At 49.7% G+C, this 111,388-nt stretch overlaps 1 protein-coding gene across 1 annotated transcript; it reads right to left on the bottom strand.

Moving 5' to 3' along the window:
• Positions 1-40,924: 40,924 nt before the first annotated feature.
• On the bottom strand, positions 40,925-94,134 carry ELFN2 (extracellular leucine rich repeat and fibronectin type III domain containing 2). The gene is made up of 3 exons (XM_056482216.1): positions 93,628-94,134; positions 77,724-77,903; positions 40,925-45,939 (listed from the first exon to the last, which is right to left on the bottom strand). Exon 3 carries the CDS (start codon positions 45,309-45,311, stop codon positions 42,885-42,887), a length of 2,427 nt encoding a protein of 808 aa, XP_056338191.1. The 5' UTR covers positions 45,312-45,939; positions 77,724-77,903; positions 93,628-94,134; the 3' UTR covers positions 40,925-42,884.
• Positions 94,135-111,388: the final 17,254 nt, after the last annotated feature.

A 111,388-nucleotide genomic window follows, 5' to 3' on the forward strand; every position in this document is an offset into this window, starting at 1 on the left:
GAGAAAATAAAAGGGGAAGAAATAGAAACCCCTGCAATTTTGTGAAAACTCACATAATAGTCAGGAATTTCTTGGAGCTTGTAATTGACCCTTCCTCCAAAATGGCATAAAGTGTGCAGACAGCTAGTATTTTGCTTCCTCAAAATATACTACTTTAAGGTCTTTCTGTCATCATCAGAAATTCTGGCCATTCTCAAATTTATCCAAATTGGTGCTGCTTTCCAGAATCCTCCGTGCTCTTCCTTTATCACCTCTCTGCTCTAATCCTTTCACTTCACCTCTGCATCTGGTTTCTCTTTCCCATGGTACCTTCCACCTCCTGGGCTTTGCTCATCCCTCTCCGTAATTTTGCCTTAACAAATCCCCTTTTTCCTGATGCTGCCTCTCCTTCACTCCTGCTCCCTGGACAGACTCAGGCTGCCTTGGCAGGGCTCTGGGAAAACCCCCTATTATCCATGGAATGTGAGCTGTTAAACCTCAGCCAAACTCTTCTGCTCCTGCTGCTCACCTGCAGCTTGGGTTTGTGCTGGAGGTGCTGCCAAAAGCCTGTTATTACCCAAATGAAAATGACACACAGCCCTCCCTGAAAAGGAAGACACACAGATAACAGTGATTTGCCTCTTGCCTGCTGCCTTCTGACTGAGAAAAACACCCCAAATTCCAGCAGGGCTTCCAGTGCAAGGAGAGGGACTGAGACAGTTCTGCACATTTTCATTTTCTGCATGGAAAGGATCCTGTGATTTTTTTTTTTTTTTTTTTTTTTTTTTTTTTTTTTTTTTTTTTTTTTTTTTTTTTTTTTTTTTTTTTTGTGCCTGGGTGGGAGAATATCCTCAGAATTTTCCTCACAGTTAATATAGTGAATATAGGTAGTATGGGAAAAAAAGCCCCAAAAGTGGGAGCTAATAATAGACCCAGAATAAACTGCATGGTAACAGGGGAGGAAAGAGAAGGGAGGGAAAAGAAGGGAAGGTTGGCAAGTCTGGAGTCATAATCACAGAGCACAGGGGCTCTGTTGTGTAAAACTGTTTCCCTTGCTGCAGCCCTCCACTTTCCTCACCAGTTTGGAGCTTGGATTTCGATATCCAGGAGCTACTGGCCTGCTTGGTCCCCTCTCCAGAGGGCATTCAGCAAAAGAAAGAGTGCTTTGCACAGAGAAGAGCTAGAGAGACTTCAAGAACAGCAGAAGGGGACAGAGGGGAGCAGGCAGCTCAGAGCCACGTGCTGTGGGGCAGAAGTGCACATCTTCAGGTTCCTGGGAAAGCCAGCTGACCCCAAACCCCAGCCATGCACAGCTTCACATCTCACAGCTTGGTGTCCCTGCAGTGATGCCTTGACTCTGATGCAGCCAGAATTCAGGCAATGGTAAGCACCAGGAGTCAGCCAGTATTGAGTGGTTTCCCTGTGCTGGGACACTCATTATCTGATATCTTCATTAGTGTCAGAGAGAGTGGCTTTAAATACAGGCTCAGCAAGTTTTGGGTGACACTGAGCTGAGTGGTGCATTTGACACACCCATGGGAAGGAATGGCATCCAGAGGGATCTTCACAGGTGGCAGATTTAAACTGAAAGAGGGCAGATTTAGACTGGATGCAAGGAAGAAACTTCTTGGGATGTGGGTGGTGAGAGTCTGGAACAGGCTGCCCAGAGAAGCCAGGGATGCTCCATGACCAGGGTTGTTCAAGGCCAGGCTGGATGGGGATTTCAGCAGCATGGTCTAATGGAAGATGTCTCTGCCCAGAGCAGTGGGGGATGGATTAGATGATCTTTAAAGGTCTCTTTCAAACCAAAACATTCTATGAACACATGAACATATGCACACATTCATTTTTCACTACAGTGCTTTGTTATATCCATTTACCATTTGACCATCATCTTACCCAAGTTAGATCAAAATATCATCAATTTCCACAAACATAAGACTGGACTTTTAAAAAATATCCCGAGATTTTATTTCACTGTTGCCTAGTTATGTTTTGGGAGTATTTGTTTGTCTGGAGAAGAGAAACAATCTGGCTTCCCTCATTCCTTTTCATTGAAATTATCTTTTCATTTCCTTGACTCCAGGTGCTGGGGCTTTAAGGAAATTATTAATTTTTAGGATGCTTAGGACAAAATGGTGATAATGGTATAATAATGGTATAATTAGCACACACTCCTTTCATCAGGCAGCTCTGCTCCTGCTGTTAGGTGTGCCCTCATGCTCACACCTCCCCAGGTGTTTTCCCTCCTGTGTTCCCCTGCACCTGACCCAAATATCTCTGCACCACACGCAGCTCTGCTCAGTCCTTTGCAATCACATGCAGAAATACCTTTTTGTTTTGGTCTGGTGTGTGCTCTTTTCAAGGAAAAGCCAATGTTTATCTTGCCCCATGGTGACATTTATCTTTGCAACCTTCAGAGCCAAGACTTTTGGCCTGAGCAGCCAGAACAGCAGGTGGATCCACGAGGAGCTGGGAACCCTCTGCAAATCCAGGGGGTCGTTGCTATGAGGGAAAAAGGAGAAGAGGAAACCTCTGTCCTCTAGGCAGACTTGGGAGCTGTTGCATATTTCCCCTCCTCAGGGCAGACAGGCTGCTCCCAAGAGATGGGAATTGCTAAGAGATTGAGAACTTGTTGCTGTGAGTCTCAGAGCTGCCTGGCAGGGACAGCTGGCACAATGCAGGGCTCAGTGTATTAAACTCACCATAGTAAAGCCATAATGTGATTTTGTATGCTGCTGTGACCAGAATACCCAAACCAGCTCAGCCCCTCACCTCTCCAGGGATGCTCTCAACACCTGCTTGTTGCTGCAGCCCCTCTCCCTGCAGCTGTGCTGTGTGTCCCAGCCATGAGGCTTTAAAGGAATGTCTGTCTGTACAGGGGAAGGGGGAATCTACCCCTTGACACCACCCAGGTCTCACAGGCGTGTTGGCTTCTTCATCTGCTCCTTTTAGGAGAGTGCCAAGCATCATTTATAGGTGGGAATACATCAGCAGCAAAGCAGAGAGGGCAGGATTGCTTCCTGGGAAGAGGAACAAGAAAGTGAGTTTCTGGGAAGGGGGGTCAGCTGTATGTGGAAAGGACACTTGGGAACAGAGAGGTCAAATGGGACAAGAATGAGGGCATGGAGGAAAACTAGGAAGAGAGAAAGAATGGGAATGGTTTGGGTGCCTTCAGAATAAGCAGGATGAGGACAGAGATCTGGGAGGAAAGGTAGCCAGGAGATGAGACTGTGGGAGGGCAGGCACTGGGATTGTACAAGGATTTCCAGTCAGGAGCACAAGGAGGGTGGTGGGCATTTGGAGGGGATATATGCACCACTTCCCACCAGGTATATTCCCCTTAAAAAAAATCCACTTTGTAATCTGGAATCTGGGATTTGCTCTGTTGGATCTGCCTCTCCTCTACAAAGGATGTAAGAGAGTTCATCTTGTTAAATCCTCTGCCCTGGAGGAGGTGAGGAGGTCAAACGCCTTCTGAGGGACAAACACTCACCAAAGCTGTTTCCCTACTGCTGCAGAGACCTTAATCCCTGGCCTCCTTCCCCTGTTCAGGCTCTAATACCTGGAGGGAAGAAAATATGAGAAGTACAGGTGGATGCAAGAGTGAGCCCTCCCTCCATCTTGCATGGGGCTCCAAGTCTGTGTGCACAGTCCCAGGTGGATTGTGCTGTCTGCCCAGCTCTGCAGCTGCCCTGAAGGGGTGAGGGCAGGGAAAGCCAGGCCTGTGTCCTAACTCACAGCCACCCAAATCTCCTGGTGAGACCCAGACTTTGCAGCCTGAGACCCCTGTGCCTCAGGGACAAAAGCCAGTGTTGGGCTCTGCATGACTGAGGAGAAGCCCACACAGTACATCTGTTCCTGCTTTATTCTCTGTGGGTTTGTCAGAAGAGCTCAGGCATTGCAGTGGTCTCTGTCACACAGAGCTGACTTTGGGGTGCAGCTCAGGTGCAGAGAAGCCTGACTGAAAGTGAGAGAAATGTGAGCTAAATAAGGGAAGATTTGCCAGTGGCAATAATTTAGTAATTTGGAGGTTTTAGGGTGACACTGGCACAGGGGGTATTGGCACAAGGAAGTTGTGAGACACTTCCATGCACACTGCTCTTTTCTAGTCCAGAGGAAGGCAGGGAGGGACCTGAGGGTTTGCTCTTCAGCTGTGAGTAAGCCTGCAAAAAACCTGCATTGCTTGGGTCACTGACAGCTGCCCCAGGGGCACTGCTCCCTGCTGCCTGGGTAACAAGGCCTTCCATCTCCAGGGCTGGCAGAGTGGCACTCAGCCACTGGAGGAAAAGATGGAGCAACTCAGAATGCAGCCAAGGAAAACCTGAGAGGGACAGGGAGTCCAGCTCTGTGAGGCCAGGCTAAGCAGTAGAAGGAGAAAACTCAGTTTTGAGGCAGGAGTATGGATAAATGGGAATGAAACCCAGTGTTCCTATGAGCAGGAAAGGATGGGAGCATCATACTTACCCCTCCAGCACCCCAATCACACACCAGTTTTGCTGTGCCAAAAAAAAGCCACCACAGATACAAGGGAACAGCAGAGCAGATTAAGGGGAGTGCATGGAAATAGCAAAGGCTACATTGCTCTGCCTCTTCCTGAATGCTCCTTTCTTTCCCTTTTTCCTTTTGGTGCCCCATGTGCAGTGGTTTCCCATCTGCTCAGTGAGGAAAGGCAGGAGAATCCCTTTCTCTCCACAGAGGGTCTCCAAGGGTGTTTCCTCCTTCCCTTTGAGGGATGGACATGTGTGAGTGTTGGAGAATGGCTCCCCACCTGGAAACAGGCATGCTGCTGGCAAGCAGCACTGCACAAGATTGTCATCATGAGGTGTGGAGCCACAGGAGCAAGGTCCCTGAGCAGAGGAAGGGGCAGCCCTGTACTCAGCACATGCAGCCTGTTGGCCCTGATTTTTCCTCTGCTCTGGGCTCTGTGTGCCAGGATGAGATGCATCAGGAGAGGTACCATTTTGCTAAATCTTGAAGCTGACACTTTTAATATCCATTAGTGCTGCTACTCTGCCAGAGAGCATTAGTTAAGATACATGGACTGTGCCATCCCTGATCCCTAGCCTCAGTCCCTACTATCCCTTCTTTTGTCTGCCCAGCCCAGCCTGACTGCTCTTCCCTGTACTGACAACATTAGTCATCTCAGGTCCAACCCCCTTGTTCAACAAATCTGTCAGTTCCATCTTTTACTCTGCTCATTTTCAAGGATTTCTGTGTCTTGAGGAAAGCACCCATCCATCCAATGCACATGGACCAACTGCCAGACACATACCTAAAAAAGGACAGAAGGCAAAGCTTCCTTTTTTCTGCCTCCAAGAAACAGATATGAAGCACTAAATAGAGCAAAGGAAGGAGAAAGTTTGAAATACAAATGCTGGCATTCCCTCTTGGCTGCATTGCAGGAGTCAGCAGAATCCTCTGCCAAGATTTGGTTTTGAGGCACTGTGCAAATGAGTTGTCAAAGCCACCCCTGCCATGCCTCCACTAGCTTGGGCTACTAAGCGTCCAAAAACAGGATCACAGAATTATAAAAATATAGAATGGATTGGGTTGGGACAGATCATCTAATTCCAACCTCTCTGCCATGGGCAGGGACATTTTTCACTAGGCCTGAGTGGATTGCCATCCTGGTCTTGATTTCCATCCTGGTCTTGAACACTGCCAGGGATGACCCATCCACAGCTTTCTCTGGGCAACCTGTTCCAGTGCCTCACCATGCTCAAAGCAGAGGAATTCTTCCTAATATCTGAGGAAGATCTGCCCGCTTGCAGTTACCCACCACTCCCCCTTGTCCTATCACTACACACCCTTGCAAAAAGCCCCTCTACAGCTCTCTCGTAGTCCCTGCTTTGTGCTGAAAGGCTGCAACAAGGCATCCCTGGAGCCTCTTTTTCCAGGTTGTCCATGAAAAAGGATGGATCAGGAGCCAAGGGTAACATAAGCATACGCAGAACAGTCACCTCACACTACCCAAGCAGGGGTGGTGACAGCAACAAGAACTGTTAACAAACTCTGACAAACCATGAGGATGAAGAGGACCTCAGATCCATTCAGGAGCCACACAGCTGCAGTGCACCAGAGGTGGGTGCCTTGGTGTGTTGGGTTGATGTGGCCAGAAATGTGTATTCTATCACCATCTGTTGAAGCCAGGTGGGGTATTGATTCCTTATCTCCGTGGCACATACTATCTGCTAATGGGCCATCTTTAAGAGTAGATGGAGCAATCATCTTTATCTTTTCCACAACCCATCCTCCCTCCTGGAAGATATCATCTGCTGCTGGCCCATTCAGTCCCACTGTATGACTGATAAAATTACATCATCCCACTGGGAGATGCTCCAGCCAGGGGGAGGAGCCAAGCCTTTCCTACATAGATAAAAACTGAGATTTTGGACAGCAAGATACTGTGTTTCCACTGGATTCCAGAGGAAAACCAGACCTTTTCCACATCATCACTGGACTTTCAGAAGAAAACTGCACCTTCTACAGGAGCACTGCTTCAGATGAACCACATCTGCCACTGCAGGAGGACTGCAGCCACCATTTAATGGGACTGCTACCAACACCCTGACTGACAGGGTGTCAGGTTGTATTCTGGCTCTGTCAGGGTTGGGATTGTTCTTTGTAATACTGCATTTCTATTTTAATTTTCCTAGTAAAGAACTGTTATTCCTAATTCCCCTATCCTTGCCTGAGAGCCCCAGAATTTCAAAATAATAATAAAATAATAATAATAAAATAATAATAATAATAATAATAATAATAATAATAATAATAATAATAATAATAATAATAATAATAATAATAATAATTTGGAGGAAGAGAAGCTTCTGCCTTTATTAGCAGACACCTGTCCTTCAAACCAGGGCACTTGGCATGAGCTTAAATAGCCCTCTAGAGCCTGGGCTGAGGATATGTGAGTGGAAACCACAGGTGAGGCTGACCAGAGCAGTTAAGGCTCATTAGTGCACTTAGGGCCCTGACCCTATTTAATGCCACAGAATGCCATGCCCTGAGTGTGTTGGTTACCCCAAGTGTCACTGGGGGTAGGTGGGCAGCTGTTGCACCATTATATTCAAGCCTGTGTTTGTGATGAAGAGATTTACACAAGCCCAATGTGTCTGTGCATACTTATATGAAGACCTGTGACTACTGAATCCAAAGCAAAAAAAAAAAAAACACCAAAAAATTGCAGCTGACAGAGCTGCTTGATCTACTCCCCCAGTAATCTGGTCTGTTCTCAAAAGTATGAGTGAGTTATTTTTACCATTTCTATCATCCCAGTTTAAATCAATTAATGGTGGGAAAGTCTTTTTCAGAAAGATAAGCCTTAGCCTTTTAATTTCTTGGTCTCAACTGTTGTATTTGGCTGAGTTTGAATCAAAGCAGCTGTCCATCACTGCATCTAGACAAGTAGTAGAGTGTACAAATATGCTTGAGTGACCCCTGTTTGGAAAGATTCTGGGAAGATGGTTAAAGAGTTTGGAGCCATGCTAGGAAGCTGGAAAAGAAGGCTGTGTGTTCTTGAATATGGGGAGATGTTTCTGTCTGAGATCTACTTTATTAGGATGTACTTGGGAATTCTCACAGTGAGAAATAGAGGAAATAAAAGTTTCCTCCCTACAGGCAGAGGGGATTGTCACCTTGTCCCTGTGCAGATCAGAGGTAAAAGAAGGAGGTAAAAATGAAGAGAATAAAAGAATGTATGTTAAGGTACCAAGCATGCACAGATGTCTGAAAGGACAATAATCACAGAAGAAGAACTGTTTGGAAGTTGCACAAATGAAATAAGCAGCTAGACAAAGTCTTTCAAAGGTGTTATTATTTAGAAATAATTCCACAGCAAAGCACAGGTGTGAAAAACCAGTATCTCATACAGAAATTTCTTGGCAGAACAGGCAGTGCCTTGGCAGCTCCAGCCCAGCCCCAGCAGCTCTAGGCTCTTGTCATGAACCCCAGCCTTATTTTCTGGCTCAGATCCCACCTCTGACCTCCACCACAAATTTCCACCCAGCAAGACTCTCTTAGCAGTGCACATTTAGTTTTGTCTCCCCTGCTTCAAACCTACTCCAACCACATCTCTAGTTTTTATCTTTATACCTTCAGTAATGGATGTAATGGATTTTTATAGACAAGACTCTTAGCTATGGTCTTTGCTGTGGTAAGTTCATCTTGAATCCTCAGATAGCTATCTTAAAATATTTGAAATTGCAATTCAATGTCTTCATTTTACCCTGTCTACTGCTTTTAAAGGCAGAAGCCAGCTATTTATTTTAGGAGAATGGGATAGTATTTGCAATGTCTCCTATCAACATGGTGTTCAGGCACCAAGCAGAAAAATCCCTGGGACTGCAAAAATTCTGGAACTGCTTCTTCTGCTTGTGGGCATGCTCAAGTCCCCTGGGACAGACCAAAAATTTTCCTCTCCCAAAGTTCTTCACCCAGAGGGTGATGGGGCACTGGAACAGCTCCCCAGGGAAGTGGTCACAGCACCAAGCCTGACAGAGTTCAAGAAGCTTTTGGACAATGCTCTTGGTACATGGTGTGACTCTTGGGGCATCCTGTGCAGGACCAGGATTGGACTTGTTGCTCAGGATCAGCATGTTCTGTGATTCTGTGGGTGCCTAATTCCTCTTTAGGCACTTGAATTCCCATTGATTGGAAGGGACAGTAACTGTGAAAACTAAAGTAATTTGTCATTCTTTCACTCTGGTTTGTAAGGGGCAGAGAAGCCCAGAGACAGACAGACAGAATGAATTAAGCAGCTCTGAATTAATCTCTAGTTTAGCAACATGCTCCTTCAGTCCTTGGGAAGGATTAGACAGGCAACACCTCAGAGCTGACCTCTAAGCTCTGCCTGCTGCTACTCCACACAGCCCAAGGTTGATTTGCCTTGGATTTGAAGCTACTGCTGTCAATAATATAAAACTCAAGAGGTGAATAACAGGCCCCCTCATGAGATTTTATTTTTTTTCCCCAGCCACCCTCTCTGCTCCTGCAGCTTTAAACCCAATGTAGGAATGAGTAATTTTTTCCTGATGATTGAAAGAAGGCAGATAAGAGGTAGGTCTTCAAATTAAGAATCCAAGACTTGATTGCAGCTCTTATCATATTTTTCCATTTTTTCCCCTTCTTCCCAACAGAAAATAAATTGCTTCAATAAATTATGTATTTAATCTGCATAGAGGCCCAGCAGACAGGGCTCTCCTTTTAATATTTTCTATTGCGAGATAATCAACCCGTTCCTCTCACTGCATGGAACAAACTAATAGATTTTGAACAATTCCATTATTTGATGATTTCTACCTTTATTAATACAAATTGTCTCTACTCACTTCCAATTAGGGCGTTTTTATTTTCTAATAAATCCCAATCAGGTTCCCTCAAACACCACCTAAATATGGAGAGATTATTGCACTTTCCATTTGAGCAAAGAGCCCATCATATTGCACGCCTCACCTCCCTCTGCCCCTCATGACTTTCCTTCTTCCAAACTCTCTTTCCATTTTGCCCTTCTGTCACCATCAGCAGACCTCACTTTATTCTCCTACTGCTTTCTTCCAAATCTAATTCTGTGTCTGTGGGGTGTCGTTTGCCCCACAGGCAGAGCTAAGACCTTGGTGGATTTTTTGTTGGGGATAGGAGGCTTTGGTGCTTGTGGTTTTGGAGGGGGAAAGTATCCTTTATAAAGGCCACTGAAGTGTTTGTGAAAAGGTGCACCAGGACATAATCACACAGTAAAAATGCAAGAATGATCCACCCTGAAAAAGCCAAAGATCCAGAATTTTGTCCTACGGAACAATTGCTTAAAATGACATAAATATAAAATATGATCCTCAAAATGGAATGTCATCTTTTCAGATACCAACTGTTGTACAAATAGCTCTCTTACTGCTATCAGCTGAGTGCATCCTCTGAATGGTGCAGCTTAGAGCAGACATCCAGGTCACATTGTTAATGCAGCAGCTCCTGGGGTGGGACCTGCTGCCCCTGTGTGCTCCTGCAGTGCAGCAGCGTGTCTGAGTGACAGGAGATGCCTGGAGAGGCACGATTTGGTGTGGAGGATGTCTGCCCTGCCAGCCTGGAGCAGCCTGGAGACCCATTCTGTATGCACCATGAAATCCAGCCCAGCAGCTGGACCAGACTGCTTTAACACCAGTTCAGTAGCAGCTCAGCAACAGGATGCTCTGGGGCAACCACCAGCCTCAGAATCTTACCAAAGGCATCCCAGCTGAGAAGAAAGGAACACAAACAGGCCATAGGTTTCTTCATACAACTCGTCTTTTTTACTGCTGCCCTCCTGAGAGGTAGGAGAGTGCAAGTTGTCAGCTGCTATGGCAACCCTGTCTCGTCTGGCAAAGAGCAGGGAAGGATGAGGATGAGGGCAGGGGTGGGAAAGAGTGGGGTGATAGATCCCCACAGCTTGGTTTGAGATAATCAATATGCATTCATCATCCCTCATCACTGCAACACAAGTGAGGCTGCAGGGCAGAAGGGGAGGAGAATGCTGGCATGGACAGCCATAAGGACAGGAGGGATGGATGGCAGCACAGCGATGGGCTGGCCATAAACACACACACATGGGCTCCATCAGTGTGTGCTGCACATCCTCTCCCAGTGGAACACACCTCCACTTCCACCTCACCTCCCTGGGTTCCGTGTTGCTGCTGCCCACCTGGATATGTTCTCTGAGAGTGCCACTGCACAGCCCCTCCTGGGCATGCACCTCTGCCCCCACCTGTGGGCAGCTCTGCAATGCACAGCTGTGGCTCCTTACCCTGATGCAAGGCAAGGAGCCTCCCCCCACCCTGCTGCTGTGATCCTGGAGCCCTGGCCACCTGCACACACCCCTGGCAGCACACAGAAGGCACAGCCACACACAGGCACTCCCAGGCTTGGCCTCTGCCACGACTGCACACACTGCCACAGCCAGCTTCCCTCCTGCCTTCCCAAGCTATTCTGCTGGGAGCACTGGAGCTCCCCAGCGTGCACACATCCTCCCCTGTGCCCGAGATCCTGCTGCCCCCGCAGAAAGCAGAGACACAGAGACACACACACGCTGAGAGCAGAGCCCTCCCGAGCTGCTGGAGCACAACAGATGGCTTAGCAACCAAAAAAACAGTCACTGGCTCCACAAGTTTCTTCCTCAACGTTCTGTTTGTTTTCAGAACACGTTCATCACCAGAATAAAATCCAGGCAAGATGGGCTGATATAAACACCCCAGCCTTGATCCCTTGAGGTGTGAAGTCCCACCTGCTTTTTGCACTCTTTTTGGTTTTTTTTCACAGATTTCAATTTACTCTTCCTGAGGCATCCCCTCCCCCTTTCCCATTTCTAAATACCCCCCCTCATCAGCATACAGATTAACTTCATCTTCCTTGGGAGACAATACCCCTACAGCTCATCCTTGTCCTAAGCTGGAAGGCACACTTCATATTTTCCAATGCTCATTTCTCCATTTCAGGTGTGCAACTGACTCAAAAGAGCACTTTGCCTTTTGTCTCATGCTGGAAACACTTCCCTGAAAAACATTTACTTTAGGTTTGAGAAAGCTGCACAGTGGATCTGCCCCAGTGGGCAGAGTATCCATCAGGCAGCACATGCTGCTAAAAAGAAGGTTTGGGGGTATGTTGGATCTTCTTCACCCCTACATGGAATTCCTGTCTAGGAGCAGATAAAGGGGCACTTGTATGATTGAGGGGAAACTGTCTCTCACAAGCAGGAAGGAATCTGTCATAATCTTTTTTTTTTTGGTGCTGTATCACAGCCAAGTGGGAGTTTTATCTCACACAAGTCACACAGGTCAGTTATCAGGGATGACCTTATCCAGGACCTATGGCAAGGGGCAGGGGAGCCTTAAACCCTGCCCTGTTACAGCTTCCCACTATCTGTGGGGGTTGGGGGTTTCCATCCCTGCTGTACATCAGCACCTGAGCACTTCTGTCCATCACTAGCAGCTCGAGGTCAAGCTGAGCTGCAGCAGGAGGCAAGTCTGACTCCATCCAGTGGGCCTCACCCCCACTCCCCCCAGCTTTACCAAATTCAGGGCTGGGCACTCAAGATGCAGGGTCCAACCTCCCCTGCCAGCTGAAGCCAAAGCTATTTTTGCAAGCAAGCCAATTAACAGCTCTCTGCTCATTCTTGCATTGACACTTAATGATGATGCCTCCTGGGGGAATTCACCAGATGCATGGGGTGGGCAGGGAAAAGTCCCAAGAAGGCAAACAGCTGGTTCCAGTGAAGTAGGAGGACAGGAGGGCTGGGTTTGTTCTGGGGTCACTCTATGGCTGCTGGACAAATTCTGTCAAATCCTGTCTCCCCCCATTTACACAGGAATCTCTGCTTTTGCAATGCTCTCCACTGTAAGGGAACTGCACATCTCTGTTTCATCACTGAGGACAGGCCCCAAAGGCCCAGAGTACAGCAAATTAAGAGCCAGGCTGTGCACAAGCAGCCTTTGTATTTCTAGCAGTGGTTGGTGTAGTGCCCCCCTCGCACGCCTCTTTCCTTACTCCCTTCCCCATGAAGAAAAGAAAACATAAAAAGCTTCTGCAAGATGAAAAAGAATTTTTGAAAAGCAAGGCTAGATGAAGAGGTAATTGCCAAACAAGTCAGCATGAGGAGAGGCAATGAGAGGTGTCCACAGGTGTGTGAAGGCAAGGGCTTGTGTCAATAATTCAGGAGGAGGAATCACTCCCGTGCTGTGAGGCTGCTGTCCTCAGCCAGTGGTGAATGGCTGACCAGGGGAGGGCTCAAAACAGGGTCCAGGCAGGCAGAGTTTGATGAGATGGGGGTGTGGGCAGGAGGGATGCAGAGGTTGGAAAGAGAAACTGATCCTTTATGGGAGGTAAATGGGGCCTAAGGAGTGCAAAACGCACAAGTGGTAACCTTTAGCCCCAAAGAAAAGTTGTGTCCCACAGGATTATGCTAGGTCATGCTTACCTTTGACTCAGCCAGCTGTGTTACACTTAGGGGATCACACTTAGAGCCCAACTTAAACTGAGCACAGTCATCCACGCTATGTCCAGCTCATGGGACAGAAAGTTTCAGTACAAGGGCTGAGACAAGGTCTGCAAACCTGCTGGCTTTTTTTGTGCATCATCAGGCTCCTCTGAAGGCTTGAGCCTGTGACCTCTGTTAGTTCTGCTCCCCTTCTACACCTAGAATGAGCTGCAAAGACAGGCTGCACCATGCACCATCCCATCCCACGAGGATGGAGCCAGGGGCTGCAGCCCTGGTTGCCTGCCCACCTGTGCCTGCCCTGCCACATCAGGCAGGCACAGATGATGGGGTCTCACTGCACATGGGCTCAGCACAGGACAGCTGCACACTGCAGAGCAGAGCTGAGACCTGTTCTGGCATGTTGAAGCTCAAATGCAGCCCAAAGAGCTTTTCCTTTGTTCCCAAGGGCCCTTCCAGGGGAGGAGGGCATGAGCATCAGCCTTGCCACCACCATGAAATTGTGAGCAGCACAGCAACAACTGTGAAACCCCGAGGGGAGTCACGGATTCGTTCCACTGTAATGTATCTGGGTCACAACAGGGCAGGCGAGGGGAGCTGACAGCTCAGGCAGAGCTGAAATCCATCCTCCAAGGCTGCCTCCACTGCAAGCAAGAACAAGCACCCACAATGTTGAGCAGGCTGTTGTGATGGCTGCTGGAGCCATTTGGGGCTTCTCCCAGAATTATTGTGTCTGTGGTCTCCAGAAATAAATCAGGTTGTCATCCTTGTGCTGAGTATCCTCACCAATTGCCAGGCTGAAGGACCAGGGAGGAGTTCCCTTGCAAAATCAGTGGGTGATCAACTCACCAGGAAGGCTCCTGAGCCTTTCACATCTGGTTCCATGTGCAACCCTCTCATCTAGTGACAACCACAATTTCTCCTGCTTCCTGCTAACCCTGGAATTTCTCCCCCAACCTTCCAGCCCTGCTCCCTCCCTCCTCCATCACTGTGCAAGAGAGTGGCAGGCTGTGAGAGTGGGTCTGGGGGATGAAGGCTGAATTTCCTGACACAATCAGTCAAGGTTTGGCTTGATCAGCAGACAAACCCTTGGGCCTTTCATGTGTTTCACTCACCCTTACTCTGATGCTCCTTCTCCCAGAAAGCTCCCCCACAGACACCACCCAATGCAGTAATTTCTACCACCATGGGACCATCTGCATTTTTGTTGCCTTTACTTCCTGGGTGCACCCATTAAAAGAAATTTATTATCACATATGGATAAATGGTGTTGTGACAGGTCTGGGAGGAGGCAGGAGCCTGGGTGTGCAGGGAGGGGGGAGGCTGGAGCTGCTCTCCAGCTGACATTGGCATTCATCTGTGCAGGACCTAATTAACGCTCAGCGATGCTGCCAGTGGCAGGTAGTGCCACAGCAGGGCACCAGCAGGGAGTGAACAGACAGGGAAAAACGAGAGAAGAGGCTAGAGAGATGGGTGTAGGAATAGGGAGGGCAGGAGAGCTAGGGAAAGGGGAAGGCAGGCAGGGCAATGAGGGCAGTCCACTGCTTCTCCGTCTCCTATAGAGGCATCCTCCCTCTGGCTCCCCTAACAAATTCATAATTGCAGCATCCTTCTGGCTTTTTGCCTCACTGCTGTGAAGTGACAGCCCTTTTTTTAATGTTAATAGCATCTTCAAGCCCAGAGCATCAGCCAGACACCATGAGGGTGTGAGAAATGCAGGGGTGTGGGGCAAGGAGAGAAGTGGAGCACTTTAGGATTGTTTTGCTCTTTCAGATGAATTGGGAATTGGGCTTTTGGCTGACAAAGAATAAACAACCCCATCCAGGTCTAGAGAGCCAGGTATTCTCATCCATGGGCACACATTTGGCTGAAGAGGGTGGGGATGAGGAGTGTGTAAGGGGAACAGAGCCATGGGCATGGGCATACAGAGGTGGTAGGAGGTTTTGGTGTGAGAGGGCAAATCAACACATTTCATACAGCTGAAAGAGTAGATGACAAAACCCATCAAGGCAAGGGGAGACACAATGTCAGACCACACAAAACAGTGTGGTTACTCACAGTGGCTGGGTGGAGGGGTGGGGAAGGCACTTGGTGCTGTGCCCATGCATGTGTGCACAGGGCTCTGTGCTCGTGTCCCCTGTGCACTCAGAGCTCTCACTGCCCGTGTGCCCAGGCTCTCTGCATGTGCCTGCCCATGCCCACCTTCCCCACGTGCCCACTTGGGGAGTCTGAGTGGCAGCTTGGCTTTGTGCCCTTGAGCTGCTGGCCAGGCTGGGCTTGCACAGTTGTGCAGCTGAGGTGTGTGTGCACACAAATCCCACTGCTGCCCTTCTGCAGTGCCCAGGAGCTGCAGGGCACTGGGCACAGCCCCCTGCTCCTGGATGCTGTGAGTGATACAGGCTGGCTGTGGCAGCTCTCAGCAGCTCAGGAGAAGGCTCTTAACTTGCACAGACAGCCGGTGCTGGGGGCAGCTGGCACGGGGCTGGAAGCCAATCTACTTTGACAGCTGCTCTGCCAGGGGTGGTTGGGGGCTTCTCTCTTCGTGTTTTTGCCACAAACTGGTTACCTAGCATGAGGCTAACAAGGCCACTGCTAAATCCATCAGAAATGGGATCTAAGGGGACAAGCCCAGAGTGCATTTAGCAGAAGAGCATCAGGAAAGCAAAGCACTCCAGAGCTGCACGCTACTGATACATGCTCATTTCATGCTTGCTGCTTTTCTCAGGGCCCCTCTTCCTGCCTGCCTTCCATTGCTCCTCCTCTTTCTCCCCACCTCCACCACATCCTTTTCCAAAGTACCTTCCCTCTGTGGCCCTACTGAGCACTCAGCCAGGATACTGGGACAGCTGGAGCCTCCAGTGTCATTGGGACTGGCTCCCTGGACATCTTTTGGCAAAGAAAGCTGAGAGGCAGCTACAGTCATCCACACTTTGATCAGCGTGCATGGCCTTGGCCATGCTGGGAGACCCAGAGCCAGGCAGGTTGCCAGCTATCACAGCAAACTGCTGGAGCCAACAGGCTCCTGACAGCACTGGTGAGCCTCCTGCTATGAACAAGGGAGAAAACCCTAACAGCTTTGAGCCTACTGAGGGATCCAAAAGGGCTGTGATGTCTCAGCATAAAGTTCATCCTTGTAGATAGGTACTGGATACAGAGGGCTTGAAGCAAGCAAACAAAAGGGGAGGGGGGGGAAAGTGTTCTGGATTATGCTTGAAAACTGTCCTGAGTCTATTCTGAGTCTTTCTGGCCCTGTCATGCCCCACACTGATCCATTCTCCATAGCCTCTCTTCCTTCCTTCAATCCACTGAAGAAAAGCTGGTTCTTTCTCCCCCCTCACAAACGAGTTTGAGAGGCCAGTGAAGACCTAATTTTCTACCTCCACAAGTATTGGGAAGGAAAGAAAAAGAGTAAAACGTGTGACTTGGCAGAGGCAGCAGCTTTGTCGCACATCACCCCATAAATCTCACGCCTGACAGAGTTTCTAATGCTGGAGTCACTTAAAACCATGGCAAAGTATTGGGTTAAACTGATGGATGGCACTGAGAGAGGGACAGCCTGGAGCTCTGAGCAGGGACCCTGCCTGATGGCAGGCCTGTCACTCTCCTGCACATTTTGCTCCCTCTCTCCACTAATGGAGCCTCATCTCTTTAATCAGAAAGCAAGTGCTCTCCAGGTTGCTGCCTGAAACGCTCAGAGGCACTCTTCAGGGGGACCTGCAGGCAGCAACACTCACTTGTGAACTCTTCAATCAGGAGAGGACAAAAGAAGGGAAAGCACAAGGCTGTTCAGAGTGCTCATACGTGAAGGGTTGTGCTTCCCCAGCTGTCAGAGGTGTCAACAACAGCCCAGCAAGCTGTTGGAGAAGCCCAGTGCCAAGCCAGCCCTGGCCAGAGGATGAATGAGGACAGAGGTTCTCAGAAAAGGCCACCTCTAAAATGGATGAAGAGAATAATGTTCACTCCTTCCAGAAACAGGAGTGGGCTCCTGGGCAGCACAGTGGAGATTGTGGGAGATTATTCCAAGGCAGGGCTCTGACCTCACTGCAGCCAGGGCTGGGATCAGGTTAAGCCTTTCTCAGAGCCTTTCTTTGACTCCCTGTTTCCATCCCTTCTCAGCCTAATTTACTGAGTATGGGTTTCTGTGGGTATCTGCCTGGTTTGGTGTTGTTTCCTATCCTGTGGTGACCTAAGTGCAAAACAATGTCAGAACATCCCACAATCCTGTGAACATCAATTTTTCACTTCCACCCTGGGGATCAGATCCTTTGGCATCCAGACTACACTGCACAGCACCAAACATGAGCACTGTGAATTCTTTGAACCTCTGTCTTCCACTCCTCCCACCTGCCCCATCCACCTTTTCTCATTCCCAGAACCCTTTCCCCTGCTCTGCCTCTGCATCTCAAGGGCTGCCTTCCCCCTCTACCTTACATTCCCTACCTTCTCAGATTCCTCTCCCAGGCACTGTATTTTTCCAAGTTTGTGCCCACTACATTTTTTTTTTCCTCTCAGTGTTCCCCAGGGAAATCCTTTTCTGCTCTTCACATCATTTTTCCTGCAGGTGCAGGACACATTAGGTACCAAGTTCACTCATAACTGTCAAAATCTGTGAATCAAATGCCCCTTCAGAAGTGTTTTGACTGAGGCTTTCAAAAGAAGCCAGATTTTGGTATCCAGCTCCCAGCATGGCTAGCATTCCTCTCTCCTTTCACCTTCAGCACCTGACTCAGCATCAGCCCTGTCTGGTGCCACAGGAGCTCTGGGTGGCCATTCTCACTCCCTCTTTTGCTCCCTGGGGAAACTCAAAGTCAGAGTTCAGCATCTTTACCATGTAGCTCCCACAGTCACTGCCCTCTGCTGTCACTGGGATGCAAACTTGAGGGTGGAAGGGAGACTCCTGTGTGCTAGGGAAGCACTGGAATATAACTTGCACTTCAGGTGCTTCAAGGGAGGTCTGCTGAAATAAAAGGAACCTGTAAGGCTCCTAGAGACCTCACAGAAGGTAGGCTAGAAAGAGCAGTGACATGTGCTAGGTACCAAAAGGCCGAGGTCTGGAGGTGGGAAGGAGGTGGAAGTGGTCCTGGGGAGGGCAGGTTTCCTGCTTGGCTGCTGGCAGACACAGTGACATCAGTCCTCCTATGCAGGGACCTGAGCACGAGGTAATTTCAGCTGTGGCATTTTCTAAATGCTGCCCATGTGGATGAGCAGGGCTGCCCCCATGAGCTTACCCTCTGAACAGACTGTGCACGGGGCTGGAAAGGGGAAAGTGAAGGAGAACCACAGTTTGGGACAGAAGAAAGAGGAGCTGATTTTAAAACACTGCAGGCTTTGATCCTCTCTGATCTGCTTTGAGATCTGGGTGGCTGCTTTGAGAGGTGGGGGAGAGGGAGGGACACACATGGTCCCACAGTGAGGGAGCCACTGATGCCCTTTGGCATCAGTGCGATCAATGCCAGGCTCAGAGGGCACAGCCTGCTTCATCCCTCTGCCTCTCAGTGCTCTGCCTGCCCAGACTGCTCTCCACTCTAATCCCAATAAAATGATGAGCAGGGCAGGAAGACACCACCTCTTCCCAAAACCAGGATCATTTTTCCTGCTGACAGTGAGCATATTTGTCTTGCACCTCCCTTCCCCCTCTCCTTTTCTCTGTGTTATATTTTCTCTTCTAATGAGGGCAACATCTGCTTCTCAGCCTCATTGGAATCCCTGAGCATCCTCCCCCTGGGAGAGCAACAGGAGCTCGGCACAGAAGGGCAGGTAGCCAGCCCTGGAATATTGCTCTCCTGTCGAGGTGTTGGGTGCAGGGGGTGAGACCCTGCAGGGGCTCTCTTGGCTATGGTGGGAGCAGGGCTGCCTGTAGGAGACCAGAAAACTCTGGGTTTTGAGATCTAATTTTTGATCTCTCTGGTTTTTGACATCTAAATCTCTGGGTGTTTGAGATCTAATCCTCCAGAGGTTATTTCAAAGCCTGTGGAAGTATGGGCCTGCCCTGCCTATTCAATCTGGGGGACACAGATGTAGAACTCTTGCCACATCTACACTTCTGAAATCTCTGGGGGGAAACCTCTGCTCTTCCAATTGCCCAGCCAGCCTGAGCAAGGGACACCAAATGTGCCACCTTGTGGCTGTGTAGGACAGACTTTTTGGGGTGAGTCTGCCACCCCCTAGGAGCCTGGGCTGTGACATTCCCTGCAAGGCACAGCCAAGGGCTGGATATTTGTACGAGCAGCCTCAGGTTTGGAGAGCCTGCATGTGGCTTGGCTCTGAGGCAGAAATCCCCATCTTTTCCCCATGCAGCCTTGGATGTGCCAGCTGCCTGGCTGAACCTGGTGACTGTGCTAATTGGGAGCTCAGGGAGAGGGGCTGAGACGTGTCAGGGAAAGATGGAGCGGCTGGAAGAGCAGGCGGCAGCGGCGGCGCCGGGGACAGTCGGGGGGACAGGGGGAGATTGCCTGGTGGGAGTGGGAATGGGAATGGGAATGGGAATGGGAATGGGAAAGAGGAGAAAGAGGGGCTGAGCCAAACAGAGATTTGGGAGAGCGAGAAATGATGCGTCAGAGCTGCAGGGACTCGGGGACAGTGTCACAGGCAAGGCTGAAATATAAATGGGAATTCTCACTGAGCCGCATCAAAGCCGTGTTGGTGAATGAGGAAAAGGGAGGCTGAGGGAGGGAAGGAAAACCACACAGCCAGGGCAGCCCATCCAGCACCTTCCAAGGCACCCTCAGTAGCACTGTTCCACCACTGAGCAGAGGGCCAAGCAGTCAGTGGGGTGGGAGAGAGGCATTAAGTCATTAGCATGCCAACAATAAAGCAATGAGGAGAGTGAGCAAAGACACACAGCCTTTTTTGTTTGTTTGTTTCTTTATTGCCTTTTTCCCCTATCACACATATACCCACACAGTCTTCCTCCCTGGTCCCTGCCTGGACAGCTCTGGTACCCTCAGCAATCAGCTCCTTTTCCCACCACCTCTACTCCCAGCCTCTGTCTCCTACAGGAAGTGTTTTGTGTGCTGGTATTCCTCACTGGGATCCCAGGAACACATCAAATACATCAAACATGACTTTCACTGCCCCAGGTGCTAACACACCTTATAACTTAATAACACAGTTGCTCCTTTCTCTGTCTGGTCCTAGAAGACCTAGAGGGGCTTGGGCTGATGAAATGTGCCACTCTTGGAAGAGCAGAGCAGCACCTGTCCAACAGCTATAGGCAGTCCAGTTAGGGTGAGAGGGAGGGAGGGGAGCAAGGAGGATGATCTCTTAAGTCAGTGGAACTCATGGCCATGTTTGATTTAATTCTGTTTTCTGCTTGGCTCAGCTCCACACAGGTACTAGCCCAAGTTCCACAGTCACCTTTGTCCCCAGAGATCTGCCTTCTATCTACCTCCTGTAGTTATGCTGCCTTCTACTCTCAGATTCCTCTTTCTCTTTATCTAACACTTTTGTTTTCCACCTCTCTGTATAGTGAATTTCATGGCACTGGAGAGGAGCACTAGGAAAATCCAGGTGGAACAGTGCAGGTTAGCCCAAAGGCCTGCCTGTTCCTACCATCTGTCTTTACCCACTGCTCATTCCCCTGTGTCCCAGGAAGAAAGCCTCCTCCAGAGCAAAGGGGAATGCCTTCTCAGACAGAAATAGAAGTGCTGAGACTGGAAGTGCCACCAAACCATTGGGACCTGCAGGTTGATGACTCCAAGGACTGAGCTGCCAAAAACAAAAAGACAGCTGGGTGGGCCAGTGGGATCTTTCAATCTGGATCTGCTGTGGTTTCCTAATGCCTCAGACCCAGCTCTTCCCGTTCACCAACAGCAAGATGGTGAATCTTTGCCTTTGAAAGCACAAAGGCCTGAAAGCAAAAGGGATACCCTGTGGGAGAAACAAGCACACTTCACCTCAGTGGAAAAGTTCACACTGAGAACTTTGCAGCTTCCTGATGACTCCACATGGATAGAGAAGCAAGCAGAAGTGTTTCCATTTGAGGAAACTGAGGCTGTCTGTGGTGTACCAGCAAACCTAGATCTCCTGTCATCACAACTACTCATACAAGTGCTAAAAAGGGATGTCACCTGCATGGTGACATCTTAGCAGGCCCGTGGTCACACAGTTTGGATGAGAAAGGCCTCTTAAAATGCCTTTGTACCAGCAGCACCAGGGTGGGGCTGTGCCTAAACACTCTCTGGGCACAGAAATTGAAGCTGGAGCCAGCAATAGGGACATACACAGTCTGCCCCACACCTCCCAATGCAGTCAAACCCCCTTTCCTCCTCAACTTGAAGGTCAAAACCCAGTTCATCCTGTGAGGTCACAGCTCAGGAAATGCATTCTGGTTTTCCTCACTTGGATCAAAATTGCCGGAGGAAGAAATTTCTGTGTGCCCTAGATGTTCAGGAACCATGCCAACCCCCCCAGTGCACCCTCCCATGCTGAGAAGGGAAAGAAGAACGTCTCCCATCCCTCACCCTGCCTGCCATCAGTCCTCATGAGCATCACAGCCAGCTCCTGTGCCACTGGAGCAGCTGGCTTCTCTCTTGATTTTTCACAAGTGATTATCCAAGTCAGAATTTGTCACCCGCAGAATGAAAGGAAAATGAACCTTCAATCACAGATGCAGATCAACCTGCTGGAAAGGAAGCGTGTGGAGGGGTGGGGGGAGAGGGAAATGGGCAAAGGAAGAAAAACAAGGAGAAGAAGGGCATGTGAAACAGAAGAAGCTATGAACAGGGTGAGCAAGAATGAATATAGGAAGGAAACAGAAAGAAAAGAGGGGAGTGAGGAGCATGGAGGGTCTAGAGTGAGGAGACTGAGGCAGAGCAACTAAAGGGCAGTTTTCCATGCTAACATGAAAAATGGAGGGGGAGGGCAGGAGAGGTCAGTATATCTGGAGATGGAGCAGCAAGATTTCCTTATTTTCCTTCCCATCCCATCTCCCACCTGATTCAAACCTATTACCCTCACCTCTCCTGACTACCAGCATGACTGGTCCCTCTGATTCTGTGAGGGGGATTCTGGCTGCCCTTGAGCCTGTGTAGGGCAAGGTAACCACTGGGCTCTGGCTCTTTGAAATCCCTGTCACCACCATAGATCATGGCCACAGTTGCACACAGTTATTCATGTCTCTCAGATGGCAAGATGGTTATCACACATCCTTTTAGTCATCACTTAGCAAAGATAAACACACTTAGTGCTTAATTTTCCCTCATCAGTCAGGCCTTCCTTGGCCCCTCTATCTGCTGCACTGCCCTGAATCTTCTCCATTTTCTTTCCATTTCAGTTAATAAGCTGCCCAGCCAAGCAGAGCCCTCCAGAGAGGGGCCAGCAGCTCCCTGATCTGTGCTTCTTTAAGGACAACCACTTTTCTCTCTCCACTCTCCCCTGCTCCCTCCATCTCCTCCAAATAGCAGCTGTGGATTTTGTTCCATAATCTTCTCTACCCTTCCCCTCTCTACCACCCTTGCTAAGCCCAGCAATTTGCCTCCAGGTCTCTCAACCACTATTCCCCTTAAAAAACCACTTACTGGTGTCAGATGAAGAGGGGCCAATTTGAGGTTTGAGAATTATGTATGTATGTGTGCTTCTGTAAAATAAGAGAAAGGTTGTGGCTGAATTAAGGAGTCTGTATACAAACAAAGCTCAAAACCACCAAGTATTCAAAATATAATTTAAAATTCATTATGAGAACCATATCTCAGTTGTATTAACCCAAAGACTTTTCATTTCACCACAGAGTTTGGGGTGTCACATGCTTCCCAAGATACTTATCTATGCCTTCCAGTAGCTTCCAGAAATCTGGTATTTTACAGCAGTGCTACAAAACCCTTCCAGCTATCCAGGTTGCAGCCCTGAAGTACCAAAGCTGAGCAGTGTTTTCCCTATTAATTGAGTGGCCTCATACCCACAACACAGCCAGATTTGCTGCAGCCTGAATGTGCCCACAGTGACCTCTAAGACAGAGGCAGAAGGGTGAGGCAGCTCACTGCACACCTTGCCTCCAAAGCTGCAACAGGACCAGGTTTTGTCAGCTATCCCAGAGAAATGATAGGGAGAGCCATGGAAAGAAACTAGTCCTGCACTGAGCAATATAATGATCACTTCAAAAGCTCCAGTACTCGAGCACAAATAGATGCTGGGCTGTGCAGCCACACACAGGGAAGGCAGGGAGGAATTCAGGGCAGGGCTGTGGGTGTCTGACAGTGCTGAATAAAAGAGATGCTGCAGGTGTAATGATTGCTTGGGAGATTGCATTTGCTTGTGGATGAGGATGGACGATCTGACTGGATTTTGAATAAGTTCTGCAACGAACCGATCGAAGGCCCTTTAATCAGATGAATTTAGCTTCTGTCTTTCTGCAGGATGGTTCCAGGACACAATCAACCTCCTGTTTGCAGCAGAAATGGGCACCATCTAAACACAGGCATGCACCATTTCCCAAAACTAGGAGGTATGGGATGAAAGGGCTGTGTTTGAGAGAGGAAAGAAAGCAGCGTATTGAGGAAACGATGAAACTGCTGGAAGTAAGAGACCACTAAGAAAAGCCTGAAGAAAGGGTTTGGGCAGCAAAGAAATTGCCTCCTAGTTTTTCACATCCCAAAGCAGCACTTTTCAAACACAGAAGGTGCTCCCAGAGAACTTCCTAGATCTATTGTTAATGTCTCCTTAAGAGAAAACAGAATACAGGAGCCTGAACATCAGCCAGCCACTTGAATCAAAAAGAGGCAACACATTATCAGTGGAAAAATAGGAGCAGGGATCCTGTAATCGATATTTTCTCACTCTAGAGTGCATCTCCCATTAGGTTCACCTCTTCTCAGCACTTAGCTAGCCCCAAGTGGCGGCCTGGGGGAACCTCTGTCCTTTCTCTCTCACCCAAGGCAGCATGTGTGTGCCCTGCAGGTCAGTGGTAGCCAGGGAGCAGACACAGAGCTGCCCACACATCCCTCCCTGTCTTTGGATGAGCAGAGGAAAAAGAGAAAAAGGGATGACAGTAATAAGTGAAGAGGATGGGAAGGGGCTCACACAGACCCTTGCCATTTCTCTGTACATCGACTTTCCCACCCCCTACCTCCTGCTCCACTGCAGCCAGAGGGATGTTTTCCCTGTTGACTTCAGAAGCAGCAGGAGCCAGCCACTAATTAGGATCCAGTATGACAAAGCACAGAGTATCCTGACACTGCTAGACCACAGTTGCCTAGAGGCAGAGGAGACAGTGCCTGCCCGAGGATCACTTTCATTAAGACAGGAACATCAAACAGCTCTCCCTGAACTGACATCCGTCTGTCAAAGAGCCTGCAAAGAAAGGCAGAGCTGACAGGGGCCCCAAGGAGAATCTCATTAGGATGGTTTTAGAGGGGCTTCTTGATGGGAGAGCTGTGGGGACTATCTTCCTCCTTCCATCAGGAATGGCTTGTGGCTGTCAGATAGTTGTCCCAGTTCTCAGAAGCTGATGGGGATGGACAGGTAATCCTGATGGAGGTCACGGGCATGGGAATGTGACCACGGAGGAGGCAGCGGCCTGGAGGAGAAGGACTGGAGCAGGACACCACAGAGCAAGAGCACAGAGGGAACATTTGAAGCACACCTTGCTTTTTGGCTCTGAGAACAGGAAGCTGCTGTGAAAGGCAGACTACTCCAGTAAGCACCATGGGCAGTGCTGGGCTGCCCAAGGGGAGCCTGGTGGGAGTGGGAATAGCATCTCACCTCCCTGTGCACACTGTGCAGAACTGAGTGCATACAGCCTGCTTTTTGTGCACAGGATTTGGGCATAGCTTTCACTCAGACACATCTGCACACCCTTAGAACCTCTTCAGGTTCTCAACCCAGCTGAATCCACCCACAGCCCAGCTTGAGAGGTTAAGGATATTTGTCCTTTCTCATGGAAGCAGTGATGAAGAAAGGCTCCTTCACTCCACAGACAGCAGCAGCATGAATGTTTGCATGAAGAGCTATAACCCCAGAGAGATGGTTCTCTGTGTCTGAGCTAGGGCCACATGGCTCTGACACAGACCAGTGATTTCTAGAAGGCTTTAAACAGGCATTTATCTGGGACTGTAACTCCCTCCTGAAGCACTCCTGCTGCTAAGTGCATTCAGACACTTGCCCTGCAGTACAATGAGAAGGCTGTGCTCAAATTCCCCAGCCAGCTCTGATTCAGTAATCACAACAAGTGTGATTCACAACAATCAGTGCCTGCAGGGACATCCTGCATTACTAGGAGTGGTCAGCTGGGCATTACTCTGTGCTCAGGGGGTTCATCAGTCTTTAGACTCTGGAACTGACCTCCCAATTGACTGCTACACAAGTGGGTGACATCATTCAGTCTCTTTAAAGGCTCGTGTGGACAATATCATTTTGTTAAAAGTTGCTGCTCACAGTCTCTCAATGTAGAAGGAAACACGATTTTACTATATCCTTAGAATGCTGCTGCCAATGGCTGTCTGGGCTGTAAATAGCCTGCAAGAGCTCATGAACCTGGGACAGACACTTGGCATGTTCAAAAGCCTGTACCTGGAGAGCACAAGAGATGCCTCTGCTGCAGGCCAGAGTTCTCTGAATATGCTATCACAGTCTCCATCAGAGCTCACAAAACATATTCCCAACCAGCACTGAAAGACACATTGTGCTATTGCTGTGCAGTGCTGAGGCATGTGGGAATTTGCAGCCAGCTGAAGGGTGCTGGGATAACCTGCTCCCCCACCAGCAAAGAACAGGCTCAACAGCCCTGCATCAGGATTTTGCAGTGATGACATCACCAGGGCTTTGAAGAGCTCTGCCAGATGGTTTCTCATGGCACCTCTGAAAATCTGCAGGGCTGATGCTGTCCTGGGTTTTAAGGGTTAGCACAAATTATGTCAGTCAAGGAGTGAATCAGAGTCTGGACACTGGTGTACAGTGCAAGGTCACCCACCTGTCTTCACCTACTCCTCCAGAATATCTCCCATGAGTCCTGTGTAGTATTCACCAGCACTCAGCTAATGTCTTGGATAACCCAGGTCGCTACAAATGGCTCTGGGAACCAGAATCTCACCCTCTTGATTCCTGAGGACTGCAGCAATGGTGCCATTGCCCATCTCCAGCCACTCAAACGTTCAAGGCTGCTCCCAGCACCTGGCTCACACTGCTGTCCTCTGTCCAGCTGACAGAGAGCTGAGCTGCACTTCACACTGCATGAGCACTGCAGAAACCCTTGTCCTGCCAACAGGCTTGTGTTTCCCTCAGTGCTGCAGAGCTTGAAAAGGCCTGAGCCCTGACCAAAGGGGTCTTTGGGATGGCAAGCAGAAGCAGCAGCAGCAAGACAGCTCATGTGCTCAAGCCAAACAGGTGCTGGGAAGGAGTTTTGTTCCCAACTTTCCAAGGCTGGGAGTTTGTGGTGAGACAGGACTGGGTCTGGCCAGCTGTGCATGTGGAGGAGCCCCCTGCAAGCAAGAGCAAAGCTGTCCTGCCTGCTCTGCCTTCAAGCAGCACAGACACCAGGGCAGCAGGACAGGCTGTGGGAGCAGGACAGCAGCCACCACCTGCCAGGGCACTTTCACTGCTCCTTCCTGGCTTCCCAGTGCACATGGAAGGGAAGAGGTTTATTCAAGCACTCTCCTTCACTTCCATCCTCACCCCTGCAGCCCAGGCAGGTTTGGTATTTCAGGTTTGGTGGCAATGGAGGGTAAGCACCAAACCAGGGAAGGCATTGCCCAGCCAGGAGGCTGTGGTGACTCACAGAGATGTGGTGGCACCATGGACTGGAGCCAGAGGGGTCAGTGCACAGCTCTGACATGTCCCCACTCCTTCTGTGTCACCCCACCACAGCTCCAAGCCCCTTGAGTGGCTTCCCAGGCAGGGGGGGGTTGGAGAGGCTCCATTTGGGCTCACCCCTCTTTGTGCCAGGCTCACTCCCCCACTCACACCCAGGAGCTGTCTGGGCTCTCACACAGGCTGTCTCACACACTCACAAGCTCTACATGAGCACAGGGCCCCAGGACCCATCCCATCTCTCTCAAGCATTGTACAGGATCCCTTTCAGTGCCTGTCTGACACACTCTCCCTCACACTTGTGCTTTCAGACATCTCTTTTCTTCTCTCTCTGTCTTTTTGGCATTGGTGGGAGTTTGAAGGAACAAGGCTCTGCCTTATTCACTCTGTTTGCAGTATCTCATTCCCTGCCAGTCTGTACCATTTGATTTGCTGTACTACCATTTAGTTAGCTTTATTACTATTTGCTTTTCTCAGGACTCAGTTCCCTCCTCTCAAGGAGGAGCTCAAACCCTCACAGCTTATCTGAAATATAAGAACATGCCCTGTTTCCAAGGATTCACCAAGACATTGGCAAATCCATGAGGGTTTTGCTTTAGACCCTGCTCTCTTTGGCTCCATTACCTGTCAGAAATTGATGTTTCCAGCATGTGACAGGTCCATGAGTCAACCTGAACACCATGTGAGCTTAGAGTGAGAACAAGCTACAACACAGCAAAGATCAGCTCTGAAAGATTAACTGTTGAACTGCAGTTCAACTACCTGGAGGAAGAGCTGATCCTCTTCTTACTTATTGCAGGTGTGGATTATCACAGTGGGTACTCATATGCAAGGACATCATCAAACAAATCCTTAATCTTTGGCTCCCCAGCTCACCAGTGAGGGTAGGGAATGTTGCTTTTATAGCTTGGTTTTTGTGGAAATAGGAATTTATATTTTAAGCTCAAGGCTGCTCTAAGGCTGGAGATGGTAGGAGTGGCAAGGTTTGTGTGAAGGATCAGCTAGGATACAAGCAGAAATAAATGGACAGGGTGGCAGGCCCACAGGAGGAGGTAAATGCAGCAAGTCCAAAAATGAGCTTGTCCCTTTTTACATTTAATTTGGCTTGTCCAAGAAAAATAATTTATCTCCCTCACCAGCATTGTTCCAACTTGGCAGGAATCAGAAATGCATGGATTCCTCCATGCAGCATCACCCCTCTGTGCTAACATGCCATTAAAAACAGAGAGGAGTTTCAGTTCCATCCTTTCCAGCTGGCACAGTCCTTTCCATGACTTCCTACAAACTGAGACTTCCATAGTGACATTTACATTCCTCCAGTCCTCAGGCACTTCTCCTACTCACCATGAGTGTTTAGATTATTTGGATTGACCTTGAAATGACACCAGCCAGCTCCCTTAGCACTGCTGGATGCATCCCATCAGGGCCCAGGGACTTACATGTGTCCAGCTTGCTTGAGTATTTTCTGATCCTCTTCCACACAAACTAAGTTGCTCCCTATTTTCCCCCTGGCATTTCTGAGGGCCAGTATTGTTACTAAAGACTGAGCTGGAGAAGCCACTCAACACCTCAGTGTTTTCAATGCCCTGCCTCACCAGGGCACCTGCCCCACTTAGCGGTCAGCCAGCATTTCCCAGCATTTCCCTTTTGCTTCCATCCTCAAAAATTGTTGTATCTTGGTGATTTTTAAGGCTCTGGACAGTGATGGGGAACTCACCTGGAGGCTAACTCAGAGACACTCTGTCCCATGGGCGAGTGGTGCAGATTGTACCTACCCTGCCATCTGCTCCAGACAGGACCTGGAGCCAGCTGCAAGCAAGGTCATTAGCAGATCCAGTACAGCCTGACACCTCCCAGCATCAGCCCCACGGGGACCTGCCTGTCTCAGCACCTATTCTGGTTCAGAAGGGGCTTTAGGACATGAAGCCATGTGTTTCAACCTTTTCCTTGTCTATTTTCACCAATAAAACCTTGGGGATTTTCTATCCCACCACTTCCCATACATACTCCTGTGTCAGCAATTACTGACATCAGCATTCTTGTCATGAGGCAAGTTTTGCTGCTGGGAGGATTCCACTGCCCTGGTGCCATGGCTCTGCCTCTCTCATGCCATCTGATGTGCTGGTTGTGGTCACAGCACCTGCTCTGTGGGCACTCTGCTCCCCAAGGTCTCCATGGATGTCCCTTACATGTTTTTATGTAGTTCCTTCTCCTGTTCATTTGTCTGATTGCTGCTGTGGACATTTTTCTACCTGCACATCCCACTTGCCCTTTCAGTCCATGCCAAATAGTTATAAGATCTGAACTTTATGCAAGTGCTCACTGTGTGCTGGAAGAACTGGAAACAGCAGCAGCAGAAACTCTGTTCTGAGTCTCAGTGCTGCAATGCTGGGAAGTTTCAGATGCAGCTCTCTCCCCATCAGGTCTGTCAGATGATCTTAGTATCAGGCTAGAGTTATCTGGCATTGCAGACCATTGCAGCAGCCTTGCTGGGCAGACCTTGGCACAGGGCTGACAGAGGTTGGGTAAGATGTGCAATAATGCAGAAGAAGAGATGTACTGGATTGTCATGAAGGTCCATCTGTCCCAGTGTTCTCTCTCTCTCTCCCCTTAACACTGGCCAATAGCACTTTAAAGACTTTCAGAAATTTGGTTTAAACATTTTGGCAAGGAAGTTCATCAGTTATTTCTTTACTATGATATTTTTTCTTGAATTTTCTCTTAAACCAGGTGCTTAATCATTCAAGGATACTCAATGTTCTCACTTGGGAAGGAATAGCCAGTACTTTTGCCCTGCTTGCCTTCTTCAGACTATTTGTAATTTTAGAATCCTCAGTGGAGGAGAAGATGCAGACAGCTTTGATTCATGCTGATATGGCAGATTTTCTGCTGCTTTCCCACAAAATATTTCCTTCATTTGGAAGAAAGGTCCTGATCCCCAGGCAGATAAATTTGCTGCTTCTGCCTGGTGGCATCACCTGGAGATGATCATTACAGAGTCCAGAAACACTCTGCCTTCTTCCAGTGGGCCTTTTTCCTGCCTGAGATCCCAGCAATGCAGGAGTAAGCTGTGAGGGCATGGCTGTCTGCAGGGAATGTTTCTGGCAAGAGCCTTCTTGGATGTGTGCTGTCCAAGGAACCCTGGTGCAGATCCAAGGAATCTCTTCTGCCCAGATGGCTCCAGGTGGTGACAGTAGAAGGAGCTGCCCCATCAGGGGAATCCTTCCCTGCCCACCAAGCCCCCTCATTGATAACAGCAGGTTGGAAGCACAGGGGAGCCCAGCTGCACACACAGAGCTGCTCATGGCACACACCATCACACTCTGGCAGCACAGCCACAGCCCTGCATGGCTCACAGACTCTACCCAAAGCCTGGGCTGTGACAAACTGGGAAAGGGGAGAGGTCTGCTGCAGAGAAACACCACACACTGCCAAGGTGTCTGTCAGGAGGCACATCCCATGGCTACCACAGTCATTTTCCCAGTCTCCTGCCCATATCCAGCCTCCAGGTCCAAGACTGCCCCACCACCCCTGCACTGATGAAACAGATGCCTTCCTCACCAGCCTCTCCCCATCTTCATGGATCCCAGCAGGGTCACACAGTGAATTGGCCTAAGATCCAGCTGTGGAACAGCTGGTTCAGCTAGATCCCAAGACATTTTTCTCGTAATCAAACATCTTGCATCTCTCACTGCAGCACTTGCAGACCTGGATTTTCATCTCAGATCTACCTATTAACTAGGAACCTTTGGAATCTGGCTTCAGGGCTCCTGTTAGTGAAGCAAAAAGTCCCAGTTACCCAATCCATGAGCAAGAAGCTAAAAATATCAGGATCACATGGGATGAAGCCTGTACTTGCTGTACACAGAGGTACAGTTTGTTTAATAGATCACTGAAACAGAAAGGTCTGCAGGATTCATTGAGATTTTCTTTCTCTGCCCACCAAAGCTGCTCTCTGAGTCATTATGTGTGGTGCTGAGTCTGTCCCCTGCCTGCAAGAACAGTGGTTACTTTCTCTCCTTCAGTCATTTTTAAAGTGATGCCCTGCCCAAATCTGGCTTTCCCTGTGCTGTGGTCTTTGTGAAGAAATTCCAGCCTGTGGGTGATGCTCAGACACTGCAGTAGGTCATCTCTGGGGTCAAGGTGTGGAAGAAGCTGGCTACTAAGCTGAAAAGATTCAAGAAGGAACAGGAAATCTGGGGATCTGGCAGGGAAATGTGTCTTGATCCCTCCTGGCAGTACTTTCCAGGGATGCTTTGAGTGTTCACCAGGTTCCTATGTCTGATGGTGTGGAAGAGGCCCCTGCCCTTCCTACCCCTCATCACAGCTGTTTCTGGAAAAGTCATAGCTGGAGTAATTTGGGCAGAGGCATCATCTCAGAAATGACTGCAGCAGAGAATATCCAACTGACTCACACACTAATTTGTTTCACACAGTGATTATATCTCAGCTTCCCCAGAGATTCCACCCTCTGTCTGCCCCAGTGCAGTGTAGGTTGGCCCCACTGCAGTGCCTGCCTGCCTGAGAACTTCAGCAGCACTTTCAGTGCACACTGATGCAGAAATGCTCTAAACCCAGTCGTGAATATTGCTGAGCTAGCCTTTTTTCTTTTTTTTTTTTTTTACCTTTTTTTAAATTTTTTTTTCCACCCCATATGGTCAATATTTAATTTTTGGTGAACAAAGATATTTCTCACACACTGTTTCCCTGTGGGAAACCACTTCCTTGCAGGTTTGGATGACTCAAGATGTGAGGAATTATATTAGGCATTATATGAGAAGAGAAAATATGTGGACATGGGAGGAGACAGAAGGCATTCAATGGAAGGAAAGAAATGGAGAAATGGGGAAAGGATAACAGATGGAAGATGGTGAGAGAAAATATCAAGAAAGTGAAAGTGAGGAGAGATAGAATAAATCATTATTCCTTAGGGAACCTCAGAGAGGTGAGGGTCAGTGAAGCAAGGTGAACAGAGAAAACAGGAAAAAAGGAGAGTGGTTAAAAACTGTGAAGAAAGCACAATCTGCAGGAAAGGAGGAGGGAGCTGATGGTAAAGCAGGGGTGAGAGGAGAACCTGTGTCCTGTCCTGGCAGAGTTTTGGGTGACTGGGTGATTCTAACAGGGAGCCAGGCAGAAGAAGCCCAGAGGTCTGGCTGCCATCATGTGCTGCTTCCCTCCATCCACCACGCTGACCAGACTTGGTGATGTGAAGAGAAACCAAAGGAGACAAATCCCTTCCATTTCCCAAAGGTGCTTCATGAGCTCTCTCTGGGTGTCACTTCCCAGGAGACCCAGGCAAGTCCATTCCTCCCCCAGAGCCAGAAGGAGTTCTTCAGTTTCTTCAGGCTCAGGATGGTGTGTTATGCTGTGACTGTGAGAATTCACAGATGTAATATCCTTTTCAGAGGAAAGACTCCGTAATATGTCGAAATGATTGCTCCAAGGCCTTCAAGCAATGAGTTTCTTATTCCTCTGAGAGGCCATGGGGGTGTAGAGAGGCTGTGCTGGCAAATCCAACCACTTCAAAGCATCCCTGCATAGCAACAATTGAAAGCAGGAAGGAGATCTGTCATCTAAATCTTCTTTCTGGGCTGGCTAAGGTGCCTCAGGCAGTTTCACCTTCAGGCACACACACAGCATAACAGGGCTGGAGAAATCAGTGCCCCTCCTCTCTACAGGATCCAGGTGGGGATAAGGGAGAATGTCTCCTCATCAACCCCAAAATCAAACAACCAGAACATGCAGAGTGAAGGCAGGTCTAGACAGGGCAGCTCTGAGATGATAGGAACAGCAAAACCTGGATGATTCTCTCTCTGTTTCCTACAATGGCCCAAAAAGGAGGGCACCATCCTCATGGAGTATGGTAATATGGCCCTGAAAAGCCTCTAATTAACCCTTATTATATAATTCACAGCTTCATCTGGCAGCTCCTGCCACAAAGGGCTCAAACAGACACTGTCAAAAATACCAATTATCTCCCTGGCTGCCACTTGAGAAGCAGAGAGAGAAAGAGAAACAGGTGTCACAGGTAGGAAATCTTGTGGCTGACAGTGACACAAGACAGAAAATGAAGAGCAGAGAAACAGAGTCAATAGCTTTCTCCCCACCTTATCTTAAAGGGATGAGAAGCTGGGATCTCATGTGTCTTCTGGCCCAATGCCCAGTTTGAGCAAAGCCCAAAATGAAACCCCTTTTCCTCCAGACAAGCAGGTCTCACATTAAGCAGCTAGTTTCTTTATCTGAAGGCACTCATACACAACAGGTACAGCCAGTCCAGCCTTTATAGATTTTGTCCTGATGAATCCACCCTAGGATGCAGTTTGGCCTGGCTCAGCCACTTTTGTCAGCAGCATCACTGTTCTGCAGCTCAGGACCTCAGTCCAACAAAGCCATTTTCAGATGTTGGGAATCCCCACTCATCAAATCCAGATGTTCAGGAAGGGAAAGAGCAGAGAAGAAAGAAATCCCCAGGCCTGTGTTGTGATCTGGCAACAGCAGGCAGCTGAGGCAGGTCTGACTCTTCCTCATGCTCCACACCTGGCTGTGCTTTTCCCTCCTTCAGCCACTTCCCCAGAGATCCCCAGGTCCCCCCACCCATTCTTCAGGTTTCACCTTATTGTTCAGGTCCTGTTTATCCCTTGACACTCATGGCAGAGCCTCCACTGTCTTTGGAGCTGGAGCAAGACAAGTGGGACAAGGCAGTGGGCTGGAAAATTGGGTGCAGAAGTTGCAATGAATTCTTAATGATGCCCTTTCTGGCAATGTATACAGAGGGATGGAGCAGAATACTTTTCTTTTTTGAAGTGTTTCTTATTTAAAAAGTTATGAGGCTTTTGATTCATTTTCCACAGTAGCATTTGCTGGGCACCTACTTACTTCTGCCTTGCTTAGCAGGAGTCACCAATACAGCTCCTCAGACTCATTTTAGATGCCATTCCTTTCTCCTTTGGGAATGCATGTTAACTGCCAGTCCCTGAGGAGCCTGGCAATCCTACTGTAGGAGGTATCACATAACCATGTTGTGAGAGACAGACCCTGTTCCAAGGAGCCCTACAAGGGAAGAGAAGACACAGATGCCTGCTGAATATTTGGGAAGCCAAGGAATGGAGCAGCTCTGCACACTGACACAGTCCCATCAAACCTGGGGCAGAACCTGAGTTTGTCCCTGTAGGGGACCACCAGTAATAGTGACCTACCCATCATCTTAGCATAAAAGTATTCAAGTCTGTGTTTCATCTCTCTTACCCTTTCACTCCTAAATATTTCACTTTCAGGCTGCTTGGGTTTCCTTCAAGGGTCAGAAGGAAAATGTAGAGCCTGTTCAGTGCCATCCTCTGCTTCCCTGCTATGGGTGAGCATGGCCTGTGCACTTAAAATCCCAAACCCCCTTGGGCTCTGTGGAGCTCTCAGTCTGTCCAGCTCTGCACAATGCACACCTTAATTTAAAGACAGCCCTTGGGACAAAGGTCAGCAGCACGACCCTCACACCTTCAACCAGATGTTCATTGCCCTTCAGAGCTGTTGGTTGCTGGTTCCATTGGAGTCACCATTATCTGGAGAGGAGAGACTCCCTACTCTGCTCTCTTAGGCTTGGCTTGATCCTGAGGAGTCGTGATGGCTCAGGATGCCCAGGCACTTCGTGCTGCAGAGAAGTATCCTCAATCCAAGCTGGATATTGTAAAAGCCACCGAGATTTGGATGGGAAATCAAGAGCCAGAAAGGTTGTTACCTTTGCAGTGGAAAGAGGATTCACCTGCCATTCCATTAGGGATGCTCTTCCAGTGCCTACTGTCAGTCCAGAAGAGGGCAATGTTGCCTGGTACTGCAGCACAGAGGCACATGCACATCACACATGGGCAAAGAGGGGACAACTGTCCCATATGACTTCCAGCAAAAGGCTCCGTGGCTACGTCAGGTCTTTCTGCACTGCAGCAAATTACTGTTTGGACAAGTCACTGAACTTCATAAGGTTGGAAAAGAACCACGTCAGCACAAAGCAACCACAAGAAAACACAAAATACTCTTCCCTGCAGCCAGCCAAACATGAGGCTGTGCAAAGAACCCCTGTTCTTCTCCAGGGTGGGTTTGCTCAGCAGGCCAACTCCCTCTGGCCACCCTCACCCTGCCCACTGCAGCCCCTTCACTGTCCACAGCACAGCCCTGGTCCCCTCTCTCTCTCCATGATGCAGACATGGTCCACCAAGCAGGTTCTGGACACAAAGGTCAGCGTGGTTTGCTGCAGTACTGCAGTCTGTTGGACACAGTTACATCCAGAGGCACCTGAGAGAATAATGCAGACACACAGCTCACACCTCATGCCTTCTCTGGACACACACCATCTCACACAGCACTGTGCAGAGCAGAGGACTCCTAAGGTCTCTGACTGGAACCAGCCAAAGGCTGTTTAAATACAAGCGCTGCTTAACTCCTTCATGACAGATCATTTTGGCCCAGAGGGATGACTACAGTGCCTCCATGTCCCCTCAGCCCAACAGTCCTCACCTGGCTTCAGGACATTTATGATGTCTTCAGCCCTGACAGTCTTCCCTTCCCAAAGCTTCCTGCTCCCCCTGGACAGCATTTGCAAATACATCTTGTCCTTTCTCATCCCCATGGCAGAGGAACCAAATGAAATGCAAGGACTGTGGAGACAAAATCTAATTTAGCAACAAAATAAACAGCATGGGGGCTCTCTACTGATTAGATTACGCCTCTTCATAATTTATGCATTAATTCTTCCCAAGGTCTGATGTACCCTGTCTCAGAAGGCCTGTATCCCTGCACTGCAGAGATGCAGATGCCAAGAACACCACTTTGACTGAAACATCCACCTTTCCACCAAGCAGGTGAAGCTCTGATTAACCCCAGAAGAGCTCTCTTTGTTATGCCCCACTGTCCATCCTCCAGAGATACACAGCCCAGCACCATTCCTTCCCACACTCAATCATTCTTCCCAGGTCCAGTGGAGAACATGTCAGACTGTGAAGCATCTGCCTGTAGTAGCATCTCCTCTAGGTCTGTTCTCAATTCAATTCAAGCATTCATAAGAGTCATCAGCTACTGCAGCATATATATGTCCAGGAGCTGTTGTGTCTAGAATCACAGCTCCCTAGAACCATTAATTCCCCTCCTTTGCTGCACAAGGAGCAGAGACTGTGAACTGAGCACACTCAATAAGGAAGCCTAGAAGCCATGGCTAGATCTGTCTGATCAGAGCTGGATGTGCAAGAGCAAATAAAAGAAACCCTCAGAGCCAAGGAGCCATACCACTCTCAGGAGAAACTAGAAACATTAAGAAACAGGAGGCAGAGAAGAGACAAGACATGCAAGGGAATGGCTGCTATGTCACCATACACAAATTGGCCTAATTATGTGTATAAATGCACCAATAGGCATGGATTTGCTGGCTGTATTCTTGACTTTAAATATTGATGCTTAGGAAGAGCTGAGATCAGGATATCTGTTGGTGGATTAGGCTACAGATTGCTCAGTCATTTCCCACGGCTGCATTGCCTGCCTTGGACTGCCTTCCTCCAGAGAGCTCTGGAGCTCAGACAGAGGATTTGTGGTGCAGGCAATGGGCAAGGAATCCCTGCCTTACACCCAGGCAGAGCTGTCTGCCTGCCCTGGCTGGGGCAGAATCTGGGTGCTGAATGGTGCAGAAAAGGGCTGGTATCATGACAGAACTAACAACTGAGTAAAAATGAGGATGTGTCCAAAACGGGCAATAGTGTGTTTGGGGAAGCAGGTGACCACAGGGTGCCTGGGAGAATCTTCCCATGCCCTGACCCAACTCTCTCAGTTTCACCCATACCCTGTTTCCTCCCATCCCATCCCATCCCATCCCATCCCATCCCATCCCATCCCATCCCATCCCATCCCATCCCATCCCATCCCATCCCAGACCCATCCCAGTCCCATCCCATCCCATCCCATCCCATCCCATCCCATCCCATCCCATCCCATCCCATCCCATCCCATCCCATCCCATCCCATCCCATCCCATCCTCTCCCATCCTCTCCTGCCACACCCCATCACTTCCTATCCCATCCCACCCCACTCCATCCCACCATATCCCATCCCACTCCACCCCACTCTACCCCACTCCATCCCACTCCATCCCATCCCATCCCACTCCATCCCATCCCATCCCATCCCATCCCATCCCATCCCATCCCTTCATATCCCATCCAACTCATCCCATCCCATCCCATCCCATCCCATCCCACCTTCTCTACCAGACAAGTCTAGAACAAAAGGACTCAGAAGCAGCTTTTCATAGTTTTTGCTTGTTGATTTTTTTTTTTAGGTTTTTTGTTGGTTTGGTTTTTTTTTAAATAAGAAATTTATTGCAAATATAGAAATTGATTTTCTCCATACAGGAATCTCCGAGTTGAGGAAAAACGATTTCGTGCCATTCAGTTTTAAAACAGGAAAAGAAGGAAAGAGAGAGAAAAAAAAAAAATAAAATAAAAAAAAAAAAAACAGAAAGAAAAGAACAAGAAAGAAATACAATTCTGAAAGAAGAAAAGAAATTTTTTTTAAAAAAAGAAGAAAGCAAAGAACTTAACTCCAACTGAAATTTGTCCATACACAACCGGGGGGTCACAGGGTTGTTACGGAAGGAGGAACACCACCGAGGCCACAAGGAGCCAGTCCCAGCAGCTGCCTCCAGGCCCTTCCTTACATTCAGGGGCTGGCACCCCCTTCTGTGTGCCTGGCACTGCCCTTCCCACCCCTCGGCCCAGGCTGTGCTTGCGGATGGAGCAGCCGTGCCCGCCCTGCAGGGTCGGCCTGGCCGGGCACACCGATCCTCTTCCCCCAGGGAAGCCGGAGAGCGGCGGGACAGGCCGGCCTGAGCAAGGCCTCACAGTGGCCGTGGTGAGGGACGGGATGGGGCACAGGGAGCGGGACTGGAAAGGGGGAACGGGGAACTGAGCCCTGGTGAGGCAGGGAGGAGGGGGAGCGGGAGAAGGAGAAGAAGCCAGGCCGAGGATGCCCGCTCTCCCACTCAGGGCCGGGCTGGTTGGGGCAGGCCTGCAGAAGCTGCCCCAGAGCAGGATGGCCGGGGAGAGGTGTGGGGACACGGGACACCTCCCCGGGGCGTGGGGGACAGTCAGGGCAGGAGACCGAGAGCGCCCCGCACAGTGCAAGGCCAAAGGAACACGGCCACAGGGCAGGGGCATCCGCAGGCGCTCCCCTCTGCCCCTGCCTCAGGGAGGGACCCAAAACACCCAGACAGCGTGGGCAGGGCACGGCTGAGGGGGCAGGCTCCACCAGCCCGACAAGAAACCCCTGCAGTGTGCTGTCCCACACCAAGCCTCCCTCCTGCTCAGACAGTGGGACAGCAGCAGGCTGGCTCCAGCAAGAGGACACGGCTCCGGGAGGCTCTTCTCGACTGCAGCTTGTGCAGAAGCAGGTGGTGATGGTGGAAGGGATGTTCTCCAGGCTCCTGGAGGCTGTGTGTCTTTCCTGACACAGCTGAGCTTTCCAGTCAGCAACAAGCATGGCAAATGTGCTTTTGGGGCCCTGGGTCCAGCTCCTGCCCGTATGGCAGCTGCCCACCCTGTAGCACTGAGCTCTGCCCTACAGAGAGGGGTCACAGCTCATTATGAAGTCTGCCCAGATATTTTTCTCCAGGCACTGCTGACTTACTCCCCACGTCCTCTCAGAGAGCCTTCACCCCTGCACTCAATCCTTTTCCTTGCTGTTCCCTTTGTTCCTTTATCATCCCATTCTTTCCACTGTAGCCATCTCTTCCCCAGGTCCTTCCAGCCTGTCCCTCTTCTACACCTTCTTCATCTCCCTCTACCTGTTACCTCCTTTCCTCACCACTCCTTGGTCCCACCATACCTTGTTCACCCCTGCTGTGTCTGCCCCTCCTCTTTCTCAGCTCCTTTTGCACCTTCCTTCTGCATCTTCCCCTCCTTCCTTCAAGCCTGCCAGGCAGAGCCTCCTCCAGCAAGGCAGGCTGATTAGCATTGCAAACACACAGAGGCCTCCTCAGCCCGACATAATTCTTCATTTGTCAGTCATGAATATTTCACACCTGCCTCAAGAGGGATTTATTCAGCATGGCAGAGTGGGGAGGGGGAGAAGGGAACATGGTACTGCAGCATAAACTGGGGCAGCACCAGCAGATATGGGAAAGAGCTCTCCCTCACAGAACTGCATGACTGGAGTCTCACCTTCCCTCTCCTGGGTGCAGAACCCCAGCCCAGGCTTCTCCCCAAGGCTGTTCTTGGGGCTAGAGGGCAGGTCTGTGCCCAAACCCATCCCTCACCCTCCACAGTTTCCAGTGAGGTGAACTGAACCCCTGTTTTCTCTGCCAATTGTAACCAAGCCAGAAATAAACTGTGAAAGGGTTTGGTCTTGGTTTGGCCCCAGAGGTCCACTTTGCCCTGGGAGAAGGCAGCATTCAGGGACTTGATAAGCCAAGCCATAGAAACTTAGAAACTTCAGGCAGTCTCTCCAGACTTTTTCCCAACAAAGAGGTTTTGAGGTTTCATCATGCCCTGCCCTCTGCCAGGACCAGTCAGGGGAGAGAATGCATAGCACAGACCTAGACCAAGGTCTATGCAACCAATAAGAGGAAGGTGGTGGGAGGTCTTCTAAGTGATTATAACCAGTTTCACATCAAGTTTTCACTGTATCAGAGGTTTCCCTTCAGCTAAAGCACTCCACATTCCCTCAAGAATAACCTTGTTTTTTTGGGAAAGAGCAACCAGTGCAAAGGGAGGGTGGTGACCACTTCTCTCACAAGATCTGTTTTGACAGGCCTCACTCCTGTTCCTGAATAACTGGGGGAAATGATGGCCACTAGAAAGAGTAGGCCTTTGGTATATAACACCTACCCCTTTACACACATGACTGTGAAAAGCAGCTGAGAAAGACCACATTTGGAGCAAGGGAAAGGGGGACACTGGAAAGAAGGAGGAATGTGGTTTATGGGGTGATTGGTTTGGGTTCTCTTTGGGGTATGTTCCCTCTCGAACTGGTAGGAGTCTCTCATAAAATCACATCAGGGATCAATGAAAGGAGAAGAGAAAACAGGGACAAGGACAGGAGAGACTTGGAGGGAGGAGGTTAAATTCCAACAAACTGGCACATACACAACAGGTGTTTGCTCAGAAAAATACAGTAAAATTGTCATGCAAATAGAACGGTAAATCTGCTTTCCTCCGACAGGGCTGGCATCACTTTGTGAGCCCTCATCCTGAGGGAGGGAGCAGGACAAAGAAGAAAGGAGGAGGAAGGAAGGTGAGACACTTTGTTCCCCTTCCTCGCCCTCTTCTTCCCACAGAACAGTCCATCTTGTGCAAACTTCATCCAATGGTTTGAAATGGGGGGCTACAGCTGGGAGAGAAATGGCTTTTCCCTCCTATCCAGCCTTATCCCCACCAGAGAAAAAGAAGGGCCTGATGATAGCTGTATCCCTGACCTCTCTTTTCTGCCTCATTGAGGTGCTGAGGGGAAAAAGCAGAAACCTCTACAGGTTCATGCTCCCCCTTAAAGTATTGACTGAGCAGATCTGTTTACAAGACCACACAGCAGAGAAGCACAGGGAGGGAAGAGCTGGGGAGAGGAACAAGATTCCATCCCCCCTTGCCTGTCATCCCCCTTTTCCTGTCCTAATCTGTGCCCCAGTCATTAGTCCTTTCTGCTTGGATGGCTGCCGTGCTGGAAGACCACTGAGCTGCTCCATGTGGTAGCTGGGGAGGTCTCTGTTGTGCCTAAGCATCTCTCACAGCATTTACCTGTCTTGGGACTGCTGCACACTCCCAACATGGAGGGACTCCTGACAGCAGTGATGTGACTCCCTTTGTGACTTCCCTTCATCCTCCTGCACACAGGTGCACACACACACATGTGCACACACACCCCTTCTCTGGGTTGAATTGGCTCTTACCTTGTGGAGTCAGTCCCACAAACACCTCTGGACTCAAGGCAAAATAATGCTTTGACTGTGGGAAAGCAGGCTGACAGTGAAAAGTCTGAGGCAATGGGGTCAGGACCTGTTACCATCAGCATCCCTACAAGGAAGAAACTCCACAGATCTCCATAGGTTTACACTCTGGGGATACCTGCTCTGGTTTTCATGCACCAGACTCTGCCTACTGCTCCCCTTCACTTACAGAAGGGGAAATTGTCATCTGTGGCATAGAAGCCAGCTCTCACAGCTGGCATTGCTACTACCTGGCACACAACAGGCAACTTCTCTCATGCAGCATGTAGATCCCTCCTAGAGAAGCTCCTACACCCTCATCCTTCTCCCAGGGCCCCCAAAAACACTGGGTCTTCTGAGGAGCACTCCAAAGAGGAAATAACTACTTAGGGAGGGCCAACATAACATAGGCCCTCATCCTGATAGAGGTGAACTACAGGTCAGGTGTTGGCCAGATCATGGAGAGGAGGCTCACTGTGTTGCATAAAGATGTGCCTGACAGAAAAACCTTGAGGGAGATAGTGCCAAGATTGTGCTTTGTTGGGTTGTTCAAAAATGGGACTAGATGGAGAGGGCAGTAGGCTCATTCCCAACTCTGTGACAGACCTTCTACCCAAGAGGCAGAGATTGAGACCCAGCAAGTCCAACTGGGATTTTGTCAAAATGTGAAAGGATCCCTAAGAAAAGTCTGTCACATATGTGAACAGGTGGAGGATTTAGGAGATGATATGTTGCCCTCATGGCAACACGAGAGCCTCTAAGCAGTGAAAGGAACACTGCCATCCATGTCCTCTTCTACACCACACACATGGAGGGGCTGCACACACAAAGGGAACTTCTTCCAGGCCATGCTTCTTGGGCTACTCCCAAGCCCCATTCTCACATCCTGTTTGTTCCCTGTGCTCCTGTCTTCACCCTAGGCTGTCCCCTATGCCAGAATGTCCACAGTCTATACAAGAGAAAGATTCTTTGTGAGGCCAACCCAATGAGATGAGCAACTGAAATCCTGCTCTTCACATACACCTGCAAGTGAGGAGGTTGGATGATGCTCTTCTCATGGACACCCACCCCACAGCCCATGTTGTAAATCATTTGGGAAGAGCCGCAGAAGCTCCATGGAGAACTGGTTCTGCTGAGGTCCTCCCCACGTCCCTTCCTCAGAGTAAGAGGGACATGAACAGGGAATATTATACTGACTACACAAGGGCAGCCTGAGCACAGGTGTGTGTGGTGAGGAGGACCTCTGACCTGTAACACTCATGGAGAGATGGGAGCCCTACACACCTCTGAGAGACCAGGCCTTCCTGCCTTTTCCTCCACCACTCCTTGAGGACCTGGTTTGCCGTGCCAAAGAGAACATTCATAACCCGTTTCTCCCCACCAGCTGGCAGAAAACTGGCTCTGAGAAGGCCTGGAGAATGCCTGTCCCTCCAGAATTGCTGGTGCTCATCAGCAGCAACATGGCAGGAGAAGGGAAGGAGGAAGAGCAGCAGGGACACGGAACCTGTTATACTGTTGACCTACCCACCTTGGTCCTTCACATCTCTACTCCTTCCTCTGAGGAGGATGGAGATTTGTGAAGTATCTAGTCAGGAAATTCAAACCTAGGGACCCTTAACAGAGAGGGACAGGGAAGAGCAAAGGAAAAAAAGGGAGAGAACTTCTTCCAGCAATTTCCATCTGTCTTAGAAGGGGACAGGAGAGAGAGAAAAGCCTCCACTGCTAAAGAAAATGAGGGGAAAAGTTAGTGATGGAAGATTTGGCATAGCAGGTGTACAAGGTGGACAAGGAAGCTTTCTAAACCAAAGTCCTTCCCTCCCACCCAAAAGAAAAATCAGCCTTCAACAGGAACAGAAAGATGAATAGTTCACAGCTGAGTTTCATGCCCCGTGAGTGTCCATCCCTGCCCTTCTCCTGCCACCACTGCCACCCACTCCCAGGCCATTCCCACCCACCCACACTTCAAACACAGTGTCAGAGCAGGACGCTCCTCCCAACCACCTGTGGGCAGAACAATGGTCCCCGTAACACAGTAGAGACAATTCGGCGTGTGTGTGTGTCTGTGTGTCTGTGTGTGTGTCCGTGTGTGTGTCTGTGTGTGTAAGAGTTGTTGTAAACTTTAAGAAAATGTTTTGTCAGTTTTGTATTTGTCAGGAGTATTTTGTTGTTGGTTTATTTTTCACAGTCAAGTGGCTTTTTTTTTTCTGGTTGTTGGAGGGGGGTCTTGGTTTGTATTGTTTCCTTGTGAGGAAGAGTCACAGCTTCTGCTGAGCAGAGACTCCTTTCCAGTAATCCAGGATGTCATGCAGATCCTCATCCTTGGCAAATTGAACTTTCTTCCGTAGGGCGTGCCCAGCTGCCATGTAAACCTCCTCCCTGTGATGCTTCTTGTAAGGCCGGAATCGCTCCCAGATCTTGTGGGTGCTCTCTGAGGAGTACTCGGGGCTGGAGGAGTAGCCCGAGAAGTAGTGTCTGGGGGAGAGCTGGGAGTACGTGGAGTCTCGCTTGGACCGGGACAGTGGCTTGAGGAATGACACCCGCTGGCTCAAGGTGTCAGCGCTCTCCTCGTAGTACAGGGCCGGGAAGGAGTGACGGTGCTCACTGCAATGGTAAGAAGGCTTGACCTCCAAGTGGTGGATGGCGCTCGGAGACACCAAGGGAAGACGATCCAAAGGGCTGTTTAGTGGGCTGCCCTTCTCGATGTATTTGGAATCAGACTTGCTGAGTGGTGGGTGGTCAGGCACATCCAAGCTGAAGACCTTGGCGCTTTTGATGGAGCCACTAGAGGAGACACTGCAGGTCTTTCTGGCCACAGCAGCATCAGCACTGAGCTGGCGCTGCAAAGGGTGGTGGGAGCTTTCCTTATAGGGTGGGGAAAGAAAGCTGGGCCGCTCCAGCCCACTCGAGGAACCGGCTGGGATGGACTGGCACTCAAAGGCCATGTCTGAGTCAACACCAGTCCCACCACCCAGGAAAGATGCTGTGTCCAGCTTGAGGGCATCAATGCAGTTGTTGATGATCTGGTTGACCTTGTCCACCTCCTTGGCTATAGTAGAGATCTCAGCAGCTGAGCCTTGCCCATTGTCCAGCTCCCTCAGGTCCTCATCTCGCTGGGTTCTCTCCAGCCCGTCCCCACCACCAGTCCGCACCTCAATGTAGTTACCTTTAGTGGTGACCTTAGGAGTCTCCATCCCAGCGTCCATTGACTTTGATGGGGGCAACTTCTCCCCAATCATGGAAGGGATGGAGGACATCCGTGAGACAGGAATGACAGGTGGCTCACCCAGCTTCTGGGAAGGATGGACCATGGTACTGGTATCAATATCTGATCCATAACGCATTTCCAGAATGGTCTTTTTGACATTGAGTGACTTCTGTTTCTCCTCCTGCATCCTCCGCTTCCGCAGGCAGTAGTACACCACCCCCAGGACAATGACCATCCCAAATAGGCAGCCCAGGGTGGTCATAATATAGTGTGTAGTGGTGGAAGTACTGGAAATAGGATCCTCCCTGCCTTTGCTCCGGGTGGCAAATGTCAGGCAAGTATGGTTGTAACGCCTGTTGTTGCGGATAGAGGCCACACAGAATGTATAATCAGTGTGGGCCTTCAGCTTGTTGACAGTGACATATTCCTTCTTGCTCTTCAGAGTTGCTATGTCAGAAACATAGCTGTTGTTGTATTGGACCAGCACATACATCTTACTGTAGGGCATGGGGATGGTGACCATCAGGATGGCTGAAGTGATGGTGACATCGTGTAGCTTGATGCTGGGACTGAAGGAGGAGTCAGTGGTGGAAGAGGCTGGAGGCTTGACTGAGAGGAAATCCCCAGGGCTGATGGCTGACCCCTCATCCAGATCTCGCTGGGAGTCAGGGGTGTAAGGAGTTGGGTTGACCCTGGAGAGGGAGGGGATGGTGCCCCCTCTGCACATGGACTGGAAGATGGTGATGGCATTGCGGTTGTGGTGAGGCCGAGGCACCAGAAGGGGATACCCAGCAAACTCGCGTGGAGTCTCACACTGGAGGCGGTCATAGTTCTTGGTGACGTTGTTGAAGAGAGCCAGCCAGTTAAGAAAGCTGTAGAGGCTACAGTCACAGTTGAAGGGGTTGCCAGCCAGCTCGCACACCATCAGGTTGCTCAGGCTGGTGAAAGTGTTGCCCTCCAGACGGCTGAGGCGGTTGGATGACAGGTCAATGCTAATCAAGCTGGGGCACTCGGAGAAGGCAGTGGGGGTGACCAGCTCAATTAGGTTATGCTGCACAAAGAGGAACTGGAGACGGGCCATGCCCCGCAACATGCCCTCTGTCAGGTTGGTGAGTTTGTTGTAGCCCAGCTGCAGGACCTGGAGGTTTGACTGACCCATGAAAGCTCCATCCTCAATGTAGGAGATCTCATTCTTGGTCAGGTTCAAATCAGTCAGGTTGCCGAAGCGGTTGAGGGAGGAGTACAGCACCACTTTGAGCTTGTTCTCGTTCAGACGCAAGTCGTGCACCGTGCTGTTGATATGCTGGGGGATGGTCTCATACGGGGGCTGGTTCTGGCTGCAGATGGCCAGCCACACATACCCTTTGTCCCCCTCAATCAGCCAGCAGTCACCTCGCACGGCGCCAGGGGAAAACAAGCAGAGCAGGGCAGCTGCCCACAACCCCAGGCACAGCATGGTCTGCAGTGGTGCCCTCATCGGGATGGGGGAAAAGAAATCCCCAACAAAAACCAACGCCAAATGTCAGGACAACAGCAAAAAGAAACCGGGGGCAGGAACTGGGGTTTAGCAATGGAAGGGAATGAGCACCCCAGTCCTATCAGATGTCATCATCATTATTTCTTCTTGCCCTCTGGGTCAAGCCAGGAGCATAGAGAAAGGGGAACACATGCAATCTTCTTCTGGAACACTCAAAAGCTATGACCATGGATGTTTGGTCTGGAAGGGAACTACCTTGTGCTTCTTTTCTAAACAAAAATTCAGGCCAAAGATAATGAATCTTCTTTGATGTTCATGAGCGACTCACACGCTTTTTCCACTTTTCTCCCCTCCCACCCACCCCCCACCCACACCAAACCCACCCCAAAACAAACCCAAGTCTTCCCCCCTCTAAGTCTTCCCCCGCCCCTCCACAGTGTGATTTGGAAGAACAAGGCAGGGCTGCCTCCTGTGTCGCTCACGCTCCCTTGGTTTATATTCCTTCTCTTCCTTCTTTCCTGGGTTCCCTCTGAGAAGCTTCAGAGCTTCGGATCAAACATGTCGAAAACAAAAATACAAAAAGGGAAAGAGCAAGTGTGCACAAGAGAGATCCATCTGTCACTGGAATCTGGAAAAGAAAACACAAGAGACAAGAAGAGGCATCATTTGGAGGGGTCTTTGAGATAAGTGTAGAGACAGCAATGTTTCATGAGAAGAAGGAGATGGGGAAGAGACACATTAAGGGGGGTGCAAGCAGAGAGGTGTGGTACTGCCTGCCGTGCTGATAAGCCTGTGAGGAGGGAACCCTCACGATGTATAATGTCATATCAGGGATATGCAGAAGGGTATCCGGGCTCCCTTAAGTAGTGTGATCACAGCCAGGGACCTGGGGGAAGGCAGTGGCGTGGGAGTAGAAGGGGAAGGGAAGAGAGAGTGGGAAACATAAAGCTGTTAGTGCGGGGGCTCAAAGCCCTTAGTGTAAACAAAGGCAAGCCCCAAGCACAGCCAAAGCCATGAATTTTCAGCTGCCTGAAAATGATGTACACAGAATGCATGAAGCAGGGTAAATGCAGAGAAGCTTCTCTTCCCCCCACACACCCCAAAAAAAGAGCCAAACATTTTTTTTCCTTTCTTTCCTTTCTTCCTTCCTTGATGCAAGAGGGATAAATAATTCAAGCCACGTGTAACCACTTCTGCTCTAAAAACTGTTCCTGACTCTTGGTGCATGGACAAGGCTGTTGAGGTGAACCAGTCTGGCTTGAGCACAGTGGGGGGGGTGAGAAGCAGGCAGTGTGTCAAATACCAGCCTCCAGTCTCTCACCCAACAATGCCAGAACTCCTAATCTGAAGCACATCGCCCATCTACCCCCCACCAAAGAGAAGTGCACAGTTTACACCTTCTTAGTACACTACCTCTCCTCAGGGGCTATGAACACTGCCCCTTTGTAAGAAAACACACCTTGCAGACAAAGTGACATTTGCTTGTTAAACCACAACAAATGTATTTCTGGGCTCTGGGCGAGCTCCTGGTTCTGACTGCGAAGTGCAGCCTGGAGCATCTTTCTCTCCAGCTACAGCTTCAACCCTTCTGCCTGTGCTGAGACAGGAGCCTGGCAGGGGTGTCCTCAGGCAGCACAGAAGAAATAATTTCATACAGCAGATAAACCATGTGGGCACTGTGCTCTTATTTTTTTTTCTTTTTCTTTTATTAATATTTTGAGGAGAAAGGAAACACTAAAAAAAACCAGAGAAAATTATTCTTTGTTAATGAAAAATAAAGATCCCCTCTTGCCCCTTTTATTTTGGGGGGAAGCTGCTCACTAAAGATATCGCTGGAGCTTTTGCTGCAAAAGCTGAACCAATTTCTAGCACAGAGACACAAAGGGCAGAAATAAAATGAAGGAAGATAAATGAAGGAGGAGTGAACCCTTGAGGAACAAGGCTTACGTCTGTGGAGAAATCTGAGCTGATTTGGGTCTGTGGAATTACCAGGCCAGCTGGATTAAGGGATCAGAGATAGTGTCACAGAGAAACACTTAAATATTCAATAATCCAAAAAGTAAAGCCAAGACAGAGAAGGGAAGGGGGAGAAGAGCTAGATCAATGGAAAAGACAGAGAAAAAACCTCCATTCCCCACAGCTCATTGTCTGAAGCCACCAAACTCATGTCACTTATGGTTGTCACATGATGGCCTTCAGCTGCTGCCTCATCTTTGCCTCAGCCAGCAATGAAGCAGAAGGCAGAGGTTTTTACAGTCTGTTGCCTTGTTTCTCAGCCTGGTAATCCAATGAGAAATAATTTCCTGACACTGTTTCCCCAGATGCATCAGATAGGAGGCACATCTGGCTCTCCACAGGTTGGGACCCACAGGCCTCTGATATTCCTCAGTGCCAGTCCCCTGCCTTGTTCCACCATTTCCAGAGGTGAGCTCCATGCAGAGACACGGCCAATTCCCCACATCATCTCTGTCCATTTACCTTCCTCTTGGTGTTCCTTCACTTCACCTGGTTTCTTCCACTGAACAGAGGAGTGGCAGAAACTATCATGCTTTTTGCACTTTGGTGCCCAAAGTATGTCCACCCCAGACAGAGGCCAGGGGCAGCCCCTGAACAAACAGGGAAAAAATTTAGGGATTAGAGATTTTAGCCAGCATCCTTCTCTGAGCATGATCTTCTAGCCTGCCTGTCTCACCTCACCAATTACCCTGCACAATATCCAGCTCCATACAGGAACATCCAAGCCCACTTGCTTTGACCCCTTCTGGCAGGGCAGACTGCTCCAAAAGGTGTGCTGAAGTCACCACTGCCTGCTGTAGCTTGTTCATGGTGCACAGAGAGAAACTGTGCCAGGACCACGTTCCTCTGCAGCAGCCCCAGCAATCCCTGAGAGCCACCCAATACCACTCAAGGAGCTGCACTGAGGCAGGACAGAAAGGCTTTGGAAGGGCAGATGTCCTAGTAGCCTGGAATGGAAAAGGTGGGTGGGTTAGGGGTGGTGTTTATCACTGCTATTTGCCAAAGCCAAGGGGATCATGCAGAAATTCCTGCTTCCTGTCTACCTCCCACCTGGGCTCAGCCACCTCAGGAAGGGTCAAGCCACTCCTCAATGGCCAAGCCAAACTCATTGGTCCCCTTGGGTCCCCAAGGTAGCCATGTATGAGAAATACACAGACCTAGACATTCTTCCCCAATGGTTCCTGTCTCCCCTCCATCATGCTGGTTTTAAGGGCCCCGAGTCCAGCCCAATCCATGGCCTACTGCACCCCTGCCCATGGCCCAGCACCCTGTTTCAGTTCAGCCCAAGGCCATCAGTCCCTGCTACAGCAATGCTGTAGGAGAGCTGGTCTCCAGCTCCACCACAGCCATGCCCTGCCCTCTAGGGAACACCCTGGCAGTGCACAGTCATAGGGAGGCCTGGAATGAGGGCCAGCACTGTGCCCTCCTGCAACTGCCTACAGCCAAAAGAACATAAATCACACAGCACTGGAGTCCAGCAGCACAAGGAAGCAACACTCTGTCCTTTCTGCTGGCTTGAAAGGTGCTGACAAGGGAGTTGGCTGTTTCCCTCTCTTGCTTCTCAGGCAACAGAGCAACAAGGCACAGGGATGGAGTGTGGGCAGGGAAAGCAAGAAAGTCCAGCACAGCAGAGAGCCAAGGAAGGGGGATGCAAGGGTTGTGGAGAACTTATGGGCAAGAGAAAAAGTTAGGACACGGGATATGTTTTATGGGGAGGGTACAAGATAGCCACCTCTATGTGCTGGGCTTATTTAGCTGTAGAGTTCCAACACTCTTCAGCATCATCCCAGATTTACAACAAGCCCTTGGCTCCTGGCCATCCTCATGTACGTGTGAACACGAAGGAACAGCAGTGACATTGCACCCATGAAAGCTGTGCTCTCCTTGGCTGGCACAAAGTCAGCCTATCAGCTCCCAAGTGATTTCCCTCTGCTTTATTGTCTATTAACTGTACGCCTCAATGTTATTGGCATTTATCTGGAGCACTTTGGAGAAGAGCAGAAGGCCACAGGGATGGTTCCATTGTTCAGAGGAAAGCAAAGAGAAGGGAAGGTGAAACAGAGAATGGGGAATCCCAAATCTGAGTCAGGAGGTAGGTGTTGAATGACCACAAACATCCCTTGGACTTGGAGCTCAAGGTAGCACACAGGATGACACAGGATTGAGGTCACTAGTGAGATGGCAGCATAAAATACAGCCAGTGAAAGTATGGACAGCAGGATAGGAGGCACAGAGGCAAACTGGGGCCTGAGGGAATGGAAGAACCAAAACTGAGAGAGAATCCAAGGCAACCAGAAAAGTCACAGCTGCAATTTAGGCCTAAAATTCCGACCTTGCCAACCTTTTTCTCTTGGGGCCCCATGCACTGGAAAAACCAGCACTTAATTCTACCACTGCTTAAACGGTGCTAAGAGCCTCCCATTTGAAATGCATGCATTAAAAACTTGCCAAACACTCTTGACTCCTCTGGGGACACCCCGAAACCAGGCCAAAGCTCCTGCTGCTTTCTTAAGCTTCATGCTGCAGCTGAGCATCATCCCTCTTCCCAGCTCAGTGTGCTGCCTGCTCCTGGCAGGCCTCGGGGCACAAACACTATCTCCAAGGGACTCTGCCTCCTCTTCTCGGCTTTAAGGTCCTTCCAGGATTTCTCTAACTACTTTCTGAAAGAGGAGCTTTTCACAGACGTGCCTGGCACTCAAAATTCATGCCTTACTTGAAGGGACTCTCCCTATCTGCTGGGTAGTTTCTATAACTCACAGTGGTCTGAGCATCACTGCAGCCACCCCAAATCACCACCCAGAGACTCTCCTTGCTTTTGCAGCTGGCTCTAGTGGAAGCACAGTGCCGTGGGAGAAGCACAGCTGGGGCACTTACATGACAGCAGTCCCTTCCCTCTCAGCCCTGCTTCCAGGGAATTTTTGAAGGAGTAAACTTCAAGTCATGCAGCAAAGAACCTGTGACTGTGGCCAGTGGTGCTCCAGAAACTCTGACAAGTCTGGGACTAAGAGAAGAGGGAGCAGGAAGCCTGATGACCTGTGGTTTTGGGGCAGGGAAGACATTTGTGTGTGTCCATTAGAGAGAGAGGGGGGGAGAGAGAGAGAGACAGACAGAGAGAGAGATAGAGGTGCCTTCTACTGTAGATTCTCTGATGTTCACCAAGGGTTGAGCTCACACAACACTTTCCTTTAATGCGTCTCAACGAAGGTTTCTTTCTCACGTTCTCTCTTCTCTAATTTATCCCCTATTTTCATGGAAGATGTAAGATCTCAACATCTCTCAGTTCCATTCCAATGTTACATTTGTTTGAAATCAACCCTGTAGCTTCAAAAATCCAGAGGTCGAAGGAGCTGTACAGCCACACTAGAAAGTCATGTGACAAAAGGTGTTCCCATGTCACTAACCAGACAAAGCCTCCATCCCTTACAGGAGCTGAACTGATTTCAGTGAGTCCTGCTGAAGGGTGTCCACTCAACCTCAGAGGCTCTGTGAGATACTCACAAAGCTCAGATTCCAGCCAGCAAGGATGGGACCCTGCAGAGAGGAAGGAAAAAGGGATGAAATACAGGCTGCAGTACTGCCCCAAGGACATGCTGCTCTGCCTTTGGCCAGTTTGGGGCACAGGAAGGAAGAATTCAGATGGAAAAAATTCAGAAGGAAGAATTCATACACTCAGGCTCAAACAAACACACTGCCATTGACTCCAAATCTTTGCTGGGACAAACAGCTTAAAGACTAACCATGAAAAAAACCCAACATGTGGCTGTATATAAAGCCCCAGCTCTCCCATTGCGCCTCCCCAACTGCGATTAGATGCCTAATTTGTTAGGCAGCAAGAGAGAGAGAATGGGAAGGCTCAAGGGAGAAAAATGAAGCAGCTCAGAAGCATGAAAGAGAGAGCTTTAGAAGCATAAATCTTATTTTAGAGTGATAAATACTGGCAGAAAGGTCTTTCATATGCCTATGGTTCCCTGGCAGGCCAGAAAGCCACTTTTGTTTTCCAAAGTGAAATGGTTACCTTTTATATTAATATGATTATTGAAGATTAAGGAGGATTTGCATCAAGCCAGCTCCACCCAGCGAGCCTGCAGCAGCAATCCACAGAAACATGTACATGTGGGTAGGCTTGGGAAACAGCCTTCTCCAGGTGGAAAAGCATGTCAAGAGACAGAGGTTCCACAAAAAATATTATCAGTAATAAGGCTGCCTTCAGTGCTCTCCATCCAGAGCGGGGAGGGGGACCTGGGAAACATTCTCCCCTTGTTATCCCATGAGCCCAGACACGAGGCTGTAGAACGGCTTAGAAATAATTCCTGCTGGCCATGGGGAGGGAGCATGGGGACTGTGTGGCTCTGCAGGGAGCTGCCACAGGGAGTGTGACAGCAAGACTGGCGCTGCCCGGTGCACTGGAATGGGTGTGAGTCACTGTAGAGAAAGAATGGCTCTGTCGGCTCCAGGGGTGCGAGGTGGAGGGGGTGTGTGTGCGGAGGAGTCGCTGTAGGTGATGGGGTGGATGTGTGGGCTGGGGGTGTGTGTGGTTTAGTCATCTGCGAAGCAGAGAATCGGCGCTGGCTCCTGGGGAGGGAGGAATTGCCATGGAGAGCCAGGAAAGGCTGCTTGTGAGTGTATGCGTGAGTGCATGTGTGCTGGCATGAAGCAGGCACCGTGGAGAAAGGGGTGGGAGTGTTCGGCTGAGTGAGAGGCGCTGCAGGGGACGGGGTGGGAGTGCAGGCTGCAGGTGGGCGCGCAGGGATCATGGAGACAGCCAGTGTGTGTTTGGGAGAAGGGCTGTAGGGAGAGGGGAGGGAGCGCTGCTGCTGTGCGTGTCCTGATGTGAGTCACTGCAGGGAGCAGGGTGTGAGGCGTGCAGGGCTGCTCTGGGGAACAAGGAATGACCTCTGCTGACTGTGAGGTTTTGAGGGGTAAAGGCTCAGGAATGGCAGCTCTGCTCTGTGTGTGTGAGCTGCTGCAGGTAACAGGCCAGGGGTGGGGGCTCTGGGAGCAAGGGGCAAGCAGGGAGCACTGACCAGCATAACAGCATGTCCATCATAAGATCTGGAGAAATCCCTGGGCTGTATGTGGTGTCACTGCAAAGACCCCCCACCTCCTCAGGGTCATTGTGATGCCTCTGCTGTCCTGTGCTGGCTTTGGTGTCCTTTTTCCTTTAACAAGCCCTGGCTCTCACAAGTCTTACTATGAACAGCAGGAAGCTATTTGAGAGCTGCCCTCACTCAAACCAAGCATATCTCCAGTATTTCTGAATGCTAAAAACATCCCCGAGCAACACAGCAGTGCCAGTTTAGAGTGGCCCCCAAACATGCTACCCTGCAGGTAGAGCAGGAAAAGGGCATGGTGCTTGAATTACAGCTCACTACAGTTACCTACAGGGGATACTCAGAGCCTAAGGAATCACATATGTCCTGGAGTAGCAATCACTTCCTGACATGCACTGGCAGCCATTTGATCTGTGTAGGACACCTCCAGGCCTGCAAACTCCTGCAGGGCACAGGCACCGGCATTCAAGCATCCTTCAACATTCTCTCACCTTCCAGCCAACTTTCTCCTGGGTGGCCACCTGAGAGAGGTTCCCTCACTGGCAGTGAGACCCTCAGCCCCTCAAAGCTCTTCCTCTGGTCAATGCATGTCTGGATTCAGCAAGGCTCACACTGGACAGGGCATTATGTTTCCACAGGGACTGGTTCCACCTTCTTTCCATCCTCCACCTGCAGGCAGCAGCACAGCTCAGCCCCGCTGGGGAGGGACCCTCCTCCCGGCCGGCTCGCCCACCTACATTTCAAGCTCACATCTGACATGCATTTTGACACAACCGTGCCTCCCCTCTCTTTTCCCCACTACCTTGCCTTGTTTAGAGCCTGGTTTTTTCTTCCATTGCCAAAACACAATGACTGTTATAATTAACAGATTATCTCAGTGCGACAGCTGCAGTCCTTTGAAAATTAGGTTGAATAACAGGATCCTGCCGTATGGTAATTTCTTTTCATCTCTCAAATATTTTCTCTCTCTCACTCTCATTTCTACCTCATTTCTATTTTTCTTTCTTTCTTTTCTCTCTCCCCCCTCCTACATTCCACCAGCTCCTTGACTGCATGAGCAGTATCTTCGGGGAGAAGATACTGAAGGGCTCTCTCTGCCTTCATCAGCTGTTTTCCTTCCCCTTCTTTTACTAGCACACCTCACAGAGAAGCAGTGCTTGCAAGTAGGCTCATAAACACATCAGGAAAATACATGCCCACCAGAGGCAATGGTCAGGAGCCCTCTCTGGTTCAGAAAAGCAGCACAGGGAATTTTATGGGGAGGGGAGAACCTGGGATGCAGTAGCCTGAACCACTGCATGCAACTTTGCCACAGGGAGCTGAGTGCAACGGTGCAGCGGAGTGGTTTGCACTGTTAGCCAGGGTGCTCTACCCACCCACTACCACCCGCCTTCTTGCTGACTCAGTATGTGCCCCTGACTCACCACTTGCTCACTGAATGGGGACTGGCAGTACTTACACGGCATCCTTCCCTCTCGCTCAGGCAAGAGCTCTGCCACTTACCACCCCCTTCCCCATTATCCACCTACATCTGTCTCTCTACCGACTCAATCAACCCAAGGCAGCCAGAAAAGCAGCTTGCTGGGGATTCAGGGTTTCAAAACCAAAATAAGAACTGCTCCCAGCTGGACCCAAATTAGGGGCTCTGGAAATCTCCTCCTCTGGGACTAGAGATCCCCTGGCCCTAGGTGTAAATGGGACAGAAGTGCCTGGACTCCTCGGTCTCTGCTTGGGCAGGTGCACTAGCACACAGCATTTCAGGCTGTGAGGATGACCAGCCAGACATGTGGGATGGGTCTGTTGGAATGGTGGCCAGGATTTGGCAACTGAAAGGTTTCAAGTTCATTATGTTCTGAACTCAAGAAGTCTGCAACTTTGTTGTTGATTGCACCCGGAGCATTAGTTAATTATTCTCAATGCCTGGCTTGAACTCATGTAAAATACCTTGGTCCTGCACTGCTTATTTCAGCCATGTCTGTAATCTATGCAATATCATCTGTTACACTTTAAACACCATTTTTTTCTTTTTGAAAAACAGGGAGGGATTCCTCCATATGACATGTCCAACACTCCACTGCAGAAGCCATCTCCGGCTGGGTCCCGGGCCTCCTCCTGCCTCCTCAGCACAGCCATTTCCTCTCCTCCCATGGAGTTCCACCTCATTTATTTTCTTAATCCCAACTCAGTAGAACAGAAACTCTTTGTCACCATTATTCTGCCAAAAGCCAAGCGGTTTTATAACAAACACTTATCCGTTCCATTGTATTTCAGCAGTCTCCAGCAATGCTTCTCCTCGTTGTCCGTGATCTTTCTCTTTTCATCCTTTGCCACCCTCAACCCTCTCTGCTTTCACTCCAGGCCCTGTGATAGCTCATGGCACTTATAGCACATCTCCTCATTCATTCACTGTCACTTACCCAAATGTTACCTTCATTTATTAATTCTTCTTTTTTCTAGTAGCATCCCTCCTCTGAGTGCTTTGTACAGTCCTACTTACGTATCCAATAATAGTATTTTCCCAATGAGTGAGTCATATACCCCTTTGCTGACATTTAGAATTCTCCTTGTTCTTTGAAACACGTTTATTCATTCCCCATCTCTACAATTATATATGTCTACTCATGGTGTTGCATTTCCTACAGCAGCTGTGCAGCGAACAGATGATTCGTGCAAATAACCCAGCAAAACACTTTTTCCTCCTGGTACCTTGTCATCCTCCATTTTAATTATGTAGGCCAAAGCTAATTCAAGCTATGATGCAATCAAAAATAGGGGAGAGCTCAATTTAAAAAACACCCCACCCTTTCCTTTGTTCTTGCTCAGTCCAGTTCTCCATCTTATTTCCCCACCTATTCTCTGCTCTGTTTCTTTCAATGCTGTCAGTAGCAGAGTACATGGAGGCTGCAATTGTTATTGGGCCTCTGATTTCATAGGTGCTGAAAATATTTTCAGTGAGAAACAACTTTGCTTCAGACTATTTCCAGGCTGAAAAGACCAAAACAAAAAAAAAAAAAATAAGAGGAGCATTACTCAGCTAATACAGGCATGTAAATGTCTTACCCACTTACCCATGTAACAGGTACTTCATGATGCTTATCCCCTAAATCTCTCTCCAGGTAGCCTAGAAATTAATTTGGCAGCCCCGCCTTGTTCCTCATCGTGGCCCTTTTCCTTCCCCCACAGTTGTTTCTCTTCGAGTCCTTAGTCACCCTTGCATATTCCATATTTTATTTATTCCTTACTACTCCTCTTAATCTGCATAGGCCAAACCCTAAGTTCCGGAGTCACCCTGACTCATTTTCTACCCAGGAAAAGCAATGATTTATATCAGTGGGAAAGCCTGTGATGTCAATCTGGACAGAGACTGATTCTGCACGGGGACTCCCACATGATTATTTCTTGTTCTCACTCATTCAGGTCTCCATTTAGCAACACACTTAAGCATGCACCCAACTGTAAACCCATGCAAGTCCCATTCAGCTTCTCAACTGCTTTCTTCTGCAACATCTGTGTTGATGGCTCCCACATCTTCCAAACACAACAGATTCTCCCTCCGTGCTTCCTCTTCCTAACCTCTCTGTTACCCGCTCACCAACATCCTTCCTCTTGCTCTGAGAAATGCAGTTTTTTCCATTTTTTTTTTCCTTTGCTTGTTTGGATTTTCTTATTTTCACTGCTGCCCAGGGACTCCAGCTTGTAATTTCACCTCCCTGTTCCTGAAATTGCTATGTTGAATAAAACACTGGCTTCCCCCTCTTCTCTCCAGAATTCAGAAATACTGAATTGGGCCACCAGGGAGAAAAGCTATTGGCCAGGACTGCTGTCTCTGCTACTGAAACAGAGCTGGCAGTAATATTTACAGGCGACTTTGAAAGCTCCAAGGATGGCTTGTGGCCAAAAATGATGATATCCACCCCCTCTTTTTTTTAATGATGTCTTCCTATGACTCAGTCTGGTCCATAAGTCAAAATAATTTCTTTTTATTTTTTTTTTTTTTTACCCATCCTCCCTTTAAGCAATGAGAACAAGAGCCTAAGAACAGAACGCTGTAGCATCACGGACAGGACAAGTTACGTCACGAGTAATGCAACTTGGGGTGTCCTTGGTAGCTTTAAAGGAAGCAGAACAAAAGGCATATGTCCTCTTTCCGGAGAAATGAGTTTTGGCAGAGCTAAACTGGCAATTGCCTGAGTTTTCTAAACTTAGTTTTATCTGTAAGCAAAGCAAGAAACACGCGGGAAGCAGAGACACGGTGACCTCAGGGGCTCATGACTTGCCAGGCTCAGCAAGGAGCTGCCGTGCCCTTTATTATCCACCTTTGTGCAGAGGCAGAGCCTGGAATAAAGGGAGGGTGTCAGGGGAGCTGTGACAGCTGTTCCAAAGTGGGGCTGTACCAGCCCAGGCTGCCCACACACCCACACCTCTGCCTCCAGCCCCTGCAGCACAAACAGCCACTCAAACGCTTGGGAAACCAGCAGTTCAGCCCCAGACCACTTAATTTGCTCCTCGCCTTTCTGTCTGCCAGTGGCAGGGAAAAAAAATGCGTGGAAATTGGCAGTGTTGTGTATAGCATTACCAGGCTGGAGTTATACTGACTGCTAGACTGCTACAGGAAAAAACAAAACCAAACCAAACCAAATTGAATCAAACAAACAAAAAAAACCCCCACCACTACCACAAAAAAAAAAAAAAAAAAACAAGCCCCCAGAAAAACCCAAACCAACCAAACAAAAATCCCAACAAACAAACCCAACCAAAAAAACCCAAAAAAAACCAAAACAAAACAAAAACATGAAAAATCAACACAAAACAAAACAAACAAAAAAAAAAAAGCTGAAGAGGGGAGCAGGCTGAGAGCTGTGAAGAAGGGTGGGGTGTGAGCGGGGGAGAGCCAGGCAAGGAAATAGGGAGAGAAATGAGACAGTCCTGTATCCAAGAGTAGATACTATGATGATAGGGACATTAAGAATATGATAGATAGGCAGGGAAGGAAGGCAAGCAGACAGAGGAAGGTAGAGAGAAAGAAACGAGGGAGGGAGGGAGGGAGGGAGGGAGGGACAAGGAAGAGAGAAAGGCAGAATTAATTTAGGAAGAATATACTGAAAACATAATCTTCTCAACAGAGTTAAAAAAGAGAGCGAGAGAGAATTAAACAAACAGCGACAGGAAACTGAGAATAACTTTTTTTTTATGAGCTTGTTAACATTTGTGAAGTTAAGTAACCCTAAATTTATGCCATTAATTTGCATGTATTACATTTTTTTTCTGTGCTGCCAGTTTATAGTCTCTGTGAAACCTTTAAAAAGTGGCTTTTTTTTTTCCTTTTCCCTTTGCCTGTGTTAATTAAGGCTTGTGATATATGTATATTTTTACACTGCTGCTGTGCTCTAGCATTTAATCATGAAATGGCCCTTTTTGCCTTTTCTTTGGGCTGCTCCTGCCTCATCCTTTCCCCTCCACAGAAACCTGAGGAGGCCTGTGGGTCCACCCACCTGCACCGATGTGCAAGCATGCCTAGAGCCAGACTGAGATCCCATGATCCCAGGCTGGGATTCTCCCTGTCAAACAAGGCAGCTTTCACAACAGGGAGAGGATCTTCAGCTGCTGAAGGGTTAACAGTTCCAATGCACCAGGGCATTCACATTGCCATACTGAAGCACATGGTATTTACACATTAGCAATCACTGGGGAGCCATAAATCGGATTCTCAGGGGGAAATCCAGCCAAAGAACAGAGTGAGATTCCTAATGAAGGAAGTCACAGCCAAAGCTGGGGGAGGCACAAGTGACAGATACCCTCTAAACGACTGCTGGAATAAAGGGGGATGCAGGTCATGCTCCAGGGCTTTAGTGGCATCTAGAATTATCCAGCCTAGGATGCACATAGAAAGAGCTGCTGTAGAAAATGCGAGTCCAGTTTCTCTCCTGCTTCCAGGGGACTGCAGCACACCAGTTCTCAGGGGCAGTGTCCCTCCTCTCCTCCCAAGGACTCTTCTTTCTGGGCAGACACATCTCTCTCCTGAGCACATTGCTGACTTTGGAAGTGCCCAAGGCCAACACAAAGCGTAGCTGGTGGAGCCCTTTTGGCAGCTGTCCCAGCGAGCATATTTCTGAGCTCAGCTGGACAGGAGTCCTGCTCCTAAATGTGCTTTGATTGCTTTGCTCCTCTCCAAAGGCTCTGTTTCTCCCAGCTGTAAGCAGAGTTTGCTGAAGCAAGAAGCAGGTTGCTAAGCCTGGTTTGGATGCTGTTTGGTCCTTAGTGGAGCTGATGGGACTCATCTCGTTAAAAGCCAGCTGAGCTGAGACCATGAACAGTGAACATTGATTCAGACCTAATCACCCTCCGTGGAGACACAGCAACTGGAGGAGGAAATAAGGGAGATTGCTGGTCACAGCAGAGGTGCTGTTCCCTCATCCCCTGTGGAGGAAGCTTGTGATCTCCTTGGGGTCTGACAGGCATATGAGAGGTCTCTGGAGGGTCTCTGCTAAACTGGACTTGGGAAGGAGAGATAGGGGAGATGGACCAGGCTTTCCACACTGTCATTTATTTTGCCATATGGGGGTGTTGAGCACCAGAGAGGATATTCTGATTTACTCCCTGGCTTACTGTTGCTGTGGCAACGGGAGAAATACAGGCCAAACCAGGCTGCATCTGCAATGTGGTGGTAATAGGGAGTTTGGATTCCCATGTGTGTATGTCTGTTTGTTTGTTTGTTTGTTTGTTTGTTTGGCTGTTGCAGGAGCCACATGGTAAAAAAGCACTGTGATGAAAAGGGAATGAGGTCTGAATTGTACCCAAATACACCCTCCTCTCATGCAATAGCCAAACAGTCATGCATGCAGTCCTAGTGACAGCGCACAGCCCAAGGAACACCAGCACATACATGTGGCCCTTCTTCCTACCACAAGTACACCCCTGGAGCTGGGGGTCCCCAGCTGCTCTCCCACCCTTCAAAGAGGCCAGAGTTCTTATTTCATAGGTAGAAAGCCCCTGTGCACCAGAAACTTTGTGGTTGGGCTCTGAAATGCAGCTAAGAGTCTAGGGTCCCCCTGGTGTCAGCAAGAGTATCTCCTTTGCTATCAGACCCACATATCAGCTGGGATTCTAAAGGATCAATCCCCCCATTGGTTACTGAGCAAATACTCCTCCCTGCAAATACTCCTCCAGCACATCGTAGTGACAAGTTCTTACCGCCCCCCACACACGCTCCCCAAGCTGATCAACAAAACAAACTCAGACCTTTCTCAACAGTCATATCCCCAGTTGGGAGAGGTGGCCTTCACTGCCAACATCAGAGTGAGCCCTCAGGTCACATAAATTGGCCTGCTGCAGATACCAGCCTCCAGCTGTGTGAACTCCTGAGTCTGCCAGCACAATTCCCACCCCAGAAAGCAAGCTGGAGAGCACAGTTAAGTACAGCCTCTTTCCTTCCCTCTCCTCCAGCCTGCTGGAACCTGAGTACCCTCAGCCTAAACACTGGCCTCTGGAGAAAGGCTCCATGTGCACTGCATCTGAGATATTGGCCCCAGAGACCTACTTTAGGACAAGTGCAAGGAAGGAAATTATTTTTCAACAGCCCCTCATGACCCCAAAGCCTCTCCTGCAGCGCTGGAAGCACAGAATAGCCTTGTAGGAAGCCAAAGTTGCTTGCCATATCATGATCTGTTCTTTTTTATCCCACAGTCCATAACAGGCTGAAGGTAGCATAGGTTCAGGGAAGAATGGCCTGGTAACAGGACAAGGACATGGTTTTCTCAGGCACGGAGACTGAAGTTACTGGAAATCAGACTCCAAATCAGCTTTGGGGGTCCTCCATTGCAACTTCTGCAAAGGAGGGACAAAGTCCATGGCAGAGACAGGCTGAATTTCCTCAGTCTGGCAGAGCCAGAATCCTGTGAAGCAGGATTCCTTTATGAGGACAGCATACTTGGGGTGAGACACCACCAAAGACAAGAGGTGTCACTGAAAGGCTGATGATGCCAGTAACCTGTACTGTGACACTGAGATAAAGAAAGTGTGTGTGGGAGAAACAAAGGCACTAAGGTTGAGTTGGAAAAGATGAGGTGATGGAGATGAGAGGCTCTGCAGGTATGAAAAGCTTCTAGAGAGCATTGTGCAGACAGGAGATGTCCAGCTCAATCCCAACAGGGACAGCCACAGGGAATGTGTGGTGGCTGCTGGTGTGCTGCAGGAATGCTGTGAGTTTGCAGAATGCTGTCCACCCAGGCTGTGCAGGAGAGGTGAGACAGGATACAGATTCACCCCCCTTGACTCCTGGCTGCCTTTTCTCCCATTATTCCTGAGACTCCATCTGGCCTCACTATTTTTACACACATACACATACAAAAAAAAAAAAAAAAATGGGGAAGATAAAATAAACACTTCATTTCTAACCTAATCAGCCCTTCTCTCACTAATTAGCACCCTCTGAGCACATCCACAGGCTGTGAGAGATACTCTGGGGCTGATAATGACCCCCAACCTGCAGTTGCATATGCTGAAGGGTCAGCAGAGCCAAGAGCAAGCCGTGGGGAAGGAGGGAACAGAGCGACCTCTGTCATTGGGTTTTTTTCTCTGAAAAGTGGCATGGTGGAAAGGGGACATCTCTTTTTTTGCAGGGTCCCTTGTGGGTGCATGTGTGTGTTTTTTGGTGAGAGTGAATGTGTGTGTGCACGCATGTGTGTCGAGGAGGGGGAAAGCTGGAGAGCTTTGGAGGGAGGGGACTGGAACAAAATTCTGGCACTGAGCCCAAACCTGAAACACATGCCAATTTATGCCTCTCGCTGGTGGTAATGAAGGGCTCCGTTCAGGACACACGGGACACTAATTAAGGGGCTTCAAAGGCGGCTTTCTGCAGAGTGCTCTCTAAAGGGGGGCTGAGGGGAGGAAGGAGCACAAGAGGGGGGTGTTCTCCACTCAATGGAAGACTTCTGGCTCCTAGTGCTGCTGGGGAAGGCACTTTTTCTTTCTCGCTGTTTCCCATAGCAACTCCTACCCGTGAGAGCTGAGAAGGTGCAAGCATCTGGCAGCTCCGGGCCAGCCCTCAGCAGCCAGCAGGAAAGGCAGGATCCAGTGTGCAAAGGTGGGAAAGCAGCAGGGCAGAGAGGAAGAGAAGAAGGAAAAGGTGGAACTGGGGAGGCAAATCGGTGTGATTACAAAGGTAGCACCTACAGCAAAGGGAGTTGCTGTTATTCCCCAGGGATTTGCAGGGACAAAGCTCTGGGTCACTGCAGATCAAAACTCCATAGCTGAGCCTTGTCAACTTCATCCCATGGGGTTACTTCATGTGAAAGTTTGTGAATAGGACAATGGGCAGGGCTGGGAACGTGTCTCCATAGTGTCAGTCTGGGCACAAGGGCTTAGCTGGGCATCACAAACAAAAACTGCACAGGCACTCAAACATCTCTAGCACATTTCCAGGAGCTTCACAGACCTTGGTCCTACAGCCTCTAAGCATTGCAGATTTGCTCATAGCTGAGTGTTCCCGTGTCAAAGGAAAGGAGCCAGGCCATGGAAGGGGTGATGTGGCTCAGCCATGGTCACCAAAGGTCTCAATTCAACTCTCCTGCTTCCTACCTGATACCTTACCCTCACACCTGTCCTCCCTCCACAGGAGTAAACGTGAAACAGCAGCTCTGGTGAAAAACAGGACTGTGCTGAGATTGATGAAACGGGGACAGAGTGTGGGAGGAAAGAGAAGAATAAATTGGCAGGGAGAGCAACAGAGTGTTAGTGAGAGACACGAAGAAAGAATGAGTGAGAAGGTGGCGAGGAAGGGAAAAGAGAGAATAGAGGGTTATCATGGATTATAGTCACTGGGCCATGCACCACACAGAGAGAGAAAGTGAGGGAAAGAAAAGAGAGGTGATATCAGCACGTGAAAAGGAGAAGTGAGAAGAGGCTCACAAAGAGCAAGAGAAGCAGACGGCTTGAGAGATGAGCAGTGTTTCGCTGATCCTGCTCAACAGCATGTTGCCTGCCATCACTCACCACCCCACAAGCTGCCAGAATGCCCTACAGCTTCCCTTGGTTTCAGACAGAGCTGTCTTCTCTATGCCAGGCAGTCTCAGCACCACGCACAGGTCACCTGGACACAGCTCTTCGGGAGCCAGGACCAGTCCTGCCACGGGGAACCACAAGTACACATTTTTTAACCAAGGTGAAGCAGAAGGCTTCCAGTACTACTCCAATGCTTCTCCACAATTGTTTAGTTGTAACTAAAGTTAGTTTTTCTAACCTTTCTGCCCTCTCCTGTTCACTGTCCTCCTATGCACCAGCCCACATTTAACTGCTTATTCCGGATGACCTGCTCCATGTCTCCCATGCTCAGTGTCACCCAGCCACAAGCACAGCCACCTGCAGCCCAGAGCAGTTCAGCAGGGCTCTGCCTGCCACTGCAGACAGGCAGGGAGGAGGCTCACTCTGGAAGAAGCACCTGGGGTGAAACTGGCTGAGGTGTGACTGAGGCCAGTGGCTGCCCAGAGCAAGGACAGTGCAAGGCAGTTCTTAACAGCTGCTCTTGGGCAACAGTCTTCACATGCATATCCAGAAATTCCTTGTTTTTTCTTACTACTGTCCAATGGTGAATCTTGCTGCTCAGCTGGAGCGGTTTCTGAGAAGAGGTGGTCAGGTTCTAGGCAGGCAGAATCAAAAGGGGGTTGGATGCAGAAACACATTATGGTGCTAGAATCAGCCCTACAGCAGGTCTTGCAAACCCCTGGCTTCAGGAACTGGGGTCTGCTGGGATCTGCAGAGAAAATAGATCTCAAGGAGGTACAAGCACAGCATCAAATGCAGTTGCAAGACACAGCCTTAGAAGGGCTTAGCTCCATCACTCACCCTTGCCTCACCAAGCATAACAACCATGGCACAGGCCTGACAGGTTCAGGGCACTCATGTGCACTGCCTCCACCCATCCCACAGCCCACCAAACCCTTCTATCAACTGCTGAACCTTTTCAAGGCAACCCACAAAAGATCTAAATCAAATGGGAGAACAGAGCTGATCACCAGCTCCTTCTGACCATAGGGGAAAAAACAGCCAAGACATTTAGGTTCACAGAAAGACACCAGCCTTAGTTTCCATGGAGAGTGGAAACAGGAACAGTCTCCAGCTTCCCCCTTCATCTCCCAGTTCTTCCTTCTCCCCCCGCACCTCACCTTTCTGCCCTATGCAATCCAAATGGGACACCAAGCCAAAGACAGATAAACAGGCAACTAGTGAATCACTCTTATTAAGTTTGAAGCTATTATTTAAAAAAAAATAATAAAAACGAAAAACATGAAAAGAGGGAGAGAAAATCAAAGCTGGGATTACAGGCTTAGCAAGCATGAGTGCATATTCAGCCTACACTGTTCTCTTTGTGACTCTGTCACACCGGTAGACTGCTAAGAGAGTTATACCATTACTAACATGACAGCATTGTCCTATACAGCCTGGATTAGAAATCCCAGTGGCTGTGTGGAGGGGAAAAGTCCCTTGGCAGTGGCAGGCACTTGGCCTCATGATGCCTTCCACTCACAGCATGCTGGCCAGGCAGGGAGAAGTATTCAATTATCAGACAGGCTCTGCCTTTTCCTAGGCCAGCTTTCTTTCATTGTCTGACTGCTTTCTCCCTGGCCAGTGATGCCTGAGAAGTCTGTCACGCAAGAGAAACTCAAGATGGTCCAGGCAATTCCTGAATCAGGCAGACTTCTCACAGCTGAACCCCTGCTCCTCCTTAGAAATATACAGTCTTCTGCAAGTATGGATAGGATTAAGTCTTGAAGATGGTGAATATCTCATTCAACAGCATAGGACCTCCAACAACTGCCTGGAAAACTGGATCTCCTTGTTCTCTGCTGGGCAGAAACATTAGTCAGTTATGATTCCTTCACATTTCTCTGGCCTAAAAATCATCCTACTGAGCTGAGACTGACTGCCCTCATTACTTCCACTTCTTAAGCAGGATCACACCAGTTTTTAAACACATCAAAGACATGTATGTTGCTCTAATGCATTTTTCAAACCCTTCCTTTTCCAAGTCATCCCCATATAAACATCACCCAGAGCACCACAGCAATCAGATAATCACCCATAGCCTCATCCACTGTTTGTACCCTTTGTGATGTCCTTGGGGACTGTGTTTCCTCACTGGGACAGTGGTGTTATAGCATGTCTGTGAACTGACACAGATTGACAAGAAAAAAGGCAGCTGGCAACAATAAATGCATCACCCTGGCCAGGATGCAGAAAGAGGAAAGGTCATTGTGTAACGTGGTCTCTCATTGCTCTGGCAGCAGTCAGAATTCCTGCTTATGTGGCCACCAGTGCAGGGGCTGAGCTTTTGTACCACTGAGGGAAGATGAGCTGGATGCAGCATGTATTGGCTGTGTCAGTCCCTGAGTCTTCAGAGAGGGAAAGAGGAGCTGGAGTGAGAAAGGCAGTGAGCTGAGAGGAGGAAAGAATTGGGTATTCAGTGCCTGGAGGGTGAGGGTCAGGACCAAGAGCAGCAGAAGGAGCTGCCTAGGACAGCTGCTCACCCAGATGGTCCCCAGTCTGTAGCCTTCAGATCTTGCCTTAGCTCCAGCCCCGTGGCTGGTGCTTGTGGCCTCATCTCCCCACATCTCCTTCTGCAGCCAGTAAAGCCACTGGTGGGGCAGGCTCTGTACCCTGCAGGAATTGGGGCAGGGACCATTCAGCATTCACAGCACCCCAATACTACTTTCTCTGTCCCAACCCAAAGAGATAAGGGAAAAAAACACAGTTTTTCTTTCCAAAGTTGCCCCGGGGCTAGGATACAATTTTTTTATGGCCCAGTTCTTAGCCTATTTGCATTTTGTATTTTTACTTCAACTGCTGTTTGTTTCCAGGCATTTGGGATGCCTAATGATTTTCAAAGCACTGTTTATTTTAATCCTTCTAATTTATTAATAAATTATTTGCCCTCGAAGTGCTTGGGAAAGAAGGGTAAGGCAGTTATAACCAGTGCTTTGAATAAAGCATCAAACTGTCATATGATCACATCAAAGCAACAGCAAGCAGATCACTTTGTTGGCTATATCATGATACAGCCTCACAGGTCCTCCAGCTTGGTGTCAGGTTTCTTCATACATGTCACCCTGCAACACTACCAGGCTCACCAGCTCTGAGGATGAAGTAAAAAATAGCAATGCCCAGAGGCAGCTCCCTGTGAAAAGTCTGTCCCTTCTCACCCTCTGTTGTGAGAATGTAACATGCCACCATGGTGCAGATAACATAAACCATGCTGACATCCACGTGGATTTGCAGGCAAGGTTGTAATCTTCCCATAAATCACAGGTGCACTCAGCCTCCTACACTCTCTTCAGCCCAGTGTTCTGTGGCAAGGCTACAGTTTCACACACAGGACAGTCCCTGAAAAAACAGTGAGCATAAAACACTGCTAATCATGCAAATGAAGGGCTTGGAATCACTGCTAGTCAGTCCCAACAGGAACATGCCAAGTTTTCTCAACACCAGAAAGCAACTGACAGATCCTGGAAATCCTGAGGACTGCCGTCTAATAACTTTTCCCATCTCCAGGAAAGCTGTGAGTGTGCCCCATCGTGTGTTTATGAGCCTGTCCCCATCTAGGGCCTTAAGACCACATATAGTCTTTTGCAGCTGACAGCTTCATCACACCCTTACTGCTGCAAAGCCCATTTGCTCTCAGTGATCCCACTGAGATAAAGATGCCCTCTTTCTGCCATCTCATGCTGACCTGTCAGCCTTGAACACATTAGTCATGGGCTAGCCTTCGCCAGGGACACAAGACCTGCAGGAAACAGAAGCCTCTCTCTTCTGTAGTGGCTGGGCTTGCTGCAAGTGTGCATCTGGTGCTAAAGGGCTGAGGTGATCCCACAAACAGCTCTCTGAAAGCAGCCTGCAGTTGCTGCTGGTTGTCATGATGAGCTAGTTGTGCTAGATGTCCTCCAGAAGCACCATTCTGCCTGGGAATAGACAATGACTACTGTTTAGAGGGGGTGAACACATCCTGCCTGAACGAGCTGGTGACAGCAGCCAGCACAGCTGTCTGGCATGGGGGGGACACCTGCACCCATGTTCTCTTGGTACTTGTGGATAAATTGACAGAAACAGAGGTGCCTCAAGAAAGGCAATGGTGGGATAGAAGCTCTTTCACACAGGATGCAGGAAGAACAAAAACATTTCTGCAGTGCCAGTTGCACTGGATTCCAGAGTGGATCTCCTTGCTGATATCCACAGGTCCTGTCAGTGCTGAGGCAGCCTGAGCAGAAGTGAGCCCAGCCTGGCTCTGCACCCATCCAAAGGCAGGTGCCTGCATGCCCAGCAGCTCAGATGCAACACATTTGCAGGACACCTGTTATCACCAGGAGTACCAGGGCAGGCACCTTCCTGGGATCAATTGTCACAGCAACAGATTTCTCCCCTCCCCACCACAGATGAGGCCCACAGCTCCAGGGGGCATTCCAGCTCCTGCAGAAACATCACTGCTGACAGCTCACTGCACACTGCCATAGTCCTAGTCACCATATTAAATTTTTTGCTTCTATTCTTTACATAAAACCTCCTTTCTCTCCAAGCTGCATCTCCCATCTGATGAAGGTGAGCCCAGAGCAAAGGGCTGACTACCACAATGCTTGCCCACTCCCCACTTTGAGGGGTGCCAGCCTGCCAACAGAGCATCTCCCCTCCCTTTCTTCCTTCCCTGACTCCCTGCACTCCTACCACCTTTTGCCAGCACAAGAAGAGCCACCTGGGGAGGCATTGAGACTGCTCACCCTCTTCCCTAGCTGTTTCCTCTCTCCCATCTCCTCCCTGCGTGTGGACACCGTGGTGGCACTTACCCACTCACTGGGAGGGGCACCAGAGACATGGTGTCTGCCCTGCCCCTGGTACTCAACATCTGACACCTTGTCTTGAGGGCATATCAACCACTCCAGCAGCCTCTCCCTCTCACCCAGACCCCCAAAGTCAACAGGCAGCGATCCACACTGTGCAGGAAGAAAAGGGGTGGAATGAATCCCAGCACCCTGCTCTGTGTTGTGGATAGATCATTATCTTCACTCTACAAAAAAAGTGTAACTCCTCTTGGCTTGATTGTGGGCACTCAGTTGATAAAGTCAGGTTATTACCTGCATGCCCTGGCAAGGCACAACTCTCCTGTCTGCCCATCTTCCCTGGGGCAGGGAGCTCCCTGCTTTAACAAAGCCCAATCGCCCAGCGAGTTCTCCTGTGTGGCAGAGGAAACAGAGATCTTTAAAACAGGGTTTTAATTGAGTCCTCAGCTTGATGATGTACCACTTAAAAAGAAGGCCAGGGTGGATGAACCCTGCTCTTTGCTCTCAAAAAGATGCACCAACATGTGATAAGGACTTTGGAGAGAAATAACAAGGGGAACAGCATCTCTTGGAACCTTCCCGAGAGGAGCATAACCAGCTCATGTACTTAAGGCTGTAACCTTTCTTATTCTCCCCATAGGTCTCTTGGTGTCTTTTCTTTTGTTGCCTCTCTGATCCCTGAGCAAAGAGCACAGTCTTAGCAACCCAGCCTCTGCAGGGAAGTCCAAGAAAGGCCAAATCCTCCAGGATCTTGCCTTACTTGTCTAAGGACACAGGGAAGGACCATCTGCCTCCAGGATGCTTCCTCCAGCAGTGGCAAACACTGAGGCCTGGGAAAAAGGAGCAGAAGTTGGCCAATATAGAGATGCCTCCCCAGGCCTCCAAAACAAGTTGAAAATGCTGGATTTTGTGAGTTGGCCAAAGTTTACTACAAAATTATTAAAGCTCCCAAAATTATTCCATAAGGATCCTGCCCAGTGTTCACTTTAACTGCGCTTACTGTTACATTTCATAGCTGCACACCAGGTGCATTTCTGCTGGGAAGAAAGGGGGCTGTAAAAGGCCTATCCATGAAGGAGAGACTGCTCTGCACAGAGGGATGTGTCTGTGAGCAGGGAGGAGGGCAGGCATTTCTTCTCCGTGCTCCTCAGGAGTGAGCAGTAAGGAACATGCTGGGAAAGGCCAGCAGCACCTGATTGAGGCATATGGGTCTGTCTAAGAGGTGCCAGCCAAAATGAAGAGACCATTCCTGCGTTAAATCACGTTCAGCGTGTCCATAAAACTGGCAAGTGCAAAGATCCTGCTGTGAATGTTGATGTGTGGCGTGCCCACAGTGGCCCTGGGACGTGTCCCCAGCCCCTGAGCGTGTGAGCCAGCCCCACGGGGTGTGCGTGTGCATTGCCTGCTGCCAGGGCACCTGCCCACTGGGGAACTTTCCATCTCAACCAGCTGACAGCTGCTCTCCTGAGTTTCCTGGACACCAATAATGTTTTCCCTTTTCTAATCTCCCCGATGTAAATCCATTCACAACGAGCGCCTAGAGACTTTTAATTCCATCGGCATTAAACTCACTAAAACCTCTATTACCAAAAGCTTTTAGGATTTTCCCCAGAATCTACAAGTCAGGTTCATAACATGACAGAACTCCACCTCTCTAGGGTGTCTGAGAAATTAATTCGTGCTTTCTAAACGCCAGGATCACTGACCAGACGTTCAAAGTATTCTCCTTGCCATTAGTAAGCTCGAGTTGCTGGTACAACACAGCCCTTGCCAGGGACTGAGCTGTCTCCTGAAACACCTCTAACAGTCTGGGAAGAGCTCCCTCCCTGTACCAGGCAAGAGCAGATCACCTGCCACAGCAAAGCAGCACCAGAGGTTCACAGATGCTTTGTTAAAGGAAGTGGTTCATTTCAGTGCTGCTTTGCTGCATTCATAGAGCAAAGGTCTGGCAAAAACACATCACAACACCAGTGCTCCATGTACCAAAATAAGTGAGAAGATGGTGTGGTCTCACCTCAGTGCTGCACACAGGCAGGCACTGTAAAAGCACAAGGATTATCTAGCTACACCTCTGTAGAGAAGGTGCCGAGACAAATTGAAAGTGTTTGTGGTGGAGGGGTCAGACAGCTGTGAGTCAGTGAGTGAGGTTTCTAAATGCTGTAATACTCCAGCGATGGTGCACTTATCCTTTGGCCCTGGAGGTTCATTGGCTGCTGTAATAGAGCAGAGAGATGCAATCATCTTTTGATCCCAGAGGTCTTTTTAGGTGCTATAATAGAGTAGTGATCATCAAGCCATCTCCAAAGCCTTGGGGTTGCTGGCATGCTGCACGGGTGACGTCAGTGTCTCTCAGCCCCCACAGTCCCCAGCTCCTGGATTCCAAGAGAGGTGTTGAAGATGCTGCTTCCACCCCAGAGGTTTGCAGGGACTGTGGTGATGTCAGCTTTGACACACTGCCAAAGTTCCCTCTGGCCTCACAGGAACTTTTAACCACGTGGAAAGGTGTGATACTGACCCCAGGTCTCTTGGCACTGGGACACAAGCCTGGCTGCTCCCACTCTATCCACATCAGTGTGGTGGGTGCAGCTCCAAGCCACCCACCAAAAAAAATCACAGCTCTAAGAATTCTAGAGAGCTCACAGAGATCCAGCAAAGAGCAGCATGCAAAGATGATCCCCAGTGGTTTTATCTGGGTTAAAAACATTTCCCTGTGTAGCAATCACTCTGCTCACACCTCATGGGCTGTCCAGGAAGGAGACATACTTACAAGGAATCTGGGGTTTGTGTGTAGCACACAAATAACTAGAAATCAAACAGGGTAAATTAGCCAAGATGCTGAAGATTTCAGCATCCTCTATCATGCACTCAGAAAACAAACAAACAAGCAAACAAACAAACAAACAAACAAACAACAAGAACTAGGACCATGCTCCTGGGTAGGGAATGCTGTTGGACAGGAAAGATATGTTTGTACACTCAGGCCCTTACTTCCTCCACACTCTAGGGAGGAAGAAGTAATCAAATAAGGTTTCAGGAATTTCTCTTCTCCCTTCAGCCCTAGCAGATTTTTAATTCTGAGCTCCAGCTTGGCCTGGAAATTGGGAAGTTTGCTTTACCTGTTAGATACCCTGTTATCCTGGCACTGATTCCTGCACCCATAGTTCAGGTGGAAGATGGAAGCATGGGCAATCTTCCAGGAGAACTTTGAAGGTTAGGCTTCTAATCTGAAACAATATCAAAAGTTTAGGTGGGTTTACACCTTTTCTGTGGCAAGACTGGGGTTTGGTTCTCCCCAGAACTGTTCAAACTCAAGAGGATGGAAATTCTCCTTCACACTAGGGACTTCAACAGGATTACTCATGAACAGAATTTCACTGCTCATGTCCCAGCAGGTAAGATGTGCACAAGGGAACAACCATTCCAGGTCAGAGAAACGTCCACACTGGCTCTCAGGAAAAACATGACTGAAATGTGGGGGAGAAAAGGTAGAAAAACATCAAAGCAGACAAATGAGGGACGATGTACTCCTGTCCCAATTTTCTTATTTGCTGCAATGAGTTGCAGGCTAATATAGGCTCTGAAGACTGAACCTGCAGGTTCAGGCTCCACAACTGGGCTCATGCTTAGTTAAAGCTCATTGGGGCACTCTTGTTCTCCACAAAACACTCAAGTCCACTATGAAACTTTCTAAATTCTTGGACCTGACAAATTCTCATGTCTTAGACCTCCACAGTTCAACCCTGCATGCCTGAATCCCATACATTTTAATTTCACTGTGCATTTCTTCACTCCTAGATGATCAGGAAAGGAAGGACAGATATCCTCACAGTCTCATAATTTAATTTCCTACCACCATACACTCACAGTCTGCTGTCTGACACCAACAACCCCTGTCTCCTCCATATCTTCACTTGGGGGTGCCCACGGGCTTTCTGTCTCACCTCAGAGGCCCTTCAGTTCTCCAGCATCCCTTCAGAAACAGGCTGACCCGGGTTTGGCTTGCAATTCCAAATGAAGCAGCACTGCAGGTGTACAAGAGCTCTTCCAGAGCCCTCTCTCCCCACTGCCTTTGCATCCAAACAGCTGATTTGCCTGCTCAAGGGCATCACAGCATGGGGCAGAGCTCTGCAAAGACATTCACCCTCACTTTCATTTGGCTGATATTTTTGATTCAGGACCTTTTGGGTATCTAAAGAGTTTTGAGTCTGCTCTGCAACACAAATTGCTTTGAACATACCAACATTCAGTTTCATTCAGCAGATCACAGTGCATTCATTTCACTTAGTTCTCTTTCCTAGGCATTTCCCACAGCCCTTTCTGTCCACAGCCAACATAATAATTTTGTCTCATCTGCTGATTTCCATACGGTATATCTCTCCTCCCACCGTTCCAATTCATTAAACAATAAGGTAAATCACAAGGGATTTAGAAGAGAACCTGGAGGCCACATTAACCTTTTGCCATGGTGAAACTTGACTGTTTAATCCCCTCATTCTTTCAGTCTCCTACTCAGTTTTTGATCTATGTCAATATTTTGTCTCTCACTGACTGCTTAGCTTCTTTAGCAGCTCAAGTGCAGGATCTTTCAAAAGCCTTTTGGAAGTCTAAATACATTATATCACTTGCTTCTCCTTTATCCACTGCATTATTGACACATTCAAAAAGTTGTAGGAGATTAGCATGATGCAGTTTTCCCCTGCTGAACCCACACTGGATAGGCCCTATCAGACCACAATCTTCCAGATGTCTTCAAGCACTGCTTTTTAATTATCATTCCCACCAGTTTACCAGATACAGATGCAAAGCCTACTGATCTTTAATTCCCCGGATCATCACTGAAGCCTTTTTTTAAATATAGGTACAACATTTGGTCTTCTCCAATTCCCCGAATCAGTAGCTTTTTTTTTGGTTTTTTTTTTTTTTTTTTTTTTTCACAAGAGATTGCATATTTTTGTTAGCAGCTCAATCACTTAAGCTCCTTCCAAACTCTCGGATTTAACCATCTGGACTTGATAACTTATTGTTCAGGGAAAGGGGGGCGGAGGTTTCGTAGTTGCTGGAGGTTTTTTTCACTGTGTTTGTGGGTTTTTTATGAGTTGCTTTGTCCCAGCACCCATTATTCTACCAGCATATTTTCCAACAGATCCTCATCTAAGCAGATATAGGAAGAGAATCTCACAAATACTGTTGGTAGGGACAGCTGATACAAGAGAAATAATAAGAGAATTCAGCTCCCCAGCAACATCCTAAAAATGGAGATACTGAGTCACTTTAAGCACAGGAGGTGACTGGAATTGATCAATGTGAGTTTTCTTGGATAACATCCACCCTGTTCTGACCAACCAGGCTACTTTTGCTCATTTGTTTGGGTCTCTTGCTGAATAGTGATTTCCATCTTGACCCCAGAAGATTCAGGGCAGGAACAGTGCTAGCTTGATTATATACAGCCTAAGGTGTGATGAAAAGAAAGTGACCTCAGTGCTGGGGGATGCATGAACCTGGGAGGAGATGAAACCCAGCGAGGATGAAAGGAAGTAAATCAGAAGGTGAGCAGAACATTGCTGGGCTGTTAGCTCCAGTGATTGCCTTTCAACTGCATCAGCCACAAGGCATGAAATGTAATGGGCAATGCTGGAGAACTCAAATAAGTAGCCCCATTATATGAGTGTTTCTCCCTTTGTGCCAGACTGGTTCTTGATAGATTTCACCATGCTGGCAGTTAGGATTGGGGCCTGATGTGCCACTCACTTTAAGCCATACCTTCCACTGGTCCTACAACAGGGAGTCAGGGAGGAAGCTTGAGATGGAATAGAAGCACCCACAGGTTTATGTCACAGTGAGCACACGACCAGCTGTGGATACATGTTCACCTGTCAACCTGCCTGCAAGCCAACACTGGCATTCCAGCTTCTGGAAACCATCACACTCTCCTCAAAAGTGACACTGAGAAGATCTGTCTGAAATCTACCCTGTGACAGACCTGGCATACCTACTTTGCCTGATGGACTTGTACTCAAGTATTTATTTAGTAAAAGAGGAAGAGAAATTTCCACAAATCTCTCTTACTGCATTGCTGCTGTTCAGTTCTTGTGGGACATGTTGATGGCACAATTATAGAAAAAAATTTAGAAAGAAATTGTGCAGCTTGTTGAATTAATTCCCTGCAGACACTGCCTATGTGGGGTACTGTGGCCATAAGTTTTTCTGGGGAGCCTCCTAAAGGCAAGTCTGTGCCTCCCTCTAAGACCTCACCAACATCCCTCCAGTACAGAGCAAGCAATTCTCAGCAGTGCTGGGCAGCACATTCACTTCCTCTGGCTCCGTGGGGTAAGGGCCAGGAGAACAGAGGACACGAGTAGTGGTTTCTCAGCCATATTCTCTCCTCCATATTGGGAGCAGATAAACATGCACAAGGAGAAGGCATCTCAAAGCAGGGCAATCACAGGCTGGCTATTCCCTTAATTAAGGAGGTGGATAGAAGATGAGCAGTTTACTGTGCAGAGCTGGTCCTCCTGCCACAGAGCTTTTGAGACCACATCCCTGCCCAGTACAAATGTGGTCAGGTCAAACTCTAGTCTGCAATATCAATATAAGATACTTCCATACCACATTGTCACTGCAGGGACAAGCTGCTCTCTTTCTGCCTCCCTCTCCACCTCTTTTTTTCCTTTACTGCTTCTGTCCTTTTTCTCAGGTCCTCCCTCTTTCTCATTGTAGTGCATCCTCTCCATCCTCCATGTGTCTTGGATTCCCCTTTTCCTCTGCAACACTTCCCTCCACTGCCTGCAGCCCTCCACCTCCACAAAGCAAGAGAGGGCTCACATTGGGACAAAACAGAGAAGGAACCTGGGGGACAAAAAGGTCTTCTTGATGCCCTGGCTTAGCCCAACAAGACTCCCCACATACCAGGCACAGCCCTGCTGCAGGTGCCTGTTTGGGCTGGAATGAAGCAACATGGACACTCAAACAGATGCTGTTCTACTGCATAGGGCATAAACCAGGCAGGGAGGTAGCACAAATCCCATCCAGCTGCTCTTCCAGCAAGGCTTTAGCTCGCCTCCCTCTCCTCACATGCACTGGTCTGTCATGTGTGTGTGTCTCAGGGCTGGCAGTGGCTGTGCAGAGGGTGCAAGGGGGAGGTGAAATGACAGGGCTGGGGGTGGCCAGCTGCCAGTCATGGCCTGTACCAGGGTCCCCTCGGTCCCCTGACACACACAGACACGTGGCACGGCTACTCGGGGAGGCCCAGCCAAGAAGCCTGTCCTTCTCCACTGAATCTCTACTCTGTTTCCTAAGTGACAAGCCACAAACTCCCTTTCTCTTCCCAAACAAACAGAGGCTTGAGAGAATCGCTGCCTCGGCCCTGGCAAGCAGCGCCCTGGTCATTACGGATTCTCCTCCAGCATCCAGCCCCCTGCGAGTGACAGCGCTCAGCCATGGCAGCAGAGCCCAGGCTGAACCTCCCTGTCCCCACTGCATCTCTCTGTGCAGCCTGAAGCCTTGCTCCTTCACATCCCTACTCCCCAAACCCTCCTCTCCCACTGTGTTTGTGGCTACTGCCAGTTCCACGTAAAGGTAGGGGAAACTGTGGCACAGAATGGTGACAGAATGAGAGTTTGCTAGGACTAGGACCCTTAGCAACAAGGTTTGGTAGACAGTGTCACCTTTTGCCTTTAACCTCCAAAGGCTCATTTTGCTGGGATTTATAGTAAAACTGACTTCAGACTGCTAAACCTGGTCAACAAATTCTCCTCCTAATCACGAGAGACTTGCACACATCCATACAAAAGCATGAGGCAAATCATCCCTACCACCTTCCTGCCCTTTGGCCCTTCAGCACAAACAAAATTACCTCCCTCAGCAAGACAAGCACCCGAGTGACAGATCTGGAAAAAGTCCCTGCAGCATAACAGTGAGGGTTTGCACTCATACTCTGCCCCAAACAAGCACCTGCCTCCAGTGGGGCTGGCTCAGCCTCCATCTGTGGTGCAACCCCATTTTCTGCCAGCAGGATCCTATGAGGAGTGATAATGCCTCTCCTGGGCACTGACCTGTAGAGTGGTCAGGGCTGGAGAGCAACATCTTCCTGCTGAGACAATGCTTCCCTCCCCTTCCCCTTCCTCTTCAGCACGATGCCTGCCCTCCTCTCAGCCAATGCCATCCTCTCCAGCATCTGCCTGGAGTGGGACATGGCTTGCTCCCAGACTGTAATTTAACCCTCTTTCAGACTGGCTTGCCTGACAGGAGGGACTGAACCAGGCTGGCTGCAGCATGCAATTACATCTGTCAGATTCGCCGTAGCACGCACGATCCGGAGCACGTGCCAGATGTGGCACACAAACAACGCTCGGGCCAGCACCAAGGCAGGGTTGTGCAGACAGATAATACCCAACACTACATAAATTTTGCCAGTACAGAGTTAAGCCAACATTGTTTTCTAAACAAATCTCAAACAGCAGAGTGAAGTCATACTGGATCAGCATTTTCTACCGTGTAGCTGCAGCAGTTTTGACCCAGCACCAAGCTCCCTAGAGCTGGATTTATTGTCTTGTCCACCCCGAGTCACTGCCAAAGCCATGTCCTGAAAGGACAGAGGAATTTAACAAATGCCAAATGACTTTGGAGGCTCCATATGGGAAGAGCTTGCTTTCTGCAAACTCTCCAACAGTGACACCGAGTGTGACTGCATGGGCACGCTCCCTGCCAGGCTCCAGCCAAGAGGAGGAGTGACACATCAACAGCACCACGGTCACTTGTCACCCGCGACACACGCACGCGTGCACCAGAGGGTGTGAACCACAGGGGAAAAGATCACAGTATCATCAGCTGGCACCAGCATCCAGAAACAACCCCACTGGGCAGCATCAGCCCTTCCCAAGGCTGACCAAAGCTGCTCCTGCCCGGCATGGTGGTCAGAAAGGAGGAGAAGTGAGGAACAGGTGCTGAAAGAGGGAAAAGCAAGGCTCAGGGCACCCCAGAGAAGGAAGAAAAACAGCAAGAGGCACCAAAGAGAAGCTGAAGGCAGTAGTTTGTGTAGAAGGGTAGGTATTGGAGTAGTGGGTCAGGGGGCATTGAGGAACTGCAAATGCAGAAAACTGATGGCAGGGTTGTGCAGTGGGAGCAGAGAGATGCACTGGAAGATGCAGTGGAAGATGTGCCCTCCTTGTCAGCATCACCAGGTGGGACCTGGGCAGGAGGGGAGCACCCCATCACCTCCTTCAGGGGACACACACCAGCACCACTGCTGGGGCTGCACAGTAGCACAGACCCTGCTGGTCCCTTCCCCTCAAAGAAACACAACAGCCCCCAAAATCTGACTCAGAAAAACCTCTGGTCTCTGCTAGAGTCTGTGCAGATCCTGAAACCACAACCTGGCAGGTTGCAAACTCCCAGACCTCCCCTCTAAAATCCACTCCTCTGAGGTTACCCGCTTTGCCAGCAGCTCATTGCTTCAGGGTCTATTTTGGGGAGAGGCATCTCCAGGCACGTCCGTGCTCCTTGAGGACTGGCAGCGTGTCTGGGCCTGCCCAGGCACTGGGAGAAACAGCTGCTCCCACTCCCCTCCCATCCCCACAGCAGCTCCAGCAGCACAGAGACACGGCATGGAAATAGTGCTGCTGATCTTCCAGCTCTCCCTGCGGAGGAGCTGAGGAAAGGGGCACCGAGGGCAGCCCCAGGCAGCAGGAGGCCTTTCAGGTGCTCCCAAGAGCTTTGCGCCCCAAAATGGGTCAGGCTCGGCACAGGGCCCCTTCACTGCCTGTGAGGGCACACGGCGCTCCCAGCTTATGAAACACGCTGTCTCCAGCAGGAAAACATCCCTTCCAGTTGAGAAGGAGCACCAGGGGACAGCAGATAATCAGTGACAAAGAGCATGCACATCACCCCAAAAGCTGTGGCAGGCTGGGCTGGGTATTCACAGGAGACACCTGACTAGGAAATGGAGGCCAGCATCTTCTGTGGGGAATTAGAATCCCCAAAATATCTGTGAGATGAGGAGGGAGGGGGAATCCTCCCCTCCATGCCCCACTCCCGGCAGCAGGATGCCCACTCCTGCTGTGCTGCAGGCTGCATCCCTGAGCTGACCCAGGCCAGGGCTGCGGAGCCCAGCTTTGCTGCTGGCCAGGCTGCAGCAGAGGCAGCTCCCGAGAAGCAGGGGAGGTGGAGGAAGATGACGAACGGAGAAGAGCAGACAGGTGTGTGCCGTGCCCGGGGAGGGATGGGAAAGGGGCGGAATGCGCTCGGGACTGCGTGCGGGGGACCCGCAGCGCTTCCCCCGGCTGCTCTGCGAACAGCCCCTCCCTGCACACGCACGGAGAGCGGCGGGGAGGGGGCTCAGGGGGCAGCGAGCAGCTCTCCATCGCGGGGAGAGAGCCGGGGAAACCCGGGTTGTGTCACAGCGCAGCAGAAACCCCTGCCCTTCTCCTCCCTCGCACCTCTGGGGAACGAGAGGGAGGGCGGGATGGATGGATGAATGGATAGATGGATGGATGGAGAGAGGCACGGACGAGGTGCTGGGGTTGGCTTACCTCACAGTGCCTGCGCTGGGGGGGCCCGGGGCGCGGGAGGTAAATCCAGGGCTCTGCTCTCCTTGGCGAGTGCTGGGAAAGGTCTCTGCTCAGTCACATGAAGGAGTGGCCTGTGAGTAGGTGCTCCAGCTCACCGCTCGATCGAAGCTGCCATGGATTCATTGCGAACGACTTCGCCTTCTGTGAGGAGAGGAGGAGAGGGGAGGGAAAAAAAAAAAAAAAAGGAAAAAAACCACCAGCTTAAGACTTGGAGGGTAGATTCACTTCTTTCTTAGGTTTCCAATGGCAACTGAATATGCCACATATGAAGATCCAGGGTGTGTGTGTGTGTGTGAATATGTGTGTGTGTGGGAGGGACAGAGAGATGCACAGCTGCTGAGTCCACAGGCAGTGTAGGGTGTGAGCTAGTCAAGGCAGACCGGTGATTATGGGAACAGACAACTGGACACGGGCAGCAGAGTAGACAGACAGCCAGATGGGAAGAGACTGAGAGGATGGAGAGAGGCTGGCCTGTGTGCTAAAAGCCTGGCTGTCCCACTGCACACAGAAGGAGAGCACCTGACCCAGCACAGGGCAAGGTGCTGACGGAGCTGCACGGGGAGAAGGTGAAGTGTGTCTGCACACACACACACACACACACAGCCCCTCCCAGCCCACACGCCCCTGCAAGGACACTCTGCACACTCAGGACACACACACAGACATTTACTCACACCACCTTACATACAACTCCTAAAAACTCAGAGCTCCTCTAAAGGATGAGGTGCTTCTCTCCTCCACATACACCCTGCACCTAACCTGCAAGGTTGCACATCTGTATTAAGGTGCACACGTGATAACTCAGAGAACCAGCACACAACAGCACATCAGCTCCACCCAGCCTATTCCACTGCTCCTATGAGTACACAGCAAAAACATTCTTACACAGCACAGCAAATTGTGGTCCTTGCACAAATGCACGTGGAATACCCAAACATGTCTACCACACACCAGCTCCTGACCCCTTATACAAAACTCACTGCACAAACACACAGCATTTAATGAGCCCACTCCCACAGCAGACCAGGAAAAGTGCCATTTACACACACACTCATCCATATCAGTGCAAACACCACACTAGCAAATGACATATCTGTAAGGAAATGAGGGCACACAAAAAATTTTCATGCATTCCAGAACATAAATAATCACCAGTGGCTGTATATCACACACAGGTATACTCTGCTTATGAATTGCCTGCAGCATACAAACTGATTGTATCAGATACTGTTACCTACCTAAACTCAGCCCACACAGTGGCATAGCATCCTTCTGGATCCTATACGATAGCCCCAGCAACCACCAGACATATTCTGTCACATGGGAAACACAAATACTCATCAACATCCAACACAGTCAGACAAACACAAACTAGACATGAAACACAGACAGCCAGCACCACTCACAAAAAAAAAAAAAAAAATTCTTGAAAGTTATGAAACTGGAAGTCACTTTGGAGACAGCTGTATTATTCTGTGCAAGTTATAGGTGCATATATACACATACACACTCCACTGTCACACCAAATCTGCTTTAACTGCCTCCACCTCTAAGTAAGATACTGAAATTTTCTCCTTTTTTTTTTTTTTTTTTTTTTTGCACTTTCTCTAATTCTGCCCATTCTACAATCTCCCATGTGTCTGTCGACGGACTGGAGCTGCTGCTCCAGGGAGCAAAGTCTCTGGAGCAGAAATCTTGCAAAAGCATCCAAGCTCATCTCTTCTCTTTCCCTCCGTTCTGGTGTTAGATGTGCATAATTTGCATTCAGAGAAGAGTGCACAGCCCCACCAGCCCCGAGTGCTCTGAAATTGGCTGATAGTGGCAGCAGGGGATGTGACTGCAAACCTAAGCATGGTGGAGAAGTACAAAAACCCTCATGGGAGGCAGAGATTTGGCCAGGAAGGCGCTGGCTTCCCCCAGGGGGGCAGAGCAGCTGGGTGTGGGTGCAGCTGTGGGTTATATGGCACAGGGGTCCATGGCTGCACGGGGGTCATTGGAGCAGTGGTGGCACAGACAGAAAAAGGGAGAGCTTGCAGGCAGAAAAAAGGCTGGCATAGGCGTGGCTTAGACACAGGCAATGCAGGGGTTGCAGTCGGGTCTTGCCCCAGCCACAGGGAGGAAGTGTGAAAGGAGTCCCAAAAGCTCTTGTCCTGTGCTGTTGGGCAGCATAGGCTTCCTGCACATATAGATACAGCTCGGTGTAAGTCAGTGGAGTGACTTGCAGTGGCCTCTTTCAGGAGCTCCCTGCCCTCACACACATTACCAGCAGCCTCAGCCCTTTCCCAGTGCAGGTACACTTTCCACAGCATTACTCTGGCATGCCAACTCTCCACTCCTCAAAGCCACCCACTTCAGCACACTCCCAGCTCCCCATGCTGGCACCACATCCATGTCCATGTGGCAGCATAAGAGGAGCCAGAAGAAACACGTGGGGCATCCCTCACTGCCACCTCAGCCCCAAACAGCCCCTCATCCCCTCTGCCTTCACTGGTGCCACCCCATTCACTTTTCTGAAGTGCTCTGAAGGAGCAGAAATTCCCTATCTCTCTCAGCTAAGCTTGGCCCGTGCATCCAGGCAATTTCAGCTTGCTGGTAATGTCAGTGCCTCAGCACTGTGCTCAATTGTACCTGCATGCCTCTTCCCACAAACATCCATTGTGCATTACAGCAGATGAATAATTTAGGCTGAAAGGGGACAAGTGAGAGAGTCTTTTGGGTCTCAGCAAGGCACATGTACAAAGCAGAGTGGAGATGGAGCTGCCTCGTTTGGTCAAAGCTAGCAGATGCTGCCAAACCTAGAAAAGCCACTGTGGCCTGAAGTGCTACTTGGGTTAAAGCACGGTCATGAGGGCAATTTAAAGAGGCATTTGGACTCAGGATTTCTAATAGGTGCTGAGAGTGACACAGAGGTGTTGTGTGTGGATAGGCAAGGAGGATCTTCGTCTCTGAGACACTTAGCACTGACCTAAGCAGCTGAAGAGAACCACTAGCAGAAAAGGGAACCATCATCCTAAACTGACCTGCAAACCATCTGCTCCTGTGCTTCAGAGGCATGGAAGAAGTATTGTGACTGGCTAAACAAAGGAAAAGGGATTGAGAAAGCACAGCAAGCCGGAGCTGAGTGGGATGCAGATACGTGTTTGCATGTGCGCACTGGTGCTCCTCTCAAACAGATGCCACATCACAGTTTTCTGGTGGCATGCAGGGGGACCTGGAAGACACAAACCTGTGTTTGTCAGTGCTGCCCTGATGAGCCCACCCCATGGGATAATGCTGGAAGGGGGCAATATGGACAATGTGGCACCACGTGTGCAGGTGGGTGTGCAGGAATGCATGGCCTCTGGTGGGCACCTGCTGTTGGTGCTGTGCATGTGCCAGGTAGGGATGTCTGGGATGTGCATGTGTGCATCAAGTGCTGCAGTGCAGGGTGAGCAGTGCCTGTGTGTGGGTCTGTGCCTTGCTGAAAACACATTTGTGAGGTGTCACAGGGAGCGGTGGGCCCCCTGTGGGCTGCCTTGTATGCGTGTGGCACATTCACCTCAGTGAGACACTGGTGTGTTACTGCACACCTGCAGAGCCTTGGGAAAGCAGTGCAGTGCAGCAGCACCAAACTGTGGGAGTGTGCATGTGCTGGAGAGCATCCCTGGGAGCATCCAGGTTCGCAGGGATGGGATTCCCTCTCTGGGTGGAACAGTCCGTCTGGCTCCTGCACTGCCTCTCCTCCTGGACTCTGCTTTTCCTTTCTCGCCTTCCCTCAGCTCCCCTTGCTCACTGGCAGCAGCATGCTCTGCCCTGGGAACCGACTCCCACTCACCACACTGGGAGGGAACTCCTTTCTTAGCAGTTCCCTGGTATTTTCCCATATTGAGAGCCAGAAAGTGAAGAAAAAACTCACTGGGCAACCTGAAGTAGACCTATTCCCTTTCCATGTTTTTATTCCTCTTTTCAACCCACAGGAACTGCATTACAAACTCACAGATTTTCGCCCAAACACACAAACTTCCACCCCCAAGCCTCGCATCCAAGCCATGGGCCATCTCAGGCTGACACAGCTCAGGTAGGGCAACTCAAGGTAACAGAGTTAGGAGAGAGGGGTCTCTGTAGTTGGGAATATGGGGAGGTTCCTCCAGCTGCAGCCACACCTGTCTGACTTTCAGCTCTCCAGCCAGAATCACCCGTAGCTGGGGTTGGAGTAAGAAATTTTATGCAGGAATTGCAGTCAGCTCAGCTCAGCTCAAACTCACACTTCTGGAGCCAAAACAACATGTCTTAGCTGCTCTGTTATTGCTCCTATCAGAAGGCTAAACCATCAGCCAGATCCCACTTCCAGGGGAACTTCCAGGCTGGGATCCAAAGCACAGAGCCTGTCCACTTGGAGCATGTCCTGGGGCAGTGGGACTTGAGTAAGAAGAAAACCCCAAAGACATTTCTTTATTTCTTTAGCCAATTCTGCAGATCATTGCCTCCCTTCCAAACACCCTACCCAGAGCTCTGCTTGTTTGTTCTGAGGCTGATCTAAATTACTCAACTCCCCAAACTGAAATGCAAGCAACTGGCCTCCATTTCAGGCTTTGCTTTTGCCCTATATCCCACTTCGCACCTATTCCCTCTGGAGGACAAAACTAGCACACAGGAGCCACTTGTAAAAATATGCACACCTTCCCTGGAAGGCTTCATGGGCTTCCAGTAAGACCCAGTTTCACCCAGGACCAGAAACATATAATTTTGCCATAAAATGAAGCCTTAACACTTAAGTACCATCTGTTTTTTTTCCTCAACTGCAGTCCTGCATCTGGGATATCCCCAAACTTTACTCAACCCTATGCACTGAAAGCCTCACCTCTAAGCTCCATTTTGAACCCTTTGTCTCCAGTTTTCTTCTGAACTCAGCCTTTCACTTTGCACATGAGTGTTCCATGCCAGATCCCTTCTCTGATGTTTTCTCCACACCATACAAGATGACAGACTGGGAAAGTCTGGCTCTCTGATCCACTGCGTAAGCAGCAGGCATGACCCACAGTGGACAGGATTTGCCAGATATTTTTTCCTCCCTACAGAGGAGCCCTGCTCATGGCTTAGACAGTTTGGGTGACCTTTTCACTGCTGGCAATCACAACAAGGAAAATAGCCCTCTGTGTTAATATGTAAATGTCCACCATGAAAAGCATGGAAAAGTCTCAGCACCTGCTTCAGGCTCTCCCTGTGCAGCACCACAGCATTGCTACTCCAGTTCTTCCCTCACACTGAGCTCTTTCCCTCCAGCCCTGCATCCTTCTCTTCCCTGCTCAGCTTCATGAGCAGTTCCTGCCGATGTCTTTCCCACATCCTGCCCTGCAGCCCTGCCAGCTTTCCATGCCCCACCAGGAATATGGAGAGTGAGCCCCTGATTACCATTCAAGCTGGATTCTCATTAGGCTGAAATGCCCCTCCAGGAGATCCATTAACAGTCCATAAGGTTAACTTAATCCAGCCAGTCTTGTGAGGTCTCTGCCCAAATTCCCTATTACATTAACAATCTTGAGCCTTAATTAGCATGTGAGGCAGAGGTGGCATTATTAATGGAGATAATATGGAGCATTAAGAATAAACAGGCCAAGGCTGTCTCTCCCCCACCATGCATGCAAATCCTCTTCTGTGCAGAAACAGCGTGAGCTTCCCCCATGAGCAGCACACATGAGGGGCTGGGGGGCCCAGACCAAAGACAAACCCTGGAGCATACAGCCAGGCTGCTGCAGGAGGAAATGAGATCCCAGAATGACCCTTCATCTGCCTGGGATGGGCTGAAAATGGGAAGACCACAGTGTGGCAAGTCCTGTGAAGTAAATCCTTGCAGCAGGCAGAAGCAGCCATGTCCTTGGCTAATCAACACATCCCATCTTTCCAGGAGGCTGGGCAAAGCAAGGCCAAGGTTATGTGACCCTCTGTTCCCTTGCACGTTCAATTCACGCTGCCATGTGCATCACACAGGATAACACGATGGGTGCATGGGTTGAACACCATGTGTAAGGAGGGGGTGTCTGTCCACGGGGGAACAGGCTGGAGGAACCAGCTGCAGCTGTGCAAAATGCTCCTCCTGAGTCTCCTTTCTGACCACTGAGCCCCACTGCACTGAGAAGGCAGCACAGGACAGAGGGGCTGCTGCTGAAGGAGAGAAGCATTCATTTGGGGGAACCAGAGAATAAATGATGGTGCAGATTGACCATGTGGTGGGGAAGAGACAGGTCCCTTTTCAGACAGGCTGGTGACTGGGCACATAGGTGGCTGCTAAAAACAGCTTGGTCATTACCAAGGTAGTCTGGGGCAGACCCTCTTCCAGGCCAGGCAGAGCCAGCATGGGTTACAGGAGGGGAGGACTGGTGCAGCAAGGGGCTGGGGCAGCAAAGGGTCAGGGATGCACTGAGTATCAGCCAGGAGAAACTGCAAGCCTGACACTTTCTTCTAATACAAGCACTTGCAAAATCATAAGGCAAATCAGGGGAGGAGAGAAGCAGAAGCTGCTAAGCCAAGGAAGCAGAGCCTAATGACAGGACCTATGGATTGCTAATTCACTTCCAGCAGCACCCAGCAGGATGGGGGCAATGAGAGAAGCATGTCTCAGGGACCCACAACTGCAGGGAATGTCTTCCTGGCTTGTTCCTGAGGCCTGACCCATGCTGTTCCAGCATGGCTCCGTTGAGCTCAGTGTGTCCCTCCAGGCTTTGCAGAAGGGTTTGCACTGAGAGCAATGATCCCTGAAGCACAGAGTGATATCCCTGTGCCTCGGCCCTGGAGCACTCGGCCAGTGCTAAGTAGCCTTGCTTAGCAAGGAGCAGTGCCTCAGGCTGGGCTGCTCTCTCCCAGGGCTGCACTCAGCATCAGCCCAGCTGCCTTCACATGCCCAGAGGTGCAGCAGACAGCAGCAGAGGCCCTGGGCAGAGCCAGGCTCTTCCACTTCCCAGCACAGCAAGTTCCCACTCCCCCAGGCCCACCAGCCAGCCCCTGCCAAATCCATTTGTCCAATCTTGCGCTTTCCACTAATCCTGTTGAGCCATCCTTTAAGTTGCTCTGAGGCAGAGATAGAAAAATACAAAGATGCCTTAAGAAGCTTCCCCTGACCTTGCTCAATTCAAGATAAAGGGCTTTGATTTAAAAAATTACAGTGGGGGTCTGTCACTGATCCATTGCGTGGGTTAAAGGGAATCAGACAGAGACACGGGATGCAGCTAGTGCAGACAGGGAGGGGAAAAAGGGCACAACCAGCGTGGGGGAGGAGACAAAACAAAAGAAAATGCATAAAGTGAGAGGGAAGGAAGAAAAAATAACTTCTGCCTTGCCATCTCCATACTCAATTATTGGTAGAAAAGCTTTGTACATTCATCATGTTCTACAACAAGTCCAACCACCTTTCTTGGTCTGTAAGGAAGAGCGAGGCAGCTGCACACTCTGTGCTGTGACCAGGCTGGGGACAGGGTGCTGGGACTGGGGAGGAACTCCTTGCTGTGTCAGAAGCATCCAGTGGGGCACCTGACTGAAATCCCAAGGCACAAGTGCCTGCTAAAGAGATTGTCATCACTGTTTCTCCTTACGATGTTGTTCAGACCTTTCTTCCTCCACCCCTTGACCCTTCCTTCACACCAGACCTCTCAGCTCATCTCTTTCCCTTCCTGACAGTGCTGTCTCACTCTCCCTGCTGTTTGTCCTGGCCTACATCACACCTGACAGCATCTAGACTTCCCACCACCCACCACAGTCCCCTACAGCCCTCAAAGGTTACTCAGAACAATTTTCCTCTGTAGGAAACATTATAATGTCATAAGGACTATTGAGGGCACCTTCTCTTCTCTCCCTGTACCCCCCAACACTTTTTGCACCCCACAAGGGCCCCTTAGTCCCTCCCCCTAAACCTAATCTCTTTGAAGATCACTCACAAGATGGCTGATGTTTCATTTTCATTCTTCTTTTACAGGTGTGTTATTCAGAAAATTAAGCTTACAGAAGGTGTACACCTCTCATAACAATGGATGAGGAGAACGCTGAAATACTCAACAATTTTTTTTTTGCCTCAGTCTTCAATGGCAACATTTCTTCCCACATCTCTTGAGTGGATGGACAGTAGCATGGGGACTTGGAGAGCTTCCCACTCTAAGTTCAGGTTTGTGAGCACCCAAGGAACCTGAACATACAAAAGTCTGTGGGTCCTGACAAGATTCATCCCAGAGTTTGAGGGAATTGTCTGATATAGTTGCCAAGCCACTCTCCATGAGTGGCTTTTTATTAAAAAACTCGGGTCAGTAAAATGAAGTTCCAGGCAACTGGGAGAAGGGAAGCATTGTATCCATCTTTGAAGAGGGTAGAAAGGAGAACCCTGGCAACTACAAGCCTGACAGCCTCACTTCTGTGCCTGGGAAGATCATGGAAGATCCCCTTCCTATTTTTCAAGCCTCCTCAGAACCTGCCCAGTTACGTCTTGATGACCAAAGGCACCTTCAACTGGTTTCAGAATTTTTGCCCAGCTTCTTCAGCTGCTCCTGTACCATGTATGGATGTGTGGACACTGCAGCTGACTCAAACATTTTCACCTGAGTGGGACCTGGTGCAGCTCATTGCTGTGATATCACTTCCCACCCAGCAATGCCCCATGTCCTGTTGCTAAAAGGTACAGCACTGTAGCCAAGGAAGCAGCTGGTGGATGCCGAGATGAAAGGTAAAGGGGTACTGGAAAAGAGACAGCAGAGACCATAAAATGAGACAGGTCTATAAAATCACAGATGACAGAGGAAAGAGGTGTTAACACTCAAAGATCAAGGGTCGGGAAATCAAAACAGAAAGTTACAGGTTCAAGACAAACTGTGTGTTTATGATGCACAACTTCCTACTGCGAGATTCTGAGGATGCTAAAACTTTACCTGACCTCAAAAATTGGCGGGGCGAGTTCAGGGAAGAAACAAATCCACCAACAACTATAAAGCGCACAAGAGATCTTCCAGCATTGAGTCCCTCAAACATGCACCACTGGAGACTGAAAGGGTGTTCAGAGAAAATGTTCCTACACCACTGTCCTGCCTGTATGCTATTCCCTCTTTCAGCAACAGCTGGAGATACTGCATTGGAAGGATCACAGACCTGGCTTGGTAAGGTCCTTTTTGTATTTCTGTGGCTTTCCACAGCCAGGCTGACCCAGAAGCCATAGACAAGAGTAGCTCTGAGTAACTGTATCATTTTGGTGCATCAGATCATTTTGGAGATAGATGGACAAGGCAGAAAACTACAGAGCTCATTCCAAAAAAGATTTTTTTTTTCCCTGATCAAAAGCTGGAAGGAGGTCAGGTGTCATTTAAACCAGTCATTCCAGTACAGATTCTTGCTGGGAGTAACATCTCTGCTTGAGCCCTAGCTCCCCCAATGCCTATTTCCAGACTTTTCTAAGACTAAATCCTTTTCCCTGTTGATAAACACAGAACCCTTTAAACAGACCATCTGTAACAGATCCAACCCCCTTGAATTCCCTTCCATTTCCCTGACCTGTCTATCACACTATTCATGGCATGCTCTCTACACTAATCCTTTTATTATGATCTCACTCAATTTTCCTGGCCTATGACTGCAATGAGGAAAAAAAGGAGGGGTATTAATCCTTCTGACCTTGTTGTCCCAATTCTGGGCCATCTGTGACTAGGAATTCAGAGGAGGGAAGCCTGATCCTCCTGACCCCACTATCAACCCCTTGCTTTGGGAAGTTCAGTTTGTACTGTCCTAGAAAGATGTTGTGGAAAAGCCCCTTTTCACTTACAGGCACTTTCTATGAGACTGCTTCCTAGACTACCTCTCTAGCCAGAGAGGGAGGAGGGAATAATGTCCTCCACCTCCATCAGACTCTGTTTACTCATTCCTCCTGTATCACCTCTCTGCCTCCTCAACAGCAGTGTCTGTGGGTTCTTCCCAGCCATGAGACAGGGAATCAATAAAAGGTGAAAGACAATCAAACATCTCTCAGAATTTCCCTGGCAATGCTGCATATAAAGAGGAGGCTTTGCAGCTCACTCCACTTCTACCACTGGCTGAGTGCAGCCTGTTCCCTCCTCCCCTTCCCACCACCATGTTTCCTTGCTGCCAGCAGTTGCATCTCCATGAACCTGCCACACTATTTCATAGATGGTTTGAGCACTCACAACAGGAAGCTTGCATGTATCCTCAAGAGACAAATATTCTCCTCCTTGCTCAGCTTTATCCATACCTCTGACTTTGCCATTTTTTGCCACTTTAAACAATCTCTTCCTTTCTTTGGTGTTTACAATCCTCGATACACAAACTGTTACATATCATCGTTTAGTAAAGCTCTACATATTTCGTTCTTTTAATCTCTCCTCATAAATAAATATCTACAGCCCTTTCATAATTTTTTTATTGCTATTCTCTGAATTCCCTCCAATTTATCACCCTCCTTCAGCCAGCACAGCACCCAGGTTTGCATGCTAGGTTTTCCAGACTGATCTTACTAAGGCCTTGGAAATATCATTAATTTGGTCTCCCTAGTGCTTCAAGGATGTTTCTGGCTGTACTTGAGTTTCTGGATGTCAGGAAAGCTGTCTCACTTCATACATGTGGCACCAGGTAATACAGCTCAAGGCTGTCTCCCCAGGGAGAGGAAGAAGTCCATGAGAGGTGGGGAGAAGAAGACACATGGACAGGTGGGACAGATGTCCTGCAGCTGAACAAGGGACAAGACTATAAACCCTTACATACTCAGGAGAGACATCAAGTCCTGGATATGAAAAAGGTGCATATGCACACACACATAAACACACACGTGTTCACTCCACAAATAAACCCCCAGTGACCTGCACCACACACGAGTGCACACGGGAACACTCCACAGACAGGGATAATACCATGAGGCAGGAATGGCACACATGTGCATGGAGACTCTGGGCATGCACACAAAACCTGTACACACAAGAGGACAGGACAAAGTCTAGCAGAAAATGGTGCTCTCCCTGCTCACAAACATACATGTTCTCATGCATAAACCAATGCTCCCAGAGGAAAGATAGCAGCTCATGGAGTCCTTATAGTAGCCTAAAAATACACAGGCAGCTCTGACCCATCTGGTCTGCAGATTGAGCCTATGAGCCATGGAAAGAATGAAGACAAACATATGACACCTTGCCTTAAGGCAACTGGTAGCACATGCATCATACTGAGACAGTCTTCATATCTACAGAGCCTTCCATAGTGATTACATTGTCACCAAAGCTATTCAAAAGTGAGGTGAATGCTGAGGACCACAGAGGGGAATAAAGGGGCTCTCTACAGGGTGCTAGAGCTAGGGATCCCACTTCCTACTCTGTGACCCCCTCCCTGAGACGTGTTACTAATGATCCTTCCTCACAAGGATGTATTAGCTCCATCTCTCTGCTTCATATATCCAAAGGAGTCAAAAGCACCCACAGTTTCTTGCAAACAGTCTTTCTCTTACAGCTTACCAAAACCAGACAGGTATTAACATTTTGGGAGCGTCAGTGTATAGAGAAGAACACAAATTTTTGGCCCCTAGACACAGCTTCTCACTTCTGTGAAATTCATACTGCACCATCAGCTCCCCAGAGCATCACCTGGAATGAAATTCTGTGCTAAAGGGCTGAAAAGCTGGAGATGCACTCCCCAGGGTGACTGCAGACAGGAAAGAACAGCCCCAGCACATCAGTCAGGTCAGCACAGAATGGACTTCACCTTCAACAGCAGAAGAGACTCACCTGTGGGGTTTTGATCCCATGCCCATCTCCATGGTATCTGATGCTATGCTATAGGGCACCATGTAGCCACTGAGACTCCCCACACCAATGATGCCTGGGGACCTTTAAAGACTCCCTGCAAGTGGCAACATCCAGGGACAAAACCCATCAAGTCATTCACCTCCACCTGACTCCTGGTAGCTTGTTTCCCACCTCTCAAAATGCCATGGAAAGAGTGACAACTGCCCTTCCCTCCTTCTGTACCTCAGCTGGTCAGCTGGAACTGGGTTTCCTCTTGGCTTATGAATGTTGAGAAAATGAGGTCATTTCTCCTCAGTGACAGAAAATTATTTGGTGAGGAAAGCAGTTCATGTCAGGCAATGGCTGTGTACCCCCGAGCTACCCAGGAGACCCTTAAAGAGAAGGTCAGGGCAAAGCAGGGCATGGAACCAACACCAGCTGGGGAGCACAGGAAAGCCAGGGCACAAATGCAGTGCTGCTAAAGTGAGGCTGTAACTGCTGCCAGACCAGCTCACCACTGAAGCAAACACAACAGCAGACCTACAGTCATTGTCACCTCCAAAGTGTCAAGCTTGACTCATCTGAGGATTTAAATACAGCACTCATCTGGTTCACAGCTGTGAGAAACTCATCCTGACCCAGCAGAGAGAAAGGGCTAGAGGTGGGTCACAGCCCAGGTCTGCTTCCTGAGTTTTGCATTCTCCCCTTCCAGACCATAGAAGGGATTTCATTGCCTCCCTACCCTGGCAAAAGAGGTGGCTCCCATGCATTCAGCTTGCCTACCCTTCAGTAGCTCACTCCATGTCCTCCCTCACCCTCCTCCCACATGGAAAGGCACTGGGGGGGACAGATCTGCTCCTTGGAACCGCTCAAGAACCTGCTGTAACTCCAGTGTGGGCAATCCTCAGCAGCAGAACCTGCAGGGCCACCAGGCAAACTCCAGCTTTCCCCATAGCTGCCAGCAGCCTGGGATCCCACACTGCTCAGAGCAGTACAGCTCTGCTCCTCCGTGAAGGAGAAAAGCAAAACCACCTCTGTTCCCAGAAAAGGGGATGTTTTGCTGGAGCACATTTGCTCTGCACCTAAGCTGCTCCTGTCCTACTCTGGGCGTGGGCAAGGGCTGCAAGTGTTTTTTGGGACACCACATCCAGAGCAAGGCGGCCCTCCTGAGCTCATAAAAGTGTGAGGACAGAGGTGTTCCCTGCATGTCCTCTGCCCTCCCTCTCACTAATAAAAGAAACAGCCCAGGTCCATACTTAGAGGGGATCAAGGGAAAAAAACCCCACAGTATTTAGGATGAAGGAGAGAGCAGGCAGGTCTCTCTCCCTCAGCAAATGTGCTGATATTTTCTGACACAGCTGATAAGAGCGCTGGGAGGTTTCAACAGGCCCTGATATGACCAGTAGCTTTTTTCCCAGGTGGGCAGAGCTTTTCACCACTCTTCAGCAGGGTCAGATGAGGCAGCTGCACTCTGCCTGGAGCTGCATCTGCCTCCTGACACGACCCAGGTAAGAACAAACATCGCGGGCATCGCCGCAGCTACGCTTCCCTCCCTTCTGCCTTCCCTGCCATTTTCACCTTTCCCATTTTAACCACAAGCTGCCCCCCAGCAAAACCTACACCTCTGTATGCCCCCCTTTCCCAAATGCCCTCTCTACCCTCCAAGTGGCTTCTGCTCCACAGCATAGCTTTGCACCAGTGCAGCACATCAGACAGCTTATTCCCAAATACCCACTTTCCTGGAGCTGGGGGAAGCACTGGAAAGGCCATGCATCCACAATTCTTCCCTTGGTGTCGTAGTTTTTGATGGGGGAAAAAGCAATGAAGGCAGTTTGCTTCATGCTGACAAATCTGCATGCTTGTGGGTTGGGTGCCCTGAAAGCAATAACCAATGACCCCCAAGGAAAATAATGGCGTGAGGAGGGTGGTAGATGAGGAAGGGGTTGGGGGTGGGGGGAAGGTTGGCAGGTTGGGGAAATCAGTGGGATTAAAGTGTCTGCTTCTCACCCCTGGCACTGCATCGGCACCCTTCCACTCCCTGCAGCTTCCTCACTGCTGCTGGTACGGTCTGCACAGAGCGGGGAGGCGAGAGGGGGGCTGTATTTAAATGTATTAATAATGCATGTTCCATGCAAATGAAGCTGCCTTTGAATATTACATTAGCGATGCTGTCAGGCTGCGCTTCTTGGGACCCAGGAGTGACGGGATGTGTGGGGACCCGGAAGGGGGGTGTGGGGAGGTAGGGCTCGCCAGAAATTCCCTCGTACCCCAGCACAGCCTCCTTTCTGCCCCTCCAGCCCAGCTCCCCCACACTACACACACTCCCACTCCCTCCCACCTCTCCGTGCATGACAAATTCCTTGGCTCGCAGCTTGCAATGCAGCCAGGCTCCCCAGTCCCCAGGCCCCTCCAGTGGCACGGTGCCCCCCTCCACTCCCTACATAATCTTTACCCCCCCCTCCGATCTCAGCAATCCTCTCCCTGCTCCACAGCTTGGCTTATAGCTCTGTACCTCTGAACTGGGGAGAAGGGTCCAGCTTGTAGGGGAAGGAAGGGGAGCAGCTCCTAAGTCTGGCCTGCACATGTGCATCCCTTTTTTCGCACCCACCGTGCTCGTGTGAGCCCAGATCGGGTGTGAGCCAGAGGACCGGGGGCTGTGCCAGATGTATTTGCCCGCAGCACAGGAGAGATGCTCCCCCTCTCCACCGCAGACACCCCCTTCCCCGGGCTGTTTGGTGCTTGTGCCAGCCCGGCTCTGTGCACACTCAGACCGGGATGTGTGCTGCATGCAGCGTGCAGGGCTGGGGCACACCAGCACACACACAGAGAGGGCATTACGCACAGCAGCTCCCGAATATGCTGCCTCCTGCAGTATTAGCTGATTTATGCTGCCTTTCCCCAGCCAGATCCTAGCTCTGGAGGAATGGGAACAGCGGCAGCTGTGCACTCCTGCCTGTCCTGGGATGAGAATAGGATGCGCCTGTTCGTCTCTCTCCCCAGCCCCCACCCCTCCTCCTTCCCCCTCCTTTTGCTCCCATTCATTCATTCAGCTTCTCCTCCCCCCCATCCCATGCCCCAAAGCAGGAAGATCCTTATGCATAAAAATGTGGGCATGCTTTCTCTGGTGGAATAAACGGGCATGCAGACAGCCTGCAGGCAATACATATACACTTACATATGCATGCGAGTAGCTGTCCTGGGCCCCTACATAATTACCCGGCTCGCACCAGCACCACAGACACATTCACACACCCGACAGACACCACGCAATGACTTTTCTGCAGCCAGCCAGTCTCCCAGCAGAGCAGTGTAAGAGCAGAGGAGAGATTTACTCACTCCCCTGCATGCAAACCAGGCGAATGTTCACACAGCACACAGGGGACAGACACACGGACACCGACAAACAGCTGTCCGCAGAGGCTCCCCGACAAAGTTTGCAGAGAGACAGGGAGCAGGCGGCTGAGGGATGAGACTGGCTCCTTCTGTGTCCCATAACTGCAGGCAATACACAGAAAGGTCTGTCTGTCTGTCTGTACATGCACATGCATGCATGTGTGGGGGTGTATACACACACCTATAGCCTATATCTACCTATACATACACCTATATCCACCTATGCATGGATACACACATGAACACACACTGACACATGTATACACATGTAGATACATGTACACATACGTATATCGCCTCCTTTTGCAGGGTCTGAACAGATGCAGACCAAATCCAGCTGTGTGCAGCAAGCCCTGAACCTATTCAGCATCCCGATCCTAAGCAGAGCACACACACACCACACACACATGGTGAAAGGGAGACCCGTCTCCAAGCCTCTCTCCCTCCCTCCCTGCCATGTAGGCATAATCTCCACACACACACACACCCTGGGCCACTTCCCCATCTCCTTTGCACTCACCCCTCGCCTTCATCCTCAGATCAGAGGCATCCAACCCCCAGGGAGTGCGAGCACAAGCTGGAGGAAAAGGGCGATCCATGCATCCTGCCCTTCTCCGCCTTTTCCAATCTCAGCTGCTTCTCCGAGAGGCAGCACGGACGGCAGCCGGGAGCCGAGGACACGCGAGGCAGCAGCACAAGGACTGCACACAAAAACGTGTCACACACACACACACACGTACCTGCCTCTGGAGGGGTGACTGCTCCCAGCTTCCATGCGGGGCATGACACAGGCCAAGCGGAGGCACGAAAGACCCCGGTCCTCGAGCAACTCGCAGCCCTGCAGACGTGTTTGTGTGGGGGGTATCCCCCGCTGGTGTCAGCCCTTGGAGCTGCTCCGTTCCTCGGCCCGCAGCTGTCTCATTCCCGGCCGCACCTAGGCAGCGCTCCCGGCCAGGCACACGCGCGGGCACGGCGGGCGGGGATGGAGCGGCAGTCCGGGGAGGGCACGCACAGCCGGAGGATTTGCTGCCTTCGCCGCATCCGCATCACTGGGGGAAGAAGGCAGAAAGGGCTGTATTGGCATTTAAAACGCAAGTGATTAATTCGCCACGGGCTCTGCTGATGGGGCTCTGGGACCAGAGCCGGCGGCACTGCTTCTCCCAGCCGGGAAGGCTCTGACAGGCAAAGGACCCTCTCCCATGGAGCCAGTGCCGAGCTCTCCTCGCCTGCACAGCCACTGCTCCGGTGCAGGCGGAAAGGGGTGGGCCTCCACCGGAGACATGAGCACACGCATGCAACAGCTGCTGGAACTGCACACACACACACAGAGACACAGACACAATTCCCCTCAACAGCTGCTGGAACTGCACACACACACACACAGAGACACAGACACAATTCCCCTCAACAGCTGCTGGAACTGCACACACACACAAATACACAGACACAATTCCCCTCAACAGCTGCTGGAACTGCACACACACACAGAGACACAGACACAATTCCCCTCAACAGCTGCTGGAACTGCACACACACAAACACACACACACAAACACAGACACACAGACACAATTCTCCTCAACAGCTGCTGGGACTGCACACACACATACAGACACACACAAACACAGAGACACAGACACAATTCCCCTCAACAGCTGCTGGAACTGCACACACACAAACACAGAGACACAGACACAATTCCCCTCAACAGCTGCTGGAACTGCACACACACAAACACACACACACACAAACACAGACACACAGACACAATTCTCCTCAACAGCTGCTGGGACTGCACACACACAAACACAGAGACACAGACACAATTCCCCTCAACAGCTGCTGGAACTGCACACACACACAAATACATAGACACAATTCCCCTCAACAGCTGCTGGGACTGCACACACACAAACACACACACACACACACACAGACACACAGACACAATTCTCCTCAACAGCTGCTGGGACTGCACACACACACACAGACACACACAGACACAGACACACAGACACAATTCCCCTCAACAACTGCTCAGGAGCTACACACAACACACAACAGCTCCCCAGGAATACACACAAACAGCTTCTAGGGAATCACACACACACACAGAGGCTACAGCTTCTCAGGATTAAGTCACCCACACGAAAATACAACAGCTTCTAGGAAGCACACAGCTACAAGCAATAGCTGCTGAGGAGCTACACACACACAAACAGATGCATGCAACAGCTACACACCTACTGACACAGGTATGTGCAACAGCCATTTCCTAAATTAATTGACACACAAAAACATAACAGGAGCTGGAGAAAACCTTTCATCCACACACAAACGCAAGCATGTGACTGCTCTGGGGAGATTGTCTATCATACACCTCCTCAAATCACCAGCACAGAAACACAACAGCTCCTCAGAAAGCACCTGGAGCCACATACCCTCATGTATGTCTGGAAGACCTTCCACCTCCCTCTCCCCAAACCCACATGTGCCATCACCAATGGAGTCAGAAACAAGCATCCATGTGCACCAGGTGTTGGGTACTAGCCCCAGTTTGGCCCCCAAATACTTCACACAGGCAATACCTACTAGGAAAGCACATTACCAAACACAGGGTCGCTCTCAAGAAATTACTCCCCAGTTCCCTGACAGAAAGCAGAAGCACACACGACAGACACAAATAATCTCTGCACAGACATGCAAACCACAACTGAAGGGACACAATGCACCCCTCACACTCACCACAGCAGTGGAGGGACTGCCTGTCTCACTCAGAGACACACACATGCAACAGCTGAAAAAACTTAGGGACACTGGATAGGAGCCGGCTTCCTGGGACATACAATCCAACCTCCTGCTATTTCAGGCAACCACATCACACAGACTTACTCAGAAATGTCTCAAGGTCCATCTGAGTACCATGAGTCTATTTTCTTCCTGCTTAGAAGCCATATTGAAGTTAAAAGCCTGCCCCAACATCTGCATTTACCCAGGCCCAATTCAAACCCACATGGCCAGCTGGCCACATTCTTCACCCGGGCATGCATAGAGGTTGCAAGAACAAATGGATGTGCTCTGAAACCTCCATCCCACCTGAACAGACACCTCCTGCCCCCCTGCTTCACACAAACATAACAGCTGGGTGAAGACTTTCCCCTCAGCATAAATACCAACAGGCTTGCAACAGCTTCTAGATAAACAGACACCTCAGCCTGACCCCCACAGCACTCATGCACTCAGGCACAGACTATACAAACATGCATAACCTCTGATGGGAAACTTATGATTTTCTTCATGCATTCCAGAAACTGAAGAGGAACTAGGCTGATACACACACACCACTGCAAGCAGCACTGTTATTAAATGTATTATATTAATGGCATGAAACTGCATCAGAGGAGGTTTAGGTTGGATATTAGGAAAAGATTTTTCACCCAGAGGGTGGATGACACTTGAACAGAGTCCTCAGGGAAGTGGTCACAGCACCAGCCTGACAGAGTTCAAGAGCAATACTGTGAGGGTGTGATTTTTGGGTTGTCTTGTGCAGAACCAGGAGCTGGACTCAGTGTTTCTTGTGGATCCCTTCCAATTCAGGATATTCTATTCTATTCTATTCTATTCTATTCTATTCTATTCTATTCTATTCTATTCTATTCTATTCTATTCTATTCTATTCTATTCTATTCTATTCTATTCTATTCTATTCCATTCCATTCCATTTTGTGATGCCCCATGGACAGAACACCAAACTGATAAGCCTCTACATGGGGAGGCAAACAATAAACAGCCCTAAGGGAATGAGTTGCCTCCCTCAAAATGCAGACAAATGCAAAGGAAGGAGGCCCAGAATCACACACACCAGCTGGATGGCATGAAGAAACAAGTTGGCCCACTAGGCACAAACACACAAATAATCAATCCTTTTGAAAAAGACACATAGGAAGCTAGTTGTGCCCTCTTGTACTCCAAACCTGCAAACCCAAGTGGGAAAAATCACCCAGACACAAAAATACACACTAAGATACACACACTCCTCAGGCAGACAGGCATGCAGCTCTGAGGACATTCTGGCTGTTCCCTGGACCATCTGTAGACATCTGTTCCCAGTGGACTAAATGCCAAAACTACTCACACCTCCTGGAATCAGAGAAGGAAGCTGGTCTTGGCAACTACAGACTCACATTTCCTTGCCTTTATCACTTTTGGGTGTTATGACTGTGGGGTGTTTCCTCCAAGCTCTTTCGAAGCTAAAAGCTAAAGGAACAGAGACTTGCTTCCATCTCTCTCTACTTCCTCCAAGGACAGACAGTATCTAATTTTGGAGGGTGTTGAAGTAGGAGAAAAGGTTTCCAACTCCAAATTAATGCAGGATTTGTTCCTGCTTGAGTTCCTTCAGGATCATCTTGCAGTCTGTGATGAGTCTCCCAGAGGCTCTCCTGCTGGCACACATCCCTTCAGGACTCAGAAGTGCTGGGGCAGGATCCTTGTACTACCAGTGCCTTTGGGGGTCAAATTTATTTGCTCATACTCCCACTGACCCAGAAACAAAACTCCAGCAGAACAGAAGTGCCCCAAGAGACAAGCAGAAGCAAGTACCACATTTCCAGCAGCGTGGGACATTTGGGTCCTCAATCTGATTCAAACCCAGTCCCTCCATGCCTGTTTGTCCCATTGCAGATGATCTAGAGGGTACAGAAGCTCACCCCCGTGTTTATTTTGCAGAGGCTCTGACCTTGCCAAAAGTCCTGGAAAGACTCTGTTGTTTTTTACTTCACAAATAAAATTTAAAAAAAAATCACCGAGAGAAAAAAAAAAAAACCTCCTAAGGACGTCATAGATACTTTAAGTCAGCTGCAGAGGTGCCTCATTCCCTATGTCCAGCAGTACAGGAAAAGAATCACCTTCTAATTATTTTGTGTCAATGTTTTTGAGACCACTACCTACAGTCAGGCTTGACATTTCTGCCCTCTTAATGGGGATGAAAGCAGCCCCAAAAAAACACTTTGGTTTATACCTTTCTGCTCAGCTCCTGCTCTGTTGGGCTGCCACATCCTCTAAGACTGGAGATGCTGTTAGGGGTGAACAAGGGAGCTGACCCTATTAGAGCAATTCCCTAGTGTTTTCCCAACATATGCCAGGCAGCTCTAAAGTCCTAGAACAGCCCAGAACCTGGGAATCACAAAAGTGATGATCAAACTGATTTTTTAACCCTCTGTGCCCCGCCTGGGGATTATCGGTTAGGTGGGGATGGACCTACAGCCCACGTAAGGAGAGGGGCGGGGAGTGCAGCCATCCAGCCCCTGTCACCCATCACCTTGTGCCGTGCAGCCCCGGGAGGAGGGGAGAGCCGGGCAGGGAAGGCAGGCACGCAGGGGTGTGCTGCCGGGGAAGGGAGCCTCGCTGGCAGCCTTTCCAGCTCACAGAGCCCTTCTCCCTCTCTGCCTCGCCCCCTGCCCATCTCCCACCAGGGCACAGCTGGGTGCCACGGATGGGAAAACAGGCGGAGGGAGAAGGCTGGGCTCTGCCCTCGTTGCAGTCAGAATCTCTCCGCTGATCTATACTGCGGTGAGCAGTGACAGATTGATTTTACAGCTCTGCTTGGAGCCGGCCGCTGGCCCTGGGCTGTGGATGAATCAGCTTTCTCTGGTCCTTGGCTTTTATTTCATTATTTTACTGCAACCTCGCTCACAGGCAGCTAAAGAGGGAGCGACAGGGAGGAACACGAAGTTGGCAGATTTCCTTGCCTGCTCGTGTGCTCCCAGCCTCCCAGCCTGGCTTTGGGACTCCAGGAGGAGAGAGGGAAGGGATTGTTTTCCAGGAACTGACATCTGTCAGGAGTAAAGACATGAGGCTCCTTCTCCATGGGTAGATGCATGTTGCAGTGGCTGTGGCAGACAGCAAGGGCTATGCAGGCACTGCACAGCACGAATGGTTCCTGCTCTGCCTTGGCAATGCCTCCATCCTTGCCAAATGGAGAGGGGCCCAGTTTTCCATACAAGGGGCAGCATGTTTGGAAATAACAATGCACTCAATCCATGAGTGCACGGGACACTAACCTGCTTACAGACTCCAGTGTGGAAGTGATTCCAGGTTTGATTCCAGGTTCTCCTCTTATAGCTGTGGATGCAGAGGAGGGAGCAAGGGCTGTACCCTGCTGTCTCCAAGAGGTCTCAGAGCATGCCACAGATACAAGGCTCTCCTGAAATGAGGTAGCACCTCCAGGCATAGAATTTGCCTTCTTCACCCTCCTGGCTGTGGATATTGCAGACTTTGTCCAGGGGAAGCCAGCTCTAACTCTCTTGGTTCTTGTGCCATCAAGAAGAGCAACAGTGAACTCAAGCAAGCATGGAGAAACAAAATCAAAGGGCAGAAAGGTGTTAGGTTTTTCCAACTCTGCTCTGGAACTACAGTGGGACAGTTCAAGCCAGACTGTTGAAGCAGTCTGGAGACAGAAGAGCAGAGAAGCACCAACCAAAATGCAGCAAGTGCTCCTTTCCAGACTTCCAACACCTCAGGAGTGAATAGGAGCAAATATCTGCTCTATCAGACTTGCTTCTGAAAAAATCTCTTTGTCAGAACTGAAGATCTACTCAGAGGGCCCATCACCTGTGCTGACACCTGTTCTGCAAGAGGAGGAGTAGCCAAAGGAACCCAGACCCAGCTTGGCCTGCTCCAGCCTTCTTCCCACATGCTCACCTCTCAAGAGGGCTTCACATCACAGTGAATGGTGCTTCCACTGCAATTGGTTTAGGACACCTTGGAGCTTTCTTCTGCCTTATTCCAGAGCCCTCCAGCAATATAGACTGCCTAGGGAAGGAGTATTCCTCAGGGGACAAATGTCTGAAGACAGACAGCTGCAGCATTGTCATTGGGCTCCCCCAAGCTCACACACATCCTTTCTCTCCACCTGCCCCTGCACAAGCATCAGAGAGCGGCCTTGAAGGTGGCCAGCACAGCTCAAACCATCAGAAGGCAAGGGCCTTTTGATCTGCAAAGATCAAGGTGTGGGAGGAGAAGGGAGTGGAATCAAGACAGAAAAAGCAGGAGAGAGAGGCTTCCCAGTGGTCTGTCCCAGCAAGAGAGAGGGAGGCAGCAAAGTCCATCTCATCCACTTTGTGGTGTCTTTTAATCTCTTGGGTTTTAATCTTTCACATCAAGAATGAGACACATCATTAAGAGTAGAAGAAATCCCAGCTGGAAGGGAGATGGGGATGGTGAAGGAGACAAAAAGTCGTCTTACTTCTGCCTTGTTCCCTTCTGCCTTGTTCCCTTCTGCCTTGTTCCCTTTTTCAATGTCTCTCTTTCCCCTCCTTCCTTTTTCCCATCTGCTTACAAGCAATAATACAGGTGACCTGAGAGACACAGAACACAGTGGGGGCCTCAGCACATGGAGGAAGGGCAGTGCCATAGCCTAGGTGTGGTGCAGGTCAAGCCCCCCTTGGTCACAGTCTGTGGCAACACATAGACACAAGGCTCAGTGTGCCAGCTCCTCTGGAAAAGCTCTTCTGCAGCCAGAGAGACACACAGCAAACATTGCCAGCCAGGTTTCCCCTTGTCAGAGACAGGGTGACCTGTAGAAGCCAGCCCACCCCTCATTGGGAGAGGGCAGACAAGTTTTTGGAGGGCAAAGGAGGACCTGGTGGCACTGACTGACTTGTCCCACAGCCTCAGGCTGGGCACTCCACATCTCAGCTTCTCCCATCTGTCCAATCCCATGGAAAACAATCCTTACCTCAGAGGGTGATTGAAAGAGGTTAATGAATTAACATTTGTAAAAGCTTTAGATAAAAGGCTGAGGATTATTACTGTTGTTATGCATGGAAACAACTCCTAACGAGCATTTTCCATCTCCTCCCTCCTGCGAGCCTGGGGGATCATCTGACACAGATCCTGCCACACAGGAGCTCCCCCAGAGATGGAATTACAGGGAGAGGGCTGCAGGCTGCCAGAGACACTAATCAGGGGAAGACAAATTGGGGCCACTCCATCAACCAGCAACGCACTGGGCTGTGGGGCCAGAGCTTCTCCGCTCACTCTCTAACAACTGGTGACAGGTCCATGCCAATCCCGTCAAAGTTCGGCAGGAAAAGGCTGCTGACTCCTGACCACAGCAAGCCTACCTCTCCTCTCGCCCTTTCAAGGCTGTGACTGACCCAAGATAGATGCACAAGGATTTGCTTTAAGGAAAGCTTAATCCGCAAAGGAAACTTCTGGGCTGCTGGCTTGCAGCAAGATTCAGGAACAGGCCAGACAGATATTCCAGTGGTGGGCATAGGAAGAGACTAGCTGGGATCAGATTTCAGTGTCTTAAACCCTGAGCAAAATGTTTTCTGGGCTAGGGATGAGAAGTCTTAACATTATTCATCTCTCCCTTACATACAAGTATAACCTCAAGGGAGAAAAGCCCTCCCTAACTGGCCTGCTATAAATACACCAAACCACTTAAAATGGCTACGTTAAAAAAGAGCTGGTAATTTGATAGTGGTCTCCACTTAATTAGATTATGCTCTTCTTGAACTCAAGGGCTGAAAGCAGCTGATCCTCCTTTCTTTTTCAGTATTATCCCATCAGCTGCCATGCAGGAAATTATTGAAGTCATCCATGTCTTGGGCAGCTGGATCACCAACCACATCTGTGCCACAAAGTGCAGAGCTCCAGGTCCCAGAAGAGAGTGGCTGCATCAGTACAGTGCCTGTCTGGGCTGCCATGCACTGCTGAAAGCAAGCAGTGCTGTGCACAGCTGGGTGACAAAGTTCTTCTGTCACACCTGGGGCACTAATCAGCCTCTCTGCACTGCAACAGGTGGGTATTGCACCTGAGCTAGGCAAATGGCAAACAGCATAGTTAATCCTCCCCTGCAACAGGAGACCAGAGGACAGCACTACCTTGGTCTTCTCAGAAGACTAGAGCATTTGTTAACAAACCATATATGCAGCCAGAATCTTTTTTAAAGTATCTTGCTTGCCTCACTTCTCACTTAGAGGGAAATAAGTGAGCTGTTTGTAGGTTACTGGATCTAGTTGGCAGGGTCTGTACCTGATCATCATTGATTATAAGACAGAAAGTCACTTGGAAGGAAGAGGTGAAGCTCTTCTGGTCTTAGGACAGTGATTTGACTTCATCAACCCTTGAGGGATTTGCCAAGCCTCCCCAGCAATGCAGTCAGCCAGTCATTACCTTTCTCCCTGGAGTCCAATCCAGCTCTCACTTAAACTGAGAATAATTGTGGCACTGCTATTAAACCGCTGTATTGGAATGATGCCCTTCCTATCCGGGTCTTCCAACCTTTGCTCAGTGAACTTTATTCTGTCCCTCCACAAAACACCTCCAGAATTGGAGAATTAAAATAACCAGACCTTTTGCTCTCCTTCAACAATGGAGGAAGCTTGTTTTAACAATACACAATTTTCTATTCAGTATGTTCTTAATTAATAATAAAATATGTGTCGGGTTGTTTTGTTGTTGTTTTTTTTTTTAATCCTCCTTTTTTTTTGTTAGTTATTCAGTTTGGTTTTTTATTTTACCTTGTTAATGTAGTGGTGATTTAGATGCAGTTTCCTCTCTCTGCTGCACTTAATGAGTCGTCAGCTTTATTCACTTTCACCCGCATCCTCATGGGAGCATGCTTTGATTTTCTAGTGGGTGCATGAAAACACAGATTAAAGCAATTAGACAGAAATAATCTTAGGGAAAGGGGAAAGAGATCCAGAGCACCTAATTATACCATTTTAATCAAGATACAATTATGCAGAGACTTTTATAGATTATAAATTAACCAAACTCCAAAGGCAGAAAAAATATCATTTTAAATATGGTTCATTATGCTTGTTGTTTCTGTCTTGTGAGCTCTCACAAACTGGACTTCACGGTTCACTTAGAAAAAAAATCTGGACAGGGCAGTGCAGAAATGGAGGAGAAATAGAAGACCCAGCTTGCTAGGATCAGGGTCTGGAAATGGCCTCTGAAGGAAGGTGGGAACCACAGCACATTTCTCACTCACTGATCTCACCAGTCTTTTCACAGTGAGTAGGTGCACCTGCTGGTCAGCTGGGCATGACTGAAGACCTCTAGCCACCTGCATGGTTCAGGTAAGGAAAGCCCTAGGTCTGGGTCTTGTTTTGCCCAAAAAGGCTATGCCAAGTTGCCAGTGAAGGACTGTGGGTACTGTAGTCTGAAGAGCAATTTTCCAAGCTACAAACATTCCAATTAGAAACACAGTGAGTGGGCAAACAAAACACATCAGGCTGGATGTGTTTTCTTCTGAACCCTGGAGGAACTTAAGCCAGCTGCTCCAGATTTATAGCTGCTCCAGATTTATTGCAGCAAAACCACAAGGCACTCAGGCTCTCAGAGCACGTAGGAAGGTGCTCTGCTCCTGCCATCTCTGCAGAGGAGACAAGGAGACCCCCTGAACTCCAGGGAATCCCAGTTTTCCGTGTAGCTGTCATGCTGACTTTATGATGGGGAAGGTGTCCAGACCCTGGGCAGAAGCAGGAGGCCAACTCTGGCACCTCTGCCTTTGTGGCTGCAGCCCGGTGATGTCTGTGAGGCATCTCGCTGTTCACCTCTGCCGAGAGCACAGCTCGAGCAATCCCTCTGCACTGGCGTGTGGCAGTCCTAGAGCTGCTTCCAGGTGATGAGGAGACAGGAGAGGGCTCACTGCAGTGATCCTCGGCTTCCTGAGAGGTTTGCCAGCAAGTCTCCTGAAAGGTTTTGCTGTGAAAACACTTCTCCAGAAGAGTCTGCTGCCAGGCACCTCTCGGAAGGGCATCTCAACCCATCAGGGCTCCTCTCCATGGCCATGGCCACCCGATGCCGTGAGCAGCAGAGCTGAAATGGCTCCTGTCTTCTCCATTCAGGGCAATGCTCTCATTTGCCAAAGGACCAGCCTTGACCATTTCCCACCTGCGAGTCAGTCCTGCTGACACTGTCTGCAGGGTGAGGATGGCTGGGATGTGCCCAGAGCTGGTCTATCACAGTGATGGGGACCAGGCAGCTGGGAAAGGAAGGGGACTGAGCAGTCCTACTATTGAGCCTGAGGCTCCAAGGAGTGAAAGATAGCTGCCCTTTCACTCAGCTGCCCTGTGCCAGAGCCATGCTGCACCCACTGCCATGGCGGGGAAAGCCCTGGGCTGTGCCTACTGTATCCCCCATCCATGTGTGTCCGAGTGAGCTGATGGAGACAGGCATGGGAGATTCATGGGACATCTCTCCCTTGCATCCTCCTCACCCATTTTCTCCTTTTCCCCTCCCGCAGCGGTGAAAACACGCCTGCCCTCCATCATCACCGTCTCCTTCAGTCAGGGCAAAGCCCCTAAGGGCTGCAGGGTTTTGGGGGTGCCCCGTTCCCCACCGGAGGGCTCGGTCGGGTGGGTGAGCGGCGGTATCGGAGTGCCCTCTGCTGGCCCCATTCCCGGACGGCCTGGCCTGTCCAAGCCTTGCACACCCCCCAGCAGCCCTGGACAGCTGGGTCTCGGCTTGCCCCCTGCGTGCCCCGACATCCCTGCCGTGGCGGGCACCACTCCGGCGGCCACACGAGCCAGCCCAGGGGCAACAGAGAGCCCTCCCAGAGCAGCCAGCGTGGTGGGGACAGGGACAGGAATGGCTGAAGTCAGCAATTGCTCTCCTGCTCACCGAGTGCTACAGCAGAGATGCGGCAGACACTCCCAGTGTCTGGGATATGTGCCCCATTCCATGGAGGTAAAAGTCCATCCGTTCCTCCTTAGCTCCAAGACACAAAAAAATGAGAGTTATGGTGAAAGGAGCAGAGGAAGAGCACTCTCTCTCCCTTTAGGCCATTCAAATGGTTGACCCTGTGAATCAGTCTCCACAGAGCTGGGGCAAAAACATCCTGACCATTGGCCTGTTCCAGGTGGTTGGGATCTTCCATCACACTAGGATGTGCATGCATCTTATGCTCTTATTCCTCATGCCAGATTTTGTTGCAGAGCTCCCCTAGATAACTCACAGTGTTTTGACTATCCCAATCTTCCAGAGTGTAACTGGCAGGGAAGACTGGAATAATTCTGCCTGGACCCAGGACATCTAGATTTGGACCCACCTGTGGATTCCTGAGTTATGCTAAGAAAGTTCCCAAGACTGAGTACACAGAGTGGGGGCCTGAAGTCCCTGTGGATCGATGCAGATTTAGACCAGCAGGAAACCTGGCATGCTGTCTCTGGGCTCTGGGGCTCAAAAGGTGGCATTCAGTTGCTCTCAGGAGTGGAGAAAAGGAGAGAGTGGGATGACAACCCAAGGAGCTCAGGTCCCTCTGTGGAGCTGGTCACTCTGTGCTTCAGCATAAAAGCCATTCAAGCAGGGATCACACTGACCTGACAGATATGAGGTGAGCTAATTAGCAGTGCTCTTCTCAGGCTCCTTCCAAGCTCAAGTGCTGCAGAAATGCTGAATACCAGGTCTAGTTACTATTTAGGGCAATTGTGAGTTGGAAAGAGGTAATGGAGACTGATTATCTAGGGAGATAACTTGAGTTTGGGTCTGGGGGTGTTTGTGGAGGTATTTGGGGGCCTCTGAGGGAGAGATGCAGTGAGGTGCTGAACATGCCAGTACCAGCAGGCCTGAATAGAGAAGAGTCCCAGAGGAGCCCTGGAAGAGAATCCCTGAGGAGAAATTTCCTCCCACATGTCATGGGTAGGCAGCTGAGCCCTGCAAGCATTTCCATCAGGAATTGCCCTTTATAAATATTACAAAACAGTGATAGCAAAAAAAAAATCCTATGAAGTGGAAGGAAGGTTTTCTAAAGGAGAAAACCAGGTGTCCTGCAGCCTCATCAAGGGGAACAGTGCTGTGTCCTGCACTGGAAGAAAACACTGAAATTGCTTAGATATACATTTCATCAAAAGAATTCATCATGGGACTAACACAAAGTGTTGCCACCCTCACTGGAACTGCTGGTGGTCTTGAAATGCCATGCATGGCAGCTCTCTGCCAGGGAGGGAGCTATGAGTGGAGACCATTCTCTCCTGGCCTTCATTAGAGTAATGTAAAAAATAAGCTGACAGCATCCAAGGTGAAGTAAAAACTTCCCTTTCCCTCAGCTTTTCATTAAGCACTGCTGAAACCACTGCCCTCTCTCCCTGTCTGATAGTCATCTAAATGTCGAGCCACAGACAATGAGGAGCCAACCTCTGCTCCTATTAACCCAAAGTGCTGGAAGAATTGCAGGGCAGGAAAACTACTTTGCCTGGTAAAAATGTAAATGTCACTTGACAAAGGACAACTACAATCTGACAGAAAATCCATTGCTTCTTCCAAGCACTTTGTGAGCTCTTTTGGATGCCATGCCATGGCTTGTTGAGCAAGCAAGGTGGACCACAACTGCTATTTTTCCAGATCCATCTACTCAATCTCCATCTGCAGTCCATTTATCAGTCATTGGACGGGCCTGGCACTGCCACAAGAGCTCCCATTTTTAAAAAGCACCAAAAAAAGCAAAAGGCAGCCAAGACCTCCTTCCTTTCTCCTCACCAGACAAATTCAGATCCCTAAACTGTTGGCATGGATCCCATTCTCCATGGCTAAATCCCAACCAAAGTGGTGTCAGGCTGGGAGCTCCCTGGGCTCCTCTAAATGGAAATGATTTGCTGCAACTGAAACTGAGCTCCCATCATCCCACACTGGATCACTTCCAAGTAGCACAGAAGCCTTCAGCCTGTTTTCTCACCCACTAGGTACCAGTTCCTACCAAGTAAGTCAATACTCTTTCCTGGTGTCCTGCAGCAGTGTTGGGGAAGAGCTCCAGAGACATTCAGGCTTTGCAAAGCTCCGAGGGGAAAAGAAGCCTGTGATGATTCCTGTGCCGTCAAAACTGGACTTCCAGGAGAAAAGATGAGAGATAGAAATCCATGCTGAAGTCCTGGAACAAGCCCTGACTACAAAGCTCTGCAAGCTTCTTTCCCTCACGGCCTCCATGGCCTTCTGCCACATTCCCAGCCTGGTTGTTGTGTGCTGGCATAGACCATGTGGGAAACAAAGACCAGAATTCTTCTGAGATATATGGAAATGCTTTTTATCAGAGCTCTACCCAATCCACCCATCCATTACTCAGTGACTCCTACTGTCTCCCAGACTGCTTTAATTCCTTTTCTGTGAATGCTTCCTGCCTTCACCACCCTGGAAGTTCCTCCTTAGACCACATGGAAGGCACAGGGCCGTGTATGAAATAGTTAACTCCCCAGCTGAGGATGCCAAGCTCCATCAGCCATACCAGGGTTCCAAGAAAACAAGAATACTCCAGGTATTTCACACTCCAGGGCACTGTGGGTTCTCAGAGAAACTCACAGCACTGTGAAAATAACCACAGAGAAACAGCCAGGAGAGTGAATGAGAAAAAGAGATATAAAAAGATATATAAAAAGGAAAGCAGAAAAATGCACACATTTGAGAGCAGGGAAAGCACAAAGAGCAATGTGGAGATGCAGAGCAGCAGAAAGTGAGAAGATAATATGATATTCACAGAGACCTGGCTATGGGGAAAGGGGAGGGAGCCATATAGAGGGGAGAGCGCAGATGCAAGGAAAGAGAACACAGGGCATGGAAGGGAAGGGGGGAGTCAGATACGGAGAAAGGGAGGGATCTGTAGGGATTGCCTGATGTCAAATCTGATAGAAAAGAGGATTTATCTGCAAAAATAACCCAGATCTAAGCCACAGCTTCAGAGCAGCTGCGCACAAAGCGACAGCACTATTTGCTCTCAAGCAAGAGAAAAAACGTGCTGGTGCGGGTTGCAAGGCAAAGCAGGGTCGTGCCACACCAGGAGGCTGCCCATCCCAGGCTGCCCATCAGCCTGGACCAAGGCGAAGGGAAGGGAAGGCAAGGCAAGGCAAGGGAAAGAAAGAAAGGCAAGGCAAGGCAAGGCAAGGCAAGGGAAAGAAAGACAAGGCAAAGCAATGAAGGGCAAGGGCGAGTAGGAGCGGCGGGTCCGTCCCTGTCCAGGGTGCTGACCAGAGCCCGCCGCCTCCAGACCCAGCCCGCCCTCCTTCTCCTGCCCTTTCCCCACCCAGAGGGAACTGAGAATTTGTCTGCCTGGGGACTGCAGGCAGACAAAAGCAGTGTGCTTCCCAGAGCGAGCTGAGCAGCGGGGAAAGAAACACACAGTCAGCTACAAATAAAATATATTTTCCCCATTCCTGTCTCCTGCCAGTATTTTCAGCAGTGGGGCTGGGCTTTCTCAGGGCAGGACTGGATGAACAGCAGTAAAGTGTATGCACATGGCTGGGGAAGTGAATGAGCATAAGGCACCTCTGGAGCTGCATCTCTGACCTGCCTGGGCAGGTCATTGTATGGATTGCACATCCTCTCCATGAAGGACAGGCCTCACTCCTCCTTGAACTAGCCTGTGCCCTGTGTCCCTATTGCTGCTGTCAGAGATAGAGATGGGAGGATGAACTCACAGCCATCCCACCTGCACCTGATCCATCCAGATGATATGACCAGGAACTGGCAGTCACAAAAATGCAATGTGTCTTGGGCTGTGTTTGCCACCAGGGAGCTTTAGGTGGGGAGGTTTCACTCCACGGCCTTGATATTTACAAAAGGCTTAGTCTGAAAACAGGTCTTAAAAACCATGGTCCACCCACAGGTGGACAGCTGCTCTGTCCACACAGCAGTTTGAGCTGTGACTGCAGACTGCCAAGTCATTTTGAAAGAGGAAAGGGCTGGAATGGAGCTTGGCCTCCTCCGCCCTCAGCTCTAGGATGTGTCTCTGCCTCTTCCCAAACACGTCCTGGCCATACCAGGCCTTTTTTGCTCTAGAGAATTGCAAATCAGCTGCCTCCCAGAGGAGAAAGCAGCGCCCAGGACCTGACAGAGGTGCTCAATGGGCATCTACAAATGCTGTTGGCACAGTGCTGCAGAACAAACCTGTCTTTTCAAGATCAACCAGGTATCAGTGCTTTACTATCAGAAACTGGGTTTTTGATTCCAGCACCGATAGTCTGGACCAGAACTATTTGTTTTAAGAGCCACCTGGACAAACATCTAATGGAAGGGGTATAAGGCAGCTGGCCTTGCTGCAGGATTAGATAACCTCCTGACAGCTGAATAACAGCATCTCTCTAACCCTCTGTGATTCTAATATGTGACCAAGTCAGAGTGAAGTTTCCAGTCACACAGATTGTTGTCCTACCAAATAACAACACAAACACTTTTTTCCAACACTGAAATCTTGCTTATATGTCACGTGTAACAGAAACTTGGTATGGCACAAACATGATTTATGACATGTCCATGTAACAGCAAGCATGATTCTATAAACACTTTTCTCCAGATCACCATAAGAGGCAAAATGAGCTCCAGGCATGCAGATACAGGGCATCAGCTGGGTCCCAACTCTCCTGTGAACCAAGCAAATCAGGGAGCTTTTAATCAACTGGGTCCATGTTACTATAGAGTGCTGCCTGTCAACAAGCCCAGCCCCATCTTTTGGGATGACTGAAGCCAGAAAATAAACCAGGAAGAATCAGAACGGAACAGCCAAATCCCAGTTTAGCCAGGATAAATTACTTGCCTTGTGGCATCTCTCCCAGCTCTGCTCTCCTCAGCTGTCCTGTGCCCAGTAGCTTGCTGGTTGAGTAGCCATCCCCCTCTGGTGGGCCAGTGCCACATGTTTAAGTTGGAACATTATTCTCCAGTTCTAGGAAATTGGATTAAGGGTCAGACAATACTGACTGTTATTTACCTTTGATTAAAACCAGCCCTCCTCCCTCCTGGGCCAGAGAAACCAATGTTGCTGTTATTTACTCTGCTGCCAAACCTGGAGTTCAATCCCTGCCCTGCGGCACTCAATAAAAGTCAGTGCAGAGGTGGGGGTGTGCAGCAGGCAGGGCTGAGTGGGTGGAAGGGATTATCCAGGCCATCATGTCCAGTTAGTTTATTTTGCAGTCAGACTCTAGCTCAGCAAGGACAGGGATGCTCAGAGTGCCTGCCTCTGTGGCTCACAGGGCTGAGGAATCCAGCCAGGGTGATCCCAAGCAAGCCCCCATGCCCATCTCTTGGCCTCTCCCCTCAACAAATCCCCACAGCTTCCCTTTTTGTTTATCCTTCCTTCTCTCTTCCTTCAGCCTCCCCTCCCTGCCAGGACCTCCCTGCTTCCCCTTTCTGCCTTCTCCTCTCTTCTTCTCCCACTCCTTCCCACCCTCTTCCCCCCAGTGCCTTTCTCATTCCTCTCATTCTCCTCCTTCCCTCTCCCCCACTCTCCAAAGCCGCTATTCCAGGACAATAGAGCAGATGGCAGGCTGTTTGTTTTATATGTCCCTTTGGAAAATCAGCTCAGCTGTTGAATCTGCGACTTTTGCTAAAAACAGACACCGTCCAATGCAGCTGAATTCCAGGGAGAAGGGAGAGGGTGTGGGGGGGCCCTGCTCTCCCCACCAGCTGCACAGAGACTCTGTCTGTCTGCACCCCATGCCTTTGGGAAACAAGCCTGTCAGACAGCCCAGAGAGGGGCTTCTCCTCTGCAGAAAAAACACCGTGGCAAGCAGAGAGCTTGGCCAGCTTCTGCAATCAGCCTCATTCCAGCCAAAGCTGATGGTGATGTGGGAAAGGTGGGGCAGTGTGGAAGGGGCAGACTCTGTCAGCACATCCATCCTGCTCATTGCCCCAGCCTGCTGTTTCTCCCAGTGTTCATGGAAGCTGAGTTACATGGGGTATGCTCAGGCAGAAGATGTAGCACAGAGTAGAAGTTGATGCTCTTTGCCAGCCTCATATCTCCTTCTATGCTACTGGGAGAGCCATGAGTGAGAAACCAGCAGCCAGCAATGAGTGTGTGCAGAGGGGAAGACAGACCTTTCCTTTTTCCTTCTGGCTTTCCCCTTTTTTTGAGCCCCTAAGCCCCACGGTACTGGTCATCAGGCCACCATTCATTATTTGCCAGCACAGCCATGAAAGGGATGCAGATTTTTTCTTTCTCTTACCTAAATCACTTACTTCATGCCTCACCTCTCCTTTCACGTGTGCTTATACCAAACATCCCTCAGATCTCAGATGGTATTCCTGGGTGGAAAGGAAACTCTGTTCCTGAACTCTGCTCCTGAACTCTGCCTTTCCCTGGCCCAAAAAGCATCTTCTTCTCCCTGCTTAAACATGACAATACTGCCTCATCTATCCTGTAAGCCCTCTCCTCCTTCCTCACCTTGTCTCTGCTTGTAAGTAATTCAGAGTCGGCACCCTGTCCAGCATGAAGTACAAGCTTGCCTTGGCTCAGAACCAGGGCTGCTGGATTCCCTGCCAGTGCAATTGCTGGATATTTCATGGCATATCCTCCATCTGATACAACGTGGCCAAAGGCACAGCTGCAGATTCTCTCTGTGCCCCACTTCAGGGGCTGGGATGGGGAAAGAAGGGTTTCAGAATAGCAGCATCTCTCCCCATCCAAATGCCCTGCTTCATCGCACTTCTTTTTCCTACAGTGCTAAAATCAACACTGTCTTGTTTTCAAGCAGTGGCAGAAGGGTCAGGGCCAGCAAATCCTGTTTAATT

This window comes from Oenanthe melanoleuca, chromosome 1A (genome assembly GCF_029582105.1).
Source record: "Oenanthe melanoleuca isolate GR-GAL-2019-014 chromosome 1A, OMel1.0, whole genome shotgun sequence".
NCBI lineage: Eukaryota > Metazoa > Chordata > Aves > Passeriformes > Muscicapidae > Oenanthe > Oenanthe melanoleuca.

Excerpts from the sequence above, each read along its gene's own strand:
- ELFN2 (XM_056482216.1), bottom strand. The coding sequence starts at position 45,311 with ATGAGGGCACCACTGCAGACCATGCTGTGCCTGGGGTTGTGGGCAGCT.